The sequence below is a fragment of the Sminthopsis crassicaudata genome, chromosome 6 (genome assembly GCF_048593235.1).
Source record: "Sminthopsis crassicaudata isolate SCR6 chromosome 6, ASM4859323v1, whole genome shotgun sequence".
Classification (NCBI taxonomy): domain Eukaryota; kingdom Metazoa; phylum Chordata; class Mammalia; order Dasyuromorphia; family Dasyuridae; genus Sminthopsis; species Sminthopsis crassicaudata.
Window position 1 is genome coordinate 209,621,120 of NC_133622.1, and position 140,788 is coordinate 209,761,907.

General features: G+C 35.9%; 2 protein-coding genes across 2 annotated transcripts; one reads left to right on the top strand and one right to left on the bottom strand.

Annotated features, from left to right (window-relative positions):
* The first annotated feature begins 28,341 nt into the window (after positions 1 to 28,341).
* On the top strand, positions 28,342 to 85,589 carry ZDHHC13 (zDHHC palmitoyltransferase 13). The gene is made up of 17 exons (XM_074276165.1): positions 28,342 to 28,477; positions 42,896 to 43,044; positions 45,120 to 45,242; positions 46,993 to 47,070; positions 49,612 to 49,756; positions 55,576 to 55,640; positions 58,300 to 58,462; positions 58,689 to 58,814; positions 61,579 to 61,712; positions 63,531 to 63,631; positions 68,961 to 69,085; positions 70,114 to 70,176; positions 71,107 to 71,200; positions 72,044 to 72,127; positions 77,447 to 77,604; positions 82,194 to 82,291; positions 84,958 to 85,589. Exons 1-17 carry the CDS (start codon positions 28,451 to 28,453, stop codon positions 85,094 to 85,096), a joined length of 1,872 nt encoding a protein of 623 aa, XP_074132266.1. The 5' UTR covers positions 28,342 to 28,450; the 3' UTR covers positions 85,097 to 85,589.
* An 8,648-nt stretch (positions 85,590 to 94,237) lies between these two features.
* CSRP3 (cysteine and glycine rich protein 3) lies at positions 94,238 to 115,500 on the bottom strand. The gene is made up of 6 exons (XM_074274005.1): positions 115,364 to 115,500; positions 106,191 to 106,336; positions 100,361 to 100,529; positions 98,381 to 98,510; positions 96,684 to 96,777; positions 94,238 to 95,064 (listed from the first exon to the last, which is right to left on the bottom strand). The coding sequence occupies exons 2-6, from the start codon at positions 106,300 to 106,302 to the stop codon at positions 94,988 to 94,990; spliced, it is 582 nt and encodes a 193-aa protein (XP_074130106.1). The 5' UTR covers positions 106,303 to 106,336; positions 115,364 to 115,500; the 3' UTR covers positions 94,238 to 94,987.
* Between the last annotated feature and the right edge of the window lie 25,288 nt (positions 115,501 to 140,788).

The window sequence follows — 140,788 nt, forward strand, 5'->3', positions numbered from 1 at the left end:
GGATGATTTCAGAAAGTCCTGGAGAGACTTTCATAAACTGATTCTAAGTGAAGTAAGTAGAACCACAAAATATTGTATACAGTAACAACAAGATTATGTAATGATCAACTGGGATGGACTTGGCTCTTTTCTATAATGAGATGATTCATTCCAATTCCAATAGATTTGTGATGGAGAGAACCATCTGCATACAGAGAGTGGACCACAAGATAGTCTTTTCATCCTTTTTTTTAGTTGTTGTTTGCTTACTTGTTTTTCTTTCTTTCTCATTTTTTCTTTTGATCTTATTTTTCTTGTGTAGCATGATAAATGTGGAAATATGTGTGGAAAGAATTGCAAAAAATAAAGGATTGCACTTATCTAAACTATCAAATGGCTTGCTAACTTGGGGAAGGAGAGGTAAGGGAAGGACAGAACATGAAATCTTGCAAAAATGTATGTTGAAAACTATTTTACATGGATTTGGAAGAAATACAATTGAGAAAAGAAAAGAATCTTGAAAGTATAGATTGGAACCAGATTGTGGAAAATCTTGAATTCCAGAATAAGAAGTTAGGGTTTGGTTCAGTAGGCAATAAGGAAACATTGAAAGATAAATTTTGACCAGGGAAGTAGAATGATCACAAATGTGCTTTAGGAAGATTAATCTCACAGCAAATTGGGTCAGATAGGGAAGAAATTGATTAAGATGCTATTACAATGGTACAGATATAAGTTGGCCAATGCCTGAATCAGGGTGGTCCAATCCTCCTTTAAAAAACAAAAAACAAAACAAAACAAAACAAAAAACAACAACAACAACAACAAGGATAATGAAGCTCAGGGAAATAGTAATTTACCTAAGGTCACATTGTTGTTGTCCTTCATTTTTGAAGATGACGTCACTATATTAGAATTGAGTTACTGTATGTCCAACTATTTCTGATCAGACCAATATAAGCTTGGAATGCTCTGCCACAGGTCAAACACAAATAGTCCATATGAGCATTTGGGGTACCTTCTCTAATTTTGTGTATTCATGTTTCTTTTGGGCCAATTTAATTCTACTTTGCTCATAAAGCACAGCACCTTCTCTAGGAAGGGCACACCATACTGGGCAGTCCTTTCCCAGTCATGTCATTAAATTGATTCAAAAGTTAAGAGAAACCTTAAGAGTGTTCTTGCATTACTTTTCCTGACCACCTTGTGAGCACTTGTCCTGTGTGAATTCTCCATAAAATAATTTCTTTTGGCAAGCATACATTTGACATTTGACCAATGTGGTCAGTCCAAAGGAGTAGTGCTCTCTGCAATAGAGCTAGAATACTTGGCAGTTGAGTTTTGAAAAAGGACCTCAGTGTCTGATATCTTACTTGCCAGATGATCTTCAGAATCTTCCCAAGACAATTCAAATGGAAGTGATTCAGTTTCCTCTCTTGGCATTAGTATATTGCCCAATTTTACAAGCATACAACAATGAAATCACTACAATGGCTCTGAATACCTTCAGTTTGGTAATCAGTCTAATACTTCTCTCCTACACTTTCCTTCAGAGCCTCCCAAACACTAAGCTAGCTATGGCAATGCTGTGTCAATCTCATTATCTATATGGACATCCCTGAAAAGTAAATCAACTTATCTAAGCATTCAAAACTTCACCATTTACTGTAACTGATGATTCCACAAAAAGAAGGAGTGATAGTGGCTAATGGAAGACCTGTTTTCTTAATGCTAATTGTTAGGCCAAAATTAGCAAAAGCAGCAGAGAATTGATTCATACTTTGTTGCATCTCTGCTTCAGAAGCTGCATTGAGTACACAATCATCTGCATATAAAAAATCATGCCCAACATTTCTTCCATTTTGGTTTTGGTTTGTAGCCTTTTCAAGTTGATAAATTTGCCATCAGTATAGTAACTTATTAATTCCATGTTTGTCCACATTGAAAGCATTTACAATATGACTGAAAACATACTAAAAAGTATGGGAGCAAGCACACCGCTTTGTTTCACTCCATTGGTAACTGGGAAAGCTCAAGAGAATTGTCCATTGTCCAAAACCCAGGAAAGCATGCCATCGTGAAGTTGACACACTATATAGATGAACTTCTTTGAGCAACTGAATTTTGAGTTTTCCATAATTTTCCATAAATTTTCATGACTGACAGCCTTGGTCAGATCTACAAATGTTGTATAAACTTCTGTCCTGCTCCTGGAATTATTCCTAGTGTTGTCGGGGAGTAAACATCATATTGACTGATCCTTACCTCCTTCTTAAGCCATCCTGGCTTTCAGGTAGATGATCTTTTTTTTAGGTGTAGAATCAGCCTATTAAGGAAGACTCTGGCAAAAATTTTGCCAGCAATGACTGAGAGCAAGACTCTCCTATGATTGTCGCAGAATAATCTATTCTCTTTATCTTTATAAAGGTACTAAAAATTAGAGAAAAAATTAGAAACAAATGTCCCTGACTTCAATGTTCTTTCCACCATCCTATAGTATATCCTTCTATATGGCCGACGTATGAGCGAAGTAGAGTGGGATTGGGTGGGGTGTGATAGATATATATATATATATGTATATATATATATATATGTAAATATATATATACATATATATATATATACATATATATAATGTATATACATATATAATGTATATATATATCCTGTATATATATATAGTATGTATATGTGTGTGTCTATACATGTACATACACACATTATATACATATATACCTATATATGTATAACATATATTTTACAGAAACAGAAGCTAAATTTTTACCATCTAAATTAAAACTGACAAATTTTTTTTGAGATTTTAAGTCTAGGTTATAGATAATAGTAAGACCATTGTCAGAAATGGGGAAGCTTATAACAGATGTTTGCTCCTAAACTGTGGTTAGATAGCAATCAATAGATAGCACCTCTGACCCACCGGGTAATAGAAGCATCAGCTTTAAAAAAGAATTTTTTTTTTTGCAATTGAATATTGTCATCACTTGATCCACCAATCATGTCTAACGTGACCCCCCAGGACCACCCTATTGAGTCATCCATGGGAAGTTACAGAAAATCACTTCCATCAATTTCATCAAAACTGCTAAAATAAAACTTTAAAACTGTTATAGAAAAAAGAAAAAATATATTTGTACTGCTTATGTTTTCCCTCAGATTTTGTACTCCTAGTGCAGTCCTATGTGGATATTAAAAATAGAGCAATGAAATAAGTGATTTAATATTTACCATATATTTTGACAGTTTATTTTCTGAATCCCTAGATATTAAAATTCAAAACCTCTCAGGATTCATCCTTAAGGAGTCTCACCAACATAGATGCAGCCATAAATAAGAACTCATTATGAAGAATTTAATTTCTCATAATGGGTTTTTTCCCAGCAAAGATCTCCCAGAAAATTAACTGAGAACACATGACTTACTGTTTGTTGGTCCCTGAATGATTAAACATGTGTACTAATTTTATGGCTCATTGATTCCTCCTTGCCCATTAGAATTTGTCAAGCAAAAAATATCTTTAAAAAAAAAAAAAAAACCTCCCTAGACAAATGGCAGCATCTTTGATTTCTCAGGAGGATTAAATTACTGCAAAGGACTATTATCCCAGTTGTTTTGTTGTTTTAAAAATACATTGAAACAAACACCAGACAATTTGCAGCACTGGGGAAAAAAATATACCACTTTATCTTTAATTGCTTTCATTTTTAATAACTATGAGCTATTGTTTTACATGCTGTTTTTAGTAATTCATTATATTTGCCCAAAATGTTTCTTACAACAGATGACATCAATTATTTGTTGAAACTTTTAGAACATATAGATATTTGTACATTCACACAATACATCCAGTGACTCCCTATCATCTCCAGGATCAAATTAAAATCCTCTGGTATTACAAACTATCCACTCTGATCCATCATTCTAGTCTTCTCAAACTTAAATCTCCCCACCTCCTACACACACACATAACACTGGCCTTTTGCTTTTCTTCAAACAAGATCCTCCTGGAAGGCTTCCCTTTTTTATCTCCACCTCCTGGCTTCATTGGCTTCCTTCAAGTGCCAGCCAAAATCTCACCTTCTACAGAAAATTTTATCCCATTCTCTTATCCCTTTATTATTTTTAATTTATCCTATAAATTTGTTTTACATACTTATTGGCATATCATTTTCCCATTAAATTGTGGACTTCTTCAGAATGGGAACTCTTTTTTATCGTTTTTTGTATTCCCATTTGTATTGTCACTTGTGTTGCATTGCCATTTCCTGGCACACAATAGGCACTTAATAAATATTTATTGGTTGATACACATTTATACAAGATGACCCAAAAGCTTTAGGGCGGTTCTAAACTTTAATAGCTTTACTAGTATAAAAGACACTAGGACTCATGTGTATATATACATATGTAAAATAATAATAATAACTACCATTACTATGTGTGCTAGGCAGCTAGGTGACATAGTGGATAGAACCCCAGATTTGGAGTCAGGAAAAATACTCTTTCTGCATTAAAATCTGACCTCAACGTCTTAGTAGCTATATGATCCTGTACAAATGACTCAACTCTGTTTGCCTCAAATGTGAATTGAGCTAGAAAAGGAAATATCAAGACACTCTAGTATCTTCTCTCTCTCTCTCTCTCTCTCTCTCTCTCTCTCTCTCTCTCTCTCTCTCTCTCTCTCTCTCTCTCTCTCTCTCTCTCTCTCTCTGTCTCTCTCTCTCTCTCTCTCTCAATCTCTCTCTATCTCTCTCTCAATCTCTCTCTCTCTCAATCTCTCTCTCTCTCAATCTCTCTCTCTCAATCTCTCTCTCTCAATCTCTCTCTCTGTCTGTCTCTCTCTCTCTCTCTCTCTCTCTCTCTCTCTCTGTCTCTCTGTCTCTTTCTCTCTCAATCTCTCTCTATCTCTCTCTCAATCTCTCTCTCTCTCAATCTCTCTATCTCTCTCTCTCTCTCTCTGTCTCTCTCTCTCTCTCTCTCTCTCTCTCTCTCTCTCTCTCTCTCTCTCACACACACACACACACACACACACACACACACACACACACACACACACACACACACACCCCACTGGAGTCACAGAGAGTTGAACATACCAGAAATGACTAAATAATAATATACTATGTGCTAAGCACTTTATAATTTTTAGCTCACTTAAACTTCATATCAGAAGAGGAAACTGAGGCAGAGTTTAAATGATAGGTAGTATGTGTGGTGAGATTTGAACTGAGGTTTTCTTCATTTTAGGCACAGAACACTATCCACTGCACCATCTAGCTGACAATAAATCATGAGCTGGCAGCCTCACTAGGTAAATCTGGGGTGGTATTGTGTATCTGTCTATTGACCCTGGGCTCACTGAGATCTCCAAGCAATACAAGGGTGGTGACTATACATCATTGTCACAAAGGATCAATGACCCAGAAAGACAGAAAGCGATAACCATTTTACTGGGCCTCCTAACTTCTATACTGATCTCCCTGATTTGAAACCTCTACTTTGATCTACTGGCATTTTAGTTCCTTGTACAGTGGCATTGCCAAGGATTTCTGGTTTCTGCCCTGGCTTGGTTTCTGATTTACACTCACATGAATCCTGCTTTGTATTGTTAATACTTTTTTCCAAAGGAGGGAATTGTTTGATGGGCTTAGGGAACACAGGCAATGGGGAGAAAAGGAATGTGTGGATCCCAGAAAGCATCATTTAGGAAGGAGTTCCTATATTGAGTCTTGAAGGAAATTAGGGATTCAAAAGAAATGGAAGTGAGGAGAGAGAGCATTCCAGGCATGGAGGGAAAAGGGCAGAAAGAGAATCAGGTACCGGGAACAGCAAGGCAATAAGACTAATTAAAGTATTGTCTCAGCAGCAGTTTAGGTTCAGTTGAAGTTATGTGACATGAGGATTCAGTCAACACAGTTTTATGTATTCTCAAATCATTCAAAAGGACTGAAATCCTGCAAAGAAGGAGTGGGGTGGAGATGGACATTACTAGTAATTGGGAATTAACAGAGCTAGGACTTATGGAGCAAAAGACAAGGGATTCCAGAGGGAAGAAAGAAAAAAAAAAAAAAGATTTAAATTTGTCTAAGTGCTAATATTGAATAAAAAGGGAAACCTAAGGAGTATGAATGTAAGAAAGGGATCATGAGGAAGTCAAAGAACAGGCTTAGCCAGAGTAAGGAGCTAGAAGAGATTGAAGAAAAAGGCATTTTACTAAATAAATATTTTCAAAATTCAAGATTTTAAAGATGGAACCTCTCTGAGTAATAGATAAATGTATGAAATGCCTGCTCTGGTAGATGAATGAATTAGAGGGAATAGAAATTTGGGATGAGATAGGGCATGAATACAGATAACTAGGTAGAAATTAGGGGCACCTCACTCTTATGTGCTTCCATAATAGATACCTTAGATTCCTGGCACTTTGAAGGTACACATCCATTCAGAGGTAGAAGCTTAAGAGCCCCCACTGCTGTTTTCTTTTTCTGTAGTCAGTCACAGGAGAATAATTAGTTCAAAGCAAAGACATTTAATAGGATCATCAATGGATATCCAGAGTATCTCTAGATCCCTTGAGATGGCACCTCATCACATGGAGAATATAAAGACATTACTCCTTCCTCAAGAATCATAATGATGTGTAAAGCAACAGATTTGGAGAGACATACTGTGGAACATTTTAAAACTGGTTTTAGTCAGTTAACCACATGTCTGAAGCACTTTGCCTAGCTGAAGAGGTATTTAAAAGTTCCTATCAAGTTGAATTAATGTATTTTTGCCTCAGCACTAGTAGGGGAGACTGTCAACTAGGAAAAGGGATGGAGTCTGATTTGGTGAGTTCAAAAGGTCCAGAGTATTCTGTTATTCAAGGGTTGATTTACAGCTATTGCTACATAATTGTGCCAAGGTAAAAAGGGAGTAGAGCCTCCTTCAGTGTCCTGGAATTCAGAGCTAGTGAAGCATTGATGCCATAAGGAGCAAGGGAACGACTTTTAGAACCCCAATCCAGAGGCAGCTGAGAGGCAGACTCATTTGTCAGTCATGCCATATCTGGTTATGAAATCAGTGGGATTAATGCTTTGATTTGATTGTTACCCTTCATTATGGAAGAGAACCAAAATAACACCATTATACTAGAGTTGTTACAGTGTGTCCATCTATAGTTGATGAGACCACAGCTTGCACAAATAGTCAACATGAACATTTGGGGTGGATTCTCTAAATTTGTGTATCATTTCTGATGGCTTTGATTCTTTCCAACAATGAGATGATTGAAGCCATCCACACCCACACAGAAGACTGGGGACTGAGTGCGGATCACAACATAGCATTTTTACTCTTTTTGTTGCTTCCATTTTGTTTTCTTTCTCATTTTTTTTCTTTTAGATCTAATTTTTCTTTTAAGGCAAAATTATTGTATAAATATGTATGTATATATTGGATTTAACATATATTTTAATGTGTTTAACTTATTTTACATTACTTGCCATCTAGGGGAGGGGGTAGAGAGAAGGAGGGGAATATTTGGAACACAAGGTTTTGTAAGGGTCAATGTTGAAAAATTATCCATGTATATGTTTTGAAAATAAAAGGCTTTAACTGGGAAATGAGTGTAAACTGTTTGCATTTTCATTTTTCATTCCCAGGTCAATTTTACCTTCTGAATCCAATTCTCCCTGTGCAACAAGAGAACTGTTCAGTTCTGCACCCATATATTGTATCTAGGATATACTATAGTGTATTTAACATGTATAAGACTGCTTGCCATCTAGGGGAGGGGGTGGAGGGAGGGAAGAGAAAAGTTGGAACAGAAGTGAGTGCAAGAGATAATGTTGTAAAAAAATTACCCAAGCATTTATTCTGTCAATAAAAAAGTTATAATAAAAACAAAGAAAAGAAAAGGCTTTAATAAATAAAATAAAATTGTATATCATGTGATTCTTTTGAGCCACATCAATTCTGCTTTACTCCTAGAACATAGTACCATCTTTGATGAGAACATGCCATGCTGGGCAATCCTGTGCCAGCATCTCCCATGTCTCACAATCAGTACTAAAGTTCTCCAAACTTGACAGTGATGTTGTATCCCTTTTTTTGATTTTACTCTGTGTGTTTTTTGTAAAATAGCCTTTTAAGAAAATATATGTTTAACATTCAAATAACATGGCCAGCCTGTTGGAATTGCTCTCTGCCTTGGCCTTTAGACTAATACTATGAAGGAATGAACTGTTGAACCTACTCCTTTAGAGATCAAGATAGCAATAGGAAGGGAATATGCCCACAAGGTTTGGGGGCAAAAAAAAAATTTTTAAAAAGCAAAAAGGGATTTCTTAAGATCTCTAGAGAAAGGGCAACTCCCAACAGACAAGGTCTCAGTAGAGGAGTGCAAAGTACAAACTGCAAAACACAAGATGGAACAAACCCTGAATGCATAAGTACCCCCAACCCTGCCCCAGCCTTTTCATCTATTGCCTGGAGGGAGTCCAGGCTTACATTCTAAATGCAGAAATCTATCCCAGAAACAAAAGAATATTAATAAATAAAAACTCATAAATTTTCCCTAGAGAACTCTTATACAAGCAGATATTCTTGGATGAGAGAATTCTGTTACCTGAATTCCCAAAGCCATTATAGCTTTTAAAAGAAGCACTTAAATGATAATTAAGAGGGGATGAGAAACAGGAGGGGAAATGTTCATCCAAGACAATGGAATACCTGAAGTTTTTTAGCTATAGCACGACTTGTTATTACAAAGTTTCATATCACAATTAGAGCATAGTTTAAAGCTACATTCCCATGAGAAGTCTTCACTCAGTTTATTTGATACATTACTGTATCTTTGAAGGAAATATCTTTTTATAAAAGATAATCAATATTAAGTGGTAAAATGGAATTGGGGTACCAGTCATTTGTTCTTAAAATGGGTCCCATAGCTGGTAGAATCTTAAGCAATAGCAAAACAGACACTCACAAGCCCTTCAGGATACCCTTAAACCCTAAGGGGGTAGATGAATCCTGCCTGGTTCTCATAAGAAGACACTCGAACAGGATCATAGATCTGGAAGTAGAAAGGACTTGGGGGGGCAGTATTTAATCTAACCCTATCATTTTACAAATGACCAAATTAGGGCTTTAGGAAGGATTTATGACTTGCTTAAAGTCATGCAATATGTCAATAAAAGTTGTGACTGTCCCTCAAAAAACTAAGACATACTTCCCCACAAATGCAAGAGGGTTCCAAAGTTCTTCCTCACCTCTAGTGGGAAGAATAGGCAAGCACAGTAATTGTGCATAAGGGACACACACACATAGGGAACTTGGGTGGCCAGGTCACATATATATTAGGGCACTCCACATTTCTGATTCAGTAGGACCACTGATGTCTTCAAATGATGTCATCACTCTGGCCTAATTGAATCTGCTCCTAACAGATCATGGAATCTCCTGGGTATATTGCTTCCTTAGTGGCTTAGAGAGATCTAGGCGTATAGTTTTAAATGAATGTGACTTCTTTTGTCTTATGGGGTCTCCACTAGTACATCGTTCTGCTGGTGCCTCTGATCCAAAGAAGCCCTAGCAAAAGATTGAAATGTGCTCCCCACACCCATCTTCTGATGCTTTGATGCTACCCACCGATCATATCAATTTGAGTTGGCCAGAGCAGAAAGACCTTCAGAAGATCTATTTGGTAAGAGCAAACTGTCAGCTCTTTAGTAACAACTACAACTTCCAGCTAACAAAAGTCAACACCCCCAGGCTAGGATTAAATCTTTTCTTTGAAAATCAAAAGTCTTCTTAGCAGATAGTTATTTACTTTAGGATTAAGCACTCTCAAGATCCTTTCTAAATGATCAAAGGTAAACTAAGGAGGCTAAGTCTTTGCTCTATACTCTATAGCCTGCATTTCTTCCTTTAGAATGCAAATTTGTCAACAGGAAACCAAGCCAGAGCTTGAGTCCCTTATTTTCATTGGTATAAAAATCTCTAGTCTCCATTCTATTAAAATTCAAGTCAGAAAGTGTTGAAATGCAAAGAAAAGTTCCTAACTTCTCAGAAAAGTTAGAGAAGCATTTCTAGCTAGAGGGATAACAAAAGGCTTCACAGAATACGTGGCACCCTAATTGGACCTTTAAAGGAAGGAAGAGATTTCAATTGGCTGTTATAAAAGGCGAGACAATTCTAAGTATTAAGGTAAGTCAGTGGGGAGAAGAAGTGGGAGAATAGATGGGAAGAAAGACTGGAAAATAGGAAGAAATAGATGAGAACTATGTAATACAACTTAGTTGAAATGTAAAATTATAAAGGGCAAATAGTGTTAGAAAAGGTTGAAAAGGTAGGTTGGAATCAAACAATATAATACCGTGAAGACTAGGGCAAGCAATTTGTAACTTATTTACCCGACAATGGGAAGCTATTGATATGAGAAATTATCAGGGCAACAGATCATTTAAGGTGCTAGACTTTACATCTTAATCCTCAATGATCCTTCTCCCAAAATCGCCTGTTTACTTGTTTAGGTCAGTTTTTGTCATTTTTGATACTGGACTCTATTTTGAGAATGGTATCCATTAAGGGGGGATTGATTTCCTGATTATGAAAACCTCTAAGATCTGAGTCCTAGTCAACTTTTTATATTGATCTTAGAGTATTATGATGGCCCAGTGAATCAGCATTTTAAATCCTCTAGTTCTTCCTCTCTGCCCTATCTCAACTATCCACAAAGGTGATCACATCCTAGAATGAGACATCACTCCCTCACTATATCAGGTTTGTAATTTTGAACACTAAAATTCCCTGATCATAATAGTTTAGTGGAAAGAGTCCTAACCATGAAAGCAGGAAGGTTGGAATTGCTTGACTCTATTTAACAGGAAATATTTTTGCTTTCACAAAAACACATATTTAATGTATATTGGATTGCTTGCTGTTTGGGGGAGAGAGAAAAAGAGGGAGAAAAATTTGGAACACAAGGTTTTGCAAAGGTGAATGTTGAAAATTAACTTTGCATGTTTTTGGAAAAATAAGATACTATTTAAAAAAACAAAAACAAAAAGAAGTGAAAACTATAGGGCAACTTGATGGCATAGTGAATAGAGCATCGGGCCTGGAGTCAGGAAGATTCATCTTCATGACTTCAAATCTGGCCTCAGACACTTACTATCTGTAATTCAGGGGTTCCCAAACTATGGCCCGTGGGGTAAATGTGGCCTGCTGAGGTGCCACAGCCGGGTTATGGTAAATGGGCTGAGGGGCGGAGACAGAGTGTGAGCTTTTGTTTTTACTCTAGTCTGGCCCTCCCACAGTCTGAGGGACAGTGAACTGGCCCCCTATTTAAAAAGTTTGAGGACCACTGAATATATGAATCCTGGGCAATTCACTTTACCCTGTTTGCCTCAGTTTCCTCACCTGTAAAATGAACTGCAAAAGAAATGGGCAACTACTTCAGTATCTTTGCCAAGAAAACCTCAAATGAGGTTACATAGAGGTGAATGTGACTGAAATGACTGAACAACAAGCAATAAATATGATTCTATGTATCTCGGCAGCCTGGTAGGTTTGATACAGTATATTTTACAAGGGCAACCTTGACAGTGGAAGCAGCGTGGCTTAATAGATAAAGGACTTGGCACTGTATTAAGAAAACCTCAGTTAAAATCTCAGTTTCCAATGTTACCCATAATGACCTTGGATGAGGCACTTTACCACTAAATATCTCCAGTAAGTCTCTGGTACTTCTCTACTAAATCAAAGACTGAAATCTGTCTCAGTGGAAAGACTTGTCATAGATCCATCATCCTTTCTGTGTACCTAACCTCACATTATGACCAATAGTCATGTCACTTACTCTAGTTGCAGAGGGATACCACTGGCATCAAATCAGGTTGTTCTTGAGGGATTTATCAATATGTGTTATGAATCCAGGACTTTCATGAACAACTTATGTGATCTTTGACAAGTCACTTCAATACTGAATTTTCTCACCTCTAAAATAAGATAATTGTACTGGATGTTATCTCAGGTTGGTTATCTTAAAACTGGCAAGCTCAAAGATCTTTTTTGTATTCTAAGATTCTTGCAGTGGAAGCTGAATCAGCAAAGAGTAAAGTAACTTAGCTGAGATCACAGAACAAGCCCAGAGGCACAGTTCAGATCTCAGTTGATGCTGTTGATACCCAATCCCTTTGGTATTCAGGTCACTAGGTGACTTTGCTTCTCTGTTCTCATCTGTAACACACCCAGCCCTTAGGACAGTGTACAATTCTGTGTTAAGTTTTATACTCCAGGATGGGTGATTGACCTCCTTGAGCCTCTTTGGGCACAGGCTGCTTGATGTTTTATTATCTGTTCAGCGAATAGTTATCAGTCTTGCCTATATAGAACTATGGGATCACTAGCTAGAAGAGACCTTACATACCAATGGGCTCATCTCTTCAGTTTACAGAACAGGAAACAAATCCAGCAAAAATCACATAGCTAGTAATTAATAGAGCTGAGGTTTCAATCCAGCTCCTTTGATTCCATAACAATTTTTTTTAACATTTCACTAAATTCAGTGAATTATTTTGTTTTTCTTATAAGCAGATGATGTAACCACTTGTGTTGTGGGATTTCAGGGGAACCATAGGTTTTCTTCATCTCCAAATATAGAAACTTTAGAATCAGAAGGGATCTCAGGGAAAAAAAAAAAAAAAAAAAAAAAAAAAACTGTATGAGATAATGAACTCCCCCTGAGCAAAAGCCAGTCTGAGGATAAATGAGCATCTGTCAGGGTGATGCTGTTTGAGTGGTCTAGATTAGTGGCTATAAGAGCGTTGTTAAGAATCCCCTTTAAATCGGCTGCAGGTTTGGGGAGTGAAAGAATTCATTCATTCCCAAATTATTAGTTGCAAAATGAAAGTTTATTCTTAGATAGAAATCAGTTTACCAAGAGATTGACTTCAATAGTGACAGATCTATTGGAAAATGGAGTTTTGCACTAAGAATACAGTTCTCAGTGGACAGAAGGTCCTGGCAGCAAAGGGAGCTACCAAGGTCCATCTGCAAAAGACCTTCGTTGAAGGAAACCATTATATTGGGTGTCTTGGTGGGGGCTGGGACAGCTCTAGCAGGTCAGACCCGGTGGGGCTAGTGGTGGAGTCCCAAGTTGGCTCATCTACAAGCTGGGTTTCAGCTTGAGCGGGAATTTGAATAGAACTGAACAGAAGGAATAAGGTTGGAATTCTTTTGCTAAGGACTGAACCAATTGGAATTCTTTTGCTAAGGATTGAACCAACCCCACCTAGATAACCGAATGAAACTGTCTTGTTTCCCTCCATCGGGGTGTCCCTCACTGAGGCAGAGTTAAAGGAGATTTTCTCCTTCAAGGAGTTTGAGTTTCGGAGTCCCTTCTTCATTGAATGCCTACACTAACAAGTTGGACTAGATGATTTAGAAAGGCCTTTCCACCTATAAGTTTCATGATTGACTCTAGAATCACATAGACCAGGTTCAATTCTGGGAGCCTGATCCAGAGAGTTCATTATTTCTCTTTTGATCATCTTCCCACCCAGATGATTTTCTCCAAAATAAAACTTAAGCCTGGCTCATGTCTATTTTTCCCCAAATGGGGGTAACAAGAGTCCAACTTCCACAAAAGCAGTGTACTACATGGCTATCATGTATAGTTCTATTTCATTTATAATAGAAACTGTAAATTTGTTAGGGACTTTCCTGATCCACCTTACCTCATTTTTCAAAAGAATGAAAACAAAAACAAACAAACAAAAAAAATAGGCCCACAAAGAGGGAGTAGGAAATGAAGTATCAGGAACTCAACCCATGTCTCCCAAAACTTTAGCTTTGTAGTCTATGATTATATAGTATCTTAGGCAGGAAATGCTGAAGGAGTTAAAAGCATTGATTAAAAAAAAAAAAAAATCATATAATGCAATGGAATACACAAGGAGCTTGGCCAGGATTCAAGTCTCAGCTCTGTTATTTGTTCACCTTTGTGGTTCTGGCCAACTGACAATATCACATGGTTGTAATTTCTTTGTCTTTAAACTGAAGAGACAACCAGAGAGGTCATGATTAGGAGGAAAAAATGAATTTTCACCTCCCAAAGTAGTTGTATTATTTGAATGCACATTGAATAGTTCCATTAGGCTGGGACCAATTTTCATTTTTTACATAATTAAAACTTTGAATAATTTTAAGTTGAATACATGTGGCCAAATCAAGACAAGTTGTTTACACTAATCAGTACCTACTTGTGCTACCTATTTCATAAGATTGTATTGGGGAATGCCCTCCTTTAATCTTAAATCACCAGATGGCTTGTTAACCCCTAAGATTTTAAAATGCATTTTTTACTAGTACATTTTTTTTTTTAGTTTAAAAACTAAACATTTTAAAATGCCTTTTAGTTTAAAAACTAAACATTTAAAAATGCCTATTTTGTGATATTGAAGACATTCCTAGAAGACAACATTGAAGACATACCTGGAAAACAAAAATCACAGTACCTGCCCTCAAGAAGTTTATGTTCTACTGATAGAAGCAATGTGTTCTCATAAATAAAAACAAAGTTCAGAGTAAATACAAAGCCTTAGTACCTTCCTTCTGTTGAGTATCCCCAATTCATCTTGTATATCTCTTGTTTCTAAGTTGTTTGCATGTTTTATCCACATTAGACTAGAAAATTCTTGTCAAGAATTGACTTTTGTCTTTCTTTGTACCCTCAATGCTTTATTCTCCGTTTTATTTATATCTTCAGTGCCTGCGTGTTTAAAAAATGCATGTTGACTAAGTGACTGGGGAAGGGAGAAGGTCATTGGCAACTGGGTAGATCAGGAAAGATCTAGTCAGTTCCTAAGCTAATCTTTAAGAGAGAAAACTGGGGCAGAAGCTATACTTTTTTCATTTTTTCCATCTTTTTACTTCAATAATAGCAAAACAAAGTGATACAAATCAACACAGAGATGAATATACATCTCTGTAATTTTTACATGTAAATATAATAGAACATCAGAACTATTAACCAGAAACCTAGGTGATACAATAGATAGGGTGCTAGACCTGTTGACAAGACCACAGTTCAAATATGGCCTCAAATATTTACTAACTGTGTGACACTGGATAAATCTTGTAAACTCCTTTCTGCTGCTTTGATTTCCTTTTCTGCAAAATGGATGTAATAATAGCATTTCCAGAGTTGTTGCGAGAATAAAATGATATTCATAAATGTTTTGCAAATCTTAAAATGCTATAGAAATAATGATAATAATTAACTAATAAAAGTATTATTAACTTCAGAGAGTACCAGGCCATTTTCTTGTTCAATATATCTTAAACACAGATATACTTTGGGTTTTTCAGGCATATATATGCATTAAGAGAAATAAAGTGATAAGCACTGTATTGCATTTGTACTCGAAAGAAAATAGTACTTGGCTTTTTTTTTTTTTTTAAACAACTCTATTCTTCCATGGTACAATTAAAAGAATCCATGCTCTGGAGTAAGATGGGATAGGGACTGGAACTATGATATAATTGACAAACTAATAAATGGAGAAAGTTCCTCTACCAAAGCAAGTTGGCACATTCTCTGCAATTACAGTCTTAGAGGATTGCTTAGAGCACTGAGAAATTAAGCAAATTATCCCTAATCACATAGCCAGTGCAATTAAAGAAAAGGAAACCAGAGTGTTAGAGAAGGCACTTGATCACAAGTCATTCTGGTTTGGGGGAGTAGCTCTGTATTATGGATGCTTTGCTGCTCTCTAAGCTAAATGACCTGGATTCAAATCCCTTAATAGATGTTTATCACCTATATGATCTTGGGTAAATTAGTCTCCCTGGGCCTGTTTCCTCATTTTTGAAAAGTGGAAATGTATATAGGGGAGAGGGGTGGCAAGGATTTGAACTAGACTGCCCCTGCCTTAGAAGCCTTAAACCTCTAGACCTATTTTGGTACTATCCTAGAGCTTTGAGTTATGACAGATTATGGACATCATATAATAATACCTCCCATTTATATAACATTTATGATTTACACAGCACTTTCCTCCCAACAACTCTATGAGATAGGTAATACAAATTATTATTACCCCCATTTTACAGATGAGGAATAAGAAAACGGAAGCTTATCAAGGTAAACCCACTTTCCCAGGATCACATAATAAATATCCCCACTCTGGTGCTCAGACTTTTCTATTATTGCACACTAATTCTGAGCAAGTCAGACAAAGCTAGAATGCTAAGGTACGGAAGAACAAGATTAAAGAAGTGGACCCAATCCCTGGGGAGCCAGCAAATAGTTCTCAATGTGCCACACTTTGGTATAACTAAAATAACTCCATGAACATATTAGTCCTTGGTCCACTCCTGCTAAGCTACTTCACGGAAGTTGGCTCACCTCTACAGTTCTCTCATTTATCTCATAACTCCCGGAAGGGCAGGGCCGCAATACAGGTTGAGACTGAGCAAAGCTGGGTGGGGATGGGAACATCATAAGGGTTAAATCACAGTTGTTCTAAGTCCATTAGAATTCCAGTTGGCCTTAGGCAAAATTTTAAAGGAAGTTAAATTGTACTTATTGTTTTGTTTTTTGTTTTTTTTTTCCTTCCTTTTACAGATAAGAGTACTGGAAGATCTCTAATCCAACCATTTCATTTTACAGATGAGGAAACTGAGATCTGGAGAAGCTGGATGATGCACAAGGTCACAGAGTAAGTATCTGACTTGGGTTTTGACTCCAAGTATTATGAATCTAAACCACCATTTATTTCCCCTCTCCACAATCTTGCTTTTATGAACAAAATGAACAATATATTCTGATTCTCTCCTACCTCATGATGGTTGTAATTCCGCACCTTCTAAGTGTCCATTTCCCCAAAGCCAACTCTAGCCTTGAAGGTCAATAATTCTTCACTAAAAATCTTCCATAGGAAGATGAATGTATGTCCATCAATTGTAGAATGGTTGGGTAAATTATGGTATATGAAGTTATGGAATATTATTGCTCTGTAAGAAATGACCAGCAGGAGGAATACAGAGAGGCTTGGAGAGACTTACATGAACTGATTCTGAGTGAAATGAGCAGAACCAGAAGATCGCTGTACACTTCAATGCTGTATGAAGATGTATTCTGATGGAAGTGGAAATCTTCAACATAAAGAAGATCCAACTCACTTCCAGTTGATCAATGATGGACAGAAATAACTACACCCAGAGAAGGAACACTGGGAAGTGAATGTAAATTGTTAGCACTACTGTCTATCTACCCAGGTTACTTATACCTTCGGAATCTAATACTTAACGTGCAACAAGAAAATGGTATTTACACACATATATTGTATCTAGGTTATACTGTAACACATGTGAAATGTATGGGATTGCCTGTCATCAAGAGGAGGGAGTAGAGGGAGGGGATAATTTGGAAAAATGAATACAAGGGATAATGTTATTTAAAAAATTACTCATGCATATATACTGTCAAAAAATTATAAATAAAATTTTAAAAAAATCTTCCATAGTCCATAGTCTGAAAGTACATCTACACCTAGGGTATCATCTCCTTGATGAGACACATTCTCAAACTCTCTTCACTTTTCATACTTCTTAATTTTTCTCAAGGAAAGGTCTATAATGGTGAAGGAAGTGAGAATATTAGAATGCCTCAAAAAGAAAGTTGCCTTGTTGAGGAAGAGTAAGAAATAAAATTGGATAATGTGTACTCAGGTAGGGATAGATTTTGGAGAACCTTAATTATATATGGAGCACTTCTCTGTGTGTGAGATGTGACCTGTTAATCAATAAACATTTTTAAGTCCTTACTATGTGCCCAGCACTGTGCCAAACCCTAAGGATGCAAAGAAAGGCAAATGACAATCTTGCCTTTCAAGAAGCTCGTAGTCCAATTGGGAGGGGAGGGGGAAAATAAAGATACAATTTTTCCCCTTTTTTATTATAGCTTTTTATTTACAAGATCTATGCATAGGTAATTTTTCAATACTGATCCTTGCAAAACCTACTGTTCCAATTTTTCCTCTCCTTCCCCCCACCCCTTCCCCCAGATGGCAGGTTGACCAATACATGTTAAATATATTAAAGTATAAGTTAAATACAATATATGTATACATGTCCATACAGTTATTTTGCTGCACAAAAAGAATCGGATTTTGAAATAGTGTACAATTAGCCTGTGAAGGAAATCCAAAATGCAGGTGGACAAAAATAGAGGGATTGGAAATTTTATGTAGTGGTCCATAGTCATCTCCCAGCATTCTTTCGCTGGGTGTAGCTGGTTCAGTACATTACTGCTCTATTGGAACTGATTTGGTTCATCTCATTGTTGAAGAGGGCCACGTCCATCAGAATTGATCATCATATAGTATTGTTGTTGAAGTGTATAATGACAAAAATGCAATTATGCACAAACAAGATATATCCAGGATAAATTGGAAGTGATGAATAGCAGGGAGGCACTGACGTCAAAGGGGAACAGGAAAGGCATCTTATAGAAGGTGCAATTTTAGCTGAAATTTGAAGGTAATCATGGAAGCCAGGAGGCAGAGATCAGAGAGGAACACCTAGTAAAATTGTCCCAAGTCTATATATGGAATTTTTTTAAAGAGATGAGTACCACTGGATTTCAGAGTATATGGAAAGAGAAAAGTAAAGAAAAACTGGAGCTTACAATCTAGCAGAAGGTTTGACACGCACTGAAACAATTATGATATCCTATCATACATGATAAGTACATAAGAGAAGTGGTAGATGCTAATGGAGGTCTAAGGGAAATAAAGGCAACTGGTAGGTATCTCCATAGAAAGTTCCCTGGAAAAAAAGTAGCATTTGAAGTAGCTTTTAATGAAGCAGGATAAGATTTTTTAGATGTAGTCAACACAAAAATAGAATGTTCCAAGCTTAAGCAAGTCATGAGAGATTAGTCCCATTTCCTTGGAATATTGAGTATGCGAAATGGATGGGACCAAAAACATCTTAGAGACCAGGACCATTAAATGATATTTATTGTCTTTGTAGTCTTGTCATATAAAACAGTGGCCTGGCACATAATAGAAATTCAATAGAAATTTGCTGAATTGGAGAAAGCCACTGGAGACCTTGTTTGTTCTTCAGATAAGGAAAATTGTTTCCCCAACATGGATCCTGAAACACATTTAGAGGTCTGAGGTAGGAAGGACCCTTGGAGGTCACCTTGTCCTACATTCTTATTTACAGAGGAGGAAACTGAGGTCTAAGGAGAATAAATGACATGCTTTATTAGAGGTAACAAGCATTAGAGTACATACCTGACCATTCTTCTACCTTTAGTGTCAACTCTTTCTAGGGGTATTCCAAGTCTTCATCATACTAAGTGTGGTCGGGTACAATTGCCATCCTCAAAGATGGAATTTACTCTTACTTCTCATTGGTCTTATGCTACAGGTTAATAGTGTCAGATTTTGTGACATCTCTTCACTGTAAGTCATTGTGGGTTTTACTTAGAAAGCAGAATCATTGTTAACTCATTCTAGTTTCATTTGATTCTTCCTTTTTCTTTACAGTCTTTGTGATAGCATATCGTGTACATGACCAGTGCCATAGTTAAAGAAGAAGCAGTTTAAGGCAGAGACAATCTGAATCTAACCCTCCAGGGAAGGTAAAAGTCAGGGGAATGCAGTTTCCCTCATTAAAATAACTAGTTTAATGTGCATGAGGGAAGCATAAAAAAAAGGAGTAGTATTCATATTAAATGGATTTTTATTGAGGCCATGATAAGTAGTGTAAAAGATTTATCTGCTATGACATTTCTCCTGAGTCATTGGCCAATGTGGTTGCCACAATAGTTTGGTGATGGCTGCTAAGACTGTTTTCTGCAAGATTTACTAAGCTTTTTAGAGTTTATTTAGGCCAATCCCCTTGTTTTATAGATGAAAAAACAAAGGAGATAAGGAGTTTCAGGACATGCCTAATTAACATACTTAATAATAATAATAACAACATTTATATGGAATTTTAAGGTTGGCAAAGTACAATACATGTGTTGTCACATTAGATCTTTGCAATAGCCCTAAAAGATACTGGGCTTTCATTATCCACAATTTATAGAAAAAAATGAATCTTTGAGAAGAAAGGTCTCATTGCTAGTAAATAGTAGAGGTTGAATTTGAATCCATGTTTTCTGACTAAGAGTCCAGTGTTCTTTTCACTGCACTAAAGCACTGCTCTAGCTCTAGTTGTTTGTCCTTCATTCCTGAAGAGGATCACAACTTCAGGGAAGGGATATCATAATATGCAAGTGAATTGGATTGAAGAATGGACAGGTATTAGTCCAAATAAACTTGTTCTTCCTCAGAAAGCAATGGGTTTTCATGGAAAGCATATGTATGGCCTGAGAATCCGGAAAATGGGCCCTCAGTCACCTTGATTCTCTTTTCATAGCTATAAAAATAGAAAGTTTATACAAGGTGCTTTTCAAGATCTCTTAAAGCTCTAATATCCTATTATTCTATTTAACCTATTACCCTAATTTCTCCAATGGGCAGGTATTATGGAATTGTGCAACAAAAGTTACAAAACTGTTCATACCCAGCTGTTTCACTACTAAGACTACTGCAGGGATGTTATTAACAAGAGGGAAAGACTTGTCCATTAAAAAACAAATAGATAGAGATTCTATCTGGGAGACTTGTAAAAGCAAAGAAACGGAAAATGAATTGTCTCCAATGATTGCAGAATATTTAAAAGATTATGAATATATGAATATATTCTTCATTCTTTTACTGCTTCACATAAATTTTCTGTTTTGTCTTTGAATTCTTCACATTCATCTTTTTTTTTTTATGCCACAATTTAACATTCATTCTTGACCCCAGTATTAATTAAAAGAATAGGATTACAGGTTTATATCTTTAAAACTAGAACATTAAAAGTCATATTGTCCAAATTTCTCATTTTACAGATAAGGAAACTGAGGTCTAGAAACCTTAGATAAAATGCTAAGGGCTATAGCATTGTGCTTTATGAAATGAAAACATGAAAAATTCAAAGCAAAATGGGAAGTGATGGAGAGTTAAGAAAAGAGATACAAAAGGAATAGCTGATGGCATAATGTCTAGAGTGCTACATCTGGAAACAGGAACCTGATAGTTGTGTGATAACCCTGAGCATGTCACTTTATCTGTCTGCCTCAGTTTCCTCATCTGTACAATAGAAATAATAAGAGCCCCTACCTCCCAAAATTGTTATGAGAATAAAATAATATTCATAAAGTATTTTGTAAACCTCAAAGCACTATATAAACACTAAATTAAAAATATGTGCTCATAGGGCAGCTAATTGGTACAATGGATAGAGCACCAGCTCTGAAGTCAGAAGGACCTGAGTTCAAATCTGGCCTCAGACACTTAATACTTCCTAGTTGTGGGACTCTGGACAAGTCACTTAATCCCAATTGTCTCAGAAAAAAAAAAAATTGTGCTCATTGACTATCACTATATAGTTAAAGAGAGAAATTGAGGGAACAGAGTCACATTCTATGCATGAGGAAAAAATATCAAAAGGGATTACAAAATCCAGGAAGATTTGGAGATAACTATTTAATAGTTTACAGACACATGTATACTTGTTTATAATTTCTTAGCTTTTTATCCTTTTGTTCATTTTTCAGTTCATTTTTCAGATTTCTTATATTGTTTTTGTAGTTGAATAACTTGAACTTGTTAGTAAAAGTCAAAATAAAATTTAGAGGAGGAGGAAAGGAGCAGGAGAAGAAAAAGAAGAACAAGAAGAAAGAGGAAAAAAAGGAGGAAGAGGAGCAAAAGGAAAAGGAGGAGGAGGAAAGCAGGCAGGTAGGAAGGAACATAAGGTAATAAATGTTGAGCTTAAGAAATTAAAAAATAACCCAGTCCTTATCTTCAAGGAGCATATAGTTTAGCAGATGGGATACAAGGCAACATATAATCAGTTCAAAGGAGTAGCCTAAAGAGGCTTTCGGATAGGGAGTGATCTCTTCTAGTTGGACAAACTGGGAAACTTTAGAGGGGAGAGCTCACAATAAAGCTCAGCCATGAAGAGAAAAATTTCAGCAGATAGAGATATTCATAAAAAAGAATCTTTGGTGGAAAGGATATTTACATACAGTACAGTAGTAAAGAGTATAAGCTCTGGGTTTGGAGAACTTAGGAACAAATTCTGTCTCTGATGATTACAAGCTGTGGATAAGTTGTTTAGCCTCATCTTCCTCTTGAATAAAAGGAGTTAGACTAGATAATTCTGAAATATTTTCTACTTTAGAGTTAAGACAGAATGGGATCCTTTTTGGGTAAAACACAAAATACAAGAGAGAATTGTGTGTTTAAAATGAGGCTAGGAAGCTAGGCTGTCTCTAGCTTGTGGTGGGCCTTGAATTCCAGGATTAGAAACATATTTTATTGCTCAGGGATTTTGATCTACTAATGTTTTTGAGTGACCCAATCAGACGTGGATATTAGGAAGATAACTTTGGCAGCTGTGCCAAGGACTAACTGAAGAGGAGAAAGATTGATGGTTATTACAATAGGCCAGGAACAGAATAGATGATCTGAGCCTAAACAAAAGTAAAAAGATGGATTTCAAATATATTGTAGAGGGGAGATAGAGTGTGAGATTGACAGCCCGTGAAAGGGAAGGAAAAGTTAGAGATAACAGGTTTAGAGATTGGATGAATAAAAAATGATGGTGCCATCAGAAGAAACAGGAAAGATAGGAAAATGGGCAGATTCAAGGTAGAAGCAAAAGCAGCCTTTGGCCACATCATTCCACTGAGACCACAGTTGTTTCCAGTACTCTTCACTCATCAATTACTCTTTTACCTCCTACCACCTGCTCACACACACATGTATATAAGCAATAAATAAAATCTTTTATTCAACGAGATTTAATGGGAAGAACTTTGGATTTGGAGCCAGGGGACCTGTGTGAAAAACCAACCCTACTCCTTTCTACTTGCATGAGGTAGCAGAATTACTACCTGCCTGTTGAAATCTTTCCCTTCTAGTCTGAGGTCTATCCTGACCTCTTTCTTCTATTTTCCTCCAGATTTCCCAGTTAAAAGATATTCCTCCTTGCTCTAATTTTTCTTTAGGTAATATACGATGTCACTTATCTCCTTGAAGCAGCAGAATTCTCATTCCTAAAATGGAAATAATAGACTGAATGATCCTTAAGGTCCCTTTCAGCTCTAAATTCTCTGATCCCATGATTATAATTGGAAAATTAAACTTAGGAAAAATCAGCAAAACAGTGTTTTTAGTTAAAACTTGAGAGTAGGGTGACTAAATCTTGCTTATTTAAATATTGTGATTGGAACAAGCATTTATCTTAATTTTCTTAACTTTAAAGAGTTCTAATATCTGAAAAGTTCTAATTCAAAGTTGCACAAGATAGACATACATGGTGAACATAAATACCATGTAGTCTATGATATATGTTTAGTAAAGACAACATCTAAGGAGCAGGAGAAAGTCTCATTGAGGAGATGCATGATTAGATAAGGAGATGGGCTGATGAGAGCAAAGGACAGCCCAATACTCCACTCTTACACACAAAAATGTAAAAATACCTAGAAGAAGGCCTTTATAATTTTGGATGGATTCTTTGTGGAGTATCTAAAGAAACACATGAATAAGGAATTATACAGGATAAGAAGGCATGAATAGGATGCAAACTACATCAAAGTAGTTTACAAATATTCCCTCATTTCATTCTCACAATAACTCTAGGAGGTAAATGCTATCATTATTCCCATTTTGCAGATTTCAGGTACAAAAAGATCTGCAAGGTCACTTAGCTGGTATGTGTCTGAAGCAAGCTTTGAATTCTGGTCTTCCTGCCTCCAGGCCTAGCACTCTATCCACTGTACCATTAGCAATTTCAAGATCAACAAGATGGCATAGACATTAAAACATTAGCCCACTCAGCCCTTTTTGTAGTGGCAAGAAACTGGAAACTGAGTGGATGTCCATCAGTTGGAATATGATTGAATAAGTTATGGTATATGATTGTTATGGAATATTATTGTTCTATAAGAAACGAGCACCAGGATGATTTCAGAGAGGCCTGGAGACACTTACATGAACTGATGCTGAGAACCAGGAGATCATTGTTCACAGCAACAGCAAGATTATACAATGTTCAATTCTGATGGATGTGTCTCTTCTCAGTAATGAGGTGATTCAGGCCAATTGCAATGGCTTTGTGATGAAGAGAGCCATCTACACCCAGAAAGAGGACTGTGGGGACTAAGTGTGGATCACAACATAGTATTTTCACCTTTTTTGTTGTTGTTTGCTTGCATTTTGTTTTCTTTCTTATTTTTTCTTCTTTTTGATCTGGTTTTTCTTGTGCAACATATTTGTGGAAATATGTATAGAAGAATTACATATTTAAAAATCTATTGGATTAATTGTTTTCTAGGGGAAAGGAGAAGGGGAAGGAAGGGGAAATTTTGGAACACAAGGTGTTGCAAGGGTGAATGCTGAAAATTATCTATGCATATGTTTTGAAAATAAAAACTTTTAATTATAAAGAATACAAAAAAGAAAGAATTAACTTACTATAGTAAAGCAGTAGGTTGAACCATGCTTTGACTTCAAAGTATTGTCTCTTCCCTTAGAATATAAGCTCCTTGAGAACAGGGAGCTCTTACTTTTCTCATTGTATTCCACAGAATGAACACATTTTTTAATCGATTTACTAATTCATCCCAGATGGACTTGAATTCTTCCGTCAAATCAAGCCAACAAGCATTTATGAAGTGCTTACTAAACTAAAAGTGCAGTTCTGATGCAAAGAAAGGTAAATGACAATCCTCAATCTCAAGGAGTTCATAATCTAATGGGGTAGAGGATAAGCAAATAGCTCTGTATAAGCAAGCTCTATCCAGGATAAATTGGAACTATTTTCAGAGGAAACACTAAGGTAAAGGAAGGATGGGAAAAGGCTTCCTGCACAAGATAGGACTTCAGCTGAGACTTGAAAGAGGCCAGGAAAGTCATGAGATTGAGTTAAGGGAGAATATTCTAGGCATAGGGGACAGTGGGTACAAAGACATGGAGGTGGAAAATGGAATATCTTGTTTGAGGAACATCCAGAGATGTCAAGTACTCACCCTGTAAATCCACTGCAGCCAGCAAAACTACTTAATACAGGAAAACTAGATGAAAATACAAATGGGATATTTAACAAAACAAATAAAAATACATGAAACATAGATAATATTACTTTTAAAAATGTATTTACTTAAAATGCAAAATAAGAAAAAAACAAAATAGAAAAAGAAAGATAGAAAAAAAAAACTACACAATACTATGTACCCAGTGGAACATCAGGGAGGATTCAAAGTTTTTTATAATAAAATTCCATTTCAAGAAAGCATTTGTTGTAATAGAAGACATTGTATTCATGATTCTCCATCTTTGTTTCCATGTAGACTTTCTTTTAATAATATTACATTTTTTATTTAATAGCTTTTATTTACCAGATATATGCATGGGTAATTTTACAACATTGACAATTACCAAACTTTTTGTTCTAATTTTCTCCCTCCTTCCCCCCTCCCTGGCCCAGATGGCAGGTTGACCAATACATGTTAAATAATAACATTACATTTTAAAACTAAGTCAATATGTTGCCCCTAAGGATCCTTCTATGCACTAGGATCTATTTGAATTTTTACTGGAATTTGACTTGACTGATCAAGGGCCATTGTTCTTTAAGTTCAGAAATGTAGCTTATTAGAATCAGGAATCCTTCAATCAAAACATTAACTCTGAATCTTCTTAGTTTTATCACCTGAGAAAGATATATAACTTTATTTTAATGAGTTTCTTTAAAAAAATAATAATAAATAAATAAAAATGAGTTTCTTCATTAATAAAGTGGCTGTAGAATTCTTGAACTTCATAAGAGTGGTCAAAAAGAGAATTATAAACCTTATTGGGCTCTATAAATATAAAGTATTTGTATTGTTATTGTTGTTCTGACAGGTCCTAGTTTTTCTAGTATGCCAGCATGTAATCCAGGTGATGACTGTTCTAATTTCAACAGGAAGTGAATAGTTTGGAATCACTCATCCTCTGAGTGTAATTCATTAGATTCTGGATATTCCAGTAAATTCAGTTCAGGAAACAGTCAATTTTCAGGCGTCTCCAAAAATGAGGAAGGCAATAAGTTCAAGTCGATTCAACTCCAACAATATTTCTTATTACCAAAGGAATAGCTATGACAAATTTACTAACTGCCTACTCACACAGCAGTTATTAGTCAAGTGTGAATGAAATTTCTTTCTAAAGCAAGACCCTAGTATCTGAGGTCATTATCAGGAAAGGGTGCTATGTGATACACTTTCATGAAAGTGTTACAGAAATCATGTAACTCACAGATTAGGGGGGGGTGTATGTGTGTGTGTGTGTGTGTGTGTGTGTGTGGTGTGTGTGTATGTGATGTGTGATGTGTGGTGTGTGTGTGTGTGTGTGGTGTGTGCTGTGTGTGTGTGTGTGTGGTGTGTGTGTGTGTGGTGTGTGTGTGTGTGGTGTGTGTGGTGTGTGTGGTGTGTGTGGTGTGTGTTTCTCCTCCGACCACACATCACTGTTTTATATATTTATTTTTTAATGTATAAAAAGCAAGCAACTTTTCGGAAGACTGGAATTCCCCAGTTCCTCTTATCAGATCTTGGAAGCCCTAGATGAACATTAAGTGACTATCACCAAGAACATCAAGTAAGTGTCGTTATGGTTCTTAAGTAGCTTATTGAGGGTTACCCATTGAAAGAAACTAAAGAAGCAAGAAATCACTCATGTGGGGATTAGGCTACATCAACTCCTGTATTTTGCTTACTCTCTAGGGCATAAGACGCGCTGTGAATGAATTTCTGAAAAGAAAATAAAACTGAAAAGTTTATCATGCTTGAGATACTTTGGAAATGTTAACTCTGCGGGAAAAGTGGGAGGGATATATTGGTCCTCAAACTTTTTAAACAGGGGGCCACTTCACTGTCCCTCAGACTGTGGGAGAGCGGGACTGTAGTAAAAACAAAAGCTCTCACTCTGTCTCCGCCCCTCAGCCCGTTTGCCGTAACCCGGCGGGCCGCACATAAGTCCTCAGCTGGCCGCAGTTTGAGAACCCCTGCTAGTGTTAGTGCCCTGAAGTAAAGTCTCTGGGGGGGAGGGGGGATGAAAATTGCCTCCAGCTAGCCTGTGATCTCCCCTCTCTTATTACTCCACCTCCACACACTTTCTCTTTGTGACGATCCTGCCTCCGAATCCCATCCCTTCAGATAAGCCCCTTTGACATACCTGCTATAAACCACCCATGGAGCTTGCTGCTGGGAACACGCAAAGACGAAACGATTCCCGTCCTCAGTCTACTGGCAGGGACTCGTATAGAATAAACAGGAACTAAACCTCTATTTTCATGGGTTCTTAAACTTTTTCCACTCCGAGAAATTTTCATTCAACCCGGGGTATATATGTTAATAGGTATACACAAACATTTACTGATAATAAATCACAATTTCGTGACTCCCACATTGTGACTCATCCCTTTTCAGCTCCCTGTTTAAAAAGCTTTGGTACAGGGAACTTCCAGGTGAGGAACTTCCCTTATATCAAGACAACCTGATTGCCTTTGAGTGTCTAGAATAATCACAGAAAGGGGATCATACAGTCAGTGTGTACCAAAGGCAGGATTTGAACCCGGGCTTATTTGTGTTCCCTGTAAAGTGCCTTTCAAATCTTAGAGCTTTATGCGCGTCATCATCAGTTGTGGTACGTGATCGATTCGGTCTCCTCGGCAGGCTCTGCTCTTTTAAAGCCATCGTGGTGTTGGGAGGGGGCCGGCTTCTCACCCCGCAGGGGAGGCAGGGGCTGGACACCGCCACCCTCGCAGCAGGAGACGCTTAATGACAGAGCAGACAGTAATAAATACTCATTAGGCATTTACTGTGGGCCAGGTATATATGAGCTGGATCCAACAACAATCTCCCTGTAGAAAGCAAAGGGGCAGAGATGATGGAGACGGCGAGCCGGAGCAGGGGACTTAGGTTCAGGCCTCAGTTTCCCCCTGGAGAAGGGGGAGTTGGAGCCGACCAGACGGACAGCCAGTCCTAGCACCTGCGGCCGCAGAGCAGCGCGGAGGATGACAGCGAGGATGCCAAGGGGGCGGGGCCCGCGGGGCCCGGTGTGCGCGCTGCGAGCACCTGGACAGCCCCGCGAGGGCGAGACCCCGCCCCTCGGAGCGGATTGGCCGGACCGCTCCCTGATTGGCGGGCGGCTCGGGGAGCAGGAAGCGGCCGGGGCGCTGACAGGGGCAGGAAGTGGGAGGCGGCGGCTCTCCGAGGAGAAGGAGGCGGAGGCGGCGGCGGAGGGACTGGGACGGAGCCGGGCCGCCCTCGGACTTTCCCGGTGCTCGGGGCCGCGTGGAGGAAGAGATGGACTGGTCCGGCCTGAACTCCCAGGTGAGAGCGGCGGCCGCGGCGGGGGCTTGAATCCGAGGCGGCCCGCGGAGCCCGGGGTCGGTGTGGCGATGCGCGGGGGACCCTGGGGACCTCGCTTCTCCGCATCCCTTACCTCTCCCCCTCCCTCCCCTCAGGTTGGGGGTGAGGGGTCGGAGAGAACTGACGCGGCGGGGCTGGGTTCGAATCCGCCGTCCTCGTTACCATGTCGCTTAACCCTTCTGGGCCTCAGTTTCCCCACCTGTAAAATGAGGTGGTCAGTTTAAGTGCGTTCCGAGGTCCCTTCCAGCGCTGCACCTGCCCCCCTCTGATGCTCTCTGTGAGTTCTTCAGAAAGCCACTTCTTTGGGTCTCCGTTTTCTCATCTGTAAATGAGCTGTTTCGGACCTCCAAAACCCTCTAAGATCTAGATCTGGGGTGCTCTAGCTTACCCCCCATTTTTTTTTGCAGAAAAATGGGGGCGGTGGAGGGACTTGTCCTGAGTCACAGAGTAGCGCTGTCACATGGTGGGGACGGGGAGCTGCAGGAGTGAGGGGGTCTGAGAAGGGGATGCTGAGGAAGTGCAGTCGGGTCAGTAAATGAGGAAGGGGCCGGAGTGGGAGGAGAGCGGGGCTGTGAGGGGGGGGGGGGGGAGAAAGACTAAGGAGTTTCAGGGCAATAGGGGTGCCGATTTCAGGGCTTCGTTAATAGAGTCATAGCGTTCACACTTCAGGAGGCAGATGATGGAGTATAGGTTGTAACTATATAGAGAGATCTTGGACAGTGGTCATCCAATCTGTTTTCCTCTTTTTACAGAAAGATGAAATAACTTATTCAGGGTCACAGTAAAAGTGGTGCATCATGGGAGAAAAGGGGAAATGGGGGTATGTGGAAAGGAGAATGAAAGGGAAGTGGTCGAGTAGATGGTAGAGAAAGAAAGAGAAGGGGATACGGGAAGGAATGAAGAGGAAACAAAACAATAAGAGAAAAGGCAGCAGGGGCGGGCTTTATTAACTATTAATTTACTAAATTAACCTTGGAAGAAGAGTTGGAATAAGTTGTCCGTGCCCGGTCACAGAGGTAAAAACCAGCGGAGGTGGACTTTGACCCAAGTTGACTTGAACTGACTTCCTTCTGTTGCACCTGCTTTGGTCAGACCATATCTGAGATATCAGGACAAGAGCTGTTTTTCACTTTTTGGGGGAGGCCATTGACCAAGCGGGACATTGCAGAATAATGCCCGCAGAGTGGTCACTATGCTGTACAATGATCGCTTCCAAAAACCAACAATGTTTAATCCTCAGAAAAGTTGAGTGGAAGGAATAGCCTTTTTTTAAGTAGTCGAAGAGCTGTCAGATGGAAAAAACTAGATGTCTTATATGGACCCTGCAAGAACTAAATAAAATTAAAGTTGTAGAAAGGCAGATTCAGATTTGATAATAAAGAGGGTTTTTGTTTGTTTTCTTTTCTGTTCTTTTTTTATCACTTTGATGCTGCCCCAAAATGTAATGGGCTGTTTTGGGAAATAGTGAAGTCCTCATTGCTGAAAACAGTGAAATAGACCCTGAATGACTCTTTTTCAAAGTTGTAAAAGGAATTTTTATTCAAGTAGAAGTGTGATTAACTGAGCTCTGAGGTGCTTTGCAACTCTGAGTTTCTATGATTCTGATTGATAAAAAGAATGATATTAAAGAATGACTAAAAGCTTGATAGTAGTGGGATTGAAGGAGCTTGGAAAAACCTAGAGAAGGGACAGATAGAAAGCTTAGATAGGTAATTTAGAAAGGAAGACAAAAAAAATTGGGGGATGGAGGCAGATGAATGGGGAGGGAAGTAAAATGATGGGAAAGGAGGAGAATATTGAAGCAGGGAATGATTGGGGCGGCGAGCTAAAGTGATAGGTAAGCATTGGTTGAGAAAATCTGAGGGCCACAGTGTTCCTGGTTCTGCTCCCATGTACCAAGATGCCACTAAATAATACTTGGTTTTTTCCTTTTCCTTTAGACCTGGTAGAAATGGAAGAAATGCTGACCCTTCCTTGGGGGTTGGGCTGAGTGGGAGGAAAAGATGAAAGGAGACAAGGCTTTCTTACAGGAGGTGTTTGGTTACACGCTCTTAGTGGACCAATTCACCTTGACCTTGAATCTTTTGAAATAGCTCTAATTGATTCCACTCCCCTGGGAGAGGCTATTTTTTCCTTCTACTTTGCTTTGGTTTGTTTTTTCCCAGTGCTGGTTTAGAGTTCTTTCACCTTTGCTTGTTTATTTGTCCTGTATCTCCTGTTTTCTTTTACCCCTTCTCAGGTAGTTATTTTGAAGATGGGTTCAGATGAGGAGAAAAAATACATGTAGGTAAATGCAAAGATGTGAATGTATCTACTATTTCAATCAGAGGAAACCAACCAACTAGTCCAGGTTTAGAGGCAGAGAAAGGGTTCTGCAAAGGAAATGTTCCATCTTCAAATGAAAGTTTGATGATAATGGTGATAACCCTCTTCCTTTAGATCTCTAGGATGCTGAGGAAATGTTATTCCTCTTCTTTTTTTTTATGAAAAGGTGTGAAAAAATTATTTTCTTTTTGTAATTACTTGGGAACTGGGAAGGGAGCCATGGAAACTCAGGCATGTAACTGTAGTTGTTTTGATCAAAACAGCATTGAATCTTTTAATAGCCTCTTAGGGCTTTTGGGAGTTTAGTTCTCTCAATCAAAGCAGATAGAAATGATGGTTCAGTGTTGAATTAATGCCCAGCATAACATAACCATATTTATCTACCTCTTAGAAGAATTCAGTTTGTGTTTTGACCATTCCATCTTTACTTAGTGAGAGAGAAGCTGGGTAGATTTACAACTCCAAGGACAGATCCATTTAATTCTAAATTATTTTTGTTATTGTAGTATATTGTATTTCTTTTTCTCTCCTTTGACAATATTATTTATTCAATTCAACTTATAAGCATTAGGACACTGTGCCTAATTACCATGACAGAAACAAAAGTTTTTTATCTTCAAACTCCTATATTCTGTTGAGAGAAATATGTACATAGACAATTAAATATAGAATACCTACTAAGTTATTTCTAGGGATAACACTTGGAAGAACAAAATAATAGGTTTTCTGAAGGAGAGGCCATTTGAGGTGAGCTTTGTATGATATTAAGGATTCTAAGAGGCATAAGTCAGGAGGGAGTATATTCTAAAGCTAGGGGACACAGCCTATCAAAAGAGGAAGATGGCAGAAGGATAGAATGCCAGGTATAGCAAACAGCAAACAAGATAGCTTTCCAGAATGTGGTGGGCCATCCACACAGGGACAGAGGCTCAAATCCATGAGGAATAGATCTGAGCCTGGAACAGTGGGCTAGAGTCACATTGTGAAGAAAGGCTTTAGGAGTGTAACTTATCCTGGAGGCAAGAGGAAATCACTAGAGCTGTTTGCTGGGGAGTGATAGGACCAGGACTGTACTTAGGGAGTATCACTTTGGCAATTATATGGAAGATAGTTTCTTTCTTGAGGTCCAGTACTGCGTCACCAACTAGCTCTTGGAGATTTTTAAGCTAGATGTTCCATGGACATGGATCTGCAAAATAGTCCAAAACAGAATACATAGCCTTCTCTTTAAAACCTCAACCAAATAGTTGTCTTTATGTCAAGGGTGTATTCACAGCTTTAGCATTATCTTTGATGCTTCCATTTTCCTTCACCTCAAATATCCATTCAATTAACACATTTTCACTTTTCTATCTCCATATTTCTTGATCTGACCTCTCCTCTCTACTCACTGGTATAATAGCCTAGTTGCTCTTCCTGCTTTAAACCTCTCACTTCTCCAATTCATCCTCCACACATTTGCTCTAAAATACAAGTAAGGCTATGTCTTTTCCCTGCTTAGTAAATTTCAGGAGCTATACATCATCTCTAAAATAAAATGTAAAATACAAATCTTCTGTTTGGCATTTGAAGTTTTTTACAATTTGAATTGTTGAGTTGGATGGATACAACTTTCCAGTGTTATTACCAACTTTCTTGCACTTTAAAAAACAGCCCTTCTTTCCATTTCTCACATAGAATATTTTATCAGCTATCACTGTTGCTTTTTATTGGTTCACCCCCATGCTTAAAACAAATCCTTCTTTACTCTACCTCTCAGAAAATTTCTTTCCTTTGAAAATCAGCTCAGATATCCCAATTGATATGAAGACTTCTTTGATTCCTTCCTATTGTCAGACTCCAAAAATTACTTTGTATTTATTTTGTATGTATCCTGCATATGCTTATTTATGTATATATATATATATATATATATATATATTGCATATTTATGTATATATTGTATGTCATCTCCCCAGTGAAAATGTGTAGTCCTTGAGTTGAGGGACTGTTTTGATTTGATTTTTGAATCTGTAGCCTCTGGCACTTGGTAAGTAATTAATCAATATACTGAAGAGAAAAAAATTTTTTGAGTCAGACAATCCAATTAAGAGGTTATCTTTATGTATTTAAATATTTTCCAATTAGATGTAAAAATTTTAATTAAAATTTTTCATTTTTAAAAATTTGAGTTTGAAATTCTTCCCTTCTGCCCCTCCCTCTGTTGAGAAGGCAAATGATTTGATATTGATTGTACACATGAGTTCATGTAAAATATATTTCCATATTAGCCAATGTTGCAAAAACAAAATAAAAGAACATAAAGAATATTTTTTAAAATTAGGTCTCAGTCAGCATTGAGTGTTCATTACTTCTCTCTCTGGAGGTGGGTAGCATCTTTCATTCTGGGTCCTTTGGATCATTGTCTTGATCAGAATAGCCAAGTCTTTCCCAATTCATATTTGTTACAGTATTGCTATTACTATGTGCACTCTTCTGATGATTCTGCTCACTTCACTTTGTATTTGTTCATGTAAGTCTCCCCAGGTTTTTCTGAAACTTTCCTGCTCGTCATTTTTTAGAGCACAGTAGTGTGCTATTACAATCATATACTACAACTTGTTCAGCCAATTCCAAGACAGACATCTCCTCAATTTCCAATGCTTTAAAAATGTTTGTACAAATAGTTCTTTTTTTTTCTTTTCTTTGATCTCTCTGTGCGGTAGAGACAGACCTACCTATGGTATTATTAGGTTAAAGGTATGCATAGTTTTATAGCCCTTTGGGGGAGAGTTGTTCTCTAGAATGGTTAGACTAGTTTACAACTCTACCAGCAGTGCCTTTGTCTCCATTTTTCCTCATCCCTTCCAGCATTGTCTTCCTTTTTGTCCTGTTAACCAATCTGAAGGGAGTAAGGTAATATCTCAGAGTTTAAAATCATTTGAACTATATGTCTAAATCATTCATCCATTTTGAACCTATCTTGGTATATTTATGAGATGTTGGTCTATGTCTAGTTTCTGCCAAACTGCTTTCCAGTTTTCCTGGGAATTTTTGTTAAATGGTGATTGCTAACCCCAAAATTTGGATCTTTAGGTTTATCAAATGCTAGATTAGTGTGATCTTTACTTCTTTACTGAATACCTAATCTATTCCATTGATTAAATACTCTATTTTTAAGCTAGTACTAGATGATTTTGATGTTTACCCCTTTGTAACATAGTTTGAAACCTGAAACTTTTAGACTACCTTCTTTCACATTTTTTTTCATTAAGTCATTTGATGAATTTTGTTGCCAGTTTTTCTAGCATTATAAAATAATTCTTTGGTAGTTTGATTGGTGTGGCACTAAATAAATAAATTAACACTGGGAGAATTTTCATTATTATTACATTGGCTCAGACTAAAGTATCCCCAAGTATTTAGATCTATCTTTACTTGTATGAAGCATGTTTTATAATTGTGTTCATATAATCCCTGGTCTCAAATAGTTTATACGGTCTGCAGTTATTTTAAATGGAATTTCTCTTACTTGGTTTTGTTAATATTATATAGAAATGCTGATGATTTATATGAGTTTATTTTGTATCCTACAACTTTGCTGAAATTGTTACTTGTTTCAATTAAGTTTTCAGTTCATTCTCTAAGTATACCATCATATGATCTGCAGAGTGATAGTTTTGTTTACTCATTCCCTATTTTATTCAATTTCTTTTTTTAATTGCTATAGATAGAAATTTTTTTAGAATATTGAATAATAGTGATAATATCCATTCTTTTTTCATTCTTAATCCTTTGGGAATGCTTCACAAGTTTATCATTTTAAGAAATCCTTCTTTAATTCCTGTACTTTTTAATGTTTTTGTTTTTATTTTTGCTGAAGCAATTGGGGTTAAATGACTTGCCCAGGGTCACAGCTTTCTAGTGTTTTTAAATAGGAATGGATATTGTATTTTGTCAAAAGCCTTTTATGTATCAATTGGTATATGATTTCTGTAGTTTTTATCATAGATATGGTCAATTATGCTAATGGTTTTCCTAATATTGAACCTGTCTTTTATTCCTGGTATAAATCACACTTGATCATAGTGTGTGATCTTTGTGACATATTGCTGTAAGCTCTTTGCTAGTATTTTACTTAAAATTTATGTGTTGCTATTCATTAGGGAATTTGGCCTATAGTTTCTTTCTTTGTATTTGCTGCTCTGGTTTAAGTATCGAAACTAAATTTTGTCATAAAAAGAAGTTTATAAGACTTCCTTTCCTAGTTTTTCAAATAATTTATATGATATTGGGATTAATTGTTCCTTAAATGTTTGATATAATTAACTTGTGAATCCATCTGGTACTAAAGATTTTTTCTTAGAGTGTTCATTGATGAGTTGTTTAATTTCCTCCCCCCCCCCCCCAAGATAGGGTTATTTAAATATCCTAATTTCCTTTTATGCTAATCTGGACAATTTTTATTTTTGTAAATATTCATCCATTTTACCAAGTTTATCAGTTTTGCTCGAATAACATTAGCCAAAATAGTTCCTAATAATTGCTTTAATTGCATTTTCATGGTGGTATATTCACCTGCAAGAAATTTGGTTTTCCTCTATCTTTTTAAAAATAAACTAACTAATAGTTTATCTTTTATTGTGGATTTCCCCCCCCCCCCAATTAAAAAAAACAGCTCCTAGTTTCATTTATAAGTTGAGTTGTTTTTTTTTTTATTAATATCGCCTTTGATTTTTCAAGATTTCCATTCTGATTTTTAATTGAAGATTTGAAATTGGTTCTTTTCTGGTTGTTGTTGTTGTTGTTGTTGTTTTTAGTTGCATGCCCAATTCATTACTCTTTTCTTGCTTTCTATTAACATACCCATTTAGAGATAAACATTTTCCCCAACTACTACTTTGGCTACAATCCACAGCTTTTAGAATGTTGTCCCTTTGTTGCCATTTTCTTTAATGAAATTATTGATTATTTCTATGATTATAGAATTATTCTTTAGGATTATATTTAGTTACCAATAAGCTTTTAATCTGTTTTCTACAGCTCTTTATTAAATGAAATTTTTATTGCATTATAGTATAAAGAGGATACATCTAATATTTATGCTTTTCTGTATTTGATTGTTTTTTCTTTTTTTTTTTTTTTTCCTTTTTTGAGGCTGGGGTTAAGTGACTTGCCCAGGGTCACACAGCTAGGAAGTGTTAAGTGTCTGAGATCACATTTGAACTCGGGTCCTCCTTAATTCAAGGCTGGTGCTCTTTCCACTTCGCCACCTAGCTGCCCCTTCCTGTATTTGATTGTGAGGCCTTTTACCCTAAACAAAGATGCCGTGGACAGCTTTTTTTTTTTTTTTTTTTTTTTAAGGCATACTTCTTTCTGTTCCCAGTCATTTTTCTCCAGAGGTCTGTCATATCTGACTTTTCTACATTTCTATTCATATCCTCCAACTCTTTGTTATTTATTTTATAGTTAGATTCATATAGTTTTAAGAGGGAAAATTAAGATTCCCCACTAACATAATTTTTCTCTTTCCTCTTGTAATTCATTTGCCTTTTCCTTTAAAAATTTGGATGCCTTGCCATTTGGTGCATATATGTTTAGTACTGATATTACTTTGTTGTCTATGGTTTCGTATCCTTACCAACGTTTATCATTTCTCTTTTTTTCTATATTAGTCCATCTGAAAGGTATGAGGTATTATCCCAGAATTTTTAAATTAATTTGCATTTCTTTAATCAATAGGGATTATTATGTATAACATTTTTTTCTTATGACTATAGTTAACTTTGATTTCTTTTTTCTGAAAACTGCCTGTTTACATCCCTTGACCATTTATCAACTAGGGAATGGCTTTTATTTTTATAAATTTGGCTTATTTCCTTATATATTTGAGAAATGAGGCATTTATCATATACTCTTGGTGCAATTCCCCTACTCCCACCCTGTCCTCAGTTTCCTGTTTTCCTTCTAATTTTGGCTAGTTTTTTTTATACAAAACTTTAAAAATTCATGTAATCAAAATTGCCGGTTTTACTTCCTGTAATCCCCTTTATCTCCTATTTAGATATAAACTCTTCCCTTGTCCATAGATGTGACAGGTACATTTTCCCATTTTCCCCTTAATTTACTTGTGATATCACCTTATGTGTCTATATCACTTTCCATTTGACCTTATTTTCATATAGTATGAGATGTTGGTCTATGCCTAGTTTCAACCAAGCTGCTTTCTAGTTTTCCCAGCAATTTTTGTCAGATAGTGAGTGACTCCCTGTCCCAAAATCTTGGATCTTTGGGTTTATTAAACACTAGATTATTGTGGTTATTTGTTACTGTGTATTGTGTACCTATTCCACTGATCTATCACCACTCTATTTCTTAACTAGTACATTGGTTTGCTGATTCCCACTTTGCCATACAGTTTGAGCTATGGTACTGCTAAGCCATCTTCTTTCATGTTTTCTCCCTCCTCTCCACTTTGATATTCTTGACCTTTAATTCTTCCAGACTGCTTATCTCTTTTAATTAGGCCTATTTTTGCTTTTACTTTGTCTGAGATCATGATCGATACCCCTGCTTTTTTTAACTTTAGCTGAAGCTATTATAATAAATTCTGATTTACCCTTCTACTCCCCCCCTTTTTAAATTCTGTGGTTTAAGTATGTTTCTTATAAAGAACATATTGATGGATTCTCATTTCTAATCCCTTGTGTAATTCATTTTTATTTTATGGCTGAGCTCATCATATTCACATTCATAGTTATTATTATTTTTACTTGTGCATTTTCCTTCATTCTATTTTCTTCTGTTTCTCTTCTTTTTAACCTGGCCCTCCTCTAAGGTCTGAGTTGCTTCTGACCACTGCCTTCTTTTATCTGCCCGACTTTTATCATTACTACCAACATCCCCTTTCTTTTTACCCTAGTCCCCTTCTATTTCCCTATTGGGTAAGATAGATATCTATTATTAATTGTGTATGTGTATACACATAAACACACGGACACATGTACTTTTTCCCCCTTTTATCAAACATTGAGGTACAAACATTGTTTGCTCTGCCCCCCACCATTTTTCATTCCAGTTTTTCTTTTGTATTTCTTTTATGTGAGATAATGTTTCCCATTCTTCTTCTCCCTTCTTCCTTCTCCCAGGACATCCATCTTTCTCATTTATCTTTTTTTTAAATGTCATCCTAACATAATTGACTAACTCCTATACTCTCTTTCTATGTAGAATTCATTTGTATGCCTAATATTGATAAGATTTTTAGAAGGTACATGTATTATCTTCCTAAATAGAAAGGTTTAGCCATATTGAGTCTCTTTTTATTTCTTTTTCATGCTTACTTTTTTATCGAATTTTTTTTAGCTTCTCCCCTCCTAATTAGGAATATTTGAAAGTCTCCTATTTCATTTTATATTCATTTTTTCCCTTGAAGGAATGTACTCAGTTTTGCTAGCTAGGTTATTCTTGCATTGTAATCCCAGCTCCTTTGCCTTCTAAATATCGTATTTGTTCCTCTGTTCCTTTAATATGATAACTGCTAAATTCTTCTTTGTCAATAAAAACTTTCCTAACCCCCCCTTTGATCTGATATAAAACTTTTTATTTATTAGCTCTCTAACTATATTTGTCTTTCAGTAGAATTTTTTCTTAGAATTCCTGAGTCATATGATCTCAGAATTGAAAAGCACCTTGAAATTTAGGGCAGTCTTTACCTGTACAACAGGTTGCCTTATACAGCATTCTGACCAGTATTCATCCACTTTCTTCTTATAGAGCTCCAGTAATGGGATACTGGTCTGTTTCATACTTGGCGTGAAGCTCTGCCCAATGTTCTAATATTAAGAGAATTTACACTGCCCAGTCTGTGGAAATCATTCTACACTGCCTATCACCGATCATAGAATGTCCTCTTAAAGTTTTAAACTTTCTGGTAGAAAGAGTTTTGCAGATCTCTAACAGATTTTAGTTATCCTGCAACATTCAGTTGTATTAAAGATACTCTTAACAGTGAAAAATGATAGAAGGCATTGTGCTTATCCTTAAGTAGCCCATCAGTATAGGAGAGGCAAGACATGAATGTTTGAAGAAACTGGAGAGTAATTGTAAAGCATTCATTAACAAGAGAGTGATTTGCAGGTAGTGTTCTGATATGGACTTGGACTCATTTTTTTCCTATAGTGAGAATGAAAGATCATTTGTTTTCACCAAAGACTTTTATATGACTATTCTTGGTCAAATGTTAACCTCATCAGAAGTTGTCTGTCTCCTTCCATACTTGTGATTAGGAATGAGGTTTTTGTGGCAAAAATATTTCTTATAAAGCCCAAAAGAGACATATCTTTACCTAACAATTTAAGGTTTCATTTTTCTGTGTTTCAATGAGGATATGTCATGTGCGAATACAGTATAAATATTAACTAAGTCCAATAATTACAATGCAGCATCAAGTGTGGTAAGAGCACGAGAAAAATGCAAAGTGTTGTTCAAGGTCCCTGGAAGGAAAAATTTATTTATGACTGAAAGGATCAGGCAAAGATTTGAGCTAGAGCTTGAAAGATGGAGAGAATAACTACAGGGGACATTTATGTAGTATTGTAAAGTTTGCAAAGCACTCCTCATATAATATTTCATTTGATGCTCATGCCAGAACTGTGAGGAAGGTGCTACAGGTGTTATTATCTCCATTTTACAGATGAGGTTCAGATAAGGTCAATGACTTGCCTATTGTCACAAAACTTTTGATCTTCAGAGACAAGGTATATACCCAGGTCTCTCATGACTCCAAAGTCCAGCACTCTTTCCACTGTACCACACTGCATTGTCAAATTTCAGTGATAGAGGTCGGTGGATACTGGAGGTGTGCTATTCCAGGTATGTTTGATCAAAGGATATCCTAGAATAAAGGATGATTAGAAGTCCAATGTAATGTATTTGGAAGGGAGTAGTAGGAAATAAAGATGAAAAAGAAGATAGCAAACTGATGGAATTTGAATACTAAGCTAAGGAATTTTAATTTAATTTAGTAGTAAGGACTTATTGAAGGATTTTGAGCAGTGAAATAATGGCATCAGACTTATCCAATGGAACAGTCATTTTGACTACATGAAGAATGAATTCATTAGAGATAGAAGGTGGGAAGATCATTTATGTGTTGTAATTGCCCAGATACACAGGTCTCTACTGGAATGGCAACAGTGGTTTAAAAAAGAAAAAGATTCAGATTTCAGGGGTGGAATTGATAAGATCTGGTAAATAATTGGGTATGGAAATTAAGAGAAAGAGAAGATTCAAGGGTAACATTGAAGCTTTAGTAAATAGAGGTACCATTCACTCAATCCTTGAAATTTGTTTTACCTGGATATGCCATCTTATCTCTACCTTTTAACACTTATCTGCCAGTTCACAGGTCATTTTTCCTTTCTCAAAGAGGTTGGTATCTGACTCTCAGTATTTCTTTCCATCTGAACTTGTTCACTTATAATTATGCACTGTGATATACATTTGATGTTTCCTTTCTTCTCAACTCCCATTTTCTATACCTCAGGCATACCCAGGAATGGTCACACCCTTGATCTCACCTTCATTTATAAGTTCCAGTTTCATGATAAAGAATTCTGCAATCCTGTATCTGACCACAACTTCTGATTCTTCCATCACTCTCTGTTCTTCATTCTTTGTCCTTACTATAATCCCTTATCCCTCCAGAACTCAATGCTCTCCCAAATTATCAGTCCTACTCTAACTTCGTTTAGTTCAAATGGTTCAGCTATACACTAACATTGCTCTTATATTCCTTATTCCATTTTATTATTGCTGCTCTTGCTTTGACAAATTCCTCTTGACAATTGTCCTTACTATCTGCTTCCTCCATTTTAACTCAAGTAAATGCTGGTTACAGGATATACTACAAATTGATTTTATCTAATCTCTTCCAGGCCCTCCCTATCAAAAGGCACTTTTTACACTTCCTTAGTTGATTCAGTGTAGCACTAATCACAAAGACTATCCTAAATCTCCTGTTAACCCCTTTTACCTTTTCTTCTTTGCAGAAGGTCCTGCTTCATATTTTACTGAGAAAACAAAGACTATCTGCGATAGCCTCACATTTCTCCTCTTTTGTACATCTCAGAGCTTTTTGACAGGATTTCACACTGTCTCTTTTACTAGAGTCTCTGGTGAAGATATAGTTCTCCTCCCCAAAACCAGTCCCTACAATTAATATTTTTTATTTCATTCCCTTTCTATCTCATAACAGATTGCTCTAACATCCTTTTCACCAATCTACTCATCTTATCTACTGACTTTTTCCTTGTTGTTTACAAACATACCTAGATATTGCCCATCCTTAAAATAACTTCACTTGACCCTCCTATCCTTCCTGTTATTCTATAGCTCCACTATTCCTTTTATAGCCCAATTCCTATAAAAAGCCATTTTACTTATTGCTTCTGTTTCCTCTCCTTTCACTGCTTAACACCTTGAAGTTTTGTTTTTAACCTCATCACTGAAATCAATTTGCTTTCATCAAAATTACTGATAAACTCTTAATTACCACATTCTTCTCATTTCTTAACATTTTCTTAACATATTTAACATTTGACATAATTTATCACCCTATATTTCTGGATGTTCTTTCCCAGCTTTTTATGACATTTCTGTCTTTTGCTTCTCCAAGCACCTTTCTAGCCAATCTGCAAGTCTTCCCACTGGAGCGTGGTGCAAGATAGAGTAACAGATTCAAAAAAGAGAACTCAACAAAATGATCAGGGCAGGGTGATGATGGAAGTTCAAATAGAAGAAGTGGTATCAGATATAAGCATCAAAAAAGCTGGCAGACAGAGATGAAGGGGGGAAATATTCTAGGAATGGAAACAGCTTGCATAAATGTATATACATAGGAAGAGATATAATTTAAAGTAATATCTCTGAGATTCTCCAGGTTTTCATTAGAATAATGCCCAAATCTTAAAGTCAAAGATTCAACATTAAAGACTTACAGACTCAATAAAAAGTAATGCTAGTTGTATGTTATCAAACTTGGGAACTTTAGTAACCACTAGACTTTAAATCCATACCCAATGGAAATATCTCTGAATATTTTATTGGTTATACTATTGAGAATTTCTTTGATGTAGCTGAAAGGTTCAGAGAATCAAAATAGAGTAGCATTTTAAGATCCTATGTAACCCTTTCTTTTCCTTCTTTCCCCCATCCTCTAGCACCACAGACTTTCCCTTTAGGATCTTAGGATGGTATCTGTTTGTAAGATAATATCTAGGTTTTATTTATATATACAGATTTGGATGCCCTATTTGAAAGAAGGAAACATTAAAGCATCCTAAATCTTTACCTAACCTGTAAAGGAGGACTCATTTTTCACATAATGTTCATCCTCTCCAGAGAATTAATTGATCAACTCTAGTTTGGGATAATTGCATATTCAGATAATAGGAATTAAAAAGTGACATTTAAGTCCATAGTACCAACCACCAGCTATTCTAATGAAATTATTGATGAGTAGCAAAAATTAACTAGCTTGATTATTCATCTTCTTTCCCCTATGCTATTGTATCAATGAACCTAAATGTCATACAGCAGAAAAGAAAAAGGACAATAAGGGACATAGATAATCTGTAAATTGGTTTAGAAAAAAAAATTGTCTTCAATTGTCTTTTTCTTAATGAACAAACTAACCATTCTATATCATTAGAAGTCTCTGTAGTGTTGCTACCAAAGGCTATCATATTCAACAAATCTAAGACTACTCTAAAGATTTTTAAATTCAGAACCATTAGCATAATTTTGTAATTATTTACACAAGTTATGGTTTTATAATAATGAATGAAAAAGTATTTAATAAGCACTTATTGTGTGTCAGTCATGGGGACTGTTGGCAGAATTAAGAAATATGAAGGATACATTCCCCAGGATACATGTCTAATACTTCAAAATGCTAACTAGTTGAGTAACATAGTTATCATGTTTGTTTGCTCAATTGATTATTGTGATTATTTGTGATTATATCACAAAGAAAATGATGATTTTATAACTTTTTGCATTGTAAATCTTCAGTGCAGGAATCACAGTCATGGCTCCCATTGGTCTTCAGGATTTGGCCATCGAAATATCTCTGTACAGGAAAACAGAGAACCAGCAAAGGAAAAAGAAGCTTTGCCTCTTATAGAGGACTCAAGTAACTGTGACATTGTGAAAGCTACCCAGTAAGTCCTCTATGATCATATGTTCTTGGGATAAATTTTATTGATATCCTAATATATATGCTATGCTGCCTAGTCCAATTCAAAACATTATTTTGCTGTTATCCTTTATGAAGGATAAAAATAACATTCAAGAAAATATAAAAGAAGGCTGCATTTAAAACAACAAAGAACATTTAGTATTTGGGAATTCATTTATTTGGATATTCACCCAAATTTTAAAAAGTTGACCCTAATCTTAATAACAATGATGCTAATTATACCAACAAATAGCTTTGCATGTTGTAAGTATTCAATCAACACTTGTTGATTGATCTAAAAAGTTTAAGGTACATTTAATATTCATTTATAGGACAAATCAACAAATTGGAAATGATAGTACTAAATAAGTTAATTTGTATATTGAATGTGCTATCAATCAAAGAAAGTAATAATGCATTTCTTTATATGAATGAATTAAATGCTAATGGAAATTTATAAGGAAAAAAGATAAATTGATGGAAGTGGTTATCAAAAAATTTTTCTGGTATTAAACACAAATTAAAAATGAGTGAAATGAATATAGAGTTCAGATATAGAACTAAATAGGTCTGGGAAAATTGGAGAATAGTCTCAACCATAGAACCCTGTCAGAGTCTCTCTGCAACATTATCCAACTGGTCTCTGTCAATCCTTGAGGATTATAGATTTAATTCGGTGCCAGGTGTCTCAGATAACAGGTAGTAGGGCCATAGAGCTTTCAGGAGGAAAGAATTAGCAGTAAAGCAGCACACTTAAAGTAAGGGCACATAGAAAAATTGGCAAAATAAAGACGGGAAAAGTTGACTGAGAAAAATAAATAATTAAGGACGAGAACTCTTTCAGTGTACTTGACTACAAAGGAAATTGTGTAAAAATCTCCTGAAAGTGGTGTTGGATAAAGATTTGGAAAAGCCATTAGGATGATAATATTATAACTCCAGAGTGGTTCAGAAGAGCAGTCAAAGACTTAAGGAAAAATATCACAGAATCATAAAACTTGAGAATTATGAGGAATCTCAATGGTCATGTCCAATCCATGTGAAAAGAAGCTCTATTATTACATAACCAAAATCAGTTTTCTGGTCTCAACTGGAAGACTTCCAAGTTGGAAAAACCCATTACTTCTTTAGGCAATGCATAATATTTTTAGACAGCTTTACTTGTTGAAAAGTTTTACCTTGGTAGTGAGTCTGAAATTGTTTCTTAACAGATTTGTGATAGGTAGTCTTCATGTATGGTTGTGACCAAAAAAATTGATTGCTTGATTACTAGCCTTTTGGTAATTGTCTTCCAGGCCTTGCATTCCACCAGCACAACCTTTGATCACAGGATCACAGTACTAGAAGAGACCCCAAGTCCATCCAATTTAACTAGCACCTGGTCAAAAATCTCTTCCACTATATTCCTGACAAGTGATCATTCAGCTGCTTTCCAAAGATCCCTCCCTCACTACCTAAGACATCCTATTCCACCCAGGAAAGCGTTGGTTGTTAGGCAATTTCTCCTTTCTGCAAGCTGAAACTTGCAAGCCCCACCTGCTGCTCTGCTCTCTATGATTTAGCTAGAGCATTTTTTCCCTATTCCACATCCCAATCTCCCAGGCACTCCAATAGCTATCTAGAGATATTAAAGTAGAACTTTAATAAAAGATTTAAAACTAACTAATTATAGGAAAAAACAGAAGGTTTTTTTTTAGCAAAATTCATAAAGTTGTTTAAATGATGGAGAATGGAGTCTTGTTGTATACCATTATCCATTTTCTATTCTTCATTCTTCTTATCACATAAAATCATAGACAGTTTCTGATTAACTCTGACTAGAGGATTTGCTAACCTAGCATTATTTGTTCTGAATCAGTAAATCAACATAAACTTCATATTAGAACTCATCATCTTGTGCTATTCAAAATTGTCATCTTACCTTGATTTATAATTGCCACAATTTTCAACTATAATATAAACTAATAAGAATACAAACCTTTTAAAAGGAGACATTTTAGTATTTGAATGTTTTTAAATAATTCTCAATGGCATAGATTTTAATATTTCTTATTTTAGATATGGGATTTTTGAGCGCTGCAAGGAATTGATAGAAGCTGGATATGATGTCAGACAACCAGACAAAGAAAATGTGTCTCTTTTACACTGGGCTGCTATAAACAACAGACTGGATCTTGTAAAGTAAGACTGGCCAACTGTGTTTATAAATGACTCTGTTTCTTTATTGGTGATTATTTTTCTTTTCAATTTTCTGTTTTCCTTACGTAAATTTTCTCTCCTTTTTTTTTTGAAGCATAAATTTGAATGATAACTCATTTTTAATTCTCTTTGAATGACTTTATGCCTTAGAAATTTTCATGTCTTTACCATAATTTCTTTGAAAATGTGAATTTAACAGATTGTTAATCAAATCAATATGAATACAAAGACAAAATTTGAGTACAAAAATGTTAAATCTTTAAAGAAAAGGGGGAGGCAGAATGATTTTCATGATAAATTGAAAACTTCAGACTCTTTTAGTTGTGATCTTACAATGTTTTACATTTGGGAGGTATGATCAGAAGGTGATTTGGAGAATTTTGAGCTGCCCTTTAAATAAAATTTTAAAAATATACATACCTACAATCCTTTTTATTTCTTTAATGTACATATTTTCTATCCTGGCATTCACCAATATAAGTTTAGGATAAGTTCTCAGAATAGCTACCCAATTAAAATATTAAGTAATTTTTTTCAAAAAAATTGTTATTCCTATCACATATACATCTTACTTTTGAATAAGTGTCTGGAAATGACTATGTGCTTTTATTGTTTTTTAAAATTTATATTATTTATTATTACCCTCACCTTTTATATCCAAATAGTTGTCTTTTCTACCAATATAATGACTTTTATAACTTTTTTCTCTACATTCATAACACATTTATCTACATCAGTTTTTTATCACCTTTTATCAGATTATTGTAATAGTAGCTTATTACTCTCCACGTTTCCAGTCTTTTACCTTTCCAACCAATCTCCACATGGTTGTATTCTACAATATAGTTCTGATTGTCCTCCCATTTAAAAAAAAAAGTCCAGTCTATTCTAAGGATTCTTTTTTTTGTTCCCAGGGGGAACTGGCAATGACATTTCAAGCTCTTTACAATCTGATTCCAGCCAGATTCCAGGCTTACTGTACAGTACTCTCCTTTACCCACTTCTAATCACCACCAAAGCTACTTCCTATTCTGCACATCATATTCTGTGAGGTGTAATAACAAAGTAATGTAAATAATAAAGTAATGTTACATTAAAAATAAATCACTCTTACTTTAATAAACTATCATGTAAAACCTCAAATTTATTTCAGAAAGACTTATTTGATCTAATTTTAAGAAAAGATTTTTTTATAATTTGCTTCCAGATAAGAGTACTCAAAACTTTTCTGAAAGACTTTCCAGCTTTGTCCAACTTTAAAAGCAGCATAACTGAGAAATCGAATTCACTATTAAAACTGATATCTTTTTTGTTCTGTTACCATGTTAAGATTACATCATGTGTGACCTAATACATATAATTAAATGTTTTAGGATGAAACTTTGAAGGTTGATGAGTGAGAATGTGCAGAAAACATTATTCAGATATATAGGAGAAAAGTTATAACTGAAGATTAATTATAACCAAGGTCATTAGTTATTAGCCAAGAACATTTGATTAAGAGTAGGCATAAGATACTAGGAAGAATCTTTTTCAGACTTCCATAGAACTGAAAATGTATTTTCTGGCTCATCATCTGTGAGGACTACAGTATCTTCTCAACTCTTATGTTAGCCGATCTTCTCTTGAACAAATAGTATCTATGTTTCCTAGTGTTTATTATAAATCTAATTAGTATAATATCTCTTCTTATGAATTTTAAGTTTTAATCGATTTGTGTTTTCCTGCACAGGTTTTATATTTCAAAAGGTGCTGTTGTAGATCAGTTGGGTGGGGACTTAAATTCAACACCACTTCACTGGGCCATCAGGTAAGAGTTTTCTAATGGTGATCTCAGACTTAGATTGTTTTTTAAGCTTTGCAAACTCTTTGCTCACAACAAATTTGTGAGTTGAGAATTGCAAATCTTATCTTTATCTTATAGTTGAAGACCTTTAGGCTCAGAAAGGTGAAGTTCTTCCCTAGGGTTGCCCACTGAGCTGTAATTGTTGAGATCTGAACCCAGGTTCCACAAAACCATGCTGCCTCAGTTACAGAACTCTATCCAAGAATCTATTCATGATTTTTTTTCACATTATCCTTAAGTTCTTTTGGAAATACTGGTTCCTCTGTTATAATGTAGTGTTCAGTTATGATTCTGACTCAATTGCATGTTATTAAACTTTGTTTCCATAATTAATATCAAAGTTTTGAATAATTAATCATGATACCTGGATTCAGTTCTTGCCTCTGATACATACTCTTTATGTCAGCCTGGGTTTGTCATTATCTTAAATGTCTTAATATGTTAAGCAATTATCTTAGACAGTCTTGCATTGGGGAAGCTTTCTCCTCAGAGTTTCCTATACCAGTGAGAACCTTGGAGTAGCTCCTATCCTTATAATGAATCATATAGATGAACTGCTATGGGCCTCACTCAGAGTAGTCACAGAATGTATGTCCATTTGAAAACTTTAATCAGTGGATTCAAAAACACAGTTTGGTCTACAAATCAGACTTGAGGCTTATGGTATTTATTAATAGTAGACTAAATTTGTCCCAAATGGTTCAGCTGTATTGATACTTATCAAAGAACAAATAGGCCAATATAAAATGCCAAAAGTTAAAGTAGAGTCCACTGGTACCTGTCCAGTACTATTCTATCATTTAAAAGTCACTCTTCTGCCCTTTTTGGTTTCCTTTTACTATCTTATTATCCATGAAAGATGACCTTTAAATCCATTTGAAGCCAAAGTAGTATATTGTATTTTTTTTTCCCATTTCAAAGAATTTGAAAACATTGGGTTAGATATATGTAGCATCTGCATATATGTGCAAGGAGTGGCCAGCATTGGCAAATCTCAGCTCCTTTCTTTCTGCTGGGCTGTTAAGCGTCTGGTTCATCAAGTGTGAGGGCCACAGGTCAGAAGTGTTACTTCTCAAGTCTGTTATGTTAATAGATCTTCTGAAGACTTTGTGTTTGCTTCATTGTGACATGCAAATGATCTCAGCTTCTCAAAGGTCACATGGGCAGAGCATAAGTTCTCTTTCCGTGTTTAAGAGTTTTTGAAGTATGAATGTGAGAAGAAGAAACTGTGGTCTGCCACTTGTGAATTTGTTGCTGTTGTTATTCATTAGTTTTTAAATCCCATCTAACTCTTTGTGTTCCTATTTGGGATTTTCTTGGCAAAGATACTGGAATGGTTTGCCATTTCCCTTTCTAGCTCATTTTACAGGTGAAGAAATAGAGACAGACAGGGTTAAGTGACTTAATTAGGGTCACAGCTAGTAAGTGTCTGAGGCTAGATTTGAATTTAGGAAGATGCATTGGGCCCAGCACTCTACATTCATCCAGCTTCCTCACTCATGAATTAGTCAGGGTTAAATTTAGAGACCTTATCACCAGATTGATTACAGGGTAATAAATTTTTTGTCAATGGAAACTCTTGAAGAAAATCTACTGAATCAAAGTTGCAATTTATATGATTTGAAGGTGTACTGACATAGGTCATTGAAAGCAATGGCCTTTGAGCCAATGAAATATATCAACATTTAGAACTACCTTCTTTTTAAGCGTTTTTATTACAAAACAGGCTCATTTTAATCTAAAGAAGCTCCAAGCTTGAAATAGAAAGAAGTTGGCAAAAAGACTGAGTCAGAAAATAATTCCCATTCACATACTTAACCTACACTGATAAAATATTGTACATATTCTTGAAAAATAATATGTCTTACAATGTTGCTGTCTGTTAAATTAAAACATCTATTCAGCCAGTACTTAAATAATATTTTTCATTTGGAAAATAGGTATAGTGAAGTATAAGAAATAATTTCACTGATAGTTGTTGACATAAATCATTTTTCTGTGGATCTGGGTTCATGCTCCTTTAGGATGTAGAGGCCAGCATATTAACTATGTTAAATCATTGAATCACAGATTCTCAGAAGTAGAAGAGAATTTATAACATTTAGTATACCCTGTCCAAAATGGGATTTCTTCCCCTTCATCCTCCACTTAAAGATCTTTACTTGTCTTCTAAGGTGTAGTCCCTTATGTTTTCAGACAGCTCCAAAAATTTTCTGAATATCAAACCAAATTGTCTCTGGACCTTCTACCTGTTGGTGTTGCTTCTGCCCTCATGGGCCAGAAAAGGCAAGTTTTAATTAAAAGTGCTATTAAGCCATCTGGTTCATCAAGTAACAGCCATTTAAATACAGGTATGAAAACAATTTTTCATCTGTATCTAATATATCAATTTATCTGTTTCTAAACCAAATTCATTATGGCTCAGATAAGGTGATTCAAATTAACTTCTGCTTTTTTTCTCCATATTATTAAATTTAATAGTATTTTTCCTGTTTTCTTTTTTAGACAAGGACATTTACCTATGGTAATATTGTTACTACAATGTGGTGCAGATCCCGCTCTCATTGATGGAGAAGGATTTAGTGGTATCCACCTGGCAGTGTTATTTCAGCATATGTCTGTCATAGCATATCTTATCTCAAAGGGTCAGGTATGTTTTTTAAATCTTCCTTATGTTTCACCTGTTTTAAATTGGAAAGATTCTAATTATTAATCAATTTTAAAATAGAATTTAAGGCTCTACCACAAAAGACCCAATCTCATGCCTTACCTGCATGTTGAGGTGACCCAGAGTTCTTAAAGTCATGAGAACAATCAAAATCCTGGCAGTTTCCAGAAAGGCGGGAAAGTCTTTGAAAAATGGTCCCTGTGACAGACTATGTGTGCTCCCTGATGAGCAGTTTAGTCAAATGTAAAAAGACTCGCTACTAAAAGGGTGGTGATACATAAAACATAAAAATTCCAAATGGCCCAAATTCTGATGCCATAAAATGAAGCAAAATAGAAACTAAGCATTACACAATTCTTACATAGGATCTTTGTTTGCTACATATGTGTGGATAGAATGCTAGAGAAATAAACCATATCTGCTTTAAAATTCTTGCTATAAACGTAGTTGGTTAGATATAAAATAGTTATAGCAGATGAAAGGACATAATTTCTTATCAGAGAAGTAAGTAATAGAGTTGTTAGAATTGATTTTATCATATCCCTAGAGGCAATAGGAACCATTTTAAAAGCTCTTTGGTTATACTTACAAGAAGGATAAGCAAGTGGACTACCATGAAAATATATAGAGTTTATGGGCCCATACCTATTGCAGAAGATAAAATAGAAAAATCCTATGAAGAATTTTTTGAAATCCTCCAAATCAAGTCCAATATCATCCAATGATTTTTGATGATATCAGAGTGAAGGGCACAAGAGAGGAAAGATGAAAGGCCTGTGGTAAAAATGAAAAAGACAAAAGGTTTGTTGTTACAGAGAACCTTCTTTGTCTGTTTAACATGAATACTTTTTTTCAAGATGAATGTTGGAAGGTGTTGGCTATAGTGAGCAGTGAACAATATAGAAAGTAACCAATTAACATCATGAGAGAATCACTCTTGTGAGCATTCAAATCATTGACAAAGAGCAAAAGTTGAAATCCAGACAAAAGTTAAAATAAAGGATGATAATGAGAAAATACAAACAATTGTAGCACTAATTTGACCTTTTAAATGAGTTTCTGACTGAAAAATGAAAGGCCAAAAGCAGATTTAAAAGTCTGTGAGATTTCTTAGATGAGTTTAAGTGATGTAAAATAATTGTCACCCCAAGAAGACTGAAAGACTCTGGTGATCACATTTTTTAAAAATGTGAACACTTAGTTAAAATCAGCTCTAGATTAGTGTAAAAGCTTATTTGCCCCAATGGAGAAAGATGATAAGTTGAGGAACAGTATCAACTCATAAAATAGAAAAGAGCAATGGAGAGAAAACTAGCCAATAGGAAACCTTGGTGTGAGACTGTCAGGGCACGCTGTCTTGAGATTTTTGATAAATGATGCTAAGAGGACAATAAACAGACATGACATGACAGTAGAGGTACCACATTTGGACTATATCATCTCAACAGCCAATTGAAAAAGTGGTAATGACACAAGATAAAGTTAGAAAAATGAATGAACTTGACCTTGATATGGAGAAGAGCTCTCTATTGAATGTGGCACAAATTTAAAGACATCTGGAATTTGATTTTTAGAATATCTCAAACTTGATAATATTCCAAAAGAAAGGAATACCATGCCATATTATGGTATTGATGATATTGCTACATTGTTTCATTGGTTTCTCTATGGATGGTGAAGTTCTCCAGATGTTCTTGTTTTCAGTGTGCTGATTTCATCAAACTTTAGAACATCGCAGGACGTCAGAAAGTTTTGTAATGAACAGTGTTTATTGCTCAGGCTTGAACATGCATGTGAATGGACTTTATATGGAGCTCTTCCATCAATGTGTATATTTAGGACAGGCAATCCTGATGGACAATGAGTTTAGCCTAGTTGAATAGAAGGAAGAGAGTGGATTAGATTGCTTTTTGGTAAACTGCAAAGCTCCTTTCCTGACCCCAAGCTTTCCATGAAAGTAAACATCCATCTTTTTATACTAATATTTTCCCACTATTGCATTATTATATCAAGACGTGGAATATAGCTACTTCTGAAGAATTAAAAATAAATATCACATGGAAAGTAATGGAGAGATGCATAGTAGGTATGCAAAAGTGAAAATATAACTAATGAGGAACTCTAAAAAAGCAGAAGACATTATCAAGAAAAAGAGAAGATGGATTGAAGGATTAGTCATGTAGCAAGAACAAAGGATGATAGGTCTCTAGCACATTGAGTGATACCTTTGTTGTAAACTGATGTAAACTTGGACAAAAAATCATAAATTGTAGTAGGCATGGATAGGTTGCAATTTGCTTCACTGAAAGGAACTAAGGAGATTAATTGAGGATTATTATTAAAAACAGGTGACCAATAATCTTAATTTGTACTTATGGACTTTCTCATTTTTATAAAATCCTTTTGAGAAGTCTGTTTATATATCAAGTTTACACTTGATAAAAACATGAGAAGGCAGATTTTTTTCGATAGCAGCCTTCATCTTTACAATCACATTACTTCCTGGGAGATTTAGGAGATAATAAGATCCTGCTATGCCTATTTGTCTGCGGATTACCAAAAAAAAAAAAAAAACGGCATTTAACTTGATACAATGCAACCTAAAAGGCTTTCTTTAGAAAGAATGCTTAAACATGGATGTTACAATCATATATGTCTCTACAATGGATACAATCTCAGTGATTATTTTGTTCTGTGATCTGTTGAGTACCAGCATCAAGCAAGGAATAAAACTAGGATTTAGTATAGAATATATGCTTACCAAGATGATCTAAATAGAAGAAAGATTTCCTTTCAATGGTGATGTTTTCCAAATGTTCCTGTTTGCAGAACATAGTACTCTGGCTGCATCTAGTTCTTCAAGGCCATCTTAATGAGCTCCACTATCTTTCTAAAGATGTTGGTCATTCATACTGGAAAACTAAAGGGTATGAAAAACACAATGAAGAAATTGTCACATGCAGTTTAATTGTTAATGCAGATCATTTAGTTAATTCATTATCGTCGTCATCATCATTATTAGATAGATAAAAAATCTTAGATTAGTGCTGCCAATGAACAATGAGCTGGTTTCACAATTAAGTAAGAGATCAGGGTATATCATGTTTTTAGAAATTTTATAGCCTTTCCAAAATTACTACAAAAGCCTATCTTTTTTTTTTTTTTTAAGACACCAGTATTTTCTTACTGATACCTCATGTCTGTAAATATAATTACAGAGCACCACACTCAGAAGAAACAGATATTTTGGTCACCAAAATAGAGCAGGGCTTCTTAAACTTTCCATTCATGACCCCTTTTCTCCTGAGAAATTTTTATCCCCAGGCATATAGTTACATAAAATAGATATATACATCAGATTTTACTGATAATAAATCATAATTTTGTAGCTCCCACATTCAATTATGAGACCCTTTATGGCATCACAAACCACTCTTTAAGAATCTGGGTAATAGAGAAGGCATGAGATTGTGGATCTATTGTGTAAGGAAGAAGGGATAACCTGTGAAGGCTCAGTAGTATCCATGAAATGTTTTAAACACCCACACGTGCATACACATGTATATAGTATGTTGGGTGGCCACCTCAGAGAAGAAAATCATGGAAGAAAATCAGGAATCATGGATTGTGATCTAAGTGATAGAAAAAGTATATGCTTCAATGAGGCATAAGAATCCATTGAAGTATGGAAGTTTTTGTTGAACCTTAAAATATCTATAATTAGCATAGATGTTGAGCACCCTATTTCTATCTACTCTATTCAGGCGTAAAATAAAGACTATTTGGCTCTGTAGCACTTAACTAGATGTAAGTCTATGATAGTTTCCCATGTGAACCCAATAATTTCCGTCATATCTATAAAATATATCTTCAAAACCTGGGTTTGTTTTTCTTTCAATGACATTTTAAAAAAATTTAGGATAGCTCATGAATTAACACATCACCTGGGTAGTAGATAAAAGACTTAATTTGAATTCACATTTCTCACATAGATTCAGAAATACTTCTGTAAAAACTGACTTGCTCAATGGGGTATCCATTTGTAGCTCAATATAATAGTTTAAATTATAGGGTACTGGAAGTAGAGGTTTCACTGTCAACTATATATGATCAAGATATGCTTTTCTGGTGGGAAAACAATTTGCATACCAGTAGATCTAGACTGAAAGCATGTTTGCACAAATGCTATCAAAATGATTGCAGTTGATTTAAACAAGTACTTTCCATCGTCTGAGCTAATTGCAGTAGAATAATTATAACCTCTTGAGTCATAAATTAGAAAGGAGTAGGAGTAATAAATTCTTCCATATCCTTCCCTTTGGTTATCTTCATATAAGATATCTTAGAAGGCTTAGTGCAATTTTAAACTATTGAAGCTCAGAATTTTGGGGATACCCTGTAGATCACAGTACTTCAAAACACACACAGCATTTATTAATTTAATGCAGTATTTGCGGACTGTTGCAAATGATTGTATATAGCATTTTTCAGAGTCACAGAACCTCAGATTTGGAAGGAGTCTTCAGAGGCCATCATATATCTTTGAAATATTGAAGTGTATTTGAAAAATTCCCTTCCTGAACAGGTACTTCATCTTTAACAACCTCATAAGTAGTCCTTCTGCCTCTATCTGAAGACCTCACCTGAGGGGGGAACCTAATATATCTCCTATTAATAGATTTGGGCACATCATAGATGATGCTGCCATTTGTAAAACTATAATCCAGTGTATGGAAAAAGAATTTTGTTGATTGCTATTTCTAGTTCTTATTTATTATAACCATAATATTATAAACATAAAAATATGTAAAAGGGCTGATTACAAAGAATGATCTCATTTTTCTCTTTTCCAGACTTATCTTATCTCATTTTCACAAAGGATTGAATCATAACACAATTTTCTTTCAAAATGTAGCATAAAAGCTATTTCTAGCCTATGGAATATAAAGTCAAAGATTAATTGAAATGCTCTTTGAACTATCTTCACAACCATGGTGATGATAGTGTGATACAAAATCTTTGTACTGACGGAAAGATATCAACATATTTGCATGTCATATTTGAAAAGTTTCACCACTAAAGTCTTCTTCTGATGCCTCATCATGACAAATAAGAGATCCTGGGTTCTTGAATATTAGAGTGTAAGCTCTGTCAGTTTATCAAACCAAGACTTAACTCCAGTGATTAACTCCAGTGCTAGACTGGCAATGACTTGTTATCCAGGAATATCCCAAGAATCCCAAGAATGATTCTCTACCTTGATACAGGGAAACAAAGGAATAAATAAAAGAATGCGTTTTTATGTATCAGCCACTATACTAAGAGCCTAGTTACAAATACAAAAACAAGGACCATTCCTGTTTCAAGGAGCATATATTCTAATACAGTAAGATGACATCTATAAAGGAGGCTAGTCAGGGAGAGGTATTTTGGTTTGAAAAATTACAGGATAAGTGATTATAGATAGCCATAAGGGAAGGAAGTGAAGTGTAGATGTAGAAGAATCCTAGAGATAGTGGGTGATTGAGACAACCACCAGTCCCAGGCTGGGAGTTCCAGGCATTAAAGGATTAAGTCTTCCAGGACTTGGTTTCTGGTATAAGCAACTTAGAATCTAGTGGAGAGATGACCTGTGTATGAAGTTGTCCATGGGGTAATGGCTTAGTAATTTACAGAAATTCTTTGCTAAGACTTAAGGAGCTAGCCTCTATATTCATGGTTGAAGAGACTGTGCAACCTTGAAATATTGGAGTATATATGAAAAGTGATATTGAGCATCTTTTCTCTTCTTTTTGAAATAGAGTATAGACACAACAGACTTAAATGGGCAAACACCACTAATGCTATCAGCTCACAAAGTACTTGGGTAAGTAAAGAGCTTTGTTGAGTTGTGCTCTAATTCTTGATTCTTTCACATACATGTATTTTTATTTGATCTATGAAGCTTTAAAATTTGAAGATGTCCTACTAATAAAAAGATAACAGTAAAACTATGACTAGACTTTTTGATGTAGTTGCATTTTGGAATACCACTACAATGTTTTCTGAAAACATTAACTTGTTATGATGAAGAGTCTAATTTAATGATGATTAAAACATTCAAAAGGTTACATATTCAGTAGTGCAAGCTCATTAACTTGACTTGTGTTTCTTAATTTAGGGATGTGGGGGTGTTTTGTGTGTGTGGTTTTTAATGGCCACAGCCTGAAATCTAAATGATAAAATTCAGCTTTGCAAACAAAAGGTACAAAATCTATAAATATTTTCTTTGAGGCCCTTCTGAATATATTGTGCACACTGCATTAATATTAAGTATAATTTGATTTGGGGAAAATCCCTTTTTATATACAATTCCATGAGCACTTAAAACTTTAACTCTTCTATAAATTTGTCAACACAAATATGTAGGATTAAAAACTATGTGATGACTGAGTTTTCTCTGTGCAAAAGCTCCATTTCTTAACTGGTAGTTGAGTTAGTGTTTCCAACAGTCTGTCCTTCCATGGATCATCTCTCAACTGTGACTGATGTTCTGGAAATCAAATTAGAGACAAAATGCCTGATTTCTCATATAATGCTAATCATTTTATTTAAAAAAAATTATTGGTGCCTTTTTAAAAATACCATCATGATATTGAGACTTCATCCTTTATTTCAGCTCTTTTTCATATCAAAGATAATCAAGCAAAGCTAGAGACCTGATCTGACAACCCTATTCCACATGCATAGTGCTTCACTTGGCTCCCAAGAAAGGGGGAGTGTTTTAACATTTGTTCTCCAAGGCCAAAATTTGGTCATCATGATAATGCTACCCACTTTATTTTTTATATTTTCATTGATTTTTATATTATCTTTTATTTCCCCAAATATTCTTCCCCTTATTTCAGAGAGATATTTCTTATGAAAAAGTATGTAAATGAAAAAAACTGCCTATGTTAGCAATATAGAGCACAGCATATAATACTCCACAATCAGTCTCTAAGCTTTATAAATAAAGGGGATTAATGGCATTAATTTTAAATATCAAAATTTGTTGTTCTTGTCTTCTCTTTCTTTGTTTTGTCAGTGTTTGTGAAGCATTTCCCTAAAAACTAGAAAAGACTCAGTTATTTCAGAATTGGGCTCTCTGGAACTTCCATAATAGGAAGGAACAGATTGATGATAATTGTGTAAAAATATTTGGTTTTCTAATCTATTGAATTAGATGATTTATATGGTCCTCTCCAATTTTGTACTTATCCCATTGAATTCTGACTCATCACTTTAATATATATTAAGATTAAGACTTCAAATGAAGATCTCTTCATTTGTTCTATTTTAAAATAGGTTGATTGCAAGCTGTTATATATGCATCAACTTTAAAGGAAGTCATAGGAATTGCACATTATTTACCACAAAGAAAAAAATTTTTTTAACATTTAGGACAGGCTATAATTTCTGGGTATGATATTTGCCCTTCAGAGTTGTAGTGTGTATATATATATCTTTATATATATATATATATATATATATATATATATATATATATATATATATATATATATATATATATATGTGTGTGTGTGTGTGTGTGTGTGTGTGTGTATGTGTGTGTGTGTGTGTGTGTGTGTGTATATATATAGAGAGAGAGAGAGCTCTGCCAAGTGACCTACAAAGATGAAATTTGGAATCATATGATATACAACTCTATTTTCCTGCAATCTTCAGAAAAATTCCTTGCCCAAACAGTCAATTCCTTAAAGACAGAGGCTGTCACATTTATGAATCAATTAATCAACTAATTAATTTACCAATTAGTATATTTTATTTTAAATAATATAAACTATATAAGTAATTATAAGTATTGATAAATGTAGAAGCAATATGGGATAAAAGATACAGGAGACCGCTAGGTGGCACTATAGTGCAGAGTGCATAGAGCCTGGAGAGCCATCAGGAAGACCTGAATTCACATACAGATTTAGATATTTAATGGCTTTGTGACCTCAGACAAGTCACTAAACTATGCTCTGCCTGAGTTCCCTCAACTGTAAAATGGGAATAATAATAGTTGCTACCTTTCAGAGTTGTCATAAGCATCAAATGAGATGATAATAATAAAGGGCTAAGCGCAGTCTCCAGGTACATGGCGGGTGCTCTATAGATGCTAGCAATGACATTGGTGATGTTATAGAGTTAGGAAGATCTGGCTTCAAATGCTACCCCCGACCCTCTGACTCTGAGCAAGTCATTTAACATCTCAGCACCTTAGGGAGCTCCCTAGGACCTTATGAATAAATTTAGATTGGTAGAGAGAGTCCCCTATATAGATGAAATCCTATCTCCTTCGTATATGTGTGTTTATTAAATAGATACCATTGGGGTATATGTTCCACATCTCTTTGCACAAGATGTTTTAGATGTCTGATAAATATTTCCCTGTGCAATAGTAGAAAAGATGTAAGTAATTCCCCAGTATAAATTATCTCCTGCTAAGGACATTGTGGTATTTTTATCTTTTTTTTTTTTTTTTTTTTCATATGCAGACCAGAACCCACTGGATTTCTTTTGAAGTTTAATCCTTCCATCAATGTAGTAGATAAAGTTCACCAAAACACTCCACTCCACTGGGCAATTGCAGCAGGAAATGTTAGTGCCGTTGACAAACTTTTACAAGCTGGTTCAAGTCTGGATATCAGAAATATCAAGGTATGAATAAGTATTTGTTCCCCATTAATTGTTTCTTTAGCTAGAAAAGTGATAAATTTGTAGGCATATTTAATGAGAGGTTTCTGTCTTCCACAATAAATAAGAATGGTGGACATTTCCTTTTGGAAAAAAATAAAAAAGATTTTTTGATTGCGATGATTCAGAGAAATGCACAATATGCATGATGTTTAAAAATATAACTAGTTTTCCTGTTCTTTTTTTCCAGGGAGAAACACCACTTGATTTGGCTCAAAAAAGCAGACATCGGCTAATTATCCACATGCTAACAGTAGAAGCTAAAATAAGAGCAAACAAAAACTTAAGACTTTGCAGGTGGCTACAGAAATGTGAGGTATTTCAGAGTCCATTTGTTGAACATAGTAATTGAAGTTTAAAGTTATTAAGGGAAAAAATCCAAGGAGAAATAGTGTCAAGTCATATTTTTCTTGGTAATTACATGTTATAGTTTCCTTGGGAAAATTACTGAGGACTAGCAATTGACATAAAAAACTCAAAGATTACCTGTCATTCAACTTCTGTATTTTGTTTTGTTACAAATTTAAAATGAACTGTTGAGCCCTGAAAAAGCTAAGGTTTGGCTCATTGATTTAAAAGCTACAGTTTCCCATTATCCTAACTGGTTGACAAAAAATCTAAATTATGGCAATCAAATTCAAATTATGCTTTCTGTTAAGAAAAGGTAAAGAAGAGAATACCAAATACCTCTTTTAAGCTAATATTGTCAAACAAAAGATTTCATCTTCAAAAATATAGCCATCTAGTGTACAGATAATAATAATAATTGGCACTTTACAATTTGTAAGTGGTTTATAACTAGCAAATATGGAATTCTTCTGCATCAGGGCTTTAAAAATACTATAGTTGTGTTACATTTAGGTAAACTGAGTCAAGGGAAATAAGAGATTTCATCTTAGCCTTTGCTGTATGAATGGTAGATTTAGAATTAGAATTTAGAAATCAAGATTTTACCATTGTTCTCATGTTCAGACTAAGTGTAGTGATTGTGAACTTTTAAGTACCCAAAAGAACCTTTCTTTTCAGCCAGAGCTCATTCAATTTATATCATAACACTTATTGCAATTGAAAGAGAAGAAACATAGTGGAGTGGTGCTGATCTCCAAGTCTGGAGGGTCAGGATTTAAGCTTTAAGGACCAGGGTTTATAGCTCTCACATATGACAGTAATAGGACCTTGGTGTAGTCACTTTACCTGTCAGGCAATGCTCAAGGAACTAAGCTACTCTTAAGGCACAGAGCAGGTGTTCTACTTTAGAAAGTGTTTTTGAAGTATTCTTAATACCAATGAAATCATAGGTTTGGGCTAAACAAAAAACTTAAAGCCTTGGAAGGGACTTTAAGGAGATAGTCAGTGTGGCTGAGATTTCCCAACCCTAGAGCCCTGACTAGTATGTTAGCCAAGGTGGGACAAAATGAGTTTCTCCCTTTTGGACTTATAGAGGTTCCATCTGCCTTATGGATTAGGATCCAAGTGTATTCTCAATGGACAGGTGATATGCAGATTTGCTCAGCTCTGTTCCAGATACTGCCACAGAATCCACAAAAATGATATTTCTCTGTCTATCACTAAACTCAATGGACCTGGTTCCTAAGAAACATCAAGCAGGACCCTAGGATTGTCAGTCCATGGGAGTGATCAGTTTAATTTTTATTGGAATATTTGCTTGGACTGAGCTTAATTTCTTGGAGAATCCAAACTAGAATGATTTTCCCATCTAATTTTATGTTTTGGGAAGTTTATTTTCTCTATTTATCTTCCTTATTGGTGTGTTTAAGGAAAACTATACTTACATGAAATGTTAGGTTGACTTTATAGTTAGGTTTACAAGTTTTTCTTCCTGAGGCTGGGGTTAAGTGACTTGCCCAGGGTCACACAGCTAGGAAGTGTTAAGTGTCTGAGACCAGATTTGAACTTGGGTCCTCCTGAATTCAGGGCTGGTGCTCTATTCACTGTGCCACCTAGCTGCCCCACAAGTTTTATACTTAAAATTATTACCACTTGTCTTTAGTTGGACTATATTGCTGCCAGAAGAACAACGGTATCCCTACAAGTCTGAACAATCAGACTTAAATGTAGATGTAGCTAATGAAGGAAGGTTAGCATGCTTTTCTAGACAACTCTTTTAAAAATTAGTTTTATATTAAAACATCTGAATAAATATTTTTAAAAGATGTTGGTTTTGCAAAGCGTGTTTCAAAGAAAGCAATGTTTAATAAGAACATAATCCTTAAATGTTGGGAAATTATTCCAAATTATTCAATTTTGTTTGATTTATTCATTCTTTAGGATTTTGGGGCAGCTGTTTTTAAATTAATTTTTGGTCTATTTTTAGTGGCCCTTTATTTCACATAATTTTTATTGTATCATGATCTGAAAAGAATGCATTTACTATTTCTGTCTTTCTGCATTTGATTGTTCCTACTACTGCTGTCTTATTAGAGACTAGTGCCTAAGTAATTCCCAGATTTCATGTCCCTTATCCTTTTACTTTTTCCCCTTCATGTATATTGAAACAGAGAGGTTAGAGTTATGATAGATCTCTGTATGAAATACTTAAATGAAAAATTAGTATTATATACACCATGACAGATCCCAAAACTTTTTTTTTCTCTACTTAGTTATGTATCTGGTAAGAATTTTGAAAATGCTTTCCTTCACCTAACGTTTGATTTCCATAGCTAGGTCTGGAGTTAATTGTGTTCTTCTTAGCAATCATCACTCTTTTCTTACACTTTCTATTATAAACAATTATTTGAAAGAGTTTATAGCCAAAGAAAACTAACTTATCTTGAAGTGTTTTTCTAAAACAGCTAATACTGCTTCCAGAAAAAAAAATACATTTTAAGCAACATCTAAACAAACAAACAAAAAACCCCAACAGGATTTGACATAGTAACAGTGGTTGTACCATAATTCAGAAATTTCTCAGGTATATTTCTCTAAGTTCATGACTTAGCAATCAATCTACAGGAAATTTCTTGTATTATAGCTGTTGTTAAAGGACATGGGTCCTATAACAAGTATAATAATTGGAACATGTTTTACCTATAGTATTTTAATTATGCATATTTTAATAGCTTTTCCTGCTGTTGGCACTTTCCACAATTACGATGTGGGCAATAGGATACATAATGGACCTCAATTCAGATTCATGGCTTTTAAAAGGAAGTCTTCTTGTTGCAGTATTTTTTGTTACATCTTTATTTCCAAGGTATGTCTACTTTTTCTTGAATTGCAATCAAAATGGCTATGCATTCATTGCTTAGTTTGGCTACAGACCAGAAGAGGTAGGATGGGGAAGTAACAGCTTTGCTCCCCAGTGCTGATTGTCAGAGGGCTCTGGCAATACCTGTATTCCTTTGGCAGACAGAAACAGCTAATTATACTTAGCAAGAATGCCATGCTTCTTCCCCCAGTGACCACCTTATGATACCTTCCTCACTTTGCCCCTTCCCAGTGGTGTCCTGGAGTTTCTTGTCTCCTTGTGTCCTGATGACTTTCCTCAAGGTTTCTCTTTCCTCACTTCCTTCAACTGAACTTATTCTTAATGATTTTTTTTTTAATTTTTAATTTAGTTTTGTTTTTTCTTCATATATGTCTATAGCCCTTCCTAGATCCCTTTCCCTTCTTCCCTCCTTGAGAAAGCAAAAACAAATCCCTGCACTGGCCATGACAAAAAAAAAAAAAAAAAGAAAAAAAAAGAAAGAAAGAAAAAGAGTTTCATTTTTTATTCTGAATTTAAGGAATCACTTTGATGTGTGTGTGTGTGTGTGTGTGTGTGTGTGTGTGTGTGTGTGTGTGTGTGTGGCTTGCCCCAGGTTCCAGAATCAGTAGTTGTTTCTACTACTTGTCTGGGTTTTGTGACTTTTCCTATCTATATGAATGTTGATAATCAAGATAATTAAATCCTGAGGGCCAATAGGATGTTGTATTTGTCACTGGGGAAGCAAGAGTGGCAAAATCAAGTGGCCTAGAACCTGCCATTTTTCCCAGGCCATATGCTACCCTTATCATTATTAAGAAAATGATCTGTTGCATGCACTTTTCTCTGCCTTCTTCTCCTCCCCCCCCCCTTTTTTTTTTTATTATTTTCACTTTGAGAAAAATCTGATGAAAGTTAAGATTCATACAATGTTCCTCCCCATCCTTAAATTCCCTCAGATATAATAGGTTTCCTTTGGCTCTTCCTGGGATTTAATTTCCCAAAGCATGGCTGCTTTGTTGTTTTAAAGAAATCAGACTGTGTATAAAAGGCTTAAAGCTTTTTCTTTCAACATGTGTGACTTATCCACTTGACAAAAATGAGTGAGAATCTTCATGTCACTTGGGAAATTTTCAACATATTAGGTTCATTCATAATTACTTATAGAGGTAACTGCAACAAGAAAATGCTTAAAATGTATTCCATGTATGGTCTGGGAAGTAAGAGAAATAGAAATAAAGAATGTTATGTACTTGAACATATATTTATATAAGTATACTATTTTTATATAATATACATACTATGGAATTTAAATAGAGCAATTTTGTAAAAAAATAAATTGACATTTTACATAAAATACATGAAAGCATTTAGACATTTGGATACATAAGAAATCACAGAATTGGAACGGACCCCAAAGATCCCAAAGGCTAATTCCCTTATTTTACAGACTTAAAGAAACTAAGGCTCAATGAATTCAATTGACATATATATATGTATATATATATATGTATATATATACATTCCATATATTTTAGCTTTATAATTCTTTAAAACAAAACAAATTTAGCCAACTTAGTAAAAATGTGTGAGAGTTTTAGGGTATGGGCTAAAAAGTGATTTCTCTAAAAATTAAAAATATATTCCTTTGTGGAAATGAGAGGCAGAAAATAGAAGTAAATATTGACATTTTATGGCATTTTCCATAACCATTTTTGTCTTTGTACTCACCACCTAAAACAATGTCTAGCATGTAGGGGGCATTTAATAAATATTTGTTGATTGGTTGATCATGCTCTCTAGAAATAGCTTTTCCTTTTTCCCCAGGTTCCTGGTGGGGCACAAGAACCTCAAGTATTTGCCAGCCCTTATTTTGCTGAGTTCCATTTTTTGGATATCCCTGACGTGGTTCATCTTATTTTTGCCTGATATCCTTTGTGTGAATTAAGTTACATTTTTTTAAATTTTCATTCAGTGCCAGGTTAATGTCTTTGCCTTCAAAAAGAAGTAGCCTTTTTCTGGGACCCTAAAATTCAGGGAAGGAAGTTGAAATTCATATCCCTTTAAAACAGAAGTCTTTATCTGATGCTTTGAAAAAATATTTTGATAAGTATATTTCTACAGAATTAGTTTCCTTTGTAATCCAATGGATTTAATTTTATTCATTTAAAAATCTTATTATAATAAGGGGTTTGTAGGCATCACCAGGCCACCAAGGTGACCCACAATACAAAAAATTAAGGATACCTGCTTTAGAGATTCTAACTGAAAGGGTTTCATGCATGAAAAATATGTTTTTACTTTTGAAGAAGACTCACCAAATGCTATGAGAGCAGAAGGTACTCCATTACTATTATTTAGAAGTTGCATGAGATGTTATTTTAAGTTGCACATAAATATGGTTGATTTCTTTAATACATCCCTTGAGTAATTTGACCACTTCACTTGACCAAGAATTTTATAGAACAGGGATTCTTCAAAGAACAAATCCTCTGGGAGTAAAACCCTCATTAATAAAATCAATGTAAGGGTGGAAAAGTTTGGGAGATGTTCTTGTCTCTTCAGTGTTTTAACAGTGGCAAAAACAGCTAAAAAGGAGACAATAAGTCTTTCTTAGAAACAGAGTTCTTGTGGAACTGAAAGACCAGACAGACCTGCCTGAACACAGATGTCAGTTATGGAAGGAGAAGAAATGAAAAGGAAAAAGCATTTATTAGGTAACTGCTATGTGCTAGGTTCTATGCTGTGATTTACAATTATTATCTGTTTTAATCTTCACAACAACTTTAGATGGTAGATAGAAAGGTAATTAGATGCTGTAACTGCCATTTTTGCAGTTAAGAAACTGAGGCAAACAAGTAAGATCATACAACTAGTAAGTGCCTGAAGCCAGATTTGAATTCAATTCTTCCTGACAGCTAGCTGTCTCTGTAGTTTGAAAGACCTAGTCACGTAGGAGAAGGAAGTGCATCACTCATGTGACAGCCAAATGCTACAGCCACATGACAGGCAACTATCAGAAGAGAAATGAGAGTTTATCTCTGTTTAAGCTGCAAAGACTTGAGGAATTGTAACTTCCAATGCTAGAGTGGAAGGGTTATTTCTAATTATGGTCATGAAATTTCTGACAATGGAGCATATATCCCTGGAGTGCATCCTCTTTGTTAACAAATAAAGGCATAGCATTATGCCTGCAAATGAGTTGAGTTTACTTAGACCAAAGACACTTAAACACTTAACTCTGAATGTAATGCAATATTGAGAAAATCTATTAGTGGATAGGCAGCCCTGGTAGGCGATCATAGCTGAAAAGGCAGAATACTTCATTCTCTTGTCTAGAGTCCAACTTGATCCACAGTTGTTCCTAAACATTAAAATGAAAAGCTTGATATTTGTGAGAGGCTCTCAGTAAATCACTAGGTGGCACACTTCTTCTTCAAATAAATGAGATTTTTTTTTTTTTTAAACAATGAAGCTGACCTGCATATGCCCTTTGGAAGTTTTCCTCTTGGGTTGTGTAATCCCTAATTGTATTATCCTGTTAGAGATGTCCAGTATCTGTTCAAATTCAAATTCTTCATGTGGGTGTTATTTGTTTAAATTTTTACATATTTTTTCACTTATATATGAAACAATTTTTAACATTTTTCTAAATTTTGAGTTCCAAATTCTCTCCCTCCTCTTCACTATCCTCCCTCCTTGAGAGGGTAATCAATTTGATATTGATTATACAAATGCAATCATATAAAACTTATTTCTGTATTAGTCATGTTGCAAAAGAAAACACTGGACCTCCTTGAAGAAGAACAAAAAAGAAAAATATTTTAAAGTATATTTTGATCTGTATTCAGATTCAGTCATTTCTTTCTCTAGAGTTAGATAACATTTTTCATCATAAGTCCTTTGGAATTGTTTTAGATTATTATGTTGCTGAGAATAGCTAAGCTAATCATAGTTGATCATTATACAATATTGCTGTTGCTGTGTCTATTGTTTTGGTTCTGTTTACTTCACTTTGTATCACTTCATATAAGTTTTTCCCAGGTTTTTGAGTCCAGGGGATGTTCTTTTTAATGCATATGCAGACTGTGTGTAGAAAGTCACTTGTCAGAATGGTATTTTGTGGTATATATCTGGGTAGTATCTTTTTTTCATTAATTCAGCAAACATTCATTAAGCTTTCAGTACACCCAGAGTATGGTGACATTAATATTATGCTACTGAAGTATGGCTCAAAGATGGCTCAGACATTTTTGCCCTTGAGCAGTTCATAATCTAGGCAATAAAACAGGGAACAATTAGGTGAAAGATGGAGGGGTATTAACGATAAGTTCAATAGATATAACAGTATAGAAACCTTCATGAAAGATATTAGACTTAAGCTGGCCTTGAAGAGTGATGCACAATCTGGTTTGACAGTAACAGAGGATAGAAAGAAAGGCTCAGTCATCAGATGTTTCATCTCCCACGCTATGTTACTTCAGTTTACCTGCAGTGATTCTTTTGTTAGGCTTTTGTGACTGACAGGAAAATTCAATTAATCTTGTCCTCACAGGATCATCTTGAAGTTACCCAAGCAGTAGAACAGGTACATCCCAGGAAGCTGCATGTGGATGTATCTTATTTAAAGTTGTACTTCAATGTAAATCTGGTTTTACAGGGAAAAAATTGAGAGGTGACTGCTTTTCACAGTGTGACTCACCCTAGAGTTTCTTTAAATAATGAGTGGCCTTATTTTAAATATGATTTTATTTGCAAAAAACATCAGTTTATGCAAAGTGTTTATCTTTTCCTCCCCCCTTCCCCACATACACATGTCAACCAGGTAGATTAGATCTTATATAAAGAAGGGAACAAGATGAGTTCTTGAAGGTCAGTAGCTGCAGTTCCTAATACCTTTTTTGCCAAGTCTAACTGTAACGAATTTATAAAAATTAAAGTATTTAACTTCCTGGGCATTGTCTTTAAATTAGCCTTTATTTTGCAGCTGCAACTGAGCCCAGAAGCCTGCGACCTCCCTTTGCCCTTCCTTGTAATGCCTCATCTCTCTGGGAAGAGTGTGAAGATGCTGTACTCTAGGAGGGCCTGACAGGGGTCACACATGGGTTACATGAAGACCTACACACATCATTGGGAGTGGTTAGTTGGTTCTGGGCACGTTAGGAGCTGCTCCACTTAGACCTCTAGCCCAATGGCTTTGATGCCGCCCTAGCCTATCATCATTTCCACACCCATGTACTAGGGGCAGTGGGAGTTAACACACTTTGTAAGTCAGGATGAGTTAGTATTTAAAACACAACCCAAATTGCACATATTTGGCCTGTATCAGATTGCTTACTGCCTTGGGGAGGGCAAAGGTGAGGGAGGGAGGGAGAGGAGACAATAATTCCAGATAGCAGTGGATCCGTGATCTTGTCAGTGCACCTGTTCCTTCCTTGGTGCCGCTCATAGCCCATCCAGGTTTCATTTTGTGTACATCTTGGTCCTGTCGATTTTTCACAAGGATCTGCCCAATGCAGGAGGCCTTCCCCTACATTTTCATTTAATTCTTCTCTTGAAACTGTATTTGTTATGTTACATTTTGTCAGTGCAACACTTGCATCCAGGATTAAACAGGGAGTGGAGATGAGACTAGATTGCCTTTAGGGAACTGAGAAGTTATTTTGGTGATTCCGGAATTCTCCCTGAAATAATAGCCCCTCATTTTAATACCAATATACTTTTGTGCTTGTGTGGCTATGAATCATGAATGATTTATTTCCTACTGTCACTCAGAGGGCAGTGGAGAAGCACTTTATGGGTGTATGTTGGCCAAAATGAGCTGGAGAGTATAACTCATATAATCCTTAAAGACAACTACAGGCAAGCTACAGTGAAGGGTGCTAAACAATTCCTGTACTTATTGAGTTCAACCACAGTTGTGACCTCTGGATTTTATGATGTGTTTTTCATAATTCAATTTCTAACCCTAGCCCCCTAGAATGACATTTTTGGTGCTTTGTCCTAAGATTAGAAACTCTAGAAAGACTGTGACAGTAATTTTTTTTTAATCAGAAAACTGACTTTTATTAATCATATTCAAAATTAGTATTACAGTCACTGTCATCATTTTGTTATAATGACAAAGCAATTTTTCTTCTTTTTGTTTTTTATTTGTGAAGCCTTTTCAAAAGAGAGTATATGTTCTGTATTAAGCCATCTGATCTGTGCTGGTTGTTTCTAGTAGGTTTTTATTTTTCTTACAAATAAGGTTACCATAATATTATTATTTATACTTCAGTGACTAAATAGAACTTTGACCTAAAAAAAATGTGTCCTGCCCCTAACAATCCCCATCATACCCCATCCATACTTTACCTCACCCTCTGTGCTACTTGCCCATGCCCTTTAAATCCTCCCCACTTCGGTTCTCCACCTAGTCGAGGGCCTTCCTCTTTCTCTCTTAGCATTAAGAGGATACACATGTAGTGTGGTAAGGCCTTCCTGGCTGTTATCTCTCCCTCAGTTTGCAAGGCAATTTATTCTCCTTAATGTACTAAAGCCTGAGTGTAAACTCAGTTATTCAACTCTCCATTGTAATATTATTACAAGGATTAGTAAATATGAATTGTACCATCATTTAACAAAAAAAACTTATCTGATTGAATTTGAATGTTTTTGCAAAGAATATGCTTCTTTAGATTAATTGCAGAAGCTGTTTTTAAATAGTTTTAGTATAATTACCAATACAAGTAGATTTTCCTTGCTTACTTCCTCTCCCCTCTCTCTAGCTTCTTTCCCTGTAGTATCTAAATTAGAGATTTATATCTTCTTTTTCTTGAGGCAATTGGGGTTGTGACTTGCCCAAGGTCACACAACTAGGAAGTGTTAAGTGTCTGAGATCAAATTTGAACTCAGGTCCTCTTGACTTCAGGACTGGTGCTCTATGCACTGTGCCACCGAGCTGCCCCATATGTCTTCTTTTCGTTAGAGATTTTATAGTCTCTTGAAGGTTCCATGATAAAATGCAGATATTTCTAGATGAAGTAACACATTAAGCTATTCTTAGCTACACTTTCAATGTATGTGTTGGGGAGGGTTCTGTTAACTACTAGTTGTTTAACTACTGAATCTGAATAGCTAGGCGATGGGATAGACCCTGGAGGTAGGATTATAATGGAGAAATGAGAAGGAAGGTGTTAACACCAAGCTCATCCCTATCACTCCCATTTGGCTGGATAAAATATGGCATATTGTGTTCCTTGACCTGGCTTTTACATTTAACTGGCATCCCTCTTCAGGTTTCTTTCTTTCTCAGTGTGATTGGTCTCCTCTACTTTTTCTACAAAACCTGGGTTACGGATCCTGGCTACTCCAAAACTTCAGAAGAAGAAAGGAAAACGGTAAAGTCTTTGAGTAGTTCCATTGATCTCTACTTTGGTTTGAAATTTAGCTGTGGAATTTCTCCACTTTGTTTCATTCTCCTTTTATTATCAATATCCAAACTTGTATTAAGGGTTTATACTTGAGTTTTCCATTAATCTTCATAATATATTTGGTTTTTAAATTTTTCTTTCATTTTTGATCTGTTTCTAATCAAATACACATCCAGTTCTACCAGGAAACAATTGTTCCCATAACTGAAGCAGCTAGATAGCATAGTTAATAGAAGTGCTTCATGGTTAATAGAGTACTTCAAGTCAGGAAAATCTGAGTTTGAATCCTTCCTCAGGCATTTAGTAACTATAAGACCTTAGGCAAGTCACTTAATCCCACAGGGCCTCAGTTTATTCAACTGTAAAAGGAGGGGATTGTGTTTGATAAAGTTCTCTTCCAGCTCAAAATCAGTGATCAATTATTTTTTAATATTTTAAGACTTTTACTATGATAGTATTTTTCTCTCCACTTAGGCAGGACTGCAACCAAAGTAAATATACATAATTCCATAGAATCTTTCTTATTGGCTCTGAGAGAATAACAAATACGAAGTTGCCAGGGAAGTGCCCTTTTTATGATCTTATAAAAAGTATTCTTTTAGCAAGGTAGTGAAATTACGTCTGACCTTTCTTGGGAAGTCTAAACAAAATCAAGAGCAATTATGACTTATGGTACCACCTTCTCTCTTAAAATCTGACTTGTTCAATAGTCAGAGGGAACAAATTGTCATAGTTTTGGTACTGCAAATCTATATGCTTCGAGATTTATGAAATACAATAGAAAATGTCTCAAAAAGGTATAAAATTTCCAATGTGTACTGATTTGGTAGCAACTTTTCAAATTATTTTCTATCTACCTGTGGCCTGTGCAGTGGTTCTTATCCATACATAATTAAATAAAAAAATAAAGTCATAATGTCTTTTCTTCCTTCTTTCCTTCCCTCTTTCCTTCCTTTCTTTCTTTTTCTCTCTTTTTTTTTTCTTCTGCTTCTCAGAATATCATTGCCCTTGCAGAAGCTGGTAGCCTGGATTTCAGAACATTTTGCACAACCTGTCTTGTAAGTGAACCTCTTATGTATCTTCTTTTTCTCAATAAAAGTAAATTACTGAGAAAGCATTACCAGGGGTAATGTCTGTCTTCCATCTGGAACATTTGTAATATTCCTATGTTTCTTTATTTTTACTGAATTCTGATTTTTAAGTAATGTCAAAAAGGATCATCTGCCATGGGAAAGTTTTATTAATATGTGTAATCTATATACAGCCTACTTGTCCTAGGAAGAACACTGGGTTTGAAACCAGAAGGCCTGTGTTTGAATCTTAATATAGCTGTTTTAATACCTGGCTGACTGTGGTCATTTAACCCCTCTGGACCTTAGTTCTTTATCTTACAAATAAGTGGGTTTGACTTATTTGGTCTTTGCAGTCTTTTCCAATGTTAAGTCCTATGAACTCTCAACTATCCACTTCAAAAATTATCAGTGACTTTGTCCCTGGAAGTTTCCCTCTGCCATATATTCTACTGTCCTCTATGACCTGCTCAATAAATAAAAACTATTCTTGATATAATTTAATTGAAACAGAATCATGATGGTAAATCTACTGACCCAAATTCTAGGGGGCTTTCTAGAGTCAAATTGAAATGATTTATTGATTACCTCTTTTATATTATCCATACTAGTATATTCCTTCATTAAAAAATAATTGAATGAATATTCAGTGTCTTAATTTGAAAAGCATACTACTTCCTTTGAAGTCACTCAGAATCATAGAATATTAGAGCTGTAAGACAACATTGAACCTCCTAGAGGAGAAGGAACTTGTCTCATGTCAAGCAAAAAGACTGTGACAAATATTTACCAAACCTACAGAGTCTTTGTCTAGGGCTTTTTTCCACTACAAGAAGAAGTTAACTATCCTTCAATTAATGCACAGCATGAGTGCTTAAGTTTCAGTTTTTCACTGAGGTCTCTTGCCCTCCCAATTAGGTGAAGAAACCATTAAGGTCCCTCCATTGTCATCTCTGTAATTCCTGTGTGGCTCGATATGACCAGCACTGTCTATGGACTGGACGCTGTATAGGTGAGATTGCATGTCCATATCTGTCCACACATGGGCACACATATATACACATTTAATTAAAAAGAGCAAACTAATCCTCTGTGATAGGCATGTGGAAGATAAAGAGATCTGTTTTCTTAGTCCTTTCTTGTCAAAGGGGATTATCTCTTAGAAAGTAGGATCCTGGAGTCTACACAGCTTTTAAAAGGGCCCAGCTGACCCAGCCATCTTCTCTATTTGCTCTCTTCTTGTCCCGGAGGTGGGAGAACCAGAGGTGGCTGGTAGACCAGGACTACTTTCCTTGAATACTTGCTTGTGTATTTCAGCCCATCTCTTGTTTCCCTTGTGCAAAATTTTGCCACTAAGTGAGACATCTCAGGAGAAGTACCTAGTTATTGCAATCTGACAATTGACTCTTTTTTTCCTCTTTCTTTATTATACATCTATCAATCCTTTTTCCTAAAGTTCATATTCTTCATTCTATTGGTCAGGGTTGCTTTTGTTATTTATTTTAACATGTATAAAAAGGTTATTAGAGGGAGGGGTGGAGGCAGCTAGGTGGTGAGAGAATTGGCCCTGAAGTCAGAAGGCTGTGAGTTCAAATTTGTGTTCCTAAAAAAGTCACTTAATCCCAATTGCCTCACCACCCCCAAAAAAAGGGAGAAGGACAGAATAAGATTCCATACTTCCCTAAGAATAGCTAAGAGCAAGATGACATGATTGTGTTTTTGTCTTAATTATTGTTTAATGGGATGACTATTTGTATTTCACTTCAAGAAAAGCCTTTGCTAGTAAATTGTTAATTATCTTAAAATTAGAAAAAATGAAGAATTATTCAGTATTTCTTTTTGTTTTTGAATTCAGGTTTTGGAAATCATCACTATTATATATTCTTCTTACTTTTCCTTGCCATAGTCTGTGACTGGATGTTATATGCAACTTTTCTCTGTAAGTATGCTTGGTTGGCTGGTTTGAGTTTTTTTCCCCACACACATTGATTCATCTACCCATACCCATGATGCCAAAGCTCTCTTACTAGTTTTGTAACATTCTGTCTAGGTGCTGGTAAAGCACACAACTTCTCTCAAAAGCTTTTCTGATGAAGTATAAAATGAATATAAAGTGCTTTGAGTCAGATTTAAGGTACTATGTAAATGTGAACTATTTATTCTATAAACATGAGCTGTTAATGTTGTCATTCAAAAATGGCTATCTGTGGAACTTCCCAAATTACAGAAATCATATGAAATAAAGGTATTATTTATCAGTTTTCATTCATAACCTAATGACTGAATGATGAATGTGCTTTTTGAATTGGCTAATGGCACTAAGCTAAGAGATATTTGCCAATAAACTTAGAAGAGATGAGAATATTAAATGTTCTTAATCAAATTGGAAAAAAATGATTTGAAATACAAGTTCAGGGAAAGCAAGCCAATTCCAGATGAGAAATAACCTGCTTGGTGCAAGTATATTGGCAAAAAATGATAAAAAAAAATCAACTAAGCCTAAACTAGCTGATAGTTTTTGGAAAGAAAAATCTGATCCACACATAGGAATATAGATGTGGGAACTTAGGATGAGAAGAATCGGAAAATAGGATCCTGTGAGGGAAAAAAAAAAAGTGAACCATATAGCCTGGAAGAAAGCGGTGAGAATTTAAAAATATTTTGAAAGAACAGTGGCCTTTTACAAAGATTCTAAGCAGTTCTCCATTTCTTCTGTAGACTGATCAAAAGAATTTTGTTTAAATTAAATTAGGATGAATTTAGTTTATATGTTTTTAAATAATTTCTTGACTATTTTTCATGGGTAAAAACTTCTGTCTTTTGTGTGAGTTATTTGTAGACTTGTACAAAATTTGTTCATGAACACAGCTCTCATTTCCTTATGACACTTCTGGTCTTAAAACCAATTTTCTGAATTAATTCTTCTTGTGACAACCTCTATAACTAAAAACAGTTGCCATCATAGTTAGCTGCCAAGCTTCCAGAGACTTGTTCTTTTAAAACCTAGTGGGTTATGCCCAGTCATTCAAGAAGGCAAATGCTTTTTCTAGTGTTCTAACTCATTTGGAGAGTTTTCCTTTTTTAGACCTGATTGCAAAGCATATTCCTGGAAAGACCTTTCTGTATTGGCTCTCAGAGAAGTGACTTCTATTTGTCACTTGGACTTCAGTTTGATAGAGAGGAACCAGGTTTTATATCACACTCATGTCTCTCCTCTTTATTCCCTTCACTAAAAATAATCATTATCTGATGACTGTGTCCAGGATAAGGATGTATTAATAGGGATTAGTAGGATTGTAAGCCACTTCCAATTGTCACTTATTATTTTGCCAAGAGTACTGGATCTGTAATGAGAGGTCCTGGATCTGACTGCTATTTGACTACCCAGATGACTTTGGGGAAGTCACTTATCTTGTCTGGAGATACAAAATAAGCAGATTGTAATGGGCCATCTCAAAGATTCCCTTCTAGCTCTAAATTCATTGAGTCAATGGTTTTTATACTCACTGGTTTTTTAATTTTTTCTTTATTCTTCCACTAGAACTTTTTTTGTTGACTTTTTTTTTGTACTTTTGTACTCAGCATTTTTGTACTTTATATTTTACATTGGGCACATATTTAAAAAGGCTACTACATAATAGCTATCTTCTGTTTCTTTTCTTAGTACCCCTGCACAATAAACAGAAGATGCTTTTTTTTTAATTGTTTGATAGCTTGGAAAATAAAAATTCACATTGTGAATAGACTTTAATATGAGAGAAATAAGCAAACTGGGATAAGAAGGTGATGAAATACTAGATGCCACTGTAAGGACCTCCAGAACAGGTATGGGAGAAGTCAGAATATAAGAGGAGTTTGAGGTAAAAGAAGGCAATGGCAGAGTTCCAGATCTTAAAGGTATAGCAATATCTGCTCATAGCAAGGTCTGGGTAGTCTCCATTGTGTTTGCTAGAGATGGAGACGGTTTTGAACTTGCATATGTATAAGCTCTTGGAGATCAGGATTTAGAATAGTTATTGATATGGATGATAAAGTTGCTGAAGGTGAAAAAGAAAAAGCAAAAAGGAAGACCAAGCTATATGCAGAAAACACTGGAGAAGGAGGAAGGGTGTCGTAGAAGCTGGCAATTGACTTTAGAGAGGTCACTTGTTCTATTTTGTTTATATGAACCTCAAAAGAGAAGAAATTATTGAAAAAGTGAAATGTTCTGGAAATGACAATACAAAAAGAAGTTATGCAAATTACTTCATCTGGAGTTAAGATTTAGGTAAGTGGAGGAACAAGGCAGGAATAATGAAGTTTCACTTGGTGCTCTGAGATCAGGGGAATGAGAGTGAGAAGGGACCTCGGATGCCTGCTAATCCAACTCTCTATTTTAGGAAGGAACTGAGGCTCAGGAAGAGTAAGGTCACATGTGGAATAAACATAAGAGACAAGATTTGAACCCAGGTTTTCTTAAGTCCAGAATGAGTGCTTTACTGCTATAGCATAGTACCAAAAGAAACAATTGATGAAAGGTCAGAGATACAGGAAAGTTTCCTCCCATAAAAAGCATGATGGTCTGGGATTGGGGAGGGGGGGCAGAGCTGAGTGTAATGAAGTTGAGAATCTGATAGGAAGTAGATGGTAGAGTTTTGAAAAGATGGTAGGTCCCCTCCCATGAGGCTGTGTTCATTTTGCTATTTTTTCTTTTGTGCCAAGTATGATGCCTTGGAAAGGGAATGTTTTACATAGGAGAGAGAGGAAGTGTCCCATCCCAGTGTTCCAGGTGTGTTCACAGGTGCTCGTGAAGCCCAGTTGATGAAAGGGGTCTCATGCACATAGGGGTCTGGCCCCTCAGATGACCACAAGCCTCTGTTAATTGAGAAGGATGGGATAGACCCAGGATCTGTGAATGTAGGATTGTGATGTTATAAGAAGAGCATTGATTTAGAGTCAGAACTTGGGCAGGACACTGGCAACCTCTGTGATTTTAAGCAAATCACTGTGCTTCTCTGGACCTCAGTTTACTCCTATGTAGAATGGGAGTTTGGATTGGATGGCCTCTGGGTTCTCTTTTAACTATAGATCCACTGCCCTGTGATCCTGTAGTTGAACTGATGATCTCCTCTCAGCCACAAGGCCTGACCAGCCCAAGGAAAAGCAGAAGGAAGGAGCCATTTGGGTCCAAAGGACCCTGAAAAAGTTCAGGCCCAGTGTAACCAGAGAAGCCTAACTCCACAGGCTAAAGACAGAGCAAAGGCCCAACATTAAGACCTAAGGAGGGGGCGGTGACATACTCCCTCCTCCCCCCATGGCATAAGGATATAAGCATCTAACACCTTCAGAGGAAGAGAGCAGGCCAAAGCCCCCTAACAATTTACCTGCTATCCCCCCCCCCCAACTCCCTAGCTCTGTGCTCTCTTCTCTAGTCCATCAGCTGGCTAGCCAGTGACTCACACTTCCTGTGGGTTAAATAAGCCTTTGCTTAGATCATCGCTACTCCCAGAACCCACCTGTTGGGAATTATGTGATTTTATTTAAAAGGCCTTCTAAAGGGAGCAGCCAGGTTTCAAAATAAGTGGATGCCCATTCTTGCTTGCTCAATGTCAGCTGTTCTCTCCACCTGCTGTTGGAAATTGTAGTAATTACTTTGTGACATCAGGTGCGTACCAAGTATCTTCCTTCACCATCCTAATGAGGAGCTTTATAGAGAGTATAAATTACTTTAACTTGTTACCTTGGTTGTCACTCTGTGATGATTACTCACAGAATGTTGCTGGCATGTATTCAAGAGAGGTGGGTGGGAGTCTAAGAGCTTAAAAAAAAAGCATGGATTTAGGAAATTTACCTCAGGACTAAATTGAACAGATGGTTGATAGTAAAGACAGCACACATTTGCTCGGCATCTTGGGAATTTATAAATGCTCCTTTGAGGAAAAAAATATCTAAAACTATCAAACTGTCAGAGGCATTTATGAAACCCCATTGTGCAGCTCTGCAGAATTCTAATTTTAAAAACCATTCACCCTTTCTCTGTGGTCGTGGTGATTGTAATTATTTAATTTCCCTTCCCTTCTTCTCTTTCATCATCAAGGACCACTTCATTTCTCTCCATGCCCAGGTGATTCCCTTAGGTTACCCTAGGTTTGGAGTCAGGAGTCGGGAGAGGCTATAGAGAGAGTCCCATTGACTTGCTATAAGGGTTCCAGAGAGAGTTTTCCTGATTTGGTAGACATGGGAAGGATGAAGTGGCTCTGTTTTCATTGATTATCTATCCTAAAAAGACAGGACACAGCTGGCAGATGAGTAATAGTATAGTCTCATTTGTGTTCACCACTTTGATGCTGCAGTACAGTACAGTACAGGAAAGGATGGCCTATTTGCATTCAGATAATCCTGGCTCTTCAGCTTAAATTTTTTATGACTCAGACAAGTTCCTTTAACTCTGTCTCTTTAGGTCCTTACCTGTGAAATAGGTAGGAATAGACCAGGCCTTCTAAACCTGGAATACACACAGCCCTGGAGGGGGGGAATCTTATCAAGGGGTCTTCTTCTTTGTGAAAAAGTAATGTCTTTTTCTAATGTAATCCACATAGTAAACTCTAGAATTGATTTCATATTTTATGTTGGTAAGTGCAAGAGGCTTATCTAAAATCAAAGTGCTGGGAACTTTAGATCAGGTGATCTCTAAGATCTCTTCCAGCTCTAAATGGATGTTCCTGAGTTGAGCTCTGCACAAGAAACCTCTTAACCTGTCTGTGAAAGAATGTACAATGTGCACTTTTTGCAACTTTTGGCTTAACTGGAGCTTTTTGAAGAAAAGGAATGGTTCTCCACCACAGACATTGTGTGTATGGGTGTGTACGTGCCTATGTGTTTGTGTGTGCATGCTCTATCAACAACAATACAGGCCAAATGATTTTTAGCTATAATCATTTTCAGCTGGCAAGTCCTCAAGTGAATAACTTTCTCCCAGTGTATTTTATTCTAGCTGAATCTGCTAGAGTTTTGAATTTAACAGTACATTTTCCTGCCATTCCTTTTCTTGTTGTTGTTGTTGTTGTTGTCAACTCACAGCCCATGGTAACCCTGAGAAAACATCCCATCTTAATGCCAGTCTACTATTCATACCACATATTTCTATAGTCCTCTGACACGTACACATATGCTGCCTTTTCTTCTAGAAAATCTGTGATGGTTTTATTCTTTTAGAGAGGAAGCACTCATCCGTTCTGTTTGTGTCTTTTCTAATTAGTTCCTTTTTGTGAATCCACAGATTGGTCCAATCATTGCACAACAACGTACAGTCAAGATGGAGCATGGACCTACCTCAGTCAGATTGTGTCCTGTTCTCCTTGGGTTCTATACATCTTCATGCTGGTGTCTTTCCATGTATCATGGTCTACTTTTTTGTTATTAAATCAGTTCTATCAGGTATTTTTTTTACATCTTACAATGTTTGGGGGCACCATTTTCTACCCAAGTTTTTATTCCCTCATTTCTCTTATTTACTTTCATAAAACATTGCTGCATTTCATATTCTCTCACTATGAAAAGTGTGTTGCTGTGGTGGTGGTTGGGGAAGAGGTGAAAGAGTGAACTATTAGCTAATGGATATAGTGGAAATACCTCCAAAGATAATGGTGGCCATTGCAGACTTCAGGTGTCTGGGTACCCACTTTAATCCCAACCATGCTTCCCTCTGTTTCCTGTGAATCTGACATTTGCCTATCACTTCTAGGAGCCCCTTGTTGAATGAGTATATGAGAGCTATCTGGGGCAGTTCAAAACCTTGATTCTTTTTACTGGAACTTTCTTTAACTCACTGGGACTTTGTTCTTGTGTTCTGCTTTTAAAATAAGGGAGCAGATAAGAAGGGACGCTGATAAGAGATATTTAGTTCACAGGATCACTTCTGAGGACAGCATGTGGTGCTTGTAGATCAGTCCAGTCTTTCATATTGCCAAGAGTAGGCAATGAGAAGGTCCCTGCAGCAGCTGCAGGGGTTCTGAGTTTAGTTCTGTGTTTTTCTAGAGCTTATACATTAGATATCATGTCTATCACAAGAGATTGAGACTTCTCACTGCAGTTATGGTAGCAGAAAAGTTGGCTCCTACATTGCAGGAATTACACTGGCGATCCCCTTGTTTCTAGTGTCCTCTGCTAGCTGCTAAGGATGGCCATGAAACAAGATAGTTCTTGCCATCCAGGAATTCTACTAGAAATTTTCAAGGACACAAGATTTGTTTTTTAAGGGTTTTCTATTTAATGTTTAACTAACTATGAAATCATATTATCTTCTTTTCCTAGATTAGACCTGACTTGGTAACATTTTTAACTATATGACTTTGGGCAACTCACACCCTTTCTGTGAACCTTGATATCTCTCAAACAAGAGTGCTAGGTCATCTCAAAAAGACCTTCTACTTCTAATATTGTAGAATTCTATGCAATTCATCCTAGTAAATTGAGGTTTGACTATAGTAAATCCAATGTCATAAGGTTAATTCAAGTTATGCCATTTATTTGTACCTTCCTTGTGTGATAATTATAAGTCTTTTAAGATATATACACTTTCCAGAAATTTAGTTTATAAATACCACCAAAAAAATAATTGACTTTATTCATAAAGGCAGATCCTAAAATTTAAAATAATATATTTTAACATAGACCTTAGATAATTTTCTTTATCTTCAAATGAAATGCTGATTTTATTGGTATTTCTTCTTCATTTTATTTAGATTTTATTCATAGTTAGAATTATTCACTTTAGATTTGAACAGATCACTATTAAGGTCTTTTCCAACTCTAAATTTATGTTCTACCTTACAAGATAATAGAGCGGTTTAAAAGAGCCAAATTGAGTTTTAAATTTTTACTCCTATCTTTTGTTTTTAACCTTCATTTCAGAATATATTCCTCCTCTTTCCAATTGGCCATTCTTCCTATTAAAGAATTTAAATAGATAAGGAAAAGCTGAAGTTCAGCAAGGTTAACCACTATGTCAACCAAGTGTGACAGTCCATGCCAGGTTGTACACCCATAACCCTCCACCTCTTCAAAGAATGGAGAGATGGGTTCCCTTGCCCTCTCCTCCTGTGCTCCCTCCCCAGGTCTGGAGATCCCAATGGGACTGGGTGCCTAAGGTGCCTGCCCAGAGGGGAGATGGAAGCAGCTGCAGGTGGGACATCAATGAGGAGTTCAACAAACAGCTGAGGCTTCATCAGCTCCAAGAGGAGGCCAAGCTCGGCCAGAGGGCACTGCCTAGTGGATGGCACTGCCTATGAGCAGGACCTGGATGGGAAAGCTTGGTTCCCTAAGATGATGAAGGACTTCCTTGCTAATTATCAAGATATTGATGGCTTCTCTGCTGATAACTCCCATTTTCCTGTGAGCGAAAAGAGAAACAGGCTGATGGGAATGCAAAAACTTATCCCAAACCTATGGATTAAAAAGCCACACAGAACAAGGATGAGAAACACAAAAGTGAAAAAAGGAAGCCTGAGCAGGAATGGTTTCCTATCGGGGAAGGCAAAAATGCAAGTGCACATGTGACTGGCTTACAGCTCGTGCCCAAACATGGCATCATTGTGAGAGACCCACAGACAGGAGAATAGAAAGTCCAGCTTTATAAAGATTAACAAGGAACTCTTAAAGGAGATGGACTCTGCTGTTATTTGAAGAGGGAATCTGTGGATCTAGCGTTGTTAAGACTTGTGGATGATGATAAAATCAGAGGCTACAAATTGCATGTGGAAATGTCAGCCTTTCAGCTAAAGGGAGGATACAATGCAAGCAAAAAGAAGAAATGAAAAGACTACAGAAAAAAAGCTGTCTCAACAACAAACACAGCTGGATTTGTGCCCATGCAGAAAGCCAGCACTACTGGAATGCAACATGAGTGGGTAGTTATCATCAAGAGCATGTTCCACCTGAAGGATTTCAAGGCTGACCCACTGGTACCAAATGAGAACCAGGAAGACCTGCAAACAGAGTGTGAAAATTCTGGGCAAGTCAACAAGGTCCCTCTCTTTGACTGACACCCAGATGGAGTAGCTTCCATGTCCTACAAGGAACCTGAAGAAGCTGATCTGTGTATACAAGCCCTCCTTGGGATGGATTCCTTTGATCCAAATTCTGCTTCCAGAAGTGTGGGCCTGGGAAAAGGGAAACTATCCCTGGCAGATGTGACCTCACCTGGAGCAAAGGAGGAATCTGATAATGGGGAAAGTAGTAGAGGAGGGATCCAGTCTACGGACAGCAGCTTGGGCCATGGTGATAATCATGACCAGGCATACCATTAAACCCTTAAGCATGATTTTGCAGGGCAATGTTTAGATTTATTTCATTGTGCTTCAGGGTGATTATTGGTAGTATTTCTATGAATATATGCATATTAATCAGATGCCACTCAGTGCTTTAAAGTTTTCATTAAAAACTGTATTTAGTGAGGAACTAAAATTACTGGGCTGATCTAGTGAAACATCCCAAGTCCCTAGTACCAGTGACTGAATTTGTTCTTGTCAGATCCTGGCTTGTAGTCTTGAAAGATATCTATGTGTGAAGTATGTTGTAGTCTAACTTCAAAATTATGATCATTAAACTAAAGATATTTTGATAATATTTAAATTGAATTTAAGGCATAAGTTGAATTTTAAATACAACTGTTAAATTTTTTTTCTCTTTTTAAACAAAGAAATGATGAAATTGATGGTTTTGGAGCAAGCTAAGAAGACTTGTATAAACTGATACAGAGTGAAGTGAGCAGAACCAATAGAATAATTTAACAGGAAAAATAATATTGTAAAGGCAAACATCTGAAAGACTTATAAAAACTCTGATCATCATAATTCCAACCATGATTCCAGAGAATCTACTATGAAATATCTGCTCATCTCTTGAATAAGAGGTGATGGCCTCAGGTTGCAAAATGAGACATATATTTTTTGGACATGACCTTTGCAGGAATTTGTTTTGCTTGACTATGCATATTTGTTATAAGGGTTTTACTTTGTTTTGTTTTTAATGGGAGAGGGGAGGTGAAAGAGAGAGAATAGATGTTTGTTAATTGAAAAAAAAAGATTTATTAAAAAAAAGAAAGAAAGAAAAATAGCCAGATCAGACAAATTATACACACACACCAAAAAAAAATCTGTACTGGATTTAATATATATTTTTCAAAACATTGAGGGTTTGATTTTTCAATATATTTTGAAGAAGTAAATGAAATGATTGGAAGAAATCATGGATGGTATTTCTTCAGCATTTCATCTTTTAATTGACTTTGGGCTTATCAGTGTGGAGATTCTTTTCAGTTTTGAAGATTACAACCTCACTTAATTTTCTTTCACATCCTCCCATAATCCCTCATCAAGGAATCCAGTGATAACACTGGGGGTTTCTTATATCTCTTGACACTAATTACTCTTCACTTTCTCTTTTGATTGGCCCCCTCTTTCTGGTAACATACCTCTCTGATAACAGTCTTCATGCTACTTCTCCTGCAGAATTTTTCATTGATAATGTGTTAAAGAGTATCATCATGCAAAAATGGTGACTGAAAGAGCATTAGCAACAGCTGATCTATATATTTATGTGTTCATCTGTGTAAAATTGTTGAGATTAACTTATGCACATACATAGAGTGTCCTTGATGAAAATATAAAAAGGAAAGACAGAGGCTTTTGGAAGCAGTTTTCTACAGTAGACCACATCTCTGCAGTCTCATAATTGATTGAAAGGTATGGGGAATACATGACCCTACTGTATTTATTGTTATTATCTAAAAAAATGAGTCAGCACAGAACAATTAAAAAAAACTTCAAAGAAAGTTTTATGAAACGATAGTTTCTTAAAACAGTATAGTACTAATTTAATAGATAATTGGTCAAAAAAGAGAGGTTGCAAAGTTGTAGGCTTTATTTTCTAGTGGGACAGCTAATTTCCATCTTGAAAAACTCTGGATGCCCTTTAACATGTTGTCAGGAATAAATCATTTTCTATTAATTTTGCTTCACTTTCAGATTGCGGTTTTGGGCTTGACGTCACATGAGAGAATCACCCTAGTGAAGCAGAGCAAGCACATGAAACAGAATTTTTCACTCAGGAAGACGCCATACAAGTAAGCAGGATCTTCTTTCTCAGAATTGACCCTGGCCAGCTGCCCCACTTGGAAGTGTTCCAGCCAGCTGCCCTGACTCCCACCTCCCCATACTGCCTCTCTCAAAGGGGCCCCATCTCCCAGCTCATGTAACTGCTTGCCAGAAGACTGTAGTCAGAGATAGTCCTCAAATGGCTACTGTGGCCAGAGCTGCTCTCTACAGCCATTGGGCTGCCCTGCTTGACATAAGCCGTAAACTGCTTTTGAGATGATCCTCAAGCAGGCAGGGTTTCCCTACAGGCCTCACAGTCACAAGGTTGCTTGCTGCTTGTGTGAAGACATCAGGAGGTAGATTAGTATTCTGTGAGGAAGCCAGGCCATGAGGCCCTCTGTGGAAAAAGAGCAGTCACCGGCTTGCCAAGGCTCTTAATCTGGCCACTCACCTCCATATTCCTTTCTCTAGCTGCTTAATTTACCCATCTGTGTCCAAAGGAAAATTGCACTTTGATTTTATGCTGCGTTTTTGTTTTGAAATTCAGAGCCATAAGCATATAAAAAATTCTGTAGTTTTTTTTCCCAGATGGAGACAAGGGTATTTACAGAAAAGCCTTAAATCTTTGGTATGTGAAGCTCGGCCTCTGAAGCTTATCTGGGCCCCAGCTCCACACGTCAGCTCCAGGAATGCTGCTGAGCTGACCCGGAGCCCCCTCAGGCGAATGTTCCCAGCGTATCTCCACAAAGTCTATTTTAAAGCCCATCACAGTACAAGATAAAAGTATTAGGCCTTCTCCCAAGAAAGTCAGGAGCTAGGACTTTGCCATAGCATGCCCAGAGAGAAGGGAAAGATCAGCTTCTTTGGAGAAAGTGGGCTTTGAGAGGTGTGTGTGTGTGTGTGGGGATAACAAAGGGCAGTTTCAACAATGCCTCAGTTATTTAATGAGGAAAATAGCAAATACAGTGTCACTTTTTGGTACCAGAAGTAAGTGGCAGGGAAGGGCAAAAAGAGCCTCCTGCCTTCCTGCCAAGAATGACTCGGCCAGGGGTCACTTAATCAACCACTTGGGTCAATAGAACTGCATGGGACATAGGGGGCCTGGCAATAGTTTAGTGTCTGATTCTAAAATCTTTGCATTTTCTTTTACCAGTATTAGAAATAATAATCATAACAAGAACTAACATTTATATGGATCTTAAAGGTCTGTAAAGGGCTTAACATATTTTACTATTCTTAGTTCTCACAACATCTCTGAGAAATGGTGCCTCTAGTGTGCCTGGGATTGTGCTCTTATATCCATTATATAGGTGATGAAACTGAGGCAGACTGATAAAAGGACTTGTCCATGATTACCTAACTAATAATATTATTCTTCCCATTTTACAGATAAGGAAACTGAGGCAGAGAAAGGTTAAGTGTTTTGCCAAGGGCCATATAGTAAGTTTCAAAGGCAAGATTTGAACTCAGGACTTCCTTACCCTAGGTCCAGCACTCTATCTACTGAGCTGCCTAACACTGTGGAAGGAAAAGACTTCTTAATGATAACAGTTTCAGATGTACAGAGCAATTTCTGTGTACAGGGGATTAGGCTGGGGACTTGAGATCCAGAGAGAGCACACAATCCCCTCCTCACAGCCAGTTTATAAAACAATGGTAGGGCAGGACAGTGTGGTTTTCTTAAAGAACAAGGCAGCTTATGCCAAGCATGATGGAAGTATTGCATCCAATAGGGGCTAGAGATGAACAGGGCTGCAAACTGTGATTAAATGCCTGCTCTGTGCCGAGCATCGTGCGAGGTACCAGGGATTCAGAGACAAAGACCGCTGTCCCTCTCCCCCCTCAAGGAGCTCTACCCTGGGGGACACCACAGATGCCCAAGTTGACACATACAAGAGTAGATGGAAGCTAGGGAAAGTACCAGCAGCAGGGGCTGGGAAAGGCTGAGGTAGGAGACAGAAACTTCCAGGCATAAGACACAGCCATAAGGGCATGGGTCAGTGTGCTCGGATACAGAATACAGAGCTAATCACCAAAGGCAGGAGTACTTGGGCAGGCTTTGTAGAGATGATAGGACTTAAACAGGGTCTTGAAGAAAAGGGAGCTTCAGAAGGCTTTTTTAAAATGGTGTGAATAAATGGACAGCTAGGATAATGCTGATGATTTGCTTAGAAAACAATGAGTGGTACTATCTTTCTGGGTAAAGTATTTTCCAGTGGGGCAGTGGTAGAAAAGTCAGGGCCAGTTATAGAGGGCTATAAATAAAACCCATAGAAGGAGGTTAGACTTTTGGGCAATGAGGAGCCATATTGACTGGAGCAATGAGATATATAGATATATATAGATATATATAGATATATAATCCAATGGCTCATTTTATGGTAGAATGAATTAGAGGGAAGAGAGGGGCAAGGACATCAGAAAGAATACTACAATTATAATAGTCCAGATGTGAGGTCATTACTTGGACCAGCATAGTAGCATTTTAAAATGGAAAAGAAGTGACATTTTGATAGTAGTGACAAACCCTTAGAAAAAGTGGAACTTGGAAGCAATAAAAAGCCAGGGTATTATCATACTGGGAAAACTCAAGGAAAAGAATCAGACCCAAGATGGACCTGAGCCATCTATTAAGTAAGAGCTAGAACTGATCCAAGGCACTCACTAAATCCTGTTTCTCCCTTTTCTCGAGCAGCCATGGATTCACTCAGAACCTCGCCGACTTCTTTCAGTGTGGATGCTTTGGCTTGTTCAAGCCTAGTGCTGTGGATTGGACTTCTCAATACACTGTGGTATTTCATCCAGCCAAAGAGAAAGTTTTACGCTCTGTATGAAGAAAAGCAACGCTAAATTCTGAATTATATATCTGACTTTTTTGTTTGTTGGGCTGGGGCACAGAAACAAGTGAAATTCAGAAGTTTATCAAAGCTGAAACTAACCCTCAAATGAAAACATTTTTTCCTAGGTCTTCACTTATTAGACAAAATGGGGGCCTTTCAGACAGCTAACTTCATTGCACTTTGTAGTTTCAACAAGATAAACTTTTCCTGAATTATCTCAGCAAGTTACTTAAACTCTTTTGATACTTTTTTCACCAGAGAAATGCCACTGTTAATTTTTTTTTAATTTTGAAGATTATATTCATTGATTGTGGATAAAATATATTATATTTTCACATTGTATTGGCTATTTTGAAATAGTTTTATTCTTAAAACTAGTCATTTTTGGTAAATTATTTTTCTTTATATTGCATCTTAAATCTGTATAAAAATATTTGAATGGATATATCTGTTTTGCTTTCACACTTAATAAATTGGGTCTTTTATACAGATAGGTTCATTCAGTGATTCTCCCAGCATCTATAGAATTTATTTGAAAAAGGCATACATATTTTAAAGAAACAAGTTAGATTCATGACCCTAGAGGTAAACCGAAGATTTCATGCTAGGCAGACTCACAGGATTCATTTCAGTTCCCTGTTAGAAAGTACAAATAGAAACACGAGACAACCATTGAATATAGTTAATATGGAAATGTAGATTTGAAGCTAAAAGGAACCTTTGAGATCAACTCATTTTCCCTTTCATTTTACACATGATCAGCCACAGGCTCAAAGTAAATAGTTACTTGACCAAAGTCTCACAAATAATAAGGAAGTTGAATCTAGGACCTTTGACCTCATGTCCACTCTTCTTTTTCTTTCTGCCTTGCTGTCAGGTAAGTCAGATTCTAAGTCTCAGTTTCCCTTTTTGTGTAAGAAAACATTTCAGGTCAGGCAAAATGCATCTTCCTTTTAAAAGAAAATCTTTGTGGCTCTATAGATATATGACGTAATATTAGGTCTGGTCATTCACTTTACAAAGGGATTTTTCATGACAAGATGTATCAGAGGGCGCCTTTCAATACCAGAGTTTTAAGAACATTTACTCAAAACTTCAGGAATACATCTGTTGCAAAAAAATAAGTCTTGCTTGTATACTGAATTGAAAATTTAATATGATTTCTGGGCTTGTTATTGGTCTGTGTTGAAAGTGTTTATTGAAAGAAAGAGGTTCTTATGAATCCTTGCTAATTCCACTCTTGGAAGGAACTTTGGAAGTCAAAAGGAAGCTTTTGGAAGCTCATTTTACAGTTGAAAAAACTGAGACACAGCCCCCTGGAGTAACTTACCCAACACCCCCCAGGTTGTAAGTGGCCATGCAAGAGTCAAACTCCATGCCCAAGATGCCAAATTCAGCACTCCATGCTCTGGATTCTTTTGGCTGGGTAAGAACCAGCTCATAGCATCAGATTAACCCAGTTAATCCAGGCAAAAGTAGAGAGGTACAATTTCCATAATCCTTTCTCTTTGGGCTTGGGGAATCTAAGGTAATAACAAATGGGATAGAACCAGCCATCATTTCAAAATGAGGTGCTGCTGTTTTCTTTCAGAATTCCCAGCAGCATTTTAACTGCCTTTAAGAATAACTTTAAAATGTTTGACTTAATTAAAGAAGGAGAAAGCATATGTACAACACTAAATTAATTTGGTTGGATTATTTTTATGGAAGCCATGTTTCTGCCACATCTGTACTCGCCTTCATACAAGGGCAGCTGAATTTATGAAACTCCTGGAGCTCTTTTTGCATTTCTTTTCCAAAGCATAATCACAAAACATACATGTTTCTTGTTTAGGGTCAATGTGTTGTGCTCTCTTGTCTATGTCTGGATTAAAGAGAGACTTAGATTCAAAATCCTCTTATGGCTTAATCACCTGACCACTTCAAGCCTCAGTTTTCTCATCTGTAAAACTGAAATGGTGATACAGAAGTATTAATTTGACAGCCTTGTTAGGGTTAAATGAGGTAATAAATATTTATTGAGCTGAATTGGGATAATTATAACTAATATAGAGCTATAAAATTTACAGAATGCTTTACATATATTGTAATGTTTATAAAATTCTTGGTCTACTTTAATGCCCTGTATAAATGTCAGTTGTTAATATTACTACTTTACAACTTTGAAAACCACATTTCCAAGTCAAATTGTTTAAATCATCATAATAAAAGATGTAGTGATTTAATCATAATCATATGATTTAATCATTAAAATCATTAAAATTTAATCATTAAATCATATGATTTAATCATAATAAAAGATGTAGTGATTTAAGGTTAACAAAGTACTTTAAAGTATATGATTTTACCTTAAAATATTCTTGGTTGGTAAATACCATTACTTTTTTCTGTTTTGTAAGTGGGGAAACTGAGGCATTGAGCAGTTAATTGACTTGCCCAGGGTCATATAGCTAATAAATATCTGAAGCCAAGTCAAGTCCAGACTGCATGTCCAGCAGCCTGTTTGCTGTGCCACCTTACCACTTTAAGGTTCTTTCAAATTTCCACACATCTGTATGAGACTGTATTACTGCCTGAGATGAATTAGCCTACAAGCATTGGAAGAGTTCTGTTAATCTTCTGTGGGGCCTCTCATAGTTCCCTGTACATAATACAATGCCCATTAAGTGTTTGTCAGGTCAGTAGGATACTGGAAAAAGGAAAAGTCATGGAGAGATGAAAAGTCTTTTTCTTAAATCCATCAGGTTGTACATGGTCATTGACAAAGATGAGGTTTTTCAAAATGGCTACAAGCTGTTCAGGATGGAAAGGTTGAGGAAGTTGAGATTATGACGAAATATATCATGATGAGTATGGAGTCTGAACTCTTAAGTTTGGAGTCTTAAATCAATCTCTCTGGGTCTCATTTCCACCTCTAAATCTGATACTAAATGTATGATAGTGATCCAGGATTATGTACTAACCAGATTATGGTAAAGACAACAATCTATCCATCGGAAAATACTGGGGGAGCCAGGCCTGGATATTGCAACCCCATCTCCAGATAGATCCTCAGGCTACTGACCTGTGAATAATAGCATTTGCTGTCCCAAAGGCCAGAGCAGCCCAATATCCGATGTTGATGTTGGGGTGATATCCTAAACCTCAAACTTACACATGAATATCAAAGAGATATAGTCCAAGCCCTTTGTGTTCCAAATGAGAAAACAGGCTCAGAGAGGCTAAGTAATCATACGTAAGAAAGTAGCAGAGCTGAGACTGAAGCCAGGTTCTCTGACCCCATGAATATCACTCTATCCACTCTCCCCTGCTGTTTTACCGTCTAAGCTTTCTATCCTGAACAGAAAGCTTGTTATCAGCTAGAAACTGTAATGTTCATGATACCAAATTTGAATCTCATTATTGCACTACTGCACGCCAGGGGTAGTAATAAAAGATCCTAGTCCTCAAACTTACCCTATAGAGAAAGAAATTTGACAATTAATTCCAGTAGCTCACTATTGACTCTAACATCAGATAGCCTAGCAGTTTTATGTCATATTTTTTTAATTTTTATTTTTGTATATAAATAAATCTGTAGAAGGACTCAAAAATGTTTTGCTAAGTGGGATCCTACTAGAGTTGGAGGTGACCTTAAAGGTCATAGAGTTCAATCCCATTCATTATACAAATAAACTGAATCTGAGAAAGACTATATGAATTACCTGAAGTTATACAACTAGTAAGTATTGGAGGACTTGAATACTTGGGTCTTCCTTATTCTATCTACTATACCTGAATGGTGCAATTGCTTTGCAAAGGTATTCAGTCAAAAAAGTTTGGAGATTACTGGCCCATGCCATTACTCCCAAAGGCTCTTTTTCTCCTTAAAAGGCCCTCCATGTAGGTGGAGCTAAGCAGCTGCTTGTATGATGCTATATCAAAAAAACCACACTTCCTACTGAAAATCTCCTCAGTGACCTACTCTGGAAGCCAGTATATTTTACAATTCTTGTTAAAATAAGAATTATCTAGCAGGGTAGCATATTAATTTGTTATTAGCCATTACCACTTTGGCAAGAGAAGAGTTTAGCAGATTAGTTATTAGTAGAGAGAAGGACTTAAAGTGTGACATAGGATAGGAAAGTTATGATTTGAGAGGTAGGGTGACTTAGAATCTGGGGTACTTCTCAGGTGGACTAGATACTAGTCAAGTAAGGCTTGGTGAATATAGGAGCTACGATAAACCTAAAAGAGTGGGTAGGATTCAGATAAATGGAAAGAAGCAAGGAAGGCCCTTAGGTAAATGGAACCAACATCAAACAGCTTCATTGACTGTTCCTCCAAATCTCCTTCAAAATATTCAAGTCAGATTCAGGGTTGGAAGTGCAACCTCCTGAGGATGTTATGGCACGTAATTTCTGCCAGAGTATACCCAAAGTCTGTATAGAATAAGATTGGGAGTGGTTAAAGCACCAAATTTGGAGTTAGAATCTAGGTTCAAATCCAGCCTCAAATACTTAATACTTATTAGCTTTGTGATCCTAGACAAGTCACTTAACCCCAATTGCTTCTCAAAAAAAAAAAAAGATATTAGCCATTTTTTTTTGTAAAGATAACATCTGACTTCTTTCATAGAGATTTAACTGTAAATATAGTAGATCTGGTCCACAGCATTTTGCCTTCCTGCTCTACAACTTAGCTCTAGCCATTAATCATCTTTATATTCATCCTTCATTGTTAAGAGACAGGTCAATTCTCTGAGAGCCTCTACAGCTGTGGATCATAGCATCTGAAGGAGTTGCAGGGCAGCTTTTGCTGACACAGGTGTTGCTGACCAGGAATGAGATAAATTGAAGGCAGAGCAAGGAGGAGAGAGGTCGACAACACAACAGCCTCTCAGTCTCCTTGTATCATCCTCTCACACGAGGAGATCCATTGTGCAGGTCTGGGTTGGATCTCCAGCAGTCTCTGTCAGGTGGCTCCCATGTATTCCAACAGCTCTCGGTAGTACAACTTCAGGTTTCAGTCCCCACAATGGCTGCACCAGTGCTCTTCTTCTTAGATTCTTAAATCTCTCCTTCTATCCATTTTTTCATCTCCTACTTCACATGAAAACTAAAAATAACAATGGTAGTTCTATCTGCAACCTTACTTCAACAAATCCCTTCCCTTATGTTCTTCAAGGCCTAGGATAAGAAATGCCCCACTCCCTTCTACTTGTGCCCTATATCCCATTCCTTCTCAACTCAAGGAGGGTTTGATTCCATGTTCATCTTCCTTCTCCAGCATATTTAGTGTTTTCTTCTACACTAGATTCCTCTACTTCTAAACAGAATCTATTCTCTCCTAGCTCAAAAAATAAAAATAAAAGACCTTTTGCCTTGATCCAACTCCTATCCTACAGGAACAGGAATCAACTCCTGGTTTCTATTCAGGATTCTGTCACTTACTCTATATATGTGGACTTGGCTGTTATTTCACTTCTCTGTCTACTTCCTCATTTGTAAAATGAGTAGGTTGGACCAAATGACTTCTCTAATATCCCTACCAGTTCCAGCATTTCGTGATTTATTATCCATTTCTCTCCTTTTCCCTGCCAAACTCCAATTAAGCTACTCTCAACAGTCACCAGTATGCCTGACTCCTGGCAAAATCCAATAGCCTTTTGACCAGTTCCTATTCTCTTGGAGAATTGATTCTCTTCCTTAATTTCTCTCACTTGCCCTCTGTGACACTACTTTCCTGGCCTTGTTGTTACTTTTCTAATTGCCCTTCCATTGCCTCTTTAAATGGGAACATATCCTGAAATTTAGTCATTAATCTTCTATTCCTCTGTGCTCTCATTTTAAACAACTTACATAAACTATGAGTTCTCAAGTGTATAGCTTCAGTCCTTTACTAGCTCCCTGGATTATATCCAGCTGTCCACAGAACAATATTCAGGATTTTAAATCTTTATTTTATTTTAATTTTTTATTTTCACTGTCACCATGGCTATTTTAAATCACTCAAATGGCTCCTCTTTTAGGTCAGTGTAATACTAGCATTTCCCATCTCCCCCATTCTGGACTGAAAATTTGGGATTCTTACTTTTGATGTTTATTTTTTATTCTCACATCTAGTTTACTGTAACAATCTCCTAAGTGGCTAATACTATTCCACTCATCTGTACACAAATGTTAAATTACTTTCCTTAAAACATCACTTTGTTCTGCCTAAGAATTTATAATCACCACTTATTGCTCAATAGATCATTTTGTAGCTCCTGAGCTTTATTCAGTAGGCCAGCTGGCTCTACCTTAGCACTGCTTCACTAGGTGAAGTCTCCATTCCAGAAAGGTCAGTCTTTATTCATAACACACTTGCTTTTGCCTTTTCTGTTCTTCCCATATGTAGCCAATGGAGAAAAAGTGAAGGAGAACAGCCTAGCAGCACCAAATTTTAAGCTATGTTACAAAGCAAAAATCAAAACAATCTATACTAAAAAAATAATGTTGGATCAATGGAATAGATTAGGTACACACAGTAAGTTAGTGTTTGAGAAACCCCAAGACTCAAAGCTTTTGGGGCAAAAACTCACCATTTAACAAGAATTGATGAGAAAACCAGAAAGCAGTTTGGCTGTCTTCCTTCACTTGTTTTCTATTGATTCTCTTGATATTCTTTATCTTTTGTTCTTCTTAATGAATTTTTTTATTATTTGTTCTAGCTCTATAAAGTAATTCTTTGGTAAGTTTGATTGGTATGACATGTTTCTGGCATTTAAAGTCCCTCACAGCCTGGCCCTGACCTACCTTTGCAGCTTTACTTACCAAATTCTTTTTCTCTGTTTCTCAAACACAACAATAAATATCCAGTCTCTATAACTACTCTGACTACAACCTATGCCTAGAATGTATTTCTTCCTTATCTCTACTTCTTAGAATCCCTTGTCTTCAAGATTCAGCTCAAATGCCACTTTCCTTGGTCATGAACCCTTCCTTGGTCACCCCACTTCCTCCCTCCCAAAATTACGTTCCATATATCCTATTTGTACTGATTTATATAATCTTTACTCCAAGAGAATGTACTCTTGAGAGCAGGAAGTGTTTCATATTTGTGTTGCTAGCTCAGAACGTGATACCTGATACGAAATGGCACTTAATAATTTATTATTGTTCATAGATTCTTATAGAATTTACATATAGGAAGAATTATGAGATTTTATAGTGACCAAAACATGGCAAAAAAAACTGAGGAGTTTTGTTGCCAGTAGATATATAAAATAAAAACAGAAATAGAGCTCTTTCCTGTTTTATCTAGTTTCATTTGCAGATCAATCTAGGAGAAGCTTGGGAGTTGAGGCTTTCATGCACTAGAATTTTGAGAACAGAACCCACCAAATGTGTTTTGGAGACATAGGAAAACAATCAATAATTTAAAAGGAATTTTTAATCCTAAGTCAAATTATTGTCTGGGACCTAGGGTTGCAGGTTTGCCTAGGAAATTGGATGCTTGTCAGAAGAATTATCTGGAGTATTTTGCTTATTTTTTCCCCTACTCATTATGGTTTTAATTACACACTCAAAGTCAGCCTGCCCTTATCAAGTAGATGCTTTCTGGCCTTCTCATCTTAATAGAAGGAAACAGAGCAGCAAATGACCCTGAAGACCTAAAACCAGGTAAATAACATAAAGAAGATGATGAGACTTGTGGGAATATTCCGAAAGGCAAATCATCAACTGAATACTAAATGTCCAGCAGAGAATAGAACAATATCACTGGAGGATTTTGGGAACTCTGTACCATGAGTTGTTCTGGCCACATTGCTTCCTAATGTGTGTGTATGTATATGTATGTATGTCCTGCATGTGTATAATCTAACTAAATGGGTTTCTAGCATATGTCCTTTCATGCATGTTTCCTTGGCACACAAATTCTTTCTGTGTGTATGTGCGTGTATGTGTGTGCGTGTATGTGCGTGTATGTGTGCGTGTATGTATGTGTGTGTGTGTGTGTGTGTGTGTGTGTGTGTGTGTGTGTGTGTGTGTGCCTTCTTATTGATGGTAACTTGTGGAAGAATCCTGTCACTTGATTTGCTACTATCTCGTAGGTTTTCTTTTGCTCTAATTAATTCAGAAATATAAACTGAAAATCAGAAAACAGTGGCCATTACTTTGAACTTTTCATTAAGAACATCATAATTTGGCTCAAATGAGGAATGGGTGAAGAAAAATGAAGTTTAATGAAAATGTAGAACCAAAAAAGTGTAGAATGAATATTTAGAGTGTAAGTAATTAGTGTTAGCTCCAATTTATATAGGACCTTAAAAAGCATTTTCCACAGAACCTCACATGCTGCAGGTAGTTAAATATTATTGGCCCCATTGGTGAGGAAAATGAGTTTCAGGATAGTTAAATTACTTGCCCAGGTTTACTGAGTAAAGCACTCTAAAGACTTTAAGTGATGTTTAAATGCTAATTGTTATGATTTTTGTTCTCACAAAGCTATGAAGTATGAGAACTTGGACTCACAGATCTTTGGATCCTAAGTGCTCTTTCCATTATAACATGCTGCCAATGGTAGTAGAGCTAGAAAGAGCCTTAAAGATATCTTGGTCCAAAGCCTTCATTTTATAGATGAGTAAACTAGGAAGGTCATATAATTTCATGGTAATTGGGCCAGAACTGTAATTCACATTTTTTTTCTATTTTTTATCATCCCTCTCTTTCCCTTTTCCTCTCTTCTCCCTCTCCCCTTTCTAACTCTCTCTCTTCCTCTTCCTTTCCCTCATTCTCCCCCTCTCCCTTCTTCTTCCTCCCTTCCTCTCCTTCCCTCTCCCCACTTCTTTCTCTGTCTCTCTCCTCTTTCTCTATCTTGCACCTTTTCTCTCTACGTTTCCCCACTTATTTCATTGCTTTTTCTTAATATTCTTGACATTTTGTTCTTCTGAATGAATTTTGTTATTTTTTCTAGTCTATAAAATAATTTTTATAAGTTTGATTAGTATAATCTGTCTCACATATACACACTCATATCTCTGGGTAGTAGAAAAGAAGAATTTCACAATTAGTTCTACAGACATCAGCTTAATTTCAGCTCTAATAATTTGAAAAAAAAGACATTTAAATGAGAGAATAAGTTAAGGAATAAAGAGACAGCCTTTTAAAATAGTTTGTGGAGTAAACAGTATTTACAATTTATTATCATTTGAGTTTTCAAGAAACATGCAGGATTAAAAAGCTAATAAGATGAGATTAATATTTCCTTTCCACCAACAGCATGCCTTTAACTCTCTGCTTAAAAATGGAATCTGCATTTTCTTTCTTCCCTCTTCCCCTTATCTTCTCTTCATCTTTATGTGAATTTTTCTCCAAGCTGGCAGGCTAGGAAAATGATCTGAATCTTCTACTGTTTTCCTTAGTTGATTGTTTTCGTCATTTATTTCACTTGTTTTTCTTTCATTTAATTTAACAAGCATTTATTAAATACCTACCATGTGCAAGGAAATCATTTTGTTAGTCCTGTAACTTCCAAATTCCCCATTCACTTCCCATGGTTGTGATTACCAGACACCTGAGACTGACATAATGGAGATGTGGTACTACGTTCTCTTGAAAAATAATTCCCCATTAAAAAGTCAATTCAAAAAATGTATCAGGACATCCTCTGACACCAGTTAAACATTTATTTATCACTTCAAAAAGCTGCTCAAGAATTAAGTTATTTGTAACATAAATAGGCTGAAATCAATTTTCTTCCATAGACTTTCCTAGCATCACTTAGTGCAACAGCTGCTTCTGAAAAGAAATCTTGTCCAGTTTCAAAGACTATTACTGGGAAAAGGTGTCATCTCTGTGTGATTGCTCATCAAAACTTTGTGCCAGGAAAAGTCATCCCCAAATGCTCAGAAATTGTCATCCTTCACTCTTTTCTCTCCACTTGTTTTGTGTGACCTCCAAACCCAATGCCTGTGGGGCCAAAGTTTTTGGCATAGCAAACTGAAAGAAAGGAGATGAAAATGTGGGAAAAGAGAAAACATCTGAGTCAGTGAAATTATATTATTTCATTCTAATTCAATAAACTCATTTTATCTGTCAGTTATAATGTACTTTACATATGTATTTTTCTGAAAAACTTTGTGAATATTGGTTATTATTATATAGTTTTATTCCCAGTGAATGCTAAGATTCCAAGATTTTATTCCTCATGAATGCTGATGGTCTTGGAATCTATAACTAAAAACTCCACAAATGCTGAGAACCCTGCTTACTTCTTTACACCTACTCAGGCAAGATAAAAACCTTAGTGGGCTCCAATAATGTGAATTGTCTCCCCCAAGCAACTGGGTTTTTGGTCTTATTTGTTTCTTTTGTAGGGGTTGGGGTAAATTTTCTTAAAATTAACTCTACTTATATCTTTAAAATAAATGTTTTCTTGAAATTGAAAGTGTATATCCACTTAAAAGTTTAAGCTGAATGTGTAACTGGCAAGCTCTTGTCTACTTCGCAGCAAGAAAACTCAGTGTAGGTAGCTTGCCAAGAGGAAATCATGGTATCCAACCCCACCAGTAGCTATAACTTATATTCAGTTGGGTGGATAAGCATTGACATCCATACAACTACTGGCTAAAAGGCCTAAATTCTGTGGGGTATTTCACTTTTGGAGTGAAACAAATTGGACCAGCTCCAGTTCTGAGACCCAGCACTTTCTGAATCCAACCATCAGTATCCCATGCTTTCAACCTGGAATTAGGTGTAGATGGTACCCAAAGGGCAATGTACAGCCCATCTTGTCTGTAACAACATTATCATCAATGATTTGTGCTGGGGAAATGATATAGGAGACATAAATGGCCATCGATGAGGAAAAAGCAGATGGCCTGGCTAGGTAGTGAGAATTACACATAATAGTTAGCCCTAGTGATTCACTGATATTCATTAAATAATCAAAGAACCAGAGAAAGACTTCTCTGAAGAAAGCAACTTGGGTCAGTGTCTCTGGAAGCACAGGACCTGGATTCAAATCCTGCCTCTAATGATTTCTAACTTGTGTAGCCTATGGGATCACTTCACCTCTATAAGTCTCAGTTTCTTCTAATGTAAAATGAGAGGGGGGTAGATTAAGTGGTTTCTAAGATATCTTCTGTCTCAAACTCTATGATTCTATGAGAGTTTAGGGAAATATAGAGATACTGATTGGGAAGAAATAGATGTACTAGAATCAAGGAAGGATATGAGAAGGAGATTTCATTATAAACTGACCAAGTTATATGTAAGTGTTTCAGAGCATTTTTAATGCTAATTACTAGAATCTGAGAGTATATACTCTTCATTGGTGCCTTGACCTACTTTAGTCAAGCCATCCCCATAACAATTAATCTCCCTCCTTCCAACACTCACAAAGCATGGGCTCAGGACTTCATTCTAGGCTGAGTTCTGGGTAAGGAATTAAATAAACTAAAACTATATTGAATTTGGCATGACCTCTCCCCTTAACCTTCATCAAAGAACCCAAATTCCGTGATTGCTCAGAAGGTTTCCCTGATAGAATGGCAGAGAAAGTCCCTTAGCACAAAAATGCCCATAATACAATTTGGCATTCCTCTCTCTTCACTCACCTTTGCAATAAAGTTCTCCATCTTTGTCAGTGACATTTGTAGATTCTAAGCTTTTCCCACAGATAGCACAGCGAAAGCAAGTCTTGTGCCATGGCTGAGGGATAGAAGGAAAAATGCTTAGGTAAGTAATGCTTTCCAAACTGCAGGACAGTGATCAAAGCCATATGAAAAGATACAACCAATCCTTAGAGCATATAGATGGCTATTGACTAGATGGGCTCAGAAGAAAAATCCAGTTGGATCCAGTTAAATTTAGAAATGAGTGATGAATAAATGTATTGCTTGGTTTTATCCAGGAGGGCTAACTTGAATTGGGTTTTAGGAAATCCAAGGAACAACCTAACAGTATATTGCAAGAATATGACACTGAGTTGGAATTTCAAATTAAGATTATATTCAAGATGAAAGGCAAAGAGCCAGTAATCCAAATAATTCAATCCAATGAAGTATTTCTGCTTTAATTATTTGGATATTTCAGACAAAAGTGATTTTGTTGATTTATCCCAAGTCTTCACAACAATTTGAACAACTTACTTCTTGGAGTCTCCCAGTTTCATTCCTGACTCTCTAGATTTTTCCATCTCATACCAGTAGCAGATTTCTTACTCTGAAGATGCCTTTTTCAGCCCTCTCCTCTGATTGGTGACTCTGCCTTGGACCATTATTTTATAAGGTACCAAAGACATGCTCATTTCATTCTCAGATCCATTCCTCCCTCACATATATTTCCTCTCCATCACCATTAGCAGAAAGTCTCTAGCTCTATCTACCCATCCCTCTTTCCAGCTCCCTTTTAAGTATTATTTTCCTCCAGTTGGGAAATGACTAAAAAAGCTGTTCTATAGGATGATGTGGAATATTATTGGGCTTGAAGTAATGACCAGCAGGATAAGTTCAGAAAAACCTGGAAAGACATATATGAGCTGATGCAAAGTAAGTGAAAAGAACCAGGAGAACAATGGACATATTGACAGCAACATTGTATGATGAAGAACTATGTGTGACATTTAGCCATTCTCAACAATTCAATGATCCAAGACAAAACCAAAGACTAATGATGAAACATACTCTCTATCTCCAGAGAAAGAGCTAATATTAATTGAATACAGACTGAGGTATACTATTTTTTTACTTTCTTTTTTTTTTAATTTGACTCTTCTTGTACAAAATGACTACATTGGAAAAGTTTTACATGATTGCATATGGATATGCTATATCTGATTGTAGCTTTCCTAACGATAGCCTCTCCTAGGTCTCCACTAAGGATAGGATATCAGGGGTTGAGGGAGAAGAGTCCCAACATCTCAATCTTCCCCATCATATGGTGCTATCTCTCCCACCCTGCAAGATTTTGTCTTGTGAGATCTGTTGCCCAGACTGGCACACTTTGCTTGCCTCAAACACCAGAATTATTTGTTATAACTCTTCTCCTGGGTATTTCTTTTCTCTTTTTGATGACTAACTCTAAAATCATATTAGAGGTAAGAATCACTACGTTATAAAAGCGTTTCTTCCCCTTCACAAAATATAAAAACATGCTAACTCAATTTCATACTCCAGGGAATATCTCAGAATGGTAGTCACTGGCAATCGATAATATGAATTTCTTTCGTTGTCTCATGCTTTTTTCAATTCAAGATGCAAGCAAAAAATGGTTGCCATCAAAAAAAGAGAGAGAGAAAGAAAGTATTCCTTACTTTGCCACCACCCATTATTCTTTCAGCAGCATAGACTGATTTACCACAGCGAGGGCACTTCTCCACCTCACCAAATTTTGGGGTAAATTTAGAAGGGTTGCTGGTAGTTGACCGAGCTGTCTTTGGGGACCTAATGGAAAAAAATGGTTAGTGGTTTACATGACTTCATTTTACTAAGGACAGTTAATTTCCTGAGACAGATTGTATAGTAGAAAGAGTAGTGGTCTAGATCTTGGGCTTGATTTGATCACTTTCTCCCTTCCTCTATCTTGGCCTTAGGTATATCTTGTAAAAAAAAATTGATGGAGATGAATGAGATGACTTTTAAGGTCCTTTCCAGCTCTAATATTCTTGGGACCCTAATACTGTGTATATATAGTGTTTTGAAGCATTCTCTCTTCCTCTCTCAAGAGATATTTGAAAACTTTATTATAGGGTGAGGATGGACTGATGACACATGTTCAAAAACAACAGTGTGAATTTTCTCTTTACAATTCAATCTACCATATTTTACACAAAAGATGGACCTTCTTGGGATACCAGAAACAAAGCAAAGAGATAATAAAACAATGGGATTGTAAGGTCAATCAACAAGCACTTATTATTAAATTCATTTGATGTAGAGTTGGAAAGAGCCTTCCCAACATTTGTGTACAGTCCTTTACAGCTAAGCAAGATATTTACAAATGTTAATTATGCCATCCTCACTACAACCTTATCAAATAGGTAGAAGAAGGATTATAATTCCCATTTCACAGATGAGAAAACTGAGGTTCAAAGATTCAAGTACCTAAGGACAAATCCCAGAACTAAGATTAGAGACTAGATATTCTGACTCATTCTGACACCATCACAGTAACAAAACTAAGAACACAATAGGAACCTTCTTAATGCAATCCTTTCCCCTCTAAGTAGATATCCCATCTGGAACTGAGTAATGAGGTCAGTTAATAAAAATTAAAAAAAAGACTTCTCTTAAATTTCAGGATTTCATATTTTTTGTTGTCATTACTGCTTTCCCTTCTTAAATTTTTAGACTAGACTGTTGAAGGGATATAGATTTAGGCAGCTAGGTAGAAGGATGGTTAAAGCCCTAGAGACAAATAGACCTGCATTTAAATCCTTCCTGGTATTCATTTAGCCTCTGTTTGCCTTAATTTCCTTATTTATAAAATAGGGTCAAACACTTGCTATGAGAATCAAAATGGAGACCCACTCATACATTTTAAATATATATTTAAAATAAGATATATGTGTGTATGTATGTATACAGACATGTATGTGCATAGATATGTAAGTGTTTATATATATATGTGTGTGTGTGTATGTGTATATAATGCTTTGAAAACCTTAAAATACCATATAAACATTAGCTATTATTGTCATTGTTGTGGTTAATATATACAATATGTACGATATACATTACACAATACAATATGTACAATATATAATAATATATAATATCTTCAAGTGATTTGATATTTATTCATTTGTTGATATTTATTCATTTCTTCAAGTGCCATACACCGTGTCAAATTTTGAAGACAGTGCAAAAATAATTTGGATTCCTATTATCCCAGAGCTTATGGCCTAGATATTATATTATTAATATTATTAATGTGATTGATGTTTAATATCTCAAAGGTTAAAAAAAGGAGGATTCTGTGAAAGTCTCTAAGCCTCCAAACCCCGTGCAGCCCATGCATTTCATGTTCTTCATCAACATGCAAACTAGGAGTCCTTGTATAAGAATAATTTTCTGTTAGAATGGCAGATAATTTAAAGAGTCTTTAGAAAAATGGAACATTGTTAAGGAAAAAAAAAATTGGTCACATTGACTATTTTCATTATAGGCCCTTCAACACTAGTCCATTCTTCTACTTCCAGAAAATGTCGCTATGGAAACTAAATAAGTTCTCTAATAATTGGGTATTAGAATATCAACAAACTAGAGAAAGAGGTGACAGGATTTCAACATACTGTTGGAATTGCAATCCAAGATGTTCGCCCGTATCAGTACTAAGGCAGCCGGCACCTTGTCCAAATCCAATTCCTTTGGGGCCATATTTCCTCCCATAGCATGATTTACAGTAGATCTCAGATTCATGAGCTGCTACTGTGGTACTGTCCAGAGATTTCCTGCAAGCCACTGAAAGAGGAAATTTGGTATTAGGAGTCTTACTTGTCTCAGAATAGCATAATCCTCCTAGGCAGTCTCTTTCAAAATAAGTTCATCATCAAGTTGCATCGGTGATTGAGAGGTGGTACAATGGAGAGAATGCTGATTCTGGGGTTAGGAACATCTGAGTTCAAATATAGTCTCAAACATCTATTAGCTGTGTGACCCTAAGCAAGTCACTTAACTTCTCTCTGCCTCAGTTTCCTCATCTATAAAATGGGGGAAATAATAGCACCTCTTTGACAAGGTGATTATAAGGACCAAGTAAGATATTTGTAAAGTTCTTTGTTTAAAGCACTATATAAATGTTACCTATTATTTATTTTCACAGATTAATAATAGGCAGCATATTTTCCATTTGAAAATTAATTTGTATTGTTTACGTTGTCATCATCTCCAAGTATTTCCTTTTCTTCCCCCAAAATTGAATCCTTCCTTGTAACAAAGGAAAAACAGTTTAGCAAAACTACTGTACTGGGTAGTATTTACAATATTCTTCCCCCTTTGCTCCCTCCCTACTTCTCTGCAAAAAGAAGGTGATATGTTTCATTAACTATTCTTCAGACAAAGATTTGTCATTCCATTTGACTTCCTTTTAGTGTCCTTTCTGTTTACATTATTATAATCATTGCACAGAGTATGCTACTGACTGTGCCTCTTTTTAGGTAAATTCATTTAAGTCTTGTCATGTTTCTCATTTCTCCAAAGTTATTATTTCTTACCACCCAAACACATTCCATTACATTTACATAACACGCATTTGGCCAAGTGACAGGTTGGCATTTTGGTTTTAGGTCTTTGCTACCACATAAGTGAATTGCAAATATTTCATTATATATGGAATCTTTTATTCCGTCTTCCTTTAGGAATGTGCCAATTGGATGCTAGTATTGTGATTACTTTATCAGAATGAAAGATTTAGTCATTTTTTCTTGCATGGTTCCAATACATCAGTCAGTAGTTAGACCAATTTGCAACTCTAACTAAAGTGTGCCTGTATTGCCATAACCCATACAATTGGGATTGCTTGTATTTTTGTCAGATTGAATTGGATCTTTCCCAGTTTATGGGGTTCAAAGTAAAATTTCAGAGTTATTTTAGTTTACATTTTTCTTATTAGTAATTTAAAACCTTTTATCATATCTTCATGGATAATTCACAGTTATTTTTTAAACTATTTATATCCTTTAGCAGTTTAACTACTGGGGAATGGTTCTTGATAAACAATGTTAATGATGATGATCTTTGCCTGAGGCTTTAAGATTTGCAAATGTGCAAATATCTATAGATCTCTCTTTCTCTCTCTCTCTCTCTCTCTCTCTCTCTCTCTCTCTCTCTCTCTCTCTCTCTCTCTCTCTCTCTCTCTGTCTCTCTCTCTCTCTCTCTCTCTGTGTGTGTGTGTATATATATATACATATATATACATATACACGAACACACATACACACACACACACGTGTGTGTGTGTGTGTGTGTGCATATATAAATACCCTTACAACAACCAAGGGAAATTGATACTATTATTATTATTATACCCATTTTACAGAAGAGAAAACAGAGACAAATACAGATTTTGATTTGCCCATGATCATACACTTATATAGTAAACGTGTTAATTCTAGACATTTTCTTTGACTGGATCCTATAACTGGAATGCTCTTCCTCTTCCATTCCAATCATTGGCCATTCTCACTTCCTTTAAGTCCCAATTTAAATACCACTCTCTACAGGAAGCTTTCCCTAACTCTCTTGATTTTAGTGCTTTGTATATATTTGTTTGCACTTTGTCCCCGCCATTAGATTGTAAACTTCTTGAGGGCAGAGAATATATTTTGCCTCTTTTTTGTGTCCCCCTGTGCCTCAGCACAATACTTAGTACATAATAGGCACTTAATAAATGTCTGTTGACTGATTGTCCAGATCTAAATTCAGGTTTTCCTCCCTCCTAATCTATATAACTTTGACAACAGACTGATAGTGAAATCAGATTCTGAGACTTTTATTTTCATTATCTTTCAGATGTTCATTGAGTAATCTAAATTTTAATTCCAAATTCCTTTATTCTTTCTAGAAACTAATTCCTTACTAATTAGGTGATTTCCTTCTGAGAACAACCATAATAAAAACCTCTCAAAATGAATATTTCAGTCATCTGAAATGTCATTCTTTGGGACTATGACGATAACACTAAAAATAAGAATGAAAAAATGGAAAAACCAAGTCTAAAAATATCCCCCCCCCAAATATATAAACGATGTGAATAAAATACTTGATATTGTCTATTCTTATCCAAACTCTTGTTATCATGAAGCTGCATTTTAAATCTATCAGGTGTTTTTGAGTGAAAAAAGATGGAGCATTCTGTGCAAAAGAAACCCCAGGAATAGCTTAGTTCAACTGCCATCTCTGATATATATGGGTTTTGTGATCCTATATAATCATATGTGAGCCTATGTCACAGGCAACACTCTAAGACTATTACTTTCAGAGAAGATACCAATTAGAAGAAAGAGAGCTTCATCAGGGGCTCCTTTATGCAAGGAAATCAGAGACCTGATCCAAAGAACAAAATCTCTAGATTATAATAATGAAGATAATATTGAAAGGCACTCTGATGAAAACATTAAAAAGGAAAAAGCAGTTTTTTTTTAAACAAGTAAATAGCATATTGCAGTTTTATGGTCACAAACTGGGTGTAGAACACACAAAGCATAGAGAATACAAATATTGGATGTCTTGAAGGGCAGTTAGGTGGCACAGTGCTTAGAGCACTGAGCCTAGAGTGGAGGAATCATCTGTTCAAATCTGACCTCAGACATCCACTAGCCATGTGAACCTGAACAAGTCACTTAAGCCTGTTTGCTGAAGAAGGAAATGCAAACCATTCTAGTCTCTTAGCCAAGAAAAACCCAAACAAGGGTCACAAGTCATCAGTTACTGAACAACAGAAACATTTGTTGATTACTTCCTCCCCTTCCTCAAATTTATTTAAGAGCTTAAAACACATTCTTAAAAGTTCTTCTCCACAAGGATTCTCAGATCAAAAATCCTTTACTGATACAACCAAAATTATAAATTTGTTCAATGATCGTATATGAAATCCAAGTTGAGAAGGAATATTCCTGCCCAAATATTCCTGTTTTCAGAATACATTATTTCACATAGATCCATAATATTCTAGAACGCCCTAAAGGAGACCTCTACTCACTCAAAAGGCATTAGCCCACCAATAACTTCCATGGTCAATAGGAGAGTTGGAGGTGGGAGGGTAGAATTGGCAATGGGGAGAGGAGGAGCAAAAAACAAAGAGAAGTAGAAAAAAAATTGCCCATATATGAATAGATTTAGTCTGCCAGTATTCATCTCTTGGACAATTCATATAGGTGGACAATGACCTCAGTCTAAATTCGATTAGGACGAGAAGGGCAGGCAGGCTCATGTTGGAGAAATTTCTCAGAACTTTAGGGGGTGCCAAGTGGCTTGCTTTGCTAAACAACTGCTAAAACCTTATCTTCAGCTCCATTCTCTGCAGGAGATACTTAGCTACCAAGGATTCTGTAAAATTAATTAATAACAAACATATATTAAGAGACAATTATGTGGCAAAGACATACTGCTCCTTAAAAGCCTTTTTTTAAAAATCAGACTAAAAATAAATTTGTGCCATTTTATGACATTTTTTGTAGAAAGATTTCTTGCATCAAGTGTTTTTCCCCACTTCTAAACTTAGGTTTTCCTGCCTCCTAATCCATACATCTTTAATTTTTTGAGTGTGAATTTGCAAAATCTATCATGGTCTCATTAGAATTGTTGAAACCTGGATTATCATCATACAACTGTTTCTGTGTACCACATGAGATGATTTTTCACAATCTCATCACAAAACTAAAAGCATTGGTAATCTGCCATCACCTGAGAGTGAACGTTTATTCCCTAGTTTTATAATAGTAATTATATTTATGGAGGAAGGTAAAGGATATGAGAAGCTATGGGGGGGGATACAAAGCTCCTATTTCTGGCACCAAGTATCTTTCTTGCTAAAACAAATGGAACTAAAGTCCTTAATGTGTTATTAAAATAGCTCCCAGATATGGCATAACTTAACAGCCCATGAGGAGCACAAAAATTTACTAGGAGCTGGCCTAAATTTGAAACAAGGACTACCAAGGAAGGGAGACTCAGTAGCTAAGGAGCAATTAGGAAAACAGGGCTTTCTTCATCCCATTGGGGTTGGTTTATGACCAGGTTTCCACCGATGGGGCTAGTAAATGATAACATTTGCACAGGACATATTCTGGCTTTCTCATTACTCTAAATTGGTGCCTGTAAGAATAACCTGATCAGCTAATAATACCAAGAGAATCCTAGGGACCAGTGTCCAAAGTGGAATCATTTGCTGGAGTAACAGATTACTCCAACACCTGCTCACACCAGAGTAATTTAAATTAAAGATAAAAATCCTCAGATAGGCAGAACTAATGAATGAGAATTTAAAACAGAACAAAATAAATAAAAAAGAAAAAGACCTATTTTTAGTGAGTAGTGTAGATTTGCTAATGGTTTAGTTTTAGGACACTTAAGGATTTCCTAAAGTTATATGTCCCTTAGATGTATTACTTGCACAGAAATCCACATTTCAACAGCTCTTCAGAGATTGTGAGGAAGTCAGAGAATAGGAAAGGACCTTAGAGAGTGTCTTGAAGGGCTTGGAAGCAGAAAGCCAATTGTCTACCAAATAATGTTTACAAGATAGAGTGGAGGTTGGAACTGGAACTGTATGAGTGTTGGAAGTTATCTGTAAAATAATGTTCAGTATCTTCTCCATCTTACACTCTTAAAGTGTTGCCTAAAACATTGAAAGGTTAAGGGAATTATATCCATACATCCAGAAGAAGAACTTGAACCCAAGTGTTCCAGTCTCAAATGCCAACTTTCTCTTCACTATAACAGGCTAATACAGGTCTCAAGAGCTGAAAAGACATTTGAGATTAGCTCTTCTAAATGCCTCATTTTTCAGATAAGAAAAATGAGACCTGGGGAAAGTGGTAGGGGACTTAGTCCAAGGTCACAGAATTATTAAGTACATAGGACAACCAGAATTTGAATTCAAGTCTTCTGACTTTATAGACTGTATTTATTCTTGGTCAGCTAGATGATACAGTGACTAGAACAACCTGGTCTCAAGATACTTATTGGCGGTGTGATCTTAGACAAGCTACTTAACCACTATTTGCCTGTTTCCTCAGCTGTAAAATGGGGATAGTAGCAACCCCCACCTTGCAAGGTGGTTGCAAAGATAAAATTGAGATAATATTTGTAAAGCACTTAGAACAGTGCCTATCACATAGTAGGAGCTATATAAGTGCTTATTCCATTTTTCTCCTTCTTTGCTGCATTTGAGCTATAGGGTTTAAATTATTTAGCCTGCTGTCCAAGACCTTCTGTAATCTAGCTAGGCAAAAAGAACTCTAAGCACCTTCCCCCCATGTAATATGTCAGTGATAAAGACATATATAGTAAGCAGTTAATAAATGCTTTTTCAATGACTTCATTTACTCATTCATTTATTCATTGTATCCAATGTGGATTTGGAAGCACCAGCTGAACCCAGAAGTCTACTACACGACTTACTGCATTGGAAACAAGTCTTGTGGAAACTTCTTCCATTGCATTGGATTTCCTCTGCATGATAGACTGTTTTTCCACAAGCCCCACAACTTGCTCCTCCACCCCAGTTTGGCATCTTCAAGATTCTTAGTAGAGTCTAAAAGCAACCTACAAGAACACACCGAAAATTATTTTCAGGCAACATTGGGAGTGAAACAATACTTCTGTAAGATCACTTTTATCCATATGAGCCTGTCTCACCAAATAAATCTCAACTCTTAACAAAAGATTGAATTCATAGTATCATAAATTTAAATACAGATAGTATTTCAGTAATAATTTATCTTTTTCTTTGATAAGGAGACTAAGACTCAGAGAAATTAGTTGACTTTCCTAAGGTCACATAGATAATAAATATTAGAAAAGGGATTTGACCCCAGGTTCCGTTACTACAAAATCCAATGGTTTTTTCCCACTAATCCATTCAAGTCAAAATTGAAGTGTTATCATATGAAATGAGGCTATATCGGTTCTGTTTGACCCTAGAAGGTGAGATTAGATAGACTGGGACCAAAGGGTTAACATTATTAGAGAAACCTATTTGAATTCAGCACATTGAAGAATTTTCTAACTAGAACTACTTAACGATTCAGTTATTGCAGTAGATACAGCATTGGATCTGGATAAGAAATTTCCTAAATTCTAATCCGGCTCCAGACACTTGCTAGCAGCTATATGACTCTGTGCAGATTACTTATTTCTGTTGGCCTAAAGTTTCCTCATCTATAAAATGAACTACAAAAGGAAATGGAAAACCACTCCAGCATCTTCACTAAGAAAACTCCAAATGCACTCACAAAAAAGTTGAACAACACTTTAACGAGCTCCTTTTAAAGATTTTCAAGCAAAGGCTAAAAGATTCCTTATCACTAAAAGTCTTCAGGCTTCAGGTACAGGTTTAGCTAGATGACCTCTGACATCTCTTTCAAACTCAAGATTCTATGATTCAAAATAAACTACATCATAGTCATCTTTTCCCTTTAGTTTATCTAGCTAAAAAAATAATTTGAAGACAGTTTGGTACAGCAGATAGAGCATCAGCCCTCCAGTCAGGAGGTCCCGACTTTAAATCCAGCTTCAGACACTTACTTGGGGAAGGAACTTAACCCCAAGTTCTCTTGCCAAAAAAAATGGCTATTTTTTAAATTTCTGATGTATTAAATATGACATATAAAAATGCCTTCCTTACTTCACAATGATTGATCCAGAGTGACATAGTGAATCCCCACTCACCTGGGGCAAGTTTTTTCAATCTCCTCACCTGTAAAACAGAATGATCATCTCTGTCTTGCTTAACTCACAAGGAGACAGTGGAGTAAAAAGGATGAAATGCTATTCAGCTGGGAAGGTTTTTAAATATAAGACATGTGGGATCTGCTTATCTGGAGAGATTACCAAAGTGGTGTTGGAATCCATACTGGAGTATTAGGTTAGCAGATGACATTAGTTGAGGAGAGTGTTATTTAAAAAAGTATTTTCTGTCTCTTAAAAATAATATTACATCTTCCATTCTTCCAAACTAGAATGAAACTAATAGATTCTTGATACAGACTCTGAAATAGTCCTTGTGAGGGAAGGATATTCTGGGCTCCTTTGCTTTGCCCAATATTGATTTTTGCTAGTTAGCATATAACATAATAGTATTCTTCATAATATCCTTGAAATGAGAATTGGATCTGTGATTTCATTTGCAAAGGCAGCACTCTAACTTACATTACATTCCCTCTAACTTACATTCTTTTTTATTTTATTTTATTTTATTTTTTGCTGAGGCAATTGGGGTTAAGTGACTTGCCCAGGATCACACAGTTAGGAAGTATCTGAGGTTAAATTTGTTTTTTTTTGTTCTCTGAGGCTGAGGTTAAGTGACTTGCCCAGGGTCACACAGCTAGGAAGTGTTAAGTGTCTGAGACCAGATTTGAACTCTGGTCCTCCTGAATTCAGGGCTGGTGCTTTATCCACTGCACCAACTAGCTGCCCTTCTAACTTGCATTCTTAGAGAACTGCCTAGAGCCATGAAAGGTTAAACACTAGTTCCTAGTGTCAAGGAACTAGTCAGTATCAGAAAGGGGTCAGGAGATAGGTTGGCCTGGTTTTGATGCCAACTTTCTCTGCTGGCAATGGTGTAAAACTTAAAGAAAAGCAGATCATCCTCAGCCATGTATTAACTTTGAAAATATCATATAGACATTATCTGTGTTGCACTGTGGTTTTATTTAATCTGTTTAACTTTTCCCAATTCATTTTCATTTTGTTTTATAGCACTTGGGGGTTTTGCCAGCACATCTTTGCATCACACTGTGCTGCTTCTTGATAATAATTTCATAGGTTCTATTTTTAATATTATGGCATTTTATATGCAATATTTTATTTGGCACATATTAGGATTCTTTAAGGGAGCAAATATCAAAGTGTATATGTAGGTAGGTAGATAGGTATATGTAAATTATATATGTTTATTACAAAGTCTTTGATTTATACAAATATTAAAGTCTTTATATTTCTGTATAGTGTATAATTGACATTTGTACTGTGTGTGTGTGCCAGACAGAGAGAGAAAGAGAGACAGACAGACAGGCAGGCAGGCAGAGCCAGAACCTGAAAGACAGAGACAGAGATAGAGACAAAGATAAAGAGCCAGAGGGGAGAGGGGAGAAGAGACAGAGGGATGGAAAGAGACAGAACCAGAGACAGAGAATCAGAGAGAAAATAGAAACAGAGATCAGAGATGAGAGAGAGAGAGAGAGAGAGAGAGAGAGACGAGAGAGAGAGAGAGAGAGAGAGAGAGAGACAGAGAGAGAGAGACAGAGAGAGAGAGACAGAGAGAGAGAGACAGAGAGAGAGAGACAGAGAGAGAGAGACAGAGAGAGAGCGCACACTGAAGATGCAAAGTAACTTGCCTCAAGGTCATCCAGCTAATAAACCACATTGCCAGAAGTCAATCCCAAGTCTTTTGATCCCTGAACTAGAGGGCTCTTTGCACTACACCAAGTTCCTGGAATGTGAGCTTGTCATTCGCATGGCATATTATCAGACCACTCTGAGCCTTTGGCTCTGAACTCTCCCTTCTTGGAAGGAAATCACTTGCCTAGAATAGTTAATGAGTATCATCGAACACCCCTATGTCAATTTGTCCAGATCATATTGCACAAAGTCAGGGCATTGCCATAGCAGATGTTTAATAAATATTTCTTAAATTCGATTCAAAGCTGAAGTTGCTGTAGCTAAGGAAGAAGTACAAGTCCCACCCACCCCCTCCTCACTGACCCAAACATAAGAAGGAACTGATCTAAAAATAACACCAAAGACAAATGGATGCCTTTGACACTTATACAAAGTGTGAGGATCTATCTGTCTCAACCTTTTCAACAGGCAGAGGTAGTTCCCTTTCATAAAAAACCTTTTAAAAATTATCTAAATGTCATCCTCAAAAGGGGAATAATCCTGTTTCTACTGAAAATTGTCTCCATGGCCAACTATTTCCCTCTTCCATGTATATTATTTGATATGTATGTTACCACTTGTTTATTTTGGATCCAGAGGAAATGATAAATTTAGAGATGGAAAGGGATTTAGGGCTTATCTGATCCAATCTTTTCATATGAGAAATGAGAAACTGAGGCTCATGGGGATGGATTGATTTGCCCCAAGTCATATAAATAGCTAGAAACAGAGTCAATCTCAAACTCGACCCTGCTTTCCCAAATCCCTTTAAAATGCTTGTTTTGCTATAACACGTTGCTTTCTAATTCATTTTGAGGGTACATCTGTCAGCTTTCACCTTTATACCAAAGATTCAACCGTCTATCATGAAAGATGACAGGAGAATAGAAAAACCAATATATTCTTGTTCATGCTTATTTTACCTGTAACTTTCGGCATAAGGTAAATTGAAGGAGAAATGAAATTGATTTCATCGAGGAATGACAGTGGAATTCATGAGATTAATGATGTGGAAATTTACAAACTGACCCTAGATAGGATTTTTCACTTCAGATCTACACTACGGATTTTACTTCCACATCCTAGAAGATAATGGACTATGGATCTGCCTCTTGGGGACTATGATTGGCAACATGCTTTTCAAAATGAGCAGAATGTTCCCCATCATGTAATGTATAACATCCAAAATTATTCTAAAAGGATGCCAATTTCTGATATCTATGCATGAGGAGTAGCAAAAATTGGGAGTCTTCAAACATTCTCCTGAACAGGTGTTAATGTCCGGGTGCACAGATGGGAATATATCCACAGAGAGTAAAAACAGTCAATAGTGATCATTTCTTATTCTGAAGCCAGAAAGAATGAAGCACGTTAGTGTAGCGGGCAGAATACTCAGTTGGGAGTCAGGGAACTTGAGTTCTAGTTGTGTCTCTGCCTGAGCCAGTATGTGACTTTAGGCAAGACTTTTAACCAGTTTGGATCCTTTTCCTCATATGTATACTCCCAAATAAAGCCGTAATAAGCTATTCTGCCTACCTTATCCAGGATTATCATAAGGCTTCAAAAGGACAATATTTCCAAGCAACTTAAAAGGTATAATTGCTATAGTAATGCAAGGAATGCATATGAGTAGCATTTCAGGAGTGAATTAAATAGCTGTGATTTATTTAGAAGGGCATTTAGGGTCCTGGAATGCACACATGGACCTTTAGCCTGTCGCATTTTTAAAAATTCCTGCATCTCAACATTCCCCCAACTGGGCTCTGAATGTTAGAGTTTCCAGGCCAAGTTCTGATGGAAACGCCATTTGTTTATCAGTGAGACACGGCTAACTTAGAGCACCAAATATAGGTCAGTTTGCTGTTGAGTTCCATTTGTCACTCTTATCACCAACACCCTCACACCCTGAGGCCCCTCTGTGTTTGTTTTAGAGATGTCTGCATTGTCATCCACAGAGTCTTGGGGATGAAAATAGGTATCTGAACAGGGAGTACGGAGAACTGGAAAAAAATGAGATCTACCACATAGAGAAGGGACAGAATGTCCCCAAGATTCCTAATTGAATTTGCTTTGGTGTCATTGCTCAATTCTGGTCCAAATGAGATCAAATCTTTTCATAGGACCAATTTCTTAACCCCTAGTTAGGCCATCAAGCATGTCATAGGTGGGAATGTTTAGCTTTGGAATAATACTGCATTGAATTGATTTGGATTAGAATTTTTAATGAGGAGGAAGTATTTAAATCTTAAATATTAAGATTCTCTGTTTCAGAAAATCAGAAAGAGAAAGTAAAATATTCAGAGAAGCAAGTAAAACAGATACTTAGTGATAATATTTCTCCTAGATCAGGATTTAATAGTCAATCATTTAAGTAATAGGTATAGTAGACAAAGGTAAAGTGTTTTTAGCATAATAGCCAAAGTTGACCATGACAATCAATGTTTACTCTCCCCTTGATCACCTTTGATCCAGTGTCATCTCTACTACATGAACTCAGGGGAAGATGTTAAGCAATAGCAAAAATATTGACATCCCAAGGACATGTATCAGTTTAAGAAACACCGTGTATCAATCAACAGACAAATAAGAGAGTCAAGGAGACTCATTTTACATGGATCCTTGAATCAGTGGAAGAGGCAATGTAATGGAAAAGATTGCTGGATTGTGAGTCAGAGAACTGAGTTTGAACACTGGCTCAGATTTCAGAGGATCAGAAAGTTCTGTTTCTCATTACCTCTGTCATCTTGAACAAGCCATTTCCCTTGATTTCCTCTTTTATAGAATTAGGTTTAGAAGATTTCAAAGCACTTGAAAAAAAAATATCATCCTTTGACCTCAGATTCAAGGGACTGAACTTTACTCCCCATTCCTATGACTAACTTGCTGTATAATACTAGCCAAGTCATTTTCCTTCTCTAGGTCTGGAAAATAAGGTGTCAGACTAGACATTGTCTAAAGGCCTTAACTAGAAATCCACAAATTACTGAAACTATGGAATAGAAGATATTCCCACTAATGAAATTTTCCAAACTGTTGATTCATGGACTAGAAGGATGAATAAGTTCAAGAGCCTCAAAAATGTCACACTGCTAACACTTTATCTTGAAGCTTCAAGTTAACTCTCTAAGAACAAACAAATGTCGCCTTTCTGCCAAGTATGGATATTCTAGTTTGGGACCTCAGAACTGGCCCGATGTCACACACATATATCCCCTGATCCCTGTAGGGGTTGACCTACTATCACCTGCTATAGAAGTCAGAGAATCAAGTAGACATAGACGTGCTCCTAACTCTTGTCAAGCCCTGCTGGGATTGGACAAAGTTTGCTGTTATGTAGCACCTCCTAAATTACCTTATATTTATGTGTAAATGGTGCAATGGAATCATGCTCATATTCATGAGTTCAAATCCAACCTCAGACACTTACTAGTTATGTAATATCCCTATTTGCCTCAATTGGACAACTAGTTTAGAGAACTAGACCTGGAGTCAGAAAGACTCATCATCCTGAGTTCTATACAGCCTCAGATATTTATTCATGTGTGACCCTGGGCAAGTCACTTGACCCTGTTTGCCTCAATTTCCACATCTGCAAAATGATCTGCAGAAGAAAACGGCAAACTACTCCAGCATCTTTTCCAAGAAAACTACAAATGGGGTCATGAAGAGGTGGACCCAACTCATCAACAAAATATACTTTATATATAAATAAAGCAATGTTGAATAGTAAACATAGGACCAGCCTTAAAGTCAAGAAGACCTGAGTTTAAGTTCTTTTAGTTACACAACTAGCTGTGATCCTAGAAACAGCCTTCTCAATACTCCAGACAACATTTTAAAATCCTGAAGTTGCATAGAAGGTGTTGAAATGTACTGCTAGAGGATTTTCTCATGGAGAAAATCCTTATATTGATGAAATCATAGAATTAGCCCAAATTGGTATGTATGCATAAAATGAATTTATCTGGGAACTTGCTGCTTTGCTGAGAAGCACTCCCACTCTTTGAGGTCAATAATTCAAATTTATCTGTATTTGTTTTCATCTTTCTATTCTTAGTATCTGGTATGTGGATGGTTCTTAATAAAAGTTTGTTGATTAGTTGGCTGGAAATAAATTTCTCTTTTTCACAAAAAGAAGCTCTAATTTTCAGCAACATTATTACTGAAACACTTTCCCTGTTTAGTAATATTTAATGTTTGGGTAAATTATCCCATATCTTCTGCTTTATCATTCCTTCTATATTTATTCTCGACTCCATAGATAAGTCCTAAGGATTTACTTAAGCACAACAGGATTAAGTGATATGCCCAAAGTCGATCACCTAAAAATATATAAAGGTGAGAATTGATTCTAAGGTTTCTTGATTCTGAGTGAAGCACTCTATCCACAAAACCATTCTGATGCCTTCTCTCCCAGCTTATCAGATAAATTGAGAACTGTGATATAGACCAGAGCAAGTATCATCTCCCTTTTACAGAGCTCGCTCTCTCTCTGTGTCTCTCTCTCTCTGTGTCTCTCTCTCTCTGTGTCTCTCTCTCTCTGTGTCTCTCTCTCTCTGTGTCTCTCTCTCTCTGTGTCTCTCTCTCTCTGTGTCTCTCTCTCTGTGTGTCTCTCTCTCTGTGTGTCTCTCTCTCTCTGTGTCTCTCTCTCTCTGTGTCTCTCTCTCTCTGTGTCTCTCTCTCTCTGTGTCTCTCTCTCTCTGTGTCTCTCTCTCTCTGTGTCTCTCTCTCTCTGTGTCTCTCTCTCTCTGTCTCTCTCTCTGTCTCTCTCTCTCTGTGTCCCTCTCTGTCTCTCTCTCTCTGTGTCCCTCTCTTCTCTCTCTTTCTCTCTTTCTCTCTTTCCTCTCTCTCTCTCTGTGTCCCTCTCTTCTCTCTCTTTCTCTCTTTCCTCTCTCTCTCTCCAATAAAGTTGATAAAGGGCTGGACCTGGAGTGAGGAAGTCATTTCCAGTCTCAGACTGGCTATGTACATATTCTTGAACAAGTCACTTAATTTTTATTTTCCTAAGTTTTCTCACCTATAAATTGGGGATAACAGCAGCACCTACCTCACAAAGATTGTGAGGATCAAATGAAATATTTGTTAAATGCTTAGCATAATGCATGACTCAAAGTAGGTGCTTTACAAATACTCTCTTTCTCCTAGATATCCATGGACCATATTCTGAGATCTGTGGACCACCTTTTCTTAAAATAATATTTTAAATGCATAATTTTTAAAAGGAAATCAATTATATTGAAATATAGCTATTAAATTAATTTTTTAAAAACCAAGTTTATGGTTGCAAGTTAAAAATCCCTGGAAAGAATACTATATTAAAGCTTGGATCATGTTCAAATTCTGATCCTGCTACTGAGCAACTGTGAGGTCTTGGGCAAATAAATCACTTAATGCCTGAAGAATTTCTTCTCTCTCTCTCAGAAATCTTTTTTTGTTTCTCCAAACCCAAAAAGAGGCAGTTGAGTGGCAGTTGATAGAAAGCTGGATCTGGAATAAAAAAGAACTGAATCCCAAATCCTGGACTATTTATTTGCATGTACCTTATTGCCAGCATCCCCTTTGAAGGGCCACCTGAGAAAGTTAGTGACTTGACAAACTGGGGCAGAAAGTAAAGTGACTGGATTCACTCAAGGTCAGCAACTGATAAGTAGTAGGGGTAAAATTTGTGACTTCTCCTTCCCTATTATTTGGGACATTTCACTCTATGGGTCACCCAGTAGTAGTTAGGGAATTAGAATCCATTCCATTATGAAAATAAGCAGCAGAAACCAGAGACCCTCTTCCACCCATGCATCTCTCTCTCTCTCTCTCTCTCTCTCTCTCTCTCTCTCTCTCTCTCTCTCTCTCTCTCTCTCTCTCTCTCTCTCTCTCTCTCTCATCAGCTGCCATGGAGCCCCCAAAGTCACAAGTTTTTAAGGGGCTTTTGGAAAGCTCCACTGAAGTTTACAAGCTTCTAAACCCCATTCCAAGACATCTAACCACAATCACAGCCCTCCCCCCACCCCAGGAGGCTCTAAGGCTTGACTGTTTTAGAACTTGTGACCTGAAACAGCCCCATATTTCAAGAGCAGAACTATTTCTATATACCCCTGCTGATCACCTAATCACAATCCAATAGCCAAAACTTTTCACCACACCCCCACGCTCCTCATTCATTACAAAAGAATGTAAATTCTGCTATGTCTACTTACCTCCCCTGGGTGGTCTCTGTGTGTTCAGCTAAGGCAGAGAATCCCAGGGTCCTCTTTAAATACTCAAGGCACTCAATCACCAGCCTTGGCCCCCCATGCTGGGGAGGGGTGAGAGGGGAGGGAAGCACAAGAGTGAGGGGATGAACAAGCGATGAGTAACCCAACTGCTATCAGCTTGCTGAAAATAACTTGTGAGCAAAGCCCTGAATTTTGCTCCCCCCACCCCCTACACCAGCTGTGGATCTAGGAAAGAACAATGTCATCCCTGAAGTTTCATACCACTCCTTGCTTTAGTACCCCAAATCCAGGTGATGAACATGGCAGTATCAGGAGTTTGTGCGTGGGGGGGGGGGGGAAGTAAAAAATGCTAAGTCAATATAATTTAATGATTCAATCCATATTTTTAAAAGTTTCCTCCCTTCTTCCCACCCCTCTGACCTTTCCAGAAAATCTACACAAACTACCTACAAATAAATCATGACCCATATCCAAGAGCACTCTGGCAATCTCAGACCCTGTCCTCATGTTAGGATTAAGACGTGAGAGCTAAAAATAAGCACTATCGACGTTGGAAGAGGTATTTTGATAATTTCAATGAAGTTCCCAAAATGTGGGTCAGCTAATCAGAGTCCTACAAGTCAGTGACTATATAGTTGTAGAATGTTACGCTCGAAAGGCCCTTAGAGGTCATGTAGTCCAACTACCTCATTAGACACATGGAGAAATCACAATCAAGAGAGGGAAAGTGATTTATTCTTTGATTAGTGACAGAGAAAAGACTAGAACTCCTGATTTCCTCTGCTGCCCTTTCAACTTTCTAATGAGTGTATGCTATGTGTGCACATACCCACATGTATTCAACATACGTGTAGTTATATATGTATGTATATACACATATATTCTAATAGACACACAAAAGCTTGGTGTACACTTTGATAGTAATTTTCCCTTAAAATTAACTTGCCAATATTGAAAATTTATAATGAATACAGAATGATGTATAACGCATGTTTAACACAAGACACATACATCCATACCAGAAGAATATAAATTCTTTGAGGGCAGGGAATGTTTTATTTTAATCTTTCTATCACCAGCACCTAGGAGAGTGCCTAATATATATTAGATGATAGATAGATAGACAGATAGATAGAAACACAAATACACACATGTTCGATTGAATTGATATAGGGTTACAGACTAGAGGCCAATCCTAGATCTCATTTAAAACAAAAACAAACAAACAAATATGGCAAATATGAAAGGATTTAAGCTTTATCTATTAGACCAAGTACATTTTACTTTGTTCACCCCATTTAAGACACTCCCAATTGTATCAGCTGAGATATATACCCTTAAGGTCCACAGGATAGGATAGTGGGTAGATTACTTGGTTTAAAACCAAGAAATGGTCCAAATCCCACCTTTCATACTTCCTAGATCTGTGACCATGAGCAGACCACTTAACCTGAGACTCAGTTATAAAATGGGAATGATAGCAATGTTACACAACGATCAATTCTGATGAACAGGACTCTGTCCAACAATGAGATGATTCAGGCCAGTTCCAATGATCTTGTGATGAAGAGAGCCATCTACACCCAGATCGAGGACTGTGGGAACTGAGTGTGGACCACAACATAACATTCTCACTTTTTTTGTTGTTGTTCACTTGCATTCTACTTTCCAACTCATTTACTTTCTTTTTTTGATCTGATTTCTCTTGTGCAGCAAGAGATTTGTATAAAATGTTTATACATATTGGATTTAACATATATTTTAATGTGTTTAACTTATATTGAATTGCTTGCCATCTAGAGGAGGGGATGAGGGGAAGGAGGAGAAAATCTGAAACAAAAGGCTATTGCAAGGGTTAATACTGTCAAATTTTTTAAAAATTAATTAATTAATTTGTTTATTTTTGCCAAGGCAATTGGGGTTAAGTGACTTGCCCAGTGTCACACAGCCAGAAAGTGTCTGAGATCACATTTGAACCCAGGTCCTCTTGACTTCAAGTCTGGTGTTCTATCCGCTGTGCCACCTAGCTGCCCCCATGCATATAGTTTTAAAATAAAAAGCTTTTTAAAAAAAAATTAAAAAATAAAACTGTGCATACCCTTTGAAAAAATATTTTTTTAAATAAAATGGGAATGATAATAACTGTAGAACCTACCCTACAGAATTATTTTGAGGGTACAGTGAGATGATGTATGTAAAGTGCTTTGCAAATCTAAAGGCCAAAAAAATGTGCTTGCTATTATTTATTATTATTATTAATTATCATTAAACATTAAACAGACCCTGAAGAATCTTTTTTTAACCATATCCACTTAAACTAGTTAAATTTTTTAAAATTTAAAATTTTCAGCTTTATCTAGGTATCATAGACATAGAAGTTTCACAAATTAGAATTGGAAGAGATCTTTGAGATCATCTAGTGCAATTCCTTTAATTTATAGAGAGGGAAAATGAGGAGCAGAAAAAAAGCAATAACTTGTTCAGTCTCCTGACTTTTAGGAAGGTAAGACTCTTTCACTGATTTATTCTAACAATAATAATCATGAGGTAAATTACTTTCTTTCTAAAGCAAAACCCTTTCTTTAATACCTATGATCCAATCCCCTTCCTATTTTCTGGGAGCTTGTACCATCTCTCCTCTCCTCCCCTCTTTTTCCATCTTCTCTTCTTTCTTCTCTTCTTTTCTCCTCATCTCTTCTCTGTAAAAGGTATAGTCACTGCAATTAAGTATATTCTTAAACATTATGGAAAAGCTTTTGTTAAATTTCAGAATAGATAGAGATTTTTAAATAGATTCGAAGAAACAATTTACTCATTCATATCATTAAAACAACTAAGGTGATAATTTCTCCTCTGGCTTTTGGCAATATGAAAGAATTTAAGCTTTATCTTTTAGATTCCAATCAGAGCTATTAAAGATAAGCAGGATTCTAGCTTTTTTAAGAATAAACAGGGAGACAGCTAGTTGGTATAGTGGATAGAGTACCAGCCCTGAAGTCGGGAGGATCTGAGTTCAAATCCAGCCTCAAACACTTAATACTTCCTAGCTGTGTGACCCTGGGGAAGTCACTTAACCCCAATTATCTCAGAAAATAAAAAAGAATAAATGGCAGAAAAATGATGTCAAATTCCAACTACATCTAAGGTTTTTTTTTATTATTTTTTGTATTATGGTTTTTTAACAGTCTTTTAAAAGGAATTTTATTAATAATGTTTTTAAATAATTGAAGAAAATGCTGGATTTTAATCAGTAAAAAATAAAATTAATAAAAATAATTTTTTAAAAAAGATCTAATTTTTCCTGCTCATATTCATGGACATTCTGAGATATATCTATGAACATATATATACACATATATGGATGAATGAAAAGAATCTACAATAGAAGGAGGAGGAAGTAGAGGAGAAGAAGAGATGAAAAAAGAAGAGGAGGAAGAGGAGAAGAGAAGAATTATACTGATTGTCAGCATCCTTACTGGTCCCACTTTGAGCCAAGACTGAGTGAGAAGTGAGATAACATCTGTCTCTTGGCTCTGTTGGCCCACTCTTAGCCACTTGGTGGAATGTAGACAGTCACGAGCTCACAAACAATGAAGGTCTTTGCTCTGAGCCATGGCTAAATAAGAAATATGGCAGATGTAAACACTCAGCTTGGTACCTCTCCCCATATGTAAGCCTTTTGATGATTAACAAGCCCATGATTAACAGGTTGTACATGATTGCTCAACTCAATATTTTCCCTGTCCAAGACTACAGAGAGGTGGAAGGACTCAGAAGTTATTATCATAGCAGCTTCTTGATAGATGTCATACTCCGGGCTGAGGACAGAAAGCAATGCACAATTTGCTATCCTCTTTCTATTCCCACCCTAAGACCTACATCAAGAAGAAATAATCATGGGAGAATCTCATATTCTCTACATCTTTCAGTGAATAATATAAAGAAGTGGTCTACTTCATCAAATATTTTTTTAAAAATCTATTCTCTTCCAGTGCTTTTATAGAAGATATTCTTAATGCACTTGTTGCTTGTTCTCATACAATTATATATATATATATATATATATATATATATATATATATATATATATATATATGAATGTATATGTGTGTGTGAGAGAAACTAGCCCATTTATTGGCAGTTATTGATATTTTCTCAATTGTCTCTTTTTTGTCAATACTTTAATTTTCTTTTAACCTCATATACCTTAAAAACTAGTCCCTGAACTCCATCAGAACTGTTACCTCTAGTATATACAATTTAGTATTTACTTAGTTTAATCCAACAGCTTTTCCCATATATATTAAAAAAATTCTATTTCTTCCAGAAGCACATATAGCTTTGACATGTTTAAGTTCACATGTGGCATATAGATATCTAAATTTATAAATCTTTCCCACTTGTTTGTCTGTCAATTGTTCTTTTTCCAATTTCTTCCTTACATATGTTCAGGTGAGATTATTCTACTTATAATCTTCCACTATGCATTTCTCTATTATTTTACAAATGAGTTTATATTCTATATTTGCTTCACCCATGACTCTCATATGATAAGTTGAAAAGTTTGCAATTTATCCTAAGGGAAATAGAGAGCCATAGGAGATTTACAAGCAGGGAAAAAGTGTGGCATGATGTGCTTTTAAAAGTTTTTTTTTGGAGAGGGAAAGGGACCCATATTTGCAAAAATGTTTGCAGCAATTCTATTTGTGATGGCAAAGAATCAGAAAATAAGTAGATGCCCATCAATTGGGGAAAGGATGAATAATAAGTTGTGGTATATGAAAATAATGGAATATTATTGTTCTATAAGAAATGATGAACAGGCTGATTTCAGAAAAGCCTGGAAAGAATTATGTGAACTGATGCTGAGTGAATCAAGTAGAGCCAGGAAAACATCATATAAACAACAGCAAGGTTGTGTGAGGCTCATCTATGATAGACTTAGCTCTTTTCAGCAATTCCAGGATCCAGGGCAAGTCCAATAAACTTTGGATGGAAAATGCTATCCTCATCTAGAAAGAGAAATTCTATATTAATGCTAACTATTTATAGTTAGCTTATTTATTTATTTATTTATTTGCTGAGGCAATTAGAGTTAAGTGACTTGCCCAGGATCACACAGCCAGGACGTGTTAAGTACCTGAGGCCAAATTTGAACTCAGGTCCTGCTGACTTCAGGGCTGGTGCTCTATCCACTGCACTACCTACCTTCCCCAGCTTAGCTATTTATAAATGCTTTTTTTATAAATGTTATTTATAAATTTTTATAAACATTTATAAGTACTAACTAATATAATCATTATTATTTTACTAGTCATTGCATAGAGATCTAATATTTAGGTTGCCAACCATGAAATTAATGCCTATCACCATCACTACATAGGAAAAAAGGTTATTGCATAGGATTTCAGGGAGTTTTTAAAAAGTGAAAATTTCATGAATCACCACAGCCACAAGACTAGTTATCTAGAGTTAGAAGGAACCTTAGAAGCCATTGTGGAATCTAAGATTTAGAAAAATGTCATGACTTGCCAAATTTCATACAGGTTGTCATTAGTAAAGCTGGAACGTGAAATTAGGTCCTGTGACTCAGGGTGGAACAATTTCTTGTGAACTGGCTTTTGTTCTAGTAAGTCATTGCATTTTGTCACCTGGACCATACCTGAAGCCTTTCCTGCTTGGAAAAATCTTCTGATCTTGTACTCTCAAGAACAGCCTCCAAGATCCTGATTCACTTTCAAAATCCATTGAGGCATCAGGGTAGGGTTTTTTCCAAGTATTACTATGTTATATTAATGTACCCAAAGACCTTTTCCTTTGCTTAAGTATATTCCATTCCTCCAGATAAATAATTGAGAGCTAAAATATCAAATATTTCAAAATTGTATCCCTTCCAGCCCAGACCCTTTTCTATATTAGAGCTGTGTTTCCTTTCTTTTTTTAGTCCTATCAATTAAAATAAATTTAATTACTCAGTACTGTTTAGTGATCATATTTGTGACAAACAATATTTTTATTGACTATATTGAACAGCTGTTTGTTAGATGGTTGCTCAATAATAAAAAACCTTCTCTATCAACTGTCCTCATTTTATACAAGAAGCCTGGGTCTTACATATTCTTGAGGAGATTCTGCCAAAAAGCTCTGGGCATGACCTCATGCTATATGATTTGCATTAAAGGTACAAAGTAAAAAACAGAATGTTTCGTGAATGCAAAGGGAAAACAAGTCAACTATCCAATTTGTGATGTTTAATTATAACAGCTTCAGGAACTTCTAAGTTAATGCAAGAAATTCCTGCAAATGACAAAAATTCAAACAATTGTAAGTCTACAGACAATTTTGTCCAAGCATTGGAAAGTCAACATTTTTGATATACAATTGACTATTCTAAATATTAAGCAGTAGTTTTTAAATGCAGAGATCTCATGAATTTTAGTTATGCCTCATGTATGGTTCAGCTCAATTATCTATGAGATACCCATATTTTGTTTCAACAGTGTTATTTCCACATACTACAGAAGCTCATTTGATATTGTGATGCTGGTATTTGAACATGGTGGCTCCTTGATGGTGAAACAAATCTGTTATGAACATCTTTGTAGCTAGATGGCAAAATGGATTGAGCACAGAACACTGAGTCAAGAAGAGCTGAGTTGAAATCCAGTCTCAGACTCTAGCTGTGTGACACTGACTGATCTTATCAGCATCAGTTTCTTTATCTGTAAAATGAAAATAATAGCATCTCTCTGACAGGGTTGTTGTGAGGATAAAATGAGATGATGTTTGTAAAGCATTTTGCAAAACTTAAAGCCCAATGTAAGTGCTAGTTGTATTGTTGTTGTTATAGTTATTATTGTTACCTCTTAGAATTTTTTTTTGTCTTTGGTATCTTTACAATTTTTTCCTTAAATAATTTCTAAATGTCTATGTGTGGGTGAGTCTCTTGTCAAGTTTTTTAAAGTCATTTTCCCCCTTCCACTGCTTTTCATAGAAAGAATAGTTCATGTGCCATACTGATATCCTCATTTGTGAAGAGACCATTGCAAAGAGAAACCTCCACCAGGTATGGATGAATTGTGATCTGAATCATTGGATAGAACACCCTCACCGGCGAGATCAAAGATCTTACATTTTGGAGAATCAAAACACCTTAAGATTATCTGGTTCTGATTATGTCATTTTGGGAAAAGTGAGGGGACAAGGATAATAGAAAAATATGCCTTCTTGCCAATTTCGCTGCTCATAAAAAGGAAAAAGAAAATATAGAAGCCAAGAAATAAAAGGTTCTGATTCCTGACAGCTAAAGAGAAACACAGATTGATAGAAGCAAAGGAAAGGGCTTCTAAAAAGTGAAAGTCAATGTTGCCATAATGATGGGATGAATCTGATAAATGAGTTCAGTCAAAAGATTAGATCAGACAGGAAGCAGAATAGCAATCTTTAGATACAAAGTTTTAAGCTCCCATCTCCATGAACAAAATGCAGGTATGAAACAGGCTACAAAATAACATACACAAAGAAGAATTGAATTCAAAGGTTTGTTCAGCTTAACTGGTGTATGTTAAAATGTTACGAGTTAAGAAGAAATGACAACCACTTTCTTAAATTGAAGCTATATTCACACACCGTGAAATAATTGTTTAATTGAATTCATAAGAATAGTTTCTATTTATAAAATGCTTTGACAGATATTTGATTTATCCAGAAATGTTTCACCAAACTCTAAAGAAGGCCCATTTCCATTTCCTTAGCTTGGAAATTTGAGCAATCAGAGCAATCTCAGTAATGTCACTAAAAATCAGTCTTTGAGTTTGAGTGGGACTCCTTTGTCTATTTCTCTCCAGCTTCCAAAGATCTACTGGAAATGAAAATGCTCTTAGAATACTAAGCATTGGGGATCCAATGAAGAGAGATCCTCAAGGAATGAGCCTTAAATATTTAGTTTTAACCAACTTCTCTACCTTCTCAAAATTCCTTTTCCCCATGAGTCAGCGTAACTTTCTGGGCAGGGTCTATCTAGTAGGATTTAAGTTAATTTCTTCTAAAAAATAGTTTGTAATTTCCCTGTAGTAGAGATTATCTTGTATGCTGGATATAAGCAGCCTGGTCTCTTCAGGCCAATACTTTACAGTTTCAGTTGATGGGCAGCAGACTTCTTTGTAAGCTGCAACTTAAGCAGCTGCTAATAAGCAGAGATCATTAGCTCTTTAGCAACTGCTCTGGTCCATTAAGCAGCAGATGGATGAGGGGTAAACTACACAGAGTGACCGTATTTTTTAATCCAAAACCAAAAATATATGCTGTAGCAAAAGATAGATTTCTTTTTAAGTCTTGTTAAAAGTGCATTTTCTTTTTGTTGAAATCAGTACATTTCCCAGAAAACTTAGTATGCTTTGCATCATACAGAATAGAATTCTGGGATGCAATTTTCATTGTTATGGATTTTGAAAATGAACTTTACTCACCCTTTGATTTCATAATATGAGATTTGGAGGAAACTTTAGAATCCATATAGTCCCATTTTATAGATAAAAAAAAAAAATCCAGGCCTCGGGAGGTTAAGTAATTTCTGCTAACTATCAGAGCTTCTATCTATCTCTATCATCTTTTAAGAGGTAAGATTTGAATCAAGATACACTGCCTCTTGAGCAATGATCTTTTTAATACCATGCTACTTGTTCGTATGTAAAAGTACTAAGAACAAAACACTAACAATAATAAATATACTGCTTACCTCCAAGATTTCATAAAATTTCAAGTGTTATAAATCAAGTTATTATGATAACTTCTTGGATATCACTGGATGGCTCCCTAAGAATCCATAAGAACTTTTTTGATTCTTAGCTTAGAAAAGCAGATACAGATTCATGAGGATTGAGTCTGGGGTTAGTTAGGGAAGTTAGGGAAGACAGAAAAATCTTTGATTTGAAGTTGTTGTGGTCTGTGAGGGACTGCAGGGAAGTAGCAGGCCATCAAGAGTTTTAACAGAACTGAATTTTGGTACTGGATTTATTGCAATCATTACTTACAGAACATTGGTTAAAAATTGTTGTGATGCATAATGTAGATTCATTGATTATATAAATTTATGAAAATTTATTTCTATAAAAATAAAATGTTCATGTCAACATTCCTCCTCCAAGATTCTGTAATCTCACCAATGTAGGTACTATTCCCCCAAATTGAGAATGCTAGCAAATTATATTAAGGTAAAATGTTGGAAAGTGATAGCTAGATTTTTAAAAGACATCAATAAAATATTAACATTAATATGATATTAAAATTTAGGCTTTTTTCAGAGAGAAAATTAGTCACTAAAAACAAAACAAAACAAAAATAAATAAAAAATTTTTTTGATTTCCTAATATACCCTCTGATCCTTCTGTTTAATTCTAGGTCCATCTCATTGTCCCTGTCATCTGTCCAAAATATATTCATAAACTGATGGTCATTATGGCTTATCCATTCCATATAGCTTTGGAAGTTCCTTTAGTACTCTGGACATGGGGCCATCTTAACTTGGAATATCCTTTCATCCATGTAGCCCCCTTCTTTCTTTTTTTATTTAATTTTTTTTTATTATAGCTTTTTATTTACCATATATATGCATGGGTCATTTTACAGCATTGACAATTGCCAAGCCTTTTGTTCCAATTTTTCCCTTCCTTCCTCTCACCATCCTCCCCCAGATGGCAGGTTGACCAATACATATTACATATGTTAAAGTATAAATTAAATACAATATATGTATACATGTCCAAACAGTTATTTTGCTGTAGAAAAAGAATCTAGCCTCCTTCTTTCATTGGCAAGCTCCTCCATTTTGGGGAGGGACCCAGGCCAGCCATGCTTCATTTCCCTTCTGGTTCAGCATCTGACTCTCAGAACTTTGCCACTAAGCTTTAGCTGCCCTCTCACCTTGACATGTTTCTCCTTTTTCCCCAAGGCTTTCCAGGTTTCTTTTGAGTTACCTAAGAAATATGCTTTCTACCTCTACATATAATGTAAGCTCCCTGAGAGTACGAACTGTCTTTTTTCTTGCTTGTATTCATATTCTCAGTTCTTAGCCCAGCATCTGACACATAGTAAGTGCTTAATAAATGTTTCTTTCCTTGCCTCCAATTTCATGTCATAAACTAGAGAAGAAGCCTTCTTCATTCACTTGATTTTTTTCTGTTTATTTCCAGTTTATAAGTATATATTTCTACACATGGACATTCTACACATTCATACATGCCTGTGTGTATATTTTGCCAACCTTAAAGTGCCATGTAAATGCTATCATTATATCATCAATCATTATCATCATCATCATCACATCAGCCACAGGGTGATAATGGGTTTTGGTCTCAGTGTTCATGATAACCATACTGAAGAGTTGTTGGAATATTTATTGGTAATGTTAGTACTCAAAATGAAAAAAATAACTGACCTTTTAATTGTTTTAGTAATAAATAGATATACAAATTGAAATAAAAGCTATGGTTTCATCAATGTGGTACTCTATGAATATTGGCTGCAATGCTCTGGAGTAAAGTGACTTGCCCAGGGTCACACAGTTAAGAAATGTTAAGTGTCTGAGACCAGATTTGAACTCTGTTCCTCCTGACTTCAGGGCAGGTACTCTATCCACTGTGCCACCTAGCTGCCTCTCTTTCATAAGGGCAACTTTAAGAATTGCCATGGCTGGAAGTTCATCCAAACTTCAGTCATAAACTCATGATGTGATCTCTGAATTTAACCAGGCAGTAGTCAGACAAAAGATATACAGTATATTGGAACTTTGTAGATATCACACACAACATATGTGTGTATATATATATATATGTATATATACATGTATACATATATGTATATATATTATTATATACTAATTAATTTGTCAATTAATATTTAAATATTTTTAAACACTCAAATATTAATTTATTAACATTACAATAATATAAATATTATAATTAAATAATTGATTGGTAATTAAAATTGAATAATATAAATAATAAAATATTTATTAAGCATTTAAACAATATACAAGGACTTATACTAAGTACTGGAGATACAAAGATTAAGAAATAACCAAGTCACTGCCTTCAAGAAGCATGAATGCTGTTAAGAGGGGATGGGGTAGAGAAGGAATGAAATACAACATTTGTATAGATGATAGAATGCAAAGGAGAATGAACATGGGGCAAGTAAGAGATCCAGATAAAGTATTGCAGAAAAATTAGGGGGAGAAAGAATTGGTTGTTGCCCTTTATTCTTGAAGGGAACCAAAATAACATCAATATGTTAGAGTCTAGGTGGAGGTGTCCAACTGTGGTTGATTGGACCAATATAAGTTTAGAAGGCTCTACCACAGGGGAGACAAAATAATATTTTGAGTTGGGAAGGATTAGAGAAGGCTTAATGGAAGAAATGACATTTAAGTTAAGTTTTGAAGAAAAATAAAGTCTCCAAAAGGCATATAGAAGGAAGAACTACATCCCAGGTTTGTGTGAATGTATTGGAGGTAGAAGAGCACATTTGAAATTTGGGTAATACAATGGGGAATGTGTGAAGTTTGGAATAAAGCTGAAAAAACAGACTGGTGACAGATTATACAGGGCTCTGAATGCCAGGCTAAGTAAGGAATTTGCATTTCAGTCTGCAAGTGCTAGCACCTGGTTATATTGGCAGTTATGTCAAGAATGGGCTGAAATAGGAGTGAATATTCACATATTGCATATCTGATATGTAAGTGCACATATACTATTGTGTAGAAAGAGAGGAAAAATGTATAGCTTTCTAGCAAAGATGGCAATGTGGAATGTTTCATCCTAAAGCAGTTTCCTCTCTAAAATAACTTCATCAATTAAAAAAAAATTACCAAATGAAGCAAAAGATCAGCAAACAAAATAGAATTAAAACAAACTAAATAAACAAACAAAATGAATTAAAAGAAACTAGAATAAACTAATGCTCCTGGGCTGGTAGTGGAATGATTCAAGGACCATACTGACCTCAATCAGCCTTGATTTGAGCCAGTACTAGGGGGAAGAAATGTCTAGGACTAAATCCCTCAGCAACCACAATTACTCAGTTTGGTTCATTTTGAAAGTGTGACCATTGATGGCTGTAATCAGTCCAAGTACTGGAAATAAAAGGGATACTCATTAGTCGGGAACAGCTAGACACATTATGATAAAATGGTGAAACAGAATGTTCTCATGACATAATAAATGAAAAAATATGAAAAACTCAGAAAAGTATAGGAAGACTGAGTAAAGAAAAAAGAATCAAAAGAACACTATAGATGATGTCAACATTATCCATCAAACAAGCAATCAACAATCATTTATTAGACACTTATTATGAGCCAGACATTGTGCTTGATGCTAAAACTACAGAGACAAAAATGAAACTAACCCTGCTCATAAGGAGCTTACAGTCTATCAGGAAAGGCAAATCAAGACATAACTAAGTATTATATACTAAAGAAATATAAAATAACATCAAAATCCATCAGAATCCTGAATAATGAAATGGTTAATCTTGATTTAAGAAGTAAAGGCGAAATGTATATATTCTTCTACTCAATAGAGAGGTGATGGACTAGAGATAGTATATGGTTCATAGGTCAGACACAAACAGTCTTTTGAATATTTGGGACAGAGATATCCCTAGATTTGCACATCTCGTGTTTCCTTTGTGCTACTTCAATTCTGTTTTGCTCATAGAAAACAGCATCTTCTTTAATAAGAGTTTATCAATACTTGGTGATCTTGTGCCAGCATTTTCATATTTCACAATTGCTACAAAAGTTCTTTAGAGAGACTTTGAGAGTATCCTTCTACTGCTTTTTCTGACCTCTGAGTATTTGCCTTGTGTGAGTTCCCCATGAAATAGTTTTTTTAGATAAATGTACGGTATTCATAATAATGAAGATGAAGATGATACTTTAGTTTGGAGAGAACAGGACATGAGAGAGGACACTTCTCTGTCTACTTCTACTGGGTTTATTGAATTCTGAGATTCCTGCAGACATTTTGCTGATGAGAAAGCTAAAGCAAATAGGGTTAAATGACTTGCTCAAGATCATACAGCTAAAAAAATGTCTGTGGTCATATTTACACTCAGGTCTTCCTGACTCTGGACCTAGTATTCTAGTCATTGTACCACCTAGCTGCCCAGTTCTCACACTCTTATCAATCTACTGTGCCAATGAGTTGTCAATTCTAATTCTCTGACTACAGAAAGATTATAAAATTCATTGGAATCTAAGTAAAATCTCATAGTGGTTGACATAAAACTCCCTAATTTCTCAATTAACTTAAAATTAATTACTATTCAGGAAGAAAACTAATTTGGTCACACAACATTTAGGCTCAAAATAAGTGCTGTCCCAACACTTTATCTCTTTTTAAAATAAGGCAACACCACATGTTCAATAATAAATGGAAACAATTTCATTGAACTTTATCCTGAACTCCGCTCCTCCCATCTTGCCTCTCCCCCAGTACCTCCATATGTCTTTGCCATTACAGAGATCATGATGTATATGTCCCTTCATTGAAAAAGTTTGAAAGAATTTCAGAGATAGTAAGGAGAGGGATTTCTTTGAATTGCCTTTAAACAAAAATTCCAGAAAGCCATTTGCCAGTCTGTTAATATTTCAAGTCAAGTTTGCTGCCAGAATTTTGAAAGTCCAGAGTGCACACACAGCAGCTGGTCAGCCCTAAGTGCTTGGTCCTTTTCAAATGTACTGTGTGGAATTCAGCCATAGCAGCTGTAAACATTTGACCCAACCTTCATAGGTTTCTATGAAGAAAACCTATCTAAAAATCTTTCTTGATAATGTTATATAGTACATGATTTTTAATACCCAAACCCTGCTACACTAAGAAGATGTAGAGTCCCCATTCTTGGAGCTCCTAAAGCTAGAAGATCATTGTTAAATACATAGGAACTGGGGCATGGGTGGATCCATAGCAAAGACTGACTCTCCAATTTCTGGACTGCATCTCTAATCTGCTTGAGCACACATGGTGCTTCTCTTGGCTAACACCCCAGCAAAAGGATTTAGAGTTTATTGATGCTATTATTGTAAGAGGCTGTAATCTAAATGGAGTTAAAGGTTGGGATTCCAGTCTCTGTCTTTTGAACTTTTTATATCTTGACTTTTCCTTGTGAGATCTCTATTCCTTTTTGGCCTCATGGATGGAAAGTATGACATGAGATCAAGAAAAGATTCAACTAAAGCCATAGGTCAAGAAAACACAAAACCTAGATTGATTGGAGTTTAAATAATGGAGAGTTGTATATATTTAATTTTCTGAGGAACTGAAGGTTTAATAGGGAAAAATCCTTTTGTTTCCACCCTTGTGGATAATATTTTCCAAATATCCTATCTGCTTCCATTAATTACTAGGAACTTTTGAGTAACTTGATATCTACGTATCAATTCTATTAGAGTTGTAATCAGAGTAATCAGGTCCTCTTATGAGACACTAAAATTAAGAGGATACTGAATCTGAAAATAAGGTATATCAAATAGAGAGAATACTGGACTTGAAGTTGTAAATTCAAATTTTGTCTTAGATTCTAGCTATGGCCTGGGTAAATCATTGAACCTCTACAGAAAGGGTCCTCCTTGTCTTCTGTAAAGTGATGAACTTAACACTCTGATGTCTCTTCCAACTTTATAAGATCCTATGTTTGTATCTGCAAAACAATTAGCAAGAATAATTAAAATAGGAAGCCACCAATGAAAGCTTGATCTCAGGTGATCAAGTGGGAACAGTGGGCAGGATCCACTCAGCTAAACCCCCACTGCCTGAGGGCAATAGAAGCTGTGCTTCTGAATACAAACATTATGGTATCCTAAGATTTTTCCTGCTATAGGTCCCCATGTCTTTTATTACATTTTTCTAAAAAGTAAATTTGGGGGAGTATTTTATATAACTTTTTCTGTGTTTCAAAATCACTAATTATTGCTCACCGTTCCCTACTATTAATGTAGCTATAGATGTTATAGATCAAATTGAATACATATAGAAACTTGATATCACTTGGAAGCTGTCTCTATAACCCCAGCTTAAATAGTGCCTCTTACAGGAACTTTGGATTCTGTTGCTGAATCAGAAAATTTTGAGACTGATAGTTAACCAACATTGTTGAAGTAGTCTATGGAATGAATCACTGAGAAACAATTGTTATTCCTAAGAAGTCTGCCAGAGTTTTGGACCATCATCTTTGAGAGATATTATAAAAGCATTCAATATGAAGACATGTTGAGAAGTCCTGAAGGGAATTGAGAGACTTTAATCCTGAGGTAAAGTCAATTGCCTTCTCTCTCTGAGGAGACATGAATTGTTGGACCATTATTTCAGTGTTTTGGAGAAGTCAGCTGTGGCAGCTGTTTGTGAGAGACTTTTGTTGAAAATTGTCTTTTCCCTTCCCTTCCAGAGCCAGATGTGATTCTGGCTATAACCTTTCTCACATCCTCTAAATTAAGTATATATTTACCTATGTCTTTGTATTATTTGTTCATGTCAACATTTAAATGAATCTTGGGCATATTTCTCAAAAGGCAGAATTACAAGACTCACTTGCACAAACATTTACAGCAGCACCTTTGTTGCAGCAAAGAATTGAAAACAATGTGAATTGTCTATCCACTGGAAAAAATGCTAAAGGAATTATGGTATATGCATGCAATAGAATAGCATTGTGCCATAAGAATGATGAAAGGAATAAATGTAGAAAAATCTGAGATCTATATGAACTTATTTATGCATAGTGAAATAAGAACTAAGAGAATATTTTATACAGTGACTACAGCAATGCAAAGAAAAATAGATTTTAAAGAAGAACTCTGATCACTGTAATGACTAATTTCAGAGAGGTGATGGACTAGAGGTGTAGATTAAGATATATATTTTCATGTATGGTCAATACATACATTTGTATTCTTAAATATGCTTGTTACAGGAGAGAATTTTTATTTGTGGGGATGGGGAAAGAGGAGAAGTAATGAAAATGTTAAAAAAAAAAAAAAAAAAAAAAAGAAAAGAAAAGAAAGAAAAAGAAAAGCATATCAAAAAAAATATTTTAAAAAGGACAGAAGAGAACCAGAAAGCTTTAAAGACAAAGATAAGCAGAACAGATAGGAAAATATTGTATAAATTTGTTAAGTACTTTATTTAAATTTTTTATATTTAAAACTTTCAAATTACATTTAATTACAATTTGTAACATTTATCTTTTTAAAATTATGAGCTCCAATTTTTTTTTTCCCTCTCCCTTCATCCATCTCGGGGAGGCAAGCAATTTGATATAGATTATACATGTGTATTCATCCAAAACATATTTCCATATTAGTCATGTTGTGAAAGAAAAAACAGGCAAAAAACCCAAGAAAAATACAATTTTAAAAAAGTATGCTTCAATTCACATTCAAACTCTCTAAGTTCTTTCTCTGGATGTGGATAGCCTTTTTTGTCCTAAGTCCTTTGGTTCAGAAATACATTTTCAGAAATTCCAAATGCAATAAAGACCCACTGTTTTATATGCCATCCTTTTTCCTCCTAGAGATCCTGGTTTTTGATGTTTTAAAAGTTTATAAAATTAAAAAAAGAAAATGTAAACAATTACATCAATAGAAACATTAACATTTCTCTGAAACTATGAGTTCAGAGGTTGAAAGTGAGGGAAGAGAGGAAGCTTATGAAAGGTTTTTCATATATATATATATCTATAGTATACATACTGGGGTAGTTTTTTCAGTCAGTTTTTCAGTCTTAAGTGACTCTTGATGAACCCATTTGGACTTTGCTTGTCAAAGATACTGTTAATAGTTTGCCATTTCCTTCTCCAGCTCTTTTTACAGATGAGGAAACTGAGGCAAAGAGAGTTAAGTGAATTGCCTGGGATCATATAGCTAGTAAGTGTCTGAAGTCAGATTTTAACTCAGGAAGATGAGTTTTCCTGACTCCAGATTTTGCATTTTACTTATCTGGAGAAAGAGTAATATGTCAATAGCATATTGAAGGAAAGGGGTTGGATGTATTAATCCTGAGAGCACCTGGAATGTTCATAGTTTTCATCACGTCTACCCACCTCTCCCTTCATGTTGGATTAAGTTTATGAAATTGCTCCATGGGGGTTAGCACATGTCTGCTACATTATTAGGAATCCAAGGTATCAACTTTTCATACTTCAATATTCAAAATCCAACAGATTTAATACATTATGATTTCATCAATATATCAACTTCACTAATCTAGTAGAGATCACTTTACACAGACTCAAACAGAATTCAGCGTAGGGGAGCCAATCCTCAGATTATCAATCTCTCCAATTTTCCCGGTTAGCTAAACTGGTTCTCAGATAACAGAATGAGTTTGTTACTGGGTGGGGCCTTTACATAAAACACTTTAGCTTAGTAAGATTTTCCAGAGCTTGCATTCCATAGAGATAACCTTTGATAACCCAAAGTCACTTCCATTCTACAATGAGTAAGAGTTTAATGAAGTATCAGCTTAGCATTAAATGAGAGAATTTTAGAGCTGGAAAGGTTCTGTCCCCTATCACATCCTATGCCTTCCTCCCCCCATATATATCTATGTATCTATCTATCTATATCTATATATACACTTTCACACAAATCATTCCATTCAATTATTGGTATCAACTTGCACTCAATCCTTATATCCATTAAGTTATAGTTACTAAAGTCATATCCATCTTTCAAAATAAATCAATTTTCAAAATAAATCATGTCCTCTATGAAATTTGTGTTGATTCAGAAGAAAAACGTGAGTTTAGGAAGTGCATAATGGTTAACAAGTGTTTTCTGAGAATAGCATGTAGATTCAAGACCTCTATCTCACTCTCGGAAGTGATGCATCTTTCCTTGGTTTTCTCATAGTAATTCTTACCTCTTCTGTGCACCTGTCAGGGTTATACTCTGATTATGTATGTGTATTGTCTGTCCCACTGGACCATATGATTGTTGATGACAGGGATCAGGTATAATTCAATATTTAATACCTCAAAATATTTCTGGAAGAAAATAATATATATCTGGAAGGCACCTCAAAAATTCAGATGTTAATTACTTTCAATAATAGTTGAAGCAACTAATCTTATTTCTTCATTTACTAGATGAGGAAAAAAATGGAAAGTTAGGTGATTTAAAATCATATGAAGAGCTAATAATAGAGTATTAAAAAAACAAAACAAAACAAAACAAAAACAACCCAGGGCACCTAATTAATTAGAAGAGGAAGAAAGAATATGAACTCTGGCATTTCAAGCTCTGACCCTGAGATTTCTGTTCCCATACTCTAAGGTGCTGCTAGACTGACTGTCTTGCTATTCTTCAAACATGACATTCCATCTCATGTCCCTAGGCCTTTGAGCTGGCTGTCTCTCATGTCAGGAAATGAGGAATCCTAAGAAGCAGAGATGAGGAGGGAATTAATTTTTAAGCAATAGTTCTTTGGGGAAAGCGACTTTCTTTAGGGAGTAGAAATCCTGCCACAGGACAGGGTGCTCTTAATTTTATGGCTGTAGGTAAAGAAAAAGAAATAAGCCAAGAGTCTTAAGTCCTTCTTTTCTCCTTGTAGATGCTGACATTTCTGCTGCTACAGTGACTAGAGAGGCTTTGATTTCTTCATCATTGAATTCCAGGGAAGATGAATAAAAAACCTTTGATAGGTACGAAGTTCTGAGTGTTGATAATCCAAAACAGTCAGCTTTATGCTCATGAAAGGCATCAGACATTCCCAGAGTGCCTTGGGTATGAACTATATCATAATACTTTCCCATCTTGAATTTGGGGAATAACAATTGCTTGTTAAAAATTTCTAGGTCATTGCTTCTATGTATGAATAGTATGGTTTTACACACACACATAAATGTATGTACTTGTGTATATCTATGTGTGTGTGTGCATGCATATCTATATACCTAAGTCTGTGTGAAATGGTGGTCATCTTTAGTACATGGTGGAGAGGAAAAAAGGAAGACATATAGCAAAATGTAACAAAAATATAAACAAAAGTTAATTAAATTTAAAAAATGTTCATTGCTTCTGACTTTGTCTAGGCTATAAATCCAGTTTTTCATCTTTTTACCATCAGCATTAGGAGGCATAAAGATCATTTTCAATTCCATATATTGTATGAATTTACATAAACATTTACTTGAAACTCTACCGAAGCTCTTTCTTCATTATAATTTGCATCACTTTATATAATTTGTATTCATCCAGTTAAACCAATTATAACCAAATTAATTATATTGAAAAACAGCATTGACTTAGCTCAAAGCATGACTTCTTACAAAAAGATTTTCCTACTTTCTCCAGTTTCTAGAATCTATTCTCACCAAATTACCATATATTTGTTAAATCTTCTATGTTTAGATACATGAATTCATATGTTTCTCCCAATGCCTTGAGGATAAGAACTGTTTCCATATATATATATCCACTAGTTCTGATCTGGTACATAATAAGCACTTAATAAAAGCTTGATTATTTTCTCTAAGATCAAATACAAATTCCTTTGTTTTCCATTTAAAGTCCTTTAATTATTAGTCCTTTACAACCTTATTACACATTATTTTCTTTCATATACTTTATAATCCAGCCAAACTGATCATCTTGCTCTTCCTTTAACTCAATATTTCACCTTCTACTCCTGTGTTTTAGCAAAGGCTGTCCTTTGTGCCTATAATTCATTCCCCCCCCCCCCTGCCTTCTTCAAAATAGCTCAAGCTCTACCTCCCAAAAACCTTTTCTGATTTTCCAGCACTGCCTCCTCCCCCAAATCACCTCATATTTGTGTAGATTTTGTACACACTTACATTTAACAGACCATGAGTTTCTTGAAAGTAGGGACTATTTTATTTTATTTGCTTTTTTGGTATCATTAATACTTAGTAAATCAAATGCCATTAGCAATAATGCGTCTGGCATATAGTAGAAGTGTGATAAATGTTTTTTAACTGATTGGGATTATTCCAGCTCTCTCATCTCAACATGTAGTACAATTTGCAGCCCAAAGTACATTCTTATTCCATGATTGACTTCATAGGGAATCTCTTGAGACTTATCAGAGCTAATTTCATTTCTTTCATTGCTAAGTATAATTGAGTTTTGGGCTTAAAAAGAGATGGTTTTAAAACACATTATATTATATATATATTCCTCACTATTGACAATTAGAAGTAGGGAATTTAGAAGAAAAATGTGTGTTTAGTGAAATTTAAAATGGTTAACAAGTGTCGTCTGAGACTTGGCATGTAGATTCAAGAACCATTACTTAAAAGACACAAATGATGGACATTTGGCAAGGAATGGAGTGTATAAAGGAAGGCCCATTAAAGTCATCGTTGTCCAGAGTTTTGCAAATTTGATCAAGGGGGATTTAAGCTGAAAAGACAGAGGAAGAGAATGAGACAGAATAGATTAGTAGATTGATAGATGAACATTGATAGATGAGTGAGGACATGAGCTTAGCCAAATATTCAAAGTATAGTTATAAAAGATGAACTTCTAATGCAAGAGTTCTCATTCAATTTGATGTCACTCTTTGGCAGTCCAGTGCTACTTTTTCAGAATGTTTTTAAATAATTGAAAGAAATGCTGAATTTCAGTAAAAGTTTAGTGAAATAAAGAGGTATTTTTCTCCCTATCCTTATTCATGGTCCCTGTAGAATCTAGAAATATGTTCCAATTCAAAAGAACAAACTTTCTCTCCTAGGTATCATTGAAATGTGATGAGACACACTTAAGTGTTGAAGTTGACTCAACCGAATGAAATTAGGAAAAAGTGGCATCAGATCAATATTGTATAATAAGTTATGTGAGCAAATTCAGGAACTTAATGAATGAGCATGATGAATAACATGGAAGGATCAGTGAAGAAATAGAAGCAATACAGACCACTGAGGCAGGAAGAAAAAGCAAATGAAAATTTAGAGAAATGGATTACAAATTTGGCATGGAGGCTTGTATACTATTATGAGTGACCTTAACTCTCTGGATATCTGATGGAGCTTTCTCTCTTGACAGAGCCAAAAAGTAGAGAAATTAGTGACCTGCCTTAATAATACTTTTATACTTCAAAAAGTGTATTTGAGACAAGGGGAAATACATTGGTGATCTAGCTCTCATCAACAGGGATCTACATGCTAAAAGAGAAATTGACTACATCATCTACAGAAATCATCAACATCATCTACATCCTGAAAGAAAAATAATGGGCATCAGATTGGTAAGAGCAGATTTCATTTAGTTCAGAAAGAAGATTGGTAGGATCCAATGGCCTTATATTCTACAGGTCATAATGGCGTTAGATAAATAAAACATTATTATAATTAGAATGAAACATTTTATATATAGCATTTGCTTAAAAGTATTTGGTTGAATTGAATGAAGCATAGAAACTAAGTATATATTTTTAAAAAGTCACACATTTTGCCTTCTAGTCTTTCAAATATACATAAAATATACATAACAAATTAAAAGATTTACCAATATTTCCCAAATATTAAATTTTTATTTATTAGAATCCTATATTTGCCATGACTATTTAGTTCATTCATATCATAAATTTAAATGAATTTAAATTGAGTTTTGAGACATAAAAATTAAACAAATTCTTTAATAATTGATCATTAATTTTTTCCCCTCCAGAACAATAGCATTTTAATTTCTACCTTATCTTTTTAGGCTCCAGATCAGAAAGCTATCAGAAAGTGAAGAACATTGTAAGAATCTAAAATCAAGCTACACTTCTTTTATATCATTAACAGGATTATTACCAGAATACTTAGCTACTTAAGTTTCTAAAATCTTATTATCTTCCACTAGCAAGAACACTAATCACTTGAAAAGACTAAATTAGAATTCATATTATGGGATTATTCACAATATTTAGAGCTGGGATGGGGGTTGGGAGGGACTTTTGATACCAGCTAATCAAAATCCTTTGCTTTATAGGTGAAGACTTGGAAATGTAGAAAAGTTAACCAATTTGTCCAAGGCTGCATAAGAAATATCAGAAGCAGGATTTGAGCCTAAGGGAACTTATTTTAAAATTGCTTTATTTCTCCAAGAATACTGCTTCCATTTTCAGTTACTTTCTGCCATATCCCTCCCTCCCACCCTGTATTCTGATCTCAGCTCTATGCATTTTATATTTTCAATAGTATTATAAAGTGCTTCGCTAGTCATTTTACATTTATTTTCACATAAATGATTTGCATTCTGGACAAGAATTTTGTTAACAGCTTTGGGAGATATGCCAGCTGAGTCTATGCACCCAAAGTGAAAAGGACGGTGGCTTCCTCCAGGATGCCTTCCTATATTCACCCTAGCCCATGGTGATCTCTCCTTCTTCTAAACCCCTGTTATTCATTTGGATGCCTTCTGATATTGCTATTATTGTTATTACTATTAGCTTCTATTAAATCATTTACTATGTTTATGTTCTGCTTCTCTAATTAGAAACAGAATAGTTTGAGCATAGAATAATTGAGAGTTAGAAATTAGCATGATAAGGATTCAATTAATGTCTCTGATAAATATTGGCTCAGTTGTTAATTTTGATACAATGAATGTTACTAATATATTGATATATATTAGTAATACATTTATATAGTGCTTTAAAGTTTTGGATCTCATTTAATCCTCACAATGATCTTAGGAGGTAGATACTATTTTCATTTTACAGATGGAAAATTGAGGTTGAAATGTTAAGTGATTTGCTCAAGTTTTTGAGGTAGGATTTGAATTCAAGCCAGTCAGTCCATCCATAAATATTTATTAAGTGGCTATTATCTTCCAAGCATCTGGGGATACAAAGAAAAATAAAGTACTGGCTATGTTAGCTTTAGCAATAAGGGAAGAAAAATAAACAGAAGGAATTAGAGTAGGCAATGAGGAAAACAAAACTATCACTTTGTATATGATATAACATACTTAGAGAATACTGGAAAATCAACTAAAACCTATTAGAAACAATAACTTTAGCAAAGTTGCAGGATATAAAATAAACCCACAGAAATCATCAACATTTCTGTTATCAACAAAGTTCAGCAGCAAGAGATAGGAAGAAGTATTGACTATCAAGGAGTTAGTTCACAGTTCAGTTAATGGGGGAAACAACCTGAAAACAAGCATGTGCAAACTATATATATATATATAGTTAAGTTAGAAATTATCACAGGGGAGGCACTAGAAGAGGGCTAGGTAAAGCTTCTGATGAAAGGTGGGGTTTCAGCTGGGATCTTTAGGAAGCCAAGTCAGACTGGAGGCAGAGAGAAAGAGAATATTTTAGGAGTGGAAAACAAGAGAAAAAGGAGATGGAGCATCTTCTTCCAAGGAACAGCAAGGAGATTGGTCAGTGTCACTGGATTGAAAAGTATATGGTTGTGTGGCAGATTTCCTGACTCTAGGTTCAGTGTTTAATGCATCAAACTTCCTTCAGTCCTTTGGTTTCCCAAAATTTTAAGACTATTAGCTTCAATGAAGGTTGCTGTTGTTTAATAGTTTCTGACTCTTCACGACACTGTGAACTATTCTGTCCACAGGGTTTTCTTGTTAAAGATTCTGGTGGTTTGCCATTTCCTTCTTCAGTGGATAAAGGCAAACAGAGGTGTCCAGAGTCCACTAGCACATAGCTAGTAAATGTTTGAGGCTGAATTTGAACTGCAGTCTTCCTAATTCCAGCCTCAGTGCTCTACTCATTGTACCACCTAGCTGCTCCTAGCTGCAGTGAAAGCACTAACTTGCATTAGTTGAGGTAGTTTTCTCCTTGGGAAGTCCCCTAAATCAATGATCCCTATCCTCCTAACTTAAATGTGCCATTTATAAAGACAGGGACTATCTAAAACACCTGTATCTTTGTGCACCTCCCAGCAATTGATGTGACTAGACTATTGTACTAATACTTACTGTGCTCAGTAAGCTTTTGTTCACAGGATTTAGGAAGCAGTGGCAAAGCTAAAATTCAGCTTCCTAGGCCTTCTGAGTCCAAATTCAGGGTCCTCTCCTTTATGTCACACTGCCTCAGCTTGCATGTAGTGACTGATATACTAGGGGCTCTCTGCAATAAGAATTAAAGTTTGTAAAATCACCTTTTATTCAAATGCTGCCCCTAATCTTTATTAGTTATATGACTATGGGGAAGTCATTCAATCTTGCTGAGCCTCAAATTTCTTATTTGTGAATTGGGACCTTAGTTATTTTCAGTTATTTGAGGGTCAAATGAGATATTATAGATAAAACACAATGTGTTATGTAAATTTCAGCTACTATTTAGCTAAACAACCCAAATATCAGCTGTTCTGAGTTGATAGAATCCTAGAATCTCAAAGCTGGAAAGAATCATAAAATTTAACCATCCAACCCAACTCCCTTTATATCCAACAGCTGGTGCGTGGCCTTGGCATTTCCTGGCAAGGCAAGTAAAATAATAATGCATCATATGACTTTTTTCATCTCCATAAAATCTTTTGAGAATGTTCCAATTGAGGACATTTTTGGCAAAAATATAGGAATAGGCAGAACTATTCAAAGATGACTTACTAGGCCATATCTGAATAGTCACATGGGTTCCAGGAATGGAAATGTCAAGAAATGATAATTCTTCTTAAAATTTTTATAAGCCTCGATTGAGAACAATATTCAGTCTTATAGGCTCTCCTTAGAAGTGTTTCTTTTTTACATTTAAATTACATCTGACAAATATAACCACATAGAAATAATTTTTAGTGACTGGTTGAGTACTGACATTATGAGTTTCAGAAAAAGAGCCTTCCTTCCTTTCTTCTTTATTTCCTTGCCTAAAGATTGAATGATATACACAAAATCACATAGATAGTATGCATCAGAGGTGGAATCTCTGAATCCAAATCCTGTTCTCTTTTCATTGTTCCAAACTGTCTTTCATATAAAGAAATTCACAAGTCAAGAGAGATGTTCACTAAAAGGAGGCACTAGTGTTATAGAAAATATCCTCTATGAGCCCAAAGAAAGCTTTCCTCTTGGGGATGAAATTCTGCAAATTCTCCTATTTTCAGATGAAATCATAATCGCATCATATCTTAGAAAATTATGTTTTATAAAAGAAATGGATAATATCATGATGATGGATTTAACCATCCACACTGGGAAAATGAAGTGGTTGAAAAATACATTATAGTTGGTGATATATAGCTGCATAGTCAATCTATTAATAGATTTTCATTACTTTTTTCCCCCTGAGACAATTGGGTTTAAGTGACTTGTCCAAGGTCATACAGCTAGGAAGCATTAAGTGTCTGAGACTAGATTTGAATTCAGGTCCTCCTGACTTCAGGGCTGGTGCTCTATTCACTGCATCACTTAGCTGCCCCCACTATTAATAAATTTTCAAC

What these genes read in the sequence shown, in the direction of transcription:
- CSRP3 (XM_074274005.1), bottom strand. Translation starts at nt 106,302, where the DNA reads ATGCCAAACTGGGGTGGAGGAGCAAGTTGTGGGGCTTGTGGAAAAACA. An exon ending in CAAGACTTGTTTCCAATGCA is followed by an intron (nt 100,530 to 106,190) that starts GTAAGTCGTGTA and finishes TTCCTCTTTCAG; the next exon opens with TGGCTTGCAGGAAATCTCTG. An exon ending in GAATAATGGGTGGTGGCAAA is followed by an intron (nt 96,778 to 98,380) that starts GTAAGGAATACT and finishes TCTATCCCTCAG; the next exon opens with CCATGGCACAAGACTTGCTT.
- ZDHHC13 (XM_074276165.1), top strand. Translation starts at nt 28,451, where the DNA reads ATGGACTGGTCCGGCCTGAACTCCCAG. An exon ending in ATCTTATCTCAAAGGGTCAG is followed by an intron (nt 49,757 to 55,575) that starts GTATGTTTTTTA and finishes TTTTTGAAATAG; the next exon opens with AGTATAGACACAACAGACTT. An exon ending in GTTCATCTTATTTTTGCCTG is followed by an intron (nt 63,632 to 68,960) that starts ATATCCTTTGTG and finishes CCTGGCTTTTAC; the next exon opens with ATTTAACTGGCATCCCTCTT.